This window comes from Coregonus lavaretus (genome assembly GCF_964263955.1).
Source record: "Coregonus lavaretus genome assembly, chromosome: 9".
NCBI lineage: Eukaryota > Metazoa > Chordata > Actinopteri > Salmoniformes > Salmonidae > Coregonus > Coregonus lavaretus.
The window spans coordinates 3032504-3176682 of NC_139996.1; the positions used below are offsets into that span (position 1 = coordinate 3032504).

Below are 144179 nucleotides of genomic sequence, written 5' to 3' on the forward strand. Positions count from 1 at the left end.
AAGTGCTATTTCATCTGACTGTACAAAACACAGAGAACCGTAGGCCACATTATACCCTTAAAACAGGGACCGAGATGTGTGTGTCAGGGGTCGTAGGGTCAGGGGTCATAGGACAGTAGGGTCAGGGGTCATGTCAGGGGTCGTAGGGTCAGGGGTCATAGGACAGTAGGGTCAGGGGTCATGTCAGGGGTCGTAGGATATCTCTTTTTTTTTAAACCCTCTTATCCCCTGGATTATGTGTGGTGGCGCTTCCAGGCAGCCGCTCGACAGTTACAATGTTGGAAATTGTTTTTTTTTATAGGGTTTTTATTGCACTGCATACTTTTCCTTACTCTTTTAACGGATTAAGCACGGCTTTGTTAACGATGGATTGTATAAACGTTGTGGAATACTCATCACATTTACCACGGATTTACAAAAAAAAAACATGCACCTCCACTGGCACCGCATATCCGAGACAAACTTCAGTGCTTCGGGATAATGCGCGCAAGAAGCCCGGGTGAGATGGACTACGGCTGGTAAGGACAGACGGAGGAAAATACTGACAATAGGAGGTAACAGACCTAAAATACATCGAAAACAAAATCGCTCACGTGAATCAGGATGTCCTCTCACAAAATGGGTCTCATCCTGTGTGGAGACTTTAATCACCTGCCCATCAACATGCTGACAAACTCCCATCCAGACATGAAACAAGTGGTCAAAGACAAGACCAGAGGGGACTCCATCCTAGATCTGATCATTACAAATCTGAAGAACCACTACAACACCCCAACTGAACTTGCTCCTCTCGGATCCAGTGATCACAAATGTCTGCTGTTCTCCCCAAACACAACATCAGGAGGGAGAAGCGAGGTGCTGCGGGAAAAAGGATGTCTGAAATAAGAAAACAACAACAGTGGATGACTGAACAAATAAAGGCTGAATCAGGAAAAGACAGAAGATGCTTATCAAGGAAGCAAAGACAAACTACTACAAAACTGAAATCCAGGACCTAAAGACGAAAAACTCTGAGGAATTGGTGGGACTTCATTAACAATGGACTGGGGCGAAAGGAAACATCAGGAGGGAGAATACAGGTCGAGGGAACTGAAGACGACGACGTGGCTGATGTTTTAAATGGCTTCTTTGCTGAGGCATGGACAAGCACCACCCCTCTTGCCATCTTCCCCCTGCCCGTGTCTACAAGGCAGGTTGAGCTGTGCAGCATTGGCCAGTTAAAGCAAGCTCTGACCAGACTCAGCCCACGTAAAGCATGTGGGCCTGATGGCATTCCAGCCTGGCTACTAAAAGAGCAGAAGATCTAGCCCCTGTCCTCACACACATTGTTAACACGTCCGACTGGCAGGGGGGACTGTTCCTGCTGACCTGGAAGACTGCCAATGCGTGTCCCGTACCTAAAGAAATGTCAAACCCAGGTACAACGAGTGACTGGAGGCCCATCTCTCTAACTTCATGCCTTGGAAAAACCCAGGAGAGCTTCATCATTAAAAAAAAAAACTCCTGCCAACAGTTCTATCTGAATGCACGAATCAGTATGACTACCTCCCAAAGTGCAGCGCTGCTACCGCCACAAGGGGGAGTCGTTTCACCATATATGTTTCTCCTTCACATGTCCACCCGAAAAAGTTGTCTTCAGTGACACTCTGGACACTGGGTATGCAGACGATGTAGGGCTGACCTGAGCCGTACCATTAACCAGCATCCAACAGGACACTTCCATGGGCTTGGAGGCAGACCGTACCGTTAACCAGCATCCAACAGGACACTTCCATGGGCTTGGAGGCAGAGCAGCTGGAAGAGTGGGCCACATCTAACAACATGCTCCTGAATGGGGAAAAAGTCTGTGGAAATTGGGATATGTTTTTCTAGAGACCGTCCACAACCTGCACCACTAATCCTAGGAGGACAGGAAGTACCAGTGGTAACCACGACCAAGTATCTTGGTTTTCATCTAGACTCTAATCTCAATGGTGACACACGTGGAGCAGTCAGTGAGGAAGGCCTCAAAACGCCTGCACTTTTTTTGACTGTTCTTGCTAGAAATGGCCTACACACTGAAGATCTGGTCACAGTATAAAACTACACTGGTCAGGCCTTGTCTGGAATACAGTGGACTGCTGTTAGTTGAATGACAGGGTGCAGAGGAGGGCGTTGAGGATCATCTCCAGAGGTGGACCAGTCCAACCACAGCTCCCGTCACTGCAGAGCGGGCGAGAACAGGGCTGCAGTGCACCTGGTGAAGGACATGCACACTCTTGACCATCCACTGAATGACCTGCTCCCTCCAAACAGAGGTAACTGCACCACCAGGCTCCTGAGAAGCAGCCACAAACTGTCCTGTAAAACTGTCCTGTAAAACTGTCCTGTAAACCTGTCCTGTAAACCTGTCCTGTACGAACCGCCTGCGAAACGCCACTCTACCCACTGCTGTCCGACTGTATAATAACTCTAGCTCTTAAATGGTTTTCCCAAAAATTATATTTTTTACAATCACATTTTAACATTTCAATTTCCGTCATGAAAAATGTCCTGTAATGTTTCAAGTGTTCTGTACTCTATTTCTGTCACGTATCAATCGCTGGTTGAAAACTGTTTTCTGCCCCTCCCAAAAGATAACATTTGTGGATAATTGGCCCTCTTTCTGGGACTCACCCACAAACAGGACCAAGCCTGACCTGCTGAGGAGTGACGGACTCCATCCTAGCTGGAGGGGTGCTCTCCTCTTATCTACCAACATAGATAGGGCTCTAACTCCTCTAGCCCCACAGTGAAATAGGGTGCAGGCCAGGCAGCAGGCTGTTAGCCAACCTGCCAGCTTAGTGGAGTCTGCCAATAGCATAGTCAGTGTAGTCAGCTCAGCCATACCCATTGAGACTGTGTCTGTGCCTCGACCTAGGTTGGGCAAAACTAAACATGGCGGTGTTCACCCTAGCAATCTTATTAGGATAAAGACCTCCTCCATTCCTGCCATTATTGAAAGAGATCGTGATACCTCACATCTCAAAATAGGGTTACTTAATGTTAGATCCCTCACTTCAAAGGCAGTCATAGTCAATGAACTAATCACTGATCATAATCTTGATGTGATTGGCCTGACTGAAACATGGCTTAAGCCTGATGAATTTGCTGTGTTAAATGAGGCCTCACCTCCTGGTTACACTAGTGACCATATTCCCCGTGCATCCCGCAAAGGCGGAGGTGTTGCTAACATTTACGATAGCAAATTTCAATTTACAAAAAAAAAAATGGCGTTTTCATCTTTTGAGCTTCTAGTCATGAAATCTATGCAGCCTACTCAATCACTTTTTATAGCTACTGTTTACAGGCCTCCTGGGCCATATACAGCGTTCCTCTCTGAGTTTCCTGAATTCCTATCAGACCTTGTAGTCATAGCAGATCATATTCTAATTTTTGGTGATTTTAATATTCACATGGAGAAGTCCACAGACCCACTCCAAAAGTCTTTCGGAGCCATTATCGACTCAGTGGGTTTTGTCCAACATGTCTCTGGACCTACTCACTGCCACAGTCATACTCTGGACCTAGTTTTGTCCCATGGAATAAATGTTGTAGATCTTAATGTTTTTCCACAAAATCCTGGACTATCGGACCACCATTTTATTACGTTTGCAATCGCAACAAATAATCTGCTCAGACCCCAACCAAGGAGCATCAAAAGTCGTGCTATAAATTCTCAGACAACACAAAAATTCCTTGATGCCCTTCCAGACTCCTTCTGCCTACCCAAGGACGTCAGAGGACAAAAATCAGTTAACCACTTAACTGAGGAACTCAATTTAACCTTGCGCAATACCCTAGATGCAGTTGCACCCCTAAAAACGAAAAACATTTGTCATAAGAAACTAGCTCCCTGGTATACAGAAAATACCCGAGCTTTGAAGCAAGCTTCCAGGAAATTGGAACGGAAATGGCGCCACACCAAACTGGAAGTCTTCCGACTAGCTTGGAAAGACAGTACCGTGCAGTACCGAAGAGCCCTCACTGCTGCTCGATCATCCTACTTTTCCAACTTAATCGAGGAAAATAAGAATAATCCAAAATTTCTTTTTGATACTGTTGCAAAGCTAACTAAAAAGCAGCATTCCCCAAGAGAGGATGGCTTTCACTTCAGCAGTAATAAATTCATGAACTTCTTTGAGGAAAAGATCATGACCATTAGAAAGCAAATTACGGACTCCTCTTTGAATCTGCGTATTCCTCCAGGGCTTAGCTGTCCTGGATCTGCACAGCTCTGCGAGGGCCTGGGATCGGGAGAGACACTTAAGTGTTTTAGTACTATATCTCTTGACACAATGATGAAAATAATCATGGCCTCTAAACCTTCAAGCTGCATACTGGATCCTATTCCTACTAAACTGCTGAAGGAGCTGCTTCCTGTGCTTGGCCCTCCTATGTTGAACATAATAAACAGCTCTCTATCCACCGGATGTGTACCAAACTCACTAAAAGTGGCAGTGATAAAGCCTCTCTTGAAAAAGCCAAACCTTGACCCGGAAAATATAAAAAACTATCGGCCTATATCGAATCTTCCATTCCTCTCAAAAATTTTAGAAAAAGCTGTTGCGCAGCAACTCACTGCCTTTCTGAAGACAAACAATGTATACGAAATGCTTCAGTCTGGTTTTAGACCCCATCATAGCACTGAGACTGCACTTGTGAAGGTGGTAAATGACCTTTTAATGGCGTCAGACCGAGGCTCTGCATCTGTCCTCGTGCTACTAGACCTTAGTGCTGCCTTTGACACCATCGATCACCACATTCTTTTGGAGAGACTGGAAACCCAAATTGGTCTACACAGACAAGTTCTGGCCTGGTTTAGATCTTACCTGTCGGAAAGATATCAGTTTGTCTCTGTGAATGGTCTGTCCTCCGACAAATCAACTGTACATTTCGGTGTTCCTCAAGGTTCCGTTTTAGGACCACTATTGTTTTCACTATATATTTTACCTCTTGGGGATGTTATTCGAAAACATAATGTTAACTTTCACTGCTATGCGGATGACACACAGCTGTACATTTCAATGAAACATGGTGAAGCCCCAAAATTGCCCTCGCTAGAAGCCTGTGTTTCAGACATAAGGAAGTGGATGGCTGAAAACTTTTTACTTTTAAACTCGGACAAAACAGAGATGCTTGTTCTAGGTCCCAAGAAACAAAGAGATCTTCTGTTAAATCTGACAATTCATCTTGATGGTTGTAAAGTCGTCTCAAATAAAACTGTGAAGGACCTCGGCGTTACTCTTGACCCTGATCTCTCTTTTGACGAACATATCAAGACTGTTTCAAGGACAGCTTTTTTCCATCTACGTAACATTGCAAAAATCAGAAATTTTCTGTCCAAAAATGATGCAGAAAAATTAATCCATGCATTTGTTACTTCTAGGTTAGACTACTGCAATGCTCTATTTTCCGGCTACCCGGATAAAGCACTAAATAAACTTCAGTTAGTGCTAAATACGGCTGCTAGAATCCTGACTAGAACCAAGAAATTTGATCATATTACTCCAGTGCTAGCTTCCCTACACTGGCTTCCTGTTAAGGCAAGGGCTGATTTCAAGGTTTTACTGTTAACCTATAAAGCGTTACATGGGCTTGCTCCTACCTATCTTTCCGAGTTGGTCCTGCCGTACATACCAATACGTACGCTACGGTCACAAGACGCAGGCCTCCTAATTGTCCCTAGAATTTCTAAGCAAACAGCGGGAGGCAGGGCTTTCTCCTATAGATCTCCATTTTTATGGAACAGTCTGCCTACCCATGTGAGAGACGCAGACTCGGTCTCAACCTTTAAGTCTTTACTGAAGACTTATCTCTTCAGTAGGTCATATGATTGAGTGTAGTCTGGCCCAGGAGTGTGAAGGTGAACGGAAAGGCTCTGGAGCAACGAACAGCCCTTGCTGTCTCTGCCAGGCCGGTTCCCCTCTCCACTGGGGTTCTCTGCCTCTAACCCTGTTGCAGGGGCTGAGTCACTGGCTTGCTGGTGCTCTTTCATGCCGTCCCTGGGAGGGGTGCGTCACTTGAGTGGGTTGAGTTACTGACGTGATCTTCCTGTCTGGGTTGGCGCCCCCCCCTTGGTTTGTGCTGTGGTGGAGACCTCTGTGGGCTATACTCGGCCTTGTCTCAGGATTGTAAGTTGGTGGTTGAGGATATCCCTCTAGTGGTGCGGGGGCTGTGCTTTGGCAGAGTGGGTGGGGTTATATCCTTCCTGTTTGGGCCTGTCCGGGGGTTTCTTCGGATGGGGCCACAGTGTCTCCGGACCGCTCCTGTCTCAGCCTCCAGTATTTATGCTGCAGTAGTTTATGTGTCGGGGGGCTGGGGTTAGTTGGTTATACCTGGAGTACTTCTCCTGTCTTATCCAGTGTCCTGTGTGAATTTAAGTATGCTCTCTCTAATTCTCTCGTTCTCTCTTTCTCTCTGAGAACCTGAGCCCTAGGACCATACGTCAGGACTACCGGGCATGATGACACCTTGCTGTCCCCAGTCCGCCTGGCCTTGCTGCTATTCCAGTTTCAACTGTTCTGCCTGCGGTTACGAAACCCCTACCTGTCCCAGACCTGCTGTTTTCAACTCTTAATGATCGGCTATGAAAAGCCAACTGAGAGACCTGAGCCCTAGGACCATACGTCGGGACTACCGGCCGTGGTGACTCCTTGCTGTCCCCAGTCCGCCTGGCCTTGCTGCTATTCCAGTTTCAACTGTTCTGCCTGCGGTTATGGAACCCCTACCTGTCCCAGACCTGCTGTTTTCAACTCTTAATGATCGGCTATGAAAAGCCAACTGAGATTTATTCCTGATTATTATTTGACCATGCTTGTCACTTATGAACATTTTTGAACATCTTGGCATGGTTCTGTTATAATCTTCACCCGGCACAGCCAGAAGAGGACTGGCCACCCCTCATAGCCTGGTTCCTCTCTAGGTTTCTTCCTAGGTTTTCGCCTTTCTAGGGAGTTTTTCCTAGCCACCGTGCTTCTACACCTGCATTACTAGCTGTTTGGGGTTTTAGGCTGGGTTTCTGTACAGCACTTCGAGATATTAGCTGATGTAAGAAGGGCTATATAAAATAAAATTGATTGATTAAAATTGATTGATATTATGTGTTATGGATTTTTAAATGAGGGTTTTGCAATTATTAGTCATGTAAATTCTGCATTTCTTCAGTTTTATCTGTGAGCAAGAATAAATAAACTAAAACTCAAACTGAATTGGTCATGTGATGTGTGTGTGTGTGTCGGTCATTGTCTTCATCGTCATCGTAGAAACTCGCCGTCCGTGGTCCGTGATCCGTGATCCGTGGTCCGTGGTACGTGGTCCGTGGTCCGTGATCCGTGGTCCGTGGTCCATGATACGTGGTCCGTGATCCGTGGTCCTTGATCCGTGGTCCGTGATCCGTGATCCGTGGTCCGTGATCCGTGATCCGTGGTCCGTGGTCCGTGGTCCGTGGTCCGTGATCCGTGGGAGAGACATTTCATGTGAGGGTAGTGGGATGTGTCTGCAGTGGAGGGGGAAGAGGAAGCTGATGTGAGGGTGGTGGGATGTGTCTGCAGTGGAGGGGGAAGAGGAAGCTGCTGAACCGCATCGGTCTTCATCAGAACCACAAAACCCAACTCTTCCCCGACCCCGCAGAGGAGGCTGGTGGGGAGGAGCTATAGGAGGAACCCAACTCTTCCCTGACCCCGCAGAGGAGGCTGGTGGGGAGGAGCTATAGGAGGAACCCAACTCTTCCCCGACCCCGCAGAGGAGGCTGGTGGGGAGGAGCTATAGGAGGAACCCAACTCTTCCCTGACCCCGCAGAGGAGGCTGGTGGGGAGGAGCTATAGGAGGAACCCAACTCTTCCCCGACCCCGCAGAGGAGGCTGGTGGGGAGGAGCTATAGGAGGAACCCAACTCTTCCCCGACCCCGCAGGCCTGCACACATACACGCACACCAGAGGAGGCTGGTGGGGAGGAGCCCCTGACCCCGCAGGCCTGCACACATACACGCACACCAGAGGAGGCTGGTGGGGAGGAGCTATAGGAGGATGGGCTCATTCTATTGGCTGGAATGGAATCAATGGAATGGTACCAAACACATGGAAACAACTTGTTTGACTCCTTAGCTCTTGGAGTCCCATGCAGGAAAAGATAGACTAGAATAGATTTCTGGACATCATTTTTTTTTAGCATTTCTTATCCCAATAGGTTACGCAAGCTCTTGTTTGCTGAATGTTAAATGCAGCAGACCAATAGAACTCACCGGTAGTTTGAAAGAAGAGCGAGCGCGTGATGGTGGTAGACTATAGCAGTTATTTATCCAGACCCAGAACCAATCAATCTCCGTGAAGAGAAACCTTCTGCATCTCATTCTAGTCCTATAATACTCAAGGATGTCATTAGAAAGATGAAGATCAGGACAACTAAACGTATTTAATGTAACTGTTGAAAGCGATGAAGGTATGAAGCAACAATAGAGAGAGAAAGACTACTAGGTATATACAGTGGGGGAAAAAGTATTTAGTCAGCCACCAATTGTGCAAGTTCTCCCACTTAAAAAGATGAGAGAGGCCTGTAATTTTCATCATCAAGAAATCCAGAAAATCACATTGTAGGATTTTTAATGAATTTATTTGCAAATTATGGTGGAAAATAAGTATTTGGTCACCTACAAACAAGCAAGATTTCTGGCTCTCACAGACCTGTAACTTCTTCTTTAAGAGGCTCCTCTGTCCTCCACTCGTTACCTGTATTAATGGCACCTGTTTGAACTTGTTATCAGTATAAAAGACACCTGTCCACAACCTCAAACAGTCACACTCCAAACTCCACTATGGCCAAGACCAAAGAGCTGTCAAAGGACACCAGAAACAAAATTGTAGACCTGCACCAGGCTGGGAAGACTGAATCTGCAAAAGGTAAGCAGCTTGGTTTGAAGAAATCAACTGTGGGAGCAATTATTAGGAAATGGAAGACATACAAGACCACTGATAATCTCCCTCGATCTGGGGCTCCACGCAAGATCTCACCCCGTGGGGTCAAAATGATCACAAGAACGGTGAGCAAAATTCCCAGAACCACACGGGGGGACCTAGTGAATGACCTGCAGAGAGCTGGGACCAAAGTAACAAAGCCTACCATCAGTAACCATCAGTAACACACTACGCCGCCAGGGACTCAAATCCTGCAGTGACAGACGTGTCCCCCTGCTTAAGCCAGTACATGTCCAGGCCCGTCTGAAGTTTGCTAGAGTGCATTTGGATGATCCAGAAGAGGATTGGGAGAATGTCATATGGTCAGATGAAACCAAAATAGAACTTTTTGGTAAAAACTAAACTCGTCGTGTTTGGAGGACAAAGAATGCTGAGTTGCATCCAAAGAACACCATACCTACTGTGAAGCATGGGGGTGGAAACATCATGCTTTGGGGCTGTTTTTCTGCAAAGGGACCAGGACGACTGATCCGTGTAAAGGAAAGAATGAATGGGGCCATGTATCGTGAGATTTTGAGTGAAAACCTCCTTCCATCAGCAAGGGCATTGAAGATGAAATGTGGCTGGGTCTTTCAGCATGACAATGATCCCAAACACACCGCCCGGGCAACGAAGGAATGGCTTCGTAAGAAGCATTTCAAGGTCCTGGAGTGGCCTAGCCAGTCTCCAGATCTCAACCCCATAGAAAATCTTTGGAGGGAGTTGAAAGTCTGTGTTGCCCAGCGACAGCCCCAAAACATCACTGCTCTAGAGGAGATCTGCATGGAGGAATGGGCCAAAATACCAGCAACAGTGTGTGAAAACCTTGTGAAGACTTACAGAAAACATTTGACCTGTGTCATTGCCAACAAAGGGTATATAACAAAGTATTGAGAAACTTTTGTTATTGACCAAATACTTATTTTCCACCATAATTTGCAAATAAATTCATTAAAAATCCTACAATGTGATTTTCTGGATTTTTTTTTCTCATTTTGTCTGTCATAGTTGACGTGTACCTATGATGAAAATTACAGGCCTCTCTCATCTTTTTAAGTGGGAGAACTTGCACAATTGGTGGCTGACTAAATACTTTTTTTCCATTGTATTGGATAAAGCTCTACTCAAATCCAGACATTGGCCGATTTATATGCCTTATAATGCTTTGAATGACCCTTCCGGTTTTGGCGGGAAAAGTGATTTATTCTCGGAACATTTGTAAAATACCGGGAAAATATTAAACCCTAATGGGACTTGCTTAATTTCAGCCAGAAGAACATCTCATTCCAAAATCATGGGCATTACAGTTTTTATCCATTGGTTTGGCTCATTTCTTGAAACAGAAATTACATTCTCAAAACTACATGGACAAACCTCCAAACCACTTGGCAATTGTTCACAACAGAATTGAATTTCTCATTCATTTCATCAAATTGCAAATGTCTAAGTACATGTCTCAATGTCTCAGTACATCTTTGCAAATGATTAAGTACAGGTAGCCTACATTTAGCACAATTTCCAAGTGAATAGATCTTGTTGATCTAAACTGATTGTTGATTCTCAGTCTAATGGTTGTTCGCTCCAAAACGTGTCAGCGTCATTTCATTGTATAAGTCATCACATGCACAATAGTCTGTTCAATTGTCAAAATTAGTCAAGAACATAATACCATGAATACCATATATGAATCCCTTGGAACATTTGATAAATTTATTACAGCAATTGACAGTCAGGTGAAACTAGAACTTGACTAACGAAGGAGGAGTTTCACACATCTCAGATGACCAATCAAACAGTATGTTTAGTTACCTGACAGGTGCTGTCCATGACTGTGAATGCTGCCAAACATGTATGTAAAGAGCTTGACCATGCAGGACCAGTACAATTTCTGAACATGGAGGCACCTGGCCAAGTAAATGAACAAGGGCAACTGCCTGCTCGAGGAAGAGGAAGAAGAAGAGGAGGAGGAGGAGTAAGGGTGCGTGGTGGTGGAATAGGGGGAAGAGGCCGAGGAGCACGAAGACACCATGCTGTCCCGGATGAAATTCGGGCCACAATTATAGACCATGTCATCAACCATGGCCTCACAATGGCGGAGGCAGGTCGCCGAGTGCAGCCTAATGTGCCTCGCTCAACAGTCTCCTCCATCATCCAAACCTTTCGCAGGGAAAACAGGTATGTAGTCAGTCAATGATGGAATTATATGTTGTATAGGACAGGACACTGTGCATAGAGCAAGAAATATATTTATTTACATATTTACCTATTCATTTAGTGTGTGTGTGTGATAGGCCTACAGTAATATCTTACCTCAATGGGATGTTATGATACTAAAAATGACAAGAAAAACATTGGAGAAAATAAACTATGGAATAGTTTATTTTCTACAGTATTGATGATACAGTTTACAGTAGTATTCCAGTCACTGATGCATTAGAATTGTGGTAAAGTTACTGTAAGTAAAACAACAATACAATTACATAGGTAACTCATTCTGTAAGGAATACATAAGGTATACATTACGAATGGAGTGTTGTCCTTTGACTTCTATATCTAGGATTGGACGACAACCTTGCACAGGTGGCAGAGGAAAACTTCTCAATGAACAACAAGAACAAGAGATCTGTAACATGGTGATGGCAAATAATGCCATCACATTGAGACAGATCCGCGCTGCAATCCTACAAGACAATGCCATATTCCAAAATGTCAACTCTATAAGCATCTCCACAATAGACCGGATATTGAAGAAGCATCAGATGACAATGAAGCAAATTTACAGGGTACCATTTGAGAGGAACTCTGATAGAGTGAAAGAGCTGCGGTACCAGTATGTACATGTAAGTCAGTTACTGGTTGTCCATCATTATAACATTTTTACAATTAAGCAGTGGTTCCCAAACTTTTTTGGCTTCAGTACCCACTTTACCTGATTTGTGTATCCAGGTAATCCAGGTATGGAAGTATTTGATTTATCTGACTTCAACATTTCGCCTAAAAACTGCAGCTTACTGTATGATGCAATTATCATTATAATCCTTATTTTGAAGAATATAACATACAATAAGAAAAGGGGTCAAAGAGCTGCAATTAGTGCCTCCCATGTAAATCTATCTAATACTGTGGGTTTTACTGTAACATTTCAGTAAGTCTAGTCATTGATGATTTCCCCCCTCCCCTTTCTGTCAAATACCCCCTGTAGTACCTCTGCATAGGGGTACATGTACCCCAGGTTTGGAACCACTGGAGTAGTGGCCAGTAGTATATTGAACTTGTGGAGAACATAGAACATTCCTATGTAATTGTCTGTAACTGTAGTGTATGACTCTTCTGTATGACTGATTTGATGTTTTCTTTTTTTACGCTATTGTAGAGAATAATGGCATTGGAAGGAAACGAGACCCATCACATCCTCGTGTTTGTGGATGAAGCTGGCTTCAACCTGGCCAAGGGCCGAAGACGTGGCCGTAATATTATTGGCCACCGGGCCATGGTGGATGTCCCAGGCCAGCGAGGGGGCAATATAACTATGTGTGCTGCCATATCGGAGAATGGTGTGGCCACTCACATCCCCAGTCTTGGCCCATACAATACACAGAAGCTCCTCATCTTCTTGGACCGCCTTCATGTTGATTTGATCCCTGAAAATGAGAGCGGTCTCGTAGGGCCTCACCTACCACAATATGTCATTGTATGGGACAATGTGAATTTCCACCGTGGCCCGCTCATCAGGGCCTGGTTCACTACTCATCCAAGGATGGTCATGGTGTTCCTACCACCTTACTCTCCTTTCCTCAATCCTATTGAGGAGTATTTCTCCGCTTGGAGGTGGAGAGTGTATGAGCATCGGGCTCAAGATCAGAGGTCCCTGCTCCATGCAATGGACGCTGCGTGTGAGGATATTACAGGAGATCAGTGTAGGGGATGGTTGCGACATGCACGCCGTTTCTTCCCTCGTTGCATCGCAAGGGAGAATATAAGCTGTGATGTGGACGAGAATCTGTGGCCAGACAGACAGCAGCGTGTGGATGGCCAGGAGGGTGAGGACAGCGACCAGTGAAGAACTGTTAGTTGTGAAACTCCAGCTTTATTTACAGCACTGTAGGCTGCATATAATTTTCATAGTTTTTTGTTTGTGTGTTTATATTACAGTATATTATGCTGTATACATTTTCTTTTTACTCTGATGTATGGAAGTTACTTTATGTGTGTGAATGATAATGGTTACAATTTCCTTGGCAGTATGAGTGCAATGTGTGATGTCAAACCTTGGAGGCTACTCTTACCCTAAAATCCTATTTATTTTTTTCAGTTTTATACACAATTGTATTCTGTTAGCTAGACAAAAAACAGTACAGTAACCATTGTCAATGAAGGACTGGGCTAAGACTGAAAGGTGGACATGAGGGATATTTCAATGGTCCTCTGCCATAGTGACAAAACATCTAAACATTTTGACTTGCAGTGCTTACACAATGCCAAAGGGACGAAGCATTTTGGGGGCACTGACTGTTTAAATGAGAAGGAAATTTAGTTTTGACACATGCGTGAACTGTTTTGGGAGAGGTATGAGCTTTTGCAGGTGAACCATGGTGTTGTGCCGAACCATCCACGTTATTTTGGCTAAAGCACCAAGAGTGTTGAGAACGTCCGGTCTGTTTCAAGAAATGAGCCAAAGCAATTGAGAAGGATCTTTGCCATTTTCGTGGCACTGACTCCTTATATGGGAAAGGAATTTAGTTTTGAAGCATGAGTGAACAGTTTTAGGAGAGATATGAGCTTTTGCAAGTGAGCTATAGTGTTGTGCTGAACTGTAAGACTGTTTTGCCAAATGATCTTAGAGTTTTGAGAATGTAATTTCTGTTTCAAGAAATGAGCCAAACCAATGGAGAAAAACTGTAATATAGAGTTGGTCCCCCCCCTTTGCTGCTATAACAGCCTCCACTCTTCTGGGAAGGCTTTCCACTAGATGTTGGAACATTGCTGAGGGGACTTGCTTCCATTCAGCCACAAGAGCATTAGTGAGGTTGGGCCCTGATGTTGGGCGATTAGGCCTGGCTCGCAGTCGGCGTTCCAATTAATCCCAAAGGTGTTCGATGGAGTTGAGGTCAGAGCTCTGTGCAGGCCAGTCAAGTTCTTCCACACCGATCTGGACAAACCATTTCTGTATGGACCTCGCTTTGTGCACGGGGGCATGCTGAAACAGGAAAGGGCTCGTCCTAATATTTATATATTTCTTTATTCCATTATTTTAGATGTGTGTGTATTGTTGTGAATTGTTAGATACTACTGCACTGTTGGAGATAGGAACACAAGCATTCACTCGCAATAACATCTGTTAAATATGTATATGTGACCAATACAATTTGATTTGATTTGAAACTGTTGCCACAAAGTTGGAAACACAGAATCGTCTAGAATGTCATTGTATGCTGTAGCATTAAGATTTCCCTTCACTGGAACTAAGGGGCCTAGCCCGAACCATGAAAACCAGCCCCAGACCATTATTCCTCCTCCACCAAACTTTACAGTTGGCACTATGCATTGGGGCAGGTAGCGTTCTCCTGGCATCCGCCAAACCCAGATTCGTCAGTCGGACTGCCAGATGGTGAAGCGTGATTCATCACTCCAGAGAACATGTTTCCACTGCTCCAGAGTCCAATGGTGGTGAGCTTTACACCACTCCAGCTGACGCTTGGCATTGCACATGGTGATCTTAGGCTTGTGTGTGGCTGCTCGGTGGTCCAGTTCTGTGTGCTTGTGTGGCCAACCACTTCGCGGCTCCTAGACATTTCCACTTCACAATAACAGCACTTACAGTTGACCCGGGCAGCTCTAGCAGGGCAGAAATTTGACGAACTGACTTGTTGGAAAGGTGGCATCCTATGACGGTGCCACGTTGAAAGTCACTAAGCTCTTCAGTAAGGCCATTCTACTGCCAATGTTTGTCTATGGAGATTTTTTATTTTATTTTTATTTCACCTTTATTTAACCAGGTAAACCAGTTGAGAACAAGTTCTCATTTACAACTGCGACCTGGCAGTGATTGCATGGCTGTGTGCTCGATTTGATGCATCTGTCAGCAACGGGTGTGGCTGAAATAGCCGAATCCACTAATGTGAAGGGGTGTCCACATACTTTTGTATATATAGTGTATGATTATTTTCGTTGATCTCATGTTCTCAATGAGGACAGCAAACTAGTGGTCAGGCTGATCTTCGGTTACATTTTGACCGAAACGGACAGACTAAACACAGCCCAATTTGGGATTACTATTTTGGGGGGGCGAAATACGACCTCGACGGACGGACCTGATATCGCCTAGAATTCGAAGTCTGTGGACGTTGCGTGCTGAGTGGGATGCAAGTCAGAGGTACCTAAATTAGCATTTTCCAAATCATGTCCAAATGATCTACAAGTAACTTCGTTACACAGTCCATTTTTTTTTTTACTTTAGGATGATTTGGACATGATTTGGTGCAGAAACATAAAAACCTCATCATAGTGAGGATATTAATAGCGCAGTGTTTGATATTATTAAAATAAGATACCTAGACTCGAGCTTTTAAGAGTTAATTAATGAAAAATGTCAAAATAAAAATTATACAATAGATTTTAACACACTGATCTTCGGGGGCTTGGTTAACCCAATTGGTGGGGGTGGGGAGTTACCCCAGTAATTGGGGAAAATATGCCTTTTTCAAAAACAATATTTCATTAAATAACTAGGAAAGTGTAAATGGTAGCCACTTATTTCCCTTAATAGTTTGTTTGCCTAAGCATGACCATCATCCATCCACATGCTACAATTTTTTTAACCAAACTTTGCTTTTTTTGGGTCAGCAATTGGACATTGTTCTTAGCGGGGCTCGTTACGCTACTCTAGAATGACCACTTGGTGGTGCCAGAGTTCCACTGACCGACCACTGGTTTGTCCCTAATATAGACTGGCGTCTGAGACTGCCGTGTGTGTGTGTGAGGATCCTATCAAAATGCATTTGAATGACGATCTGATTTCGATACATCAATGCCTAGCATGTGCACAGTACAATAACCTATGTATTTCCGTTTTTCTGTAGTTCTGTAGAACCTAGCATGATGTCTTTATGAAGTTGTCGTAGATTAGGCAAAACCTGCTGTGAGGGCTAGTGCTGCTGAGGGTTGAGGTGGCCTACTATCTACATCTTCGCAGACATCATGGTTCCATTCCATTCTTTACAATCACAACCAACAAATCTAAATTGTGGTCTAAGGATCCTGTCCAGGCTGGTCCCGTTTACCAGCCTCGAAATGATCGTCACTAGTTACCACAGCCACAAAGTCATAAACCCCGCCTATTTCTTCAGTTTCAAAATGTGATTTGAAACCTAACCATAACCTTAACCACACTGCTAACCTTATGCCTAACCTTAACCTTAAATGAAGACAAACATTTTTGTTTTTGTTTTCATGAATTTGTACGATATTGCCATTTTGACTTTGTGGCTGTGGTAACTAGTGTAAACCCCCTCGCTATGCCTCCTCCCCCTACTTCGCATAGTTCCAAACCGTACAAAGTCTGGAAGAAGAACTCACAGTCCCTTTTTGATTTTCTTTTCAACAAAATACAATTTTGGAAGATCAATTTCGGAAGATCAATACTTCGTTTTGCATTGGTTGCATTTTGAGTTCCAGATCGTTGTTCTACTCATGTGAGACACTTTTATTTTACCTTTGTTTCTACTCTTCACTTATTTTCTGCATTCCTTTCATCCCCGGTAACGGCGGATGCCCCCCTTCTTCTCACGTCAGAGTGCGACGGTTCCCCCTCAGAATATCAAGGAATTGGTGAGACTTACAGCGGTCTGTAGACAGCAACGGTTTTCACATAGAAAGAGACTGACGCTGACAGAGTTGCCTTTAAGACTGTTGCTCCTCAGCATTTTAACGGTCGCCATGAACTTTTTGCCGTTATCATCTTCAAATCATTCCTTACAGTATACTTCTCGAGATCATGAGATTAATTCAATATGTCACGCTGCTCTTTGTCTTGTGGTGAGGTGATCCACTTTATTTACTGTCATTTGGTTTTTATCCCACTCACACACTTATGATACATCACATCGCATGTCATGTGACAAAACCAGACGTCGCATTGGTTTCACTTGATGTTAGATCTGCAGTGATTTCAGTAAGGGGCGTATTGGACATTTCAGTAAATATAGGACAGTGATATCAGTTCAGCAATATTACACTATACAGTTAAAGTATGATACTTGACTAATGCATGTTCTTTTGTTTTTGCTGTAGTTTTTTCTCTTTGATAAACTATAGGCTCTTCTATTCTCATTTACTCATACCCAAATTGTCCTTTGTGTGGTAAGTATCAAATATATGAAATATATATGAATATATGATATATCAAATATATCAAACAAATATATGAAATATATATTTAAGGTTTATTTTAATAGTAGGCTACACATTTGCAGCTGAAAGCTGAATTACAGCATACATAAGCTCACATGAAACTAAATAAGTAAATAAACAACTGATTAAAATGCAAAATAGAAGGTAGGCCTACTGGTGTTTGAGATGGGGCCGTATATAATATTACAGTTACCCTAAGTGTTCAGCAGTCTCTCAGAGTAGAGCAATGGGCTGTTGGAATATCGGTCAGTCTGGGTAGGAGGAGCGAGGTTAAGACTGTGGATAGATCTTGTGGACATAGGCATTCTGTGTGTGACATAAGCATTCTGTGTGTGTGTGACATAAGCATTCTGTGTGTGACATAAGCATTCTGTGTGTGTGTGACATAAGCATTCTGTGTGTGTGTGACATAAGCATTCTGTGTGTGACATAAGCATTCTGTGTGTGTGTGACATAAGCATTCTGTGTGTGACATAAGCATTCTGTGTGTGTGACATAAGCATTCTGTGTGTGTGTGACATAAGCATTCTGTGTGTGTGTGACATAGGCATTCTGTGTGTGACATAAGCATTCTGTGTGTGTGTGACATAAGCATTCTGTGTGTGTGTGACATAAGCATTCTGTGTGTGTGTGACATAGGCATTCTGTGTGTGACATAAGCATTCTCTGTGTGTGTGACATAAGCATTCTGTGTGTGTGTGTGATATACACTACCAGTCAAAAGTTTAGACATCTACGCATTCAAGGGTTTTTCTTTATTTTTTTAAACTATTTTTTTACATTGTAGAATAATAGTGAAGACATCAAAACTATGAAATAACACATATGGAAACATGTAGTAACCAAAAAAGTGTTAAACAAATCAAAATATATTTTATATATGAGATTCTTCAAATAGCCACCCTTTGCCTTGATGACAGCTTTGCACACTCTTGGCATTCTCTCAACCAGCTTCACCTGGAATGCTTTTCCAACAGTCTTGAAGGCGTTCCCACATATGCTGAGCACTTGTTGGCTGCTTTTCCTTCACTCTGCGGTCCGACTCATCCCAAACCATCTCAATTGGGTTGAGGTCGGGGGACTGTGGAGGCCAGGTCATCTGATGCAGCACTCCATCACTCTCCTTCTTGGTAAAATAGCCCTTACACAGCCTGGAGGTGTGTTTTGGGTCATTGTCCTGTTGAAAAACAAATGATAGTCCCACTAAGCCCAAACCATATGGGATGGCGTATCGCTGCAGAATGCTGTGGTAGCCATGTTGGTTAGTGTGCCTTGAATTCTAAATAAATCACAGACAGTGTTACCAGCAAAGCACCCCCACACCATAACACCTCCTCCTCCATGCTTTATGGCGGGAACTACACATGCGGAGATCATCCGTTCACCCACACCGCGTCTCACAAAGACACTGGTTTGAAACAAAATCTCAAATTTGGACTCCAGACCAAAGGACAAATTTCCACCAGTCTAATGTCCATTGCTCGTGTTTCTTGGCCCAAGCAGGTCTCTTCTTCTTATTGGTGTCCTTTAGTAGTGGTTTCTTTGCAGCAATTCGACCATGAAGGCCTGATTCACACAGTCCCCTCTGAACAGTTGATGTGGAGATGTGTCTGTTACTTGAACTCTGTGAAGCATTTATTTGGGCTACAATTTCTGAGGCTGGTAACTCTAATGAATTTATCCTCTGCAGCAGAGGTAACTCTGGGTCTTCCTTTCCTGTGGCGGTCCTCATGAGAGCCAGTTTCATCATAGCACTTGACGGTTTTTGCGACTGCACTTGAAGAAACATTCAAAGATCTTGAAATGTTCCATATTGACTGACCTTCATGTCTTAAAGTAATGATGGACTGTCATTTCTCTTTGCTTATTTGAGCTGTTCTTGCCATAATATGGACTTGGTCTTTTACCAAATAGGGCTATCTTCTGTATACCCCCCCTACCTTGTCACAACACAACTGATTGGCTCAAATGCATTAAGAAGGAAATAAAATACACAAATTAACTTTTAAGAAGGACACCTGTTAATTGAAATGCATTCCAGGTGACTAAATAATGAAGCTGGTTGAGAGAATGCCAAGAGTGTGCAAAGCTGTCATCAAGGCAAAGGGTGGCTATTTGAAGAATCTCAAATATAAAATATATTTTCATTTGTTTAACACTTTTTTGGTTACTACATGATTCCATATGTGTTATTTCATAGTTTTGATGTTTTCACTATTATTCTACAATATACAATATAGTAAAAATAAAGAAAAAACCTGGAATGAGTTGGTGTGTCCAGACTTTTTATGGATAGTGTAGGCATTTTGTGTGTGTGTGTGTGACATAGGCATTCTGTGTGGGACATAGGCATTCTGTGTGGGACATAGGCATTCTGTGTGGGACATAGGCATTCTGTGTGGGACATAGGCATTCTGTGTGGGACATAGGCATTCTGTGTGGGACATAGGCATTCTGTGTGTGACACAGGCATTCTGTGTGTGTTGTACTGTTCTGTTCTGTTGTAGGTACCATTGATTTAACCTTTTATCATCCTAAGTGGAAGAGGACACGCTCTCCCCACGATGACCAATGAGACTCCAGCTGACCTCTACATCTTCACCACTGACCTCCTGCCCCTTGACCCTCGCTTCCTTCCTCCGCTGGCCAATGGGCTGCTGGGTTGGAGGGTGTACGATGACATCATGCACATGGGCGGAGTCTATAACGGCGAGGGCGGGGACTGTCACCGTGCCAATCTCCCCTGTCCTCTGGCTGTGAGGATGGAGATAGAGGAGGAGGAGAAGGCAGGGCATCTGCAACACTCCTACAGCCTAGATACACACACAGGTACGTTGGTACAGTCTAGATACACACAGGTACGTTGGTACAGTCTAGATACACACACAGGTACATTGGTACAGTCTAGATACACACAGGTACATTGGTACAGTCTAGATACACACACAGGTACGTTGGTACAGTCTAGATACACACACAGGTACATTGGTACAGTCTAGATACACACAGGTACATTGGTACAGTCTAGATACACACAGGTACGTTGGTACAGTCTAGATACACACAGGTACATTGGTACAGTCTAGATACACACACAGGTACGTTGGTACAGTCTAGATACACACACAGGTACATTGGTACAGTCTAGATACACACAGGTACATTGGTACAGTCTAGATACACACACAGGTACGTTGGTACAGTCTAGATACACACAGGTACGTTGGTACAGTCTAGATACACACAGGTACATTGGTACAGTCTAGATACACACACAGGTACGTTGGTACAGTCTAGATACACACACAGGTACATTGGTACAGTCTAGATACACACAGGTACATTGGTACAGTCTAGATACACACACAGGTACGTTGGTACAGTCTAGATACACACAGGTACGTTGGTACAGTCTAGATACACACAGGTACGTTGGTACAGTCTAGATACACACACAGGTACGTTGGTACAGTCTAGATACACACACAGGTACATTGGTACAGTCTAGATACACACAGGTACATTGGTACAGTCTAGATACACACACAGGTACGTTGGTACAGTCTAGATACACACACAGGTACATTGGTACAGTCTAGATACACACAGGTACATTGGTACAGTCTAGATACACACAGGTACATTGGTACAGTCTAGATACACACACAGGTACATTGGTACAGTCTAGATACACACAGGTACATTGGTACAGTCTAGATACACACAGGTACGTTGGTACAGTCTAGATACACACAGGTACATTGGTACAGTCTAGATACACACAGGTACGTTGGTACAGTCTAGATACACACAGGTACGTTGGTACAGTCTAGATACACACAGGTACGTTGGTACAGTCTAGATACACACAGGTACGTTGGTACAGTCTAGATACACACAGGTACGTTGGTACAGTCTAGATACACACAGGTACGTTGGTACAGTCTAGATACACACAGGTACGTTGGTACAGTCTAGATACACACAGGTACGTTGGTACAGTCTAGATACACACAGGTACGTTGGTACAGTCTAGATACACACAGGTACGTTGGTACAGTCTAGATACACACACAGGTACGTTGGTACAGTCTAGATACACACACAGGTACGTTGGTACAGTCTAGATACACACAGGTACGTTGGTACAGTCTAGATACACACAGGTACGTTGGTACAGTGTAGATACACACAGGTACGTTGGTACAGTCTAGATACACGTTGGTACAGTCTAGATACACACAGGTACATTGGTACAGTCTAGATACACACAGGTACGTTGGTACAGTCTAGATACACACAGGTACATTGGTACAGTCTAGATACAAACAGGTACATTGGTACAGTCTAGATACACACAGGTACGTTGGTACAGTCTAGATACATGCAGGTACGTTGGTACAGTCTAGATACACACACAGGTACATTGGTACAGTCTAGATACACACAGGTACATTGGTACAGTCTAGATACACACAGGTACGTTGGTACAGTCTAGATACACACACAGGTACATTGGTACAGTCTAGATACACACAGGTACATTGGTACAGTCTAGATACACACAGGTACGTTGGTACAGTCTAGATACACACACAGGTACATTGGTACAGTCTAGATACACACAGGTACGTTGGTACAGTCTAGATACACACAGGTACGTTGGTACAGTCTAGATACACACAGGTACATTGGTACAGTCTAGATACACACACAGGTACGTTGGTACAGTTTAGATACACACAGGTACATTGGTACAGTCTAGATACAAACAGGTACATTGGTACAGTCTAGATACACACAGGTACGTTGGTACAGTCTAGATACACACAGGTACGTTGGTACAGTCTAGATACAAACAGGTACATTGGTACAGTCTAGATACACACAGGTACATTGGTACAGTCTAGATACACACACAGGTACGTTGGTACAGTTTAGATACACACAGGTACATTGGTACAGTCTAGATACAAACAGGTACATTGGTACAGTCTAGATACACACAGGTACGTTGGTACAGTCTAGATACACACAGGTACGTTGGTACAGTCTAGATACAAACAGGTACATTGGTACAGTCTAGATACACACAGGTACGTTGGTACAGTCTAGATACACACAGGTACATTGGTACAGTCTAGATACACACAGGTACGTTGGTACAGTCTAGATACACACAGGTACGTTGGTACAGTCTAGATACACACAGGTACGTTGGTACAGTCTAGATACACACAGGTACGTTGGTACAGTCTAGATACACACAGGTACGTTGGTACAGTCTAGATACACACAGGTACGTTGGTACAGTCTAGATACACACAGGTACATTGGTACAGTCTAGATACACACAGGTACGTTGGTACAGTCTAGATACACACAGGTACGTTGGTACAGTCTAGATACACACAGGTACATTGGTACAGTCTAGATACAAACAGGTACATTGGTACAGTCTAGATACACACACAGGTACGTTGGTACAGTCTAGATACACACAGGTACGTTGGTACAGTCTAGATACACACAGGTACGTTGGTACAGTCTAGATACACACAGGTACGTTGGTACAGTCTAGATACACACAGGTACGTTGGTACAGTCTAGATACACACAGGTACATTGGTACAGTCTAGATACACACAGGTACGTTGGTACAGTCTAGATACACACAGGTACGTTGGTACAGTCTAGATACACACAGGTACGTTGGTACAGTCTAGATACACACAGGTACGTTGGTACAGTCTAGATACACACAGGTACGTTGGTACAGTCTAGATACACACAGGTACGTTGGTACAGTCTAGATACACACAGGTACGTTGGTACAGTCTAGATACACACAGGTACATTGGTACAGTCTAGATACACACAGGTACGTTGGTACAGTCTAGATACACACAGGTACGTTGGTACAGTCTAGATACACACAGGTACATTGGTACAGTCTAGATACAAACAGGTACATTGGTACAGTCTAGATACACACACAGGTACGTTGGTACAGTCTAGATACACACAGGTACGTTGGTACAGTCTAGATACACACAGGTACGTTGGTACAGTCTAGATACACACAGGTACGTTGGTACAGTCTAGATACACACAGGTACATTGGTACAGTCTAGATACACACAGGTATGTTGGTACAGTCTAGATACACACAGGTACGTTGGTATAGTCTAGATACACACAGGTACGTTGGTACAGTCTAGATACACACAGGTACGTTGGTACAGTCTAGATACACACAGGTACATTGGTACAGTCTAGATACACAGGTACGTTGGTACATGTAGTTCACTGCAGCTCAAGAACACAACCCTACAGATGATGAGGTCCATGTACGCTGCATGTAAAGGTCTGAATACCATGTGTTGACATGTTCATCATCACTAGTTTGAATGAAATTGTTACCAAGCTTTACAGTTGTATCACTGCTGCTGTCTGTCTGTCTGTCTGTCTGTCTGTCTGTCTGTCTGTCTGTCTGTCTGTCTGTCTGTCTGTCTGTCTGTCTGTCTGTCTGTTCCTGTCCTCTCTCTCTCTAGGTATATTCACCCACTCTCTGAGGACAGCTAGTGTTATTGCCTCCCAGTCTCTCTACGCCCATCGACACCATCCCAACCTCTTGGTCATGGAGGTCCTGCTGGTTCGTCAGGGCACCTCCCAGGAGCCAATCACAGTCAAGCTGGACAGTACGTTCACACCTCAAAGTGATGACATAGTGTTCCATTCTGAACCGGACTACAAAGGAGGCAGGTGAGAATAAATGCTGGCTGAACGGGAAATAGGAAGGAAGCACGATGGACAGAAACAAAACAATTCAGTGGCCTTCTTTTGTACCAGCAGTGAGCTGGAGTTGCTTTTCCATTCAATTTATACAGCCTTTCTCCATGCACTTGGTAATATGATAGATGTGTGAGTTGTATTTTTTTTTATAGATCAAAAGGCACCGACTGAAACATGAAAGCACCAGGGCCTTTATTCATAGAGCCCCTAGCCACTCATTATAATCTAACAGGCAAAACTGATCCTAGATCACCATTCCTCCTCTTAGACTTTATTTTCCTGTGTTTAATATACACTGAACAAAATATTTAAAAAATATTTTACTGAGTTCATATAAGGAGTCAAATAAATTCATTAGGCCCTAATCTATGGATTTCACATGACTGGGAATACTTGGTCACAGGTGAAAAAAACAAAGTAGGGGCGTGGATCAGAAAACCTGTCAGTATCACATCTCCTTCGCATAGAGTTGATCAGGCTGTTGATTTTGGCCTGTGGAATGTTGTCCCACTCCTCTTCAATGACTGTGCCAAGTTGCTGGATATTTTGGTGGGAACTGGAACACGCTGTCGTACACGTTGATCCAGAGCTTCCCAAACATGCTCAATGGGTGACATGTCTGGTGAGTATGCAGGCCATGGAAGAACTGGGAGATTTTCAGCTTCCAGGAATTGTTTACAGATCCTTGCGACATTGGGCCGTGCATTATCATACTGAAACATGAGGTGATGGCGGCGGATGAATGGCATGACAATGGGCCTCAGGATCTCGTCACGGTATCTCTGTGCATTCAAATTGCCATCGATAAAATGCAATTGTGTTCGTCGTCCGTAGCTTATGCCTGCCCATACCATAACCCCACCGCCACCATGGGGCACTGTTCACACCGTTGACATCAGCAAACCGCTCGCCCACACGACACCATACTGCCATCTGCCCGGTACAGTTAAAACCGGGATTCATCCGTGAAGAGCACACTTCTCCAGTGTGCCATTGGCCATTGAAGGTGAGCATTTGCCCACTGATGTCGGTTACGACGCCGAGCTGCAGTCAGGTCAAGACCCTGGTGAGGACGACAAGCACCGAGATGAGCTTCCCTGAGACGGTATCTGACAGTTTGTGCAGAAATTCTTCAGTTGTGCAAACCCACAGTTTCATCAGCTGTCCGGGTGGCTGGTCTCAGACGATCCCGCAGGTGAAGAAGCCGGATGTGGAGGACCTGGGCTGGCGTGGTTACACGTCTGTGGTTGTGGTGGACGGTTGGATGTACTGCCAAATAGTATGTGAGAAAATCATCACTCATGCTGCTTCAAATTCCCTCTGTTCATTAAAATCACAAATTAACCAACACCCATCTATTTCTGTGACTACCTGGACCTACCAATTGGTTTTGAAGTATTGAAACCAAACCAAATGGATTTGAATGAAAAGTATTTTTATAAACATGAAAAGGTGAATGTAAGAAGCGCTCATCATTTCAAATAGGCTACATGTCATATTAAACAGCATATAAACACTAAATAGGTCCGGAGTCAGACAAGGAGCCTAAGAAGGAACGAAAATGAATGATTTAGGCTATATTATTTCAAGGCTATAGCCTGCAAAGAAATACATTGTGAAGCATTTGCGAGTGCGACACACTAGGCTGGTAGGGACATAAATCATTCATCATTTAAACAACATTTCATTGTATTAAATCATTATAGTCTATAAATTGCGCATACAGGCTGTGACTTAGAATTAAATACTAATTAAACTAAAAATGGCTTCGGCTCAGTCTACAGTGCCTTTTTGAGTTCATTTTTAGAAACACCAGTCTGTGGATTCAGGCTGTGATGGTGCCTGGAGAGCAGGCCAGCAGCTGAGAATAAAATCCCCTCCGCAAAAATAGCTAAGAAGCTATTTTTGTTTATTTTTGATCATTTTAAATTGAAAACGATCCCAGTAAGGTACCTCATTGTTACCCAGAAATGGTTTCATATTGAGATAAAAACTGCTGCATTGGACCTTTTAATACAAAAGCCCCCAGCATTCAGCTCAGCTCGGCTCACAATCACCCCTTTCCTTCCCTAGTTACATCCAGGGCCAGACCACCATGCCTGAGGTCCCTGGTGGGGTCTGCCCCAGCGTCCACATCATCTGGACCCCCATCACCCCCTCCCTCACCCTGCTGCCCGACCAGGCCCAGTCCCGCTGGGGGTTCGTGGTGGCGGTGGCGGGCAGTCAGGACAGCGCGCAGGCTCACTACGACACAGGTAAAGAAAGGGAGTGTGCTCAACCATCCTCCTGCGTAAAAAAACAGTGAAGGTCAACAGTCACATAATGATGAAAACAGCACTAACCTGATGAAGCTGCAACTGAGGTCTGCGCTGCGGTACATGTTGGACTGAGGCCCGTTATGACGGGTGGCGTGGCATTACTCGCAGACATTTTTTACATTTAGCAGACGCTCTTATCCAGAGCGACTTACAGGAGCAATTAGGGTTAAGCGCCTTGCTCAAGGGCACATCGACAGATTTTTCACCTAGTCGGGCTCGGGGTTTAGAACCAGCGACCTTTCGGTTACTGGCACAACGCTCTTAACCACTAAGCTACCTGCCGCCTCAGACTCTTAGTAATAAGATGACAGGACCAGCTGTGTCTCAAGGTTAACGTTAGCTGAACTCAGTCGTTATGGTAACGATATGGGGATAGGCACCATGAATACATCATTAGATGTTTTAATCGTTTTTCACCATCCAGGACCACTTTGGACAGAAGTGATTTAATGAATACTTCTAAGTCCTCTGGGGACATATTGGTGTTTATGTTTTTTACCAATTCGAAAATGAAAATGAAACTTTGTCATGGCAATGAACGTAAACATGTTAACAGGTCTGGAGCTGATGGCCAATGGGAACCTTCGTCCCTCGCACCTCCGGGCGTGGGAGGAGCTGTGGGCGGGCAGCACGCTGGAGCTGACTGGTCCAGACGACCTGAGTAGGGCTCTGATTGGCTGCATGTTCTACCTGCTCAGTGCCTTCCCTTCGTTGCACGAGGCGCCCGGTCATTTCGGTGGGGTCAGTCCTGGGGGGCTGTCTAACGGGGGGTCAGGGCAAGACTACTGGGGGCACGTGTTCTGGGACCAGGTGAGGACAATGGTTACTGTTCTTCTTATTTTTATGATTTAACTCATGAAGGGAAGTGGTTAGTTGACCCGTCCAATCAGGTGTACTGGAATACAACACATAAGTGGAACTGGCTGTACTCAAGGAGAGGTTTCATTGTGTTAGGGTAACCGCTACCATTGAACCATTAGGCTTTTAGTGTGACTGAACTGGCCCTCCCTCTGTCTCCCTGTGCAGGACACCTGGATGTACCCCAGTATCGGTCTCTTTTATCCTCAGTTAGCCCGGGCCGTGCTAGAGTACCGGGTGAGGACAGTGGATGGCGCTAAGGACAATGCTGAAAAGCAGGGTTACAAGGTACAGGATTCTATGAAACCCTGTGTTCACACTCCGCATTCGCACTCCGCATTCACACTCCGCATTCACACTCCGCATTCACACTCCGCATTCACAGTCAGTCTCATGATGAGTTGGCATCCTATTGTGGGGGTTTATAGTTGGCATCCTATTGTGGGGTTTTCAGTTGGCATCCTATTGTGGGGTTTTAAAGTTGGCATCATATTGTGGGGTTTTCAGTTGGCATCATATTGTGGGGTTTTATAGTTGGCATCCTATTGTGGGGTTTTCAGTTGGCATCATATTGTGGGGGTTTAGAGTTGGCATCCTATTGTGGGGTTTTATAGTTGGCATCCTATTGTGGGGTTTTGCTTGATGTTAGGTACAGGATGGTGACTGGGGTTTTGCTTGATGTTAGGTACAGGATGGTGACTGGGGTTTTGCTTGCTGTATCTTGTTCATCCTGATGTTACATAGGTGTTGTTGAGTGTCATGTGAATGCATACATTTAAGTTCCTTCAGGAAGTATTCACACCTCTTGACTTACTCCACATTTTGTTGTGTTACAGCCTGAATTCACACAATACCCCCCAAGTGAAAAACTCCCCAGTACTTGCCATTGACAAGCATACCCATAACATGATGCAGCCACCACCATGCTTGAAAATATGAAGAGTGGTACTCAGTGATGGATTTTCTCCAAATATAACACTTTGTATTGAGGACATAAAGTTAATTTCTTTGCCACATTTGTAGCAGCATTACTTTAGTGCCTTGTTGCAAACAGGAAGCATGTTTTGGAATATTTTTATTCTGTACAGGTTTCCTTCTTTTCACTCTGTCAATAGGTTAGTATTGTGGAGTAGCGGTTTCCTTCCTCTCCGGTTACTGAGTTAGGAACGGCGCCTGTATCTTTGTAGTAACTGGGTGTATTGATAGCAGGGTTGTGGTCCTCTGTAGCTCAGCTGGTAGAGCACGGCGCTTGTAACGCCAAGGTAGTGGGTTCGATCCCCGGGACCACCCATACACAAAAAAAAAAATGTATGCATGCATGACTGTAAGTCGCTTTGGATAAAAGCGTCTGCTAAATGGCATATTATTATTATTATTATTATTATTGATACGCCATCAAAATGTAATTAATAACTTCACCATGCTCAAAGGGATATTCAAGATCTGCTTTTTTTGTTACCCATCTACCAATAGTTGCCCTTCTTTGCGAGGCATTGGAAAACCTCCCTGGTCTTTGTGGTTGAGTCTGTGTTTGAAATTCACTGCTCGACTGAGGGACCTTACAGATAATTGTATGTGTGGGGTACAGAGATGAGGTAGCCATTACAAAATCATGTTAAACACTATTATTGCACACAGAGTGAGCCCATGCAACTTATTATGTGACTTGTTAAGCACATTTCTACTCCTGAATGTATTTAGGCTTGCCATAATAAAGGGGTTGAGTAATTATTGACTCAGACATTTCAGCTTTTCATTTTTAATTAATTTGCAAACATTTCTAAAAACATAATTCCAGTTGGACATTATGGGATATTGTGTGTAGACCAGTGACACAAAATCTAAATGTAATCAATTTTAAATTCAGGCTGTAACACAACAAAATGTGGGGTATGAATACTTTTTGAAGGCACTATGTGTTTGTGATCCCGCATGATCTCGTACACACACTAACAATATATGCCCTCACTGTACTTATAGGTGTGTAGTGTAGTGTAGTGTATTGTAGTGTAGTGTAGTGTAGTGTAGTGTAGTGTAGTGTAGTGTAGTGTTTGTAGTATATGTGGGTCAGTGTGTTCTGTTCTGATGAAAGAGATATTATGTTGTCCTACCAGGGACTAAAGTTTCCGTGGGAGAGTGCTGTGTCAGGGAGAGAGGTGTGTCCTGAAGATATATACGGACAACAAGAGATCCACATCAACGGAGACGTTACTCTGGCCTTCCAACACTACCTCTACCTCACACAGGTAACACCTAACCCCAACACTACCTCTACCTCACACAGGTAACACCTAACCCCAACAATACCTCACACAGGTAACACCTAACCCCAACACTACCTCTACCTCACACAGGTAACACCTAACCCCAACACTACCTCTACCTCACACAGGTAACACCTAACCCCAACACTACCTCTACCTCACACAGGTAACACCTAACCCCAACACTACCTCTACCTCACACAGGTAACACCTAACCCCAACAATACCTCACACAGGTAACACCTAACCCCAACACTACCTCTACCTCACACAGGTAACACCTAACCCCAACACTACCTCACACAGGTAACACCTAACCCCAACACTACCTCTACCTCACACAGGTAACACCTAACCCCAACACTACCTTACACAGGTAACACCTAACCCCAACACTATCTCTACCTCACACAGGTACCACTTAACTTCAACACTACCTCACACAGGTAACACTTAACCCCAAAACTACCTCACACAGGTAACACCTAACCCCAACACTACCTCTACCTCACACAGGTAACACCTAACCCCAACACTACCTCTACCTCACACAGGTAACACCTAACCCTAAACCCAACACTACCTCACACAGGTAACACCTAACCCTAAACCCAACACTACCTCACACAGGTAACACCTAACCCTAAACCCAACACTACCTCACACAGGTATGGTCACATCTAGGTCAGTCATCCTCACTCACAGCCGGCTCCCTAGCGCCTCCCCTTAGGCCTAACCCTTTGGTTTTTTCTGATCTGAAAGGTAGTCATAGGTATTAGCAATGTAGTGGTGACTGTTTCCACCATATTACCCACACTTTAAAGACCTGCGACCTGTCTGTCTGTTCTAGGACCTGTCTATGTTCACAGAGGGGCGTGGCAGCGAAGTGATTTGGGGCGTGGCTGATTACTGGGTTTCCAGGGTAACCTGGAGTGCTGAAGAACAGAACTACCACATCTTAGGTAAAGGGACATTCAGTAAACATATTGTCATTACACATCTTAGAAATAGTCATGCCAGCCGATGTCAGCTTATTGCTAGCACTAACTTTAATGATAGCTAGTTTGAGGATTTTTTTTACTGTTACTATGACTGTGGTATGTGGTTGTCTCCCCTGTGGTTATCTCACCTAGCCATCTTAAAATGAAGGCACTAACTGTAAATCACTCTGGATAAGAGCGTCTGCTAAATGACTTAAATGTAAATGAATTGCAACTGATTTAATTGTCATGCAGACTAGGTAAGCTATTTGGCTAGTGGTCGTAGCAACCCTGTTGCTTGAGTAAACACGAGTAAACAAGACATTTACCAAAGTATCTCTGTTTTCTGTCAGGTGTCATGCCGCCCGATGAGTATTACTACAACGTCAACAACTCAGTGTACACAAACACTGTGGCCAAATTCAGGTATGTAACACACCCGAGGGGTATCCTACGAAGCTAGCTGCAGAGCATTCAGAAAGTATTCAGACCCCTTGACTTTTTCCCCATTTTGTTACGTTACAGCCTTATTCTAAAGTGGATTAAATCAATAAAATCTTCATCAATCTACACACAATACCCCATAATGACAAAGCGAAAACAGGTTTTTAGAAATGTTTGCTAATTTAGTTTAAAAAAAAAAACAGAAATACCTTATTTACACAAGTATTCAGACCCTTTGCTATGAGACTCAAAATTCAGCTCAGGTGCATCCTGTTTCCATTGATCATCCTTGAGATGTTTCTACAACTTGATTGGACTCCACCTGTGGTAAATTCAATTGATTGTACCTGTCTACAGTGAGGGAAAAAAGTATTTGATCCCCTGCTGATGTTGTACGTTTGCCCACTGACAAAGACATGATCAGTCTATAATTTTAATAGTAGGTTTATTTGAACAGTGAGAGACGGAATAACAACAAAATAATCCAGAAAAACGCATGTCAAACATGTTATAAATTGATTTGCATTTTAATGAGGGAAATAAGTATTTGACCCCTCTGCAAAACATGACTTAGTACTTGGAGGCAAAACCCTTGTTGGCAATCACAGAGGTCAGACGTTTCTTGTAGTTGGCCACCAGGTTTGCACACATTTCAGGAGGGATTTTGTCCCACTCCTCTTTGCAGATCTTCTCCAAGTCATTAAAGTTTCGAGGCTGATGTTTGGCAACTCGAACCTTCAGCTCCCTCCACAGATTTTCTATGGGATTAAGGTCTGGAGACTGGCTAGGCCACTCCAGGACCTTAATGTGCTTCTTCTTGAGCCACTCCTTTGTTGCCTTGGCCGTGTGTTTTGGGTCATTGTCATGCTGGAATCCCCATCCACGACCCATTTTCAATGCCCTGGCTGAGGGAAGGAGGTTCTCACCCAAGATTTGACAGTACATGGCCCCGTCCATCGTCCCTTTGATGCTGTGAAGTTGTCCTGTCCCCTTAGCAGAAAAACACCCCCAAAGCATAATGTTGCCACCTCCATGTTTGACGGTGGGGATGGTGTTCTTGGGGTCATAGGCAGCATTCCTCCTCCTCCAAACACGGTGAGTTGAGTTGATGCCAAAGAGCTCCATTTTGGTCTCATCTGACCACAATACTTTCACCCAGTTCTCCTCTGAATCATTCAGATGTTCATTGGCAAACTTCAGACGGGCATGTATATGTGCTTTCTTGAGCAGGGGGACCTTGCGGGCGCTGCAGGATTTCAGTCCTTCACGGCGTAGTGTGTTACCAATTTTTTTCTTGGTGACTATGGTCCCAGCTGCCTTGAGATCATTGACAAGATCCTCCCGTGTAGTTCTGGGCTGATTCCTCACCGTTCTCATGATTTTTTTTTTTTTTTTTTTTTTTTTTTTTTTTAGTCATTTAGCAGACGCTCTTATCCAGAGCGACTTACAGGAGCAATTAGGGTTAAGTGCCTTGCTCAAGGGCACATCGACAGATTTTTCACCTAGTCGGCTCGGGGATTAGAACCAGCGACCTTTCGGTTACTGGCACTATGCTCTTAACCACTAAGCTACCTGCCGCCCTATGATCATTGCAACTCCACGAGGTGAGATCTTGCATGGAGCCCCAGGCCGAGGGAGATTGACAGTTCTTTTGTGTTTCTTCCATTTGCGAATAATCACACCAACTGTTGTCACCTTCTCACCAAGCTGCTTGGCGATGGTCTTGTAGCCCATTCCAGCCTTGTGTAGGTCTACAATCTTGTCCCTGACATCCTTGGAGAGCTCTTTTGTCTTGGCCAGGGTGGAGAGTTTGGAATCTGATTGATTAATTGCTTCTGTGGACAGGTGTCTTTTATACAGGAAACAAGCTGAGATTAGGAGCACTCACTTTAAGAGTGTGCTCCTAATCTCAGCTCGTTACCTGTATAAAAGACACCTGGGAGCCAGAAATCTTTCTGATTGAGAGGGGGTCAAATACTAATTTCCCTCATTAAAATGCAAATCAATTTATAAAAATTTTGACATGCGTTTTTCTGGATTTTGTTGTTGTTATTCTGTCTCTAACTGTTCAAATAAACCTACCATTAAAATTATAGACTGATTATTTCTTTGTCAGTGGGCAAACGTACAAAATCAGCAGGGGATCAAATACTTTTTTCCCTCACTGTATATAAGGTCCCACAGTTGACAGTGCATGTCCGAGCAAAAACCAAGTCATGAGGTCGAAGGAATTGTCCATAGAGCTCCGAGACAAGATTTTGTTGAGGCACAGATCTGGGGAAGGGTACCAACAAATGTCTATAGCATTGAAGGTCCCCAAGAACACAGTGGCCTCCATCATTCTTAAATGGAAGAAGTTTGGAACCACCAAGACTCTTCCTAGAGCTGGCTGCCCGGCCAAACTGAGCAATCGAGGGAGAAGGGCCTTGGTCAGGGAGGTGACCAAGAACCCGATGGTCACTCTGACAGAGCTCCAGTGTTCCTCTGTGGAGATGCGAGAACCTTCCAGAAGGACAACCATCTCTGCAGCACTCCACCAATCAGGCCTTCATGGTAGAGTGGCAAGACGGAAGCCACTCCTCAGTAAAAGGCACATGACAGCCCGCTTGGAGTTTGCCAAAACACACCTAAAGGACTCAGACCATGAGAAACAAGATTCTCTAGTCTGATGAAACCAAGATTTAACTCTTTGGCCTGAATGCCAAGTATCACGTCTGGAGGAAACCTGGCACCATCCCTACGGTGAAGCATGGTGGTGGCAGCATCATGCTGTGGGGATGTTTTTCAGCAGCAGGGACTGGGAGACTAGTCAGGATCTAGGGAAAGATTAACGGAGCAAAGTACAGAGAGATCCATGATGAAAACCTGCTCCAGAGCGCTCAGGACCTCAGACTGGGGCGAAGGTTCACCTTCCAACAGGACAACAACCCTAAGCACACAGCCAAGAAAACGCAGGAGTTGCTTCGGGACAGGTCTCTGAATGTCCTTGAGTGGCCCGGCCGGAGCCCGGACTTGAACCTGATCGAACATCTCTGTAGAGACCTGAAAATAGCTGTGCAGCGACGCTCCCCATCCAACCTGACAGAGCTTGAGAGGATCTGCAGAGAAGAATGGGAGAAACTCCCCAAATACTGGTGTGCCAAGCTTGTAGCGTCTTACCCAAGAAGACTCGAGGCTGTAATCAGTGCCAAAGATGCTTCAACAAAGTACTGAGTAAAGGGTCTGAATACTTATGTAAATGTAATATTTCCGTTTTTTATACATTTGCAAAAATATAAAAAAAACTGTTTTTGCTTTGTCATTATGGGGTATTGTGTGTAGATTGATGAAGGGAAAAAAAAAACAATTTAATCAATTTTAGAATAAAGCTGTAATGTAACAATATGTGGAAAAAGTCCAGGGATCTAAATACTTTCCGAATGCACTGTAGATCTACTCAGACTTTTCTAACAGTAACCAGCTTCAGTTAGCTTCACATTCCAGCTCAGGCTTCATCCGTACAACGTCGCTGGATATTGCTCGTCAGCCTGCTGCCAACTTTAACAGGCTTGTAACTGCGCATGCATGTCGCACATGGCTAGGTGAACGCCGAACTCTTCACTGAGACAATGCTAAAACATCAATCCATGGGCGTGTCAGTGACACATTTTCATTTGTGCCGAAATGAAAGAAAAGTTATCTGGCAAATTCAGCAGGCTAGGATACCCCTCAGGTATTTCACAATCTCACGTTATTTTCAATAGACCTTATTCATTTGGAAGCCATCATCGTTCCAAATCCAGGCTTTCAGGTAAGAAGCGGAAGCGCTCCTTTTTAAGTCTATGGAAAACATTGTGAATCTAGTAACATCAACTACTTTCTTTCTCATCTCTTCCCCAGTCTTGAGTTTGCTGTGGAGTTGGCTGCCCTCCTGAAGTACCCTGCCCCGCGGGAGTGGCAGCAGGTAGCAGAGAAGATCAAAATCCCCTTCGACCAGAAGCAGAAATACCATCCTGAATATGACGGCTACAAAAAAGGCGAGTCTTGCCCACTGCCCAGTTGACTTAGTTGCTTGCTTTACCATATGCATACCAAATCAAATCAAATCAAATTTTATTGGCCACATGCGCCGAATACAACAGGTTCAGACATTACAGTGAAATGCTTACTTACAGCCCTTAACCAACAGGAGAGCATTGGTATGCATAGCTCTTTTTCTATGTGTGTTAAAGCAAAAAAAGGTCTAATATCAAATCAAACTGATCCAGTCATTTCAGTAATAAGGACATGCAAAACATACAGTATCATTGAGTCTCCGCTTTATTTGACCTTCTCCCAGGACAATTTGTGAAGCAGGCTGACACAGTGATGCTAGGATATCCCCTGGGTCTCCCTATGACCCCTGAGGTCAGGAGAAATGACCTGGAGTTCTACGAGGCTGTTACAGACCCCGGTGGACCAGCTATGACTTGGGTACGTTACATAGTGATACTACCATGCACTGCCAAGAAAGGATCAATGTATCAACTGTACTGATGAAGGGTACCTACCTACAAAAGGACTTTATAACACATCATAACGCACACATAACCCATACATTCGTAAGCAGTACATAAGCATTTATTTTCTACTACTTATGAATAAAGTATGTGTGTATTATGAATGTGTTCTGAAATCCTTACTGGTACTTCCGCTTGAAGAGTGTAATTCAGTTGGATGTAGAAGAGTGTTACTCAGTTGAATGTAGAAGAGTGTTACTCAGTTGGATGTAGAAGAGTGTTACTCAGTTGGATGTAGATGAGTGTTACTCAGTTGGATGTAGAAGAGTGTAATTCAGTTGGATGTAGAAGAGTGTTACTCAGTTGGATGTAGAAGAGTGTTACTCAGTTGGATGTAGAAGAGTGTTACTCAGTTGGATGTAGATGAGTGTTACTCAGTTGGGGATGTAGAAGAGTGTAACTCAGTTGGATGTAGAAGAGTGTAACTCAGTTGGATGTAGAAGAGTGTAACTCAGTTGGATGTAGAAGAGTGTTACTCAGTTGGATGTAGAAGAGTGTTACTCAGTTGGATGTAGAAGAGTGTTACTCAGTTGGATGTAGAAGAGTGTTACTCAGTTGGATGTAGAAGAGTGTTACTCAGTTGGATGTAGATGAGTGTTACTCAGTTGGGGATGTAGAAGAGTGTAACTCAGTTGGATGTAGAAGAGTGTAACTCAGTTGGATGTAGAAGAGTGTAACTCAGTTGGATGTAGAAGAGTGTTACTCAGTTGGATGTAGAAGAGTGTTACTCAGTTGGATGTAGAAGAGTGTTACTCAGTTGGATGTAGATTAATATAACTCAGTTGGATGTAGAAGAGTGTTACTCAGTTGGATGTAGAAGAGTGTTACTCAGTTGGATGTAGAAGAGTGTTACTCAGTTGGATGTAGAAGAGTGTTACTCAGTTGGATGTAGAAGAGTGTTACTCAGTTGGATGTAGAAGAGTGTTACTCAGTTGGATGTAGATTAATATAACTCAGTTGGATGTAGAAGAGTGTTACTCAGTTGGATGTAGAAGAGTGTTACTCAGTTGGATGTAGAAGAGTGTAACTCAGTTTGATGTAGATGAATATAACTCAGTTGGATGTAGAAGAGTGTTACTCAGTTGGATGTAGAAGAGTGTTACTCAGTTGGATGTAGAAGAGTGTTACTCAGTTGGATGTAGAAGAGTGTTACTCAGTTGGATGTAGAAGAGTGTTACTCAGTTGGATGTAGAAGAGTGTAACTCAGTTGGATGTAGAAGAGTGTTACTCAGTTGGATATAGAAGAGTGTTACTCAGTTGGATGTAGAAGAGTGTTACTCAGTTGGATGTAGAAGAGTGTTACTCAGTTGGATGTAGAAGAGTGTTACTCAGTTGGATGTAGAAGAGTGTTACTCAGTTGGATGTAGAAGAGTGTTACTCAGTTGGATGTAGAAGAGTGTAACTCAGTTTGATGTAGATGAATGTAACTCAGTTGGATGTAGAAGAGTGTTACTCAGTTGGATGTAGAAGAGTGTTACTCAGTTGGATGTAGAAGAGTGTTACTCAGTTGGATGTAGAAGAGTGTTACTCAGTTGGATGTTGAAGAGTGTTACTCAGTTGGATGTAGAAGAGTGTTACTCAGTTGGATGTAGAAGAGTGTTACTCAGTTGGATGTAGAAGAGTGTTACTCAGTTGGATGTAGAAGAGTGTTACTCAGTTGGATGTAGAAGAGTGTAACTCAGTTGGATATAGAAGAGTGTTACTCAGTTGGATGTAGAAGAGTGTTACTCAGTTGGGGATGTAGAAGAGTGTAACTCAGTTGGATGTAGAAGAGTGTTACTCAGTTGGGGATGTAGAAGAGTGTAACTCAGTTGGATGTAGAAGAGTGTTACTCAGTTGGATGTAGAAGAGTGTTACTCAGTTGGATGTAGAAAAGTGTTACTCAGTTGGATGTAGATGAATATAACTCAGTTGGATGTAGAAGAGTGTTACTCAGTTGGATGTAGAAGAGTGTTACTCAGTTGGATGTAGAAGAGTGTTACTGAGTTGGATGTAGAAGAGTGTTACTCAGTTGGATGTAGAAGAGTGTTACTGAGTTGGATGTAGAAGAGTGTTACTCAGTTGGATGTAGAAGAGTGTTACTCAGTTGGATGTAGAAGATTGTAACTCAGTTGGATGTAGAAGAGTGTTACTGAGTTGGATGTAGAAGAGTGTTACTGAGTTGGATGTAGAAGAGTGTTACTGAGTTGGATGTAGATGAATATAACTCAGTTGGATGTAGAAGAGTGTTACTCAGTTGGATGTAGAAGAGTGGAACTCAGTTGGATGTAGTAGAGTGTTACTCAGTTGGGGATGTAGAAGAGTGTTACTCAGTTGGATGTAGAAGAGTGTTTTGGATGTAGAAGAGTGTTACTCAGTTGGATGTAGAAGAGTGTTACTCAGTTGGGGATGTAGAAGAGTGTTACTCAGTTGGATGTAGAATAGTGTTACTCAGTTGGATGTTGAAGAGTGTTACTCAGTTGGAGATGTTGAAGTGAAGAGTGTTACTCAGTTGGATGTTGAAGAGTGTTACTCAGTTGGATGTAGAAGAGTTTTACCTAGTTGGGGATGTAGAAGAGTGTTAATCAGTTGGGGATGTAGAAGAGTGTTACTCAGTTGGATGTAGAAGAGTGTTACTCAGTTGGATGTAGAAGATTGTAACTCAGTTGGATGTAGAAGAGTGTTACTGAGTTGGATGTAGAAGAGTGTTACTGAGTTGGATGTAGAAGAGTGTTACTGAGTTGGATGTAGATGAATATAACTCAGTTGGATGTAGAAGAGTGTTACTCAGTTGGATGTAGAAGAGTGGAACTCAGTTGGATGTAGTAGAGTGTTACTCAGTTGGGGATGTAGAAGAGTGCTACTCAGTTGGATGTAGAAGAGTGTTACTCAGTTGGATGTAGAAGAGTGTTTTGGATGTAGAAGAGTGTTACTCAGTTGGATGTAGAAGAGTGTTACTCAGTTGGGGATGTAGAAGAGTGTTACTCAGTTGGATGTAGAATAGTGTTACTCAGTTGGATGTTGAAGAGTGTTACTCAGTTGGAGATGTTGAAGTGAAGAGTGTTACTCAGTTGGATGTTGAAGAGTGTTACTCAGTTGGATGTAGAAGAGTTTTACCTAGTTGGGGATGTAGAAGAGTGTTAATCAGTTGGGGATGTAGAAGAGTGTTACTCAGTTGGATGTAGAATAGTGTTACTCAGTTGGATGTAGAAGAGTGTTACTCAGTTGGATGTAGAAGAGTGTTACTCAGTTGGATACATTACATTATACATTTATACATTTACATTAACATACATTTGTGTCATTTAGCAGACGCTCTTATCCAGAGCGACTTACAGTTAGTGCATACATTATTTTATTTTTTCATACTGGCCCCCCGTGGGAATCGAACCCACAACCCTGGCATTGCAAACACCATGCTCTATAACTGACTTTTTCCAACATAACATAGGTACAGCGAATCCCCTTATTGTATGGGACACCTTTAAATGTGCCTTTAGAGGCCATGCAATTCAGTACTCATCTCGAAAACAAAAGCAATTTAGGTCAAAAGAGTTTATACTAAGAAAGGAAATAGAAAGTCTAACAGAACAGATAGATGGCAATAAAAACTGTAACATAGAGGCTCAGAATAAATTAGAGGAAAAACAAAAAGAAATGGAAAAACTTATTCAAGAAAGATCAAGTGTAATATATTATAAAAATAAAGCAAACTGGATGGAATATGGGGAAAAATGCACAAAATTCTTTTTTAATCTTCAACATAGGAATGCTACCAAAAAGAACTTAATGAAACTGGTTACAATTGACGGAGTCACCCATAATTCACCTAATGATATTTTGAAGGAAGAAACAAAGTATTTTAAGCATATGTTTTCTTTTCAGTCGCCTCCATCTCCTCTAACTGAAGCTAATTGTAGAGATTTTTTTCCTATTGATAATGTCAAATTAACAGCCATACAGAAAGACTCATGTGAAGGTGAAATTACAGAGGAGGAACTTCTGGATGCAATTAAAGACTTTAAGTCCGGGAAAACTCCAGGGTTGGATGGCATACCAATCGAGGTATACCAAACCTTTTTTGATATACTAAGAGGACCGTTATTAGCATGTTTTAACCACTCCTATGTAAATGGTAGATTATCTGACACTCAAGAAGAAGGTCTGATCTCATTATTACTGAAACAGGATACAAGTGGAAAATATAAAGATCCAGTCCATTTACAAAATTGGAGGCCCCTTACACTTCAGTGTTGTGATGCAAAAATCCTAGCAAAATGTATAGCGCATAGAATTAAAAAGGTATTGTCGGATATTATTCATTCTAATCAGACAGGTTTTTTACATGGAAGATACATTGGAGATAATATAAGGCAAGTATTGGAAACAATAGAACACTATGGAAAATATGGGAAACCAGGCCTGCTATTCATAGCAGACTTCGAAAAGGCATTTGATAAAGTTCGACTGGAATTTATATATAAATGCCTGGAGCATTTCAATTTTGGAGAATCTCTTATAAAATGGGTCAAAATCATGTATAGTAACCCTAGGTGTAAAATAGTAAATAATGGCTATTTCTCAGAAAGTTTCAAACTGTCAAGAGGAGTGAAACAAGGTTGTCCACCATCGGCATATCTATTTATTGTGGCCATCGAGATGTTAGCTATTAAAATCAGATCCAATAATAATATCAGAGGATTAGAAATACAGGGCTTAAAAACAAAGGTGTCATTGTACGCAGATGATTCATGTTTTCTTTTAGATCCACAACTAGAATCCCTCCACAGCCTCATAGAGGATCTAGATACATTTTCTAACCTCTCTGGATTAAAACCAAATTATGACAAATGTACTATATTACGTATTGGATCACTAAAAAATACAATTTTTACATTACCATGTAGTTTACCAATAAAATGGTCTGATGGTGATGTGGATATACTCGGAATACATATCCCAAAGGAAATAAATGATCTCACTTCAATAAATTTTAATAGAAAGTTAGCAAAAATAGATAAGATCTTACTACCATGGAAAGGAAAATACCTGTCAATTTGTGGAAAAATCACCCTGATTAACTCTTTAGTATTATCCCAGTTTACCTATTTGCTTATGGTCTTGCCTACGCCTAGCAAACAGTTTTTTAAATTTTATGAGAAAAACATATTCAATTTTATTTGGAACGGCAAGCCAGACAAAATTAAAAGAGCATATTTATATAATGAATATGAATTCGGAGGACATAAATTATTAAATATTAAAGCATTAGACCTATCACTAAAATCTTCAGTCATCCAAAAGTTATACTTAAATCCGAACTGGTTCTCAAGCAAATTAGTAAGATTGTCTCACCCACTGTTCAAGAAAGGCCTTTTTCCCTTTATTCAGATTACAACCTCTCACTTTCAGTTATTTGAAAAGGAAATAATCTCCCAAATGTCACTATTTCTAAAACAAGCCATAGAAAGTTGGTTGCAATTTCAATTTAATCCTCCAGAAACGACAGAACAAATAATGCAACAAATATTGTGGTTAAATTCAAATATACTAATTGACAAAAAACCTTTATTTTTTGACAGAATGTTTAAAAAAGGTATAATCTTCGTAAATGATATCATCGGTAGGACTGGTGGAGTTATGTCGCACATGCAGCTAACAAAAACATATGGAAATGTCTGCTCTACCCAAAATTACAACCAAATAATTGCAGCCTTACCGCAAAAGTGGAAGAGGAAAGTTGAAGGGGGAGAAAGTAAGGAACTTGTCTGTCGGCCTTGCATTAAAGAACATAATTGGTTAAGGAAAACTGTGATAAATAAAAAAGTATATCAGTTTCACTTAAGGACCAAAGGATTGACAGCAGTCCCATATAGATTGCAAAATAGTTGGGAAGAGATCTTTGACGTACCGATCCCATGGCATAGTGTTTATGAACTGACACGCAAAACGACACCGGATTCAAAAATTAGAATCTTTCAATTTAAATTATTATATAAAATTCTTGCTACCAATAGAATGTTATTTATATGGGGGATACAATCTTCCCAGCTCTGCAGATTTTGCTGTGAAGAGATAGAATCATTAGATCATTTGTTTTGGTTCTGTCCATTTGTAGCTTGTTTTTGGACACAGGTCCAGGAATGGCTAAAGGATTGCAATATTTACCTGGAACTAACCTTGCAGATAGCATTACTGGGTGATCTGAAAAGTCATAGTCAATCAATCAATAATATAATAATACTTTTAGCAAAAATGTTTATTTTTAATTCACAATCTGTAGAAGCAATGAGAATAGAAAGGTTCAGAACTTTTGTAAAACATCACAGTATGGTTGAAATATATATGGCAAATAGAAATCCTATATGGATGGTGTTAAGAGATAGATGGGAGGTATTGAATAGAGTTGAAGGATGGGACTAATAACAAATAACAACAAATAATAACAAAGATAGCTAATAATGTAAGCATACTGTGTCCATAATAAGTATATAGGTTGTATGTTGGGAGCTTTTGGGAAAGAGCACAGTTAGAAAGATATGGCATTTAGAAGCAAACCGGATGGACATCATGAAAATGATCGGAGAGGTTGAGAGTAGAAGTTTAGGAGCAAAAAAATAAATAAATAAATATATATATATATATATATATATATATATATATAGATATAGAATTATTGTAAAATTAACTCTGTCCATAAGGTGTAGATAGTAAGTATAGACCGGAAGTAGAGGCCTGGGCGTTGTTGTTCACTAATTTTCTCCAAGTAGGGAAAGGATGGTGGGGTTGAAAAGTAATAAAGGGGAATATATATATATAAAAAATAAAAATAAACATGGGGGATTGGAAGTGATGCAGACAATTACATTGATAGAAGATACAATCTATCTGCAATATTAAGCTGATCCATCCCCCCTAACGAAAAAAATAAATAAATGTAGATGTAGATGAGTGTTACTCAGTTGGGGATGTAGAAGAGTGTTACTCAGTTGGATGTTGAAAAGTGTTATTCAGTTGGGGATGTAGTAGAGTGTTACTCAGTTGGGGATGTAGAAGAGTGTTACTCAGTTGGATGTAGAATAGTGTTACTCAGTTGGATGTTGAAGAGTGTTACTCAGTTGGGGATGTAGAAGAGTGTTACTCAGTTGGGGATGTAGAAGAGTGTTACTCAGTTGGATGTAGAAGAGTGTTACTCAGTTGGATGTAGAAGAGTGTTACTCAGTTGGATGTAGAAGAGTGTTACTCAGTTGGATGTAGAAGAGTGTTACTCAGTTGGATGTAGAATAGTGTTACTCAGTTGGGGATGTAGAAGACTGTTACTCAGTTGGGGATGTAGAAGAGTGTTACTCAGTTGGGGATGTAGAAGAGTGTTACTCAGTTGGATATAGAAGAGTGTTACTCAGTTGGATGTAGAAGAGTGTTACTCAGTTGGATATAGAAGAGTGTTACTCAGTTGGATATAGAAGAGTGTTACTCAGTTGGATGTAGAAGAGTGTTACTCAGTTGGATATAGAAGAGTGTTACTCAGTTGGATGTAGAAGAGTGTTACTCAGTTGGATGTAGAAGAGTGTTACTCAGTTGGATGTAGAAGAGTGTTACTCTGTTGGATGTAGAAGAGTGTTACTCAGTTGGATGTAGAAGAGTGTTACTCAGTTGGATGTAGAAGAGTGTTACTCAGTTGGATGTAGAAGAGTGTTACTCAGTTGGATGTAGAAGAGTTTGACCTAGTTGGGGATGTAGAAGAGCTTTACCGGCCTCCCGAGTGGCGGTCTAAGGCACTGCATCACAGTATTGTGGCGTCACTACAGCCTGTGGTTTTATCCCAGGCTGTGTCACAACCGGCCGTGACCGGGAATCCTATAGGGCGGCGCACAATTGGCCCAGCATCGTCCAGGTTAGGGGAAGGTTTGGCTGGGGGGCTTTACTTGCCTCATCGCACTCTAGCGACTCCTTGTGGCGGGCCGGGCGCCTGCAGGCTGACTTTGATCGTTAGTTGAACGGTGTTTCCTCCGACACATTGGTGCAGCTGGCTTCCAGGTTAAGCGAGCGGGTGTTAAGAAGCGCTGCTTGGTGGGTCACGTTTCGTATGGACGCATGACTCGACCTTCGCCTCTCCCGAGCCCGTTGGGAAGTTACAGCGATAAGACAAGATCGTAATCACGAAATTGGGGTGAAAAAGGGAGTAACAAAAATATAAAATAAAATAAAATACGAGTTTGACCTAGTTGGGGATGTAGAAGCCCATTTTGAAGTGTGTTTGTCTCTGTATTCTGCCAGGGCATGTTTGCAGTGGGCTGGCTGGAGCTGGGGGAGGTAGAGAAGGCGAGGAATCTACTCCAGAAGTGTTTCAAAAACATCCAGGGACCATTCCAGGTCAGAATGGGAAAACGCTCTCTCTCTCTCTCTCTCTCGCACACACGCACGCACAGACACACACACAGTCGTGGTTTTGAGAATGACACAAGTATTGGTCTTCACAAAGTTCGCTGCTTCAGTGTTATGAGATATTTGTCAGATGTTACTATGGTATACTGAAGTATAATTACAAGCATTCCATAAGTGTCAAAGGCTTTTATTGACAATTACATTAAGTTTATGCAAAGAGTCAATATTTGCAGTGTTGACCCTTCTTCTTGACCACAAATTCTCAATGGGATTAAGGTCTGGGGAGTTTCCTGGCCATGGACCCAAAATGTCGATGTTTTGTTCCCCGAGCCACTTAGTTAACACTTTTGCCTTATGGCAAGGTGCTCCATCATGCTGGAAAAGGTATTGGTCGTCAAACTGTTCTTGGATGATTGGGAGAAGTTGCTCTCAGAGGATGTGTTGGTACCATTCTTTATTCATGGCTGTGTTCTTAGGCAAAATTGTGAGGGAGCCCACTCCCTTGGCTGAGAAGCAACCCCACACATGAATGGTCTCAGGATGCTTTACTGTTGGCATGACACAGGACTGATGGTAGCGCTCACCTTGTCTTCTCCGGACAAGGTGTTTTCCGGATGCCCCAAACAATCGGAAGTCCTCAGCAGTCCAATCACTGTACCTTTTGCAGAATATCAGTCTGTCCCTGATGTTTTTCCTGGAGAGAAGTGGCTTCTTTGCTGCCCTTCTTGACACCAGGCCATCCTCCAAAAGTCTTCACCTCACTGTGCGAGCAGATGCACTCACACATGCCGCTGCCATTCCTGAGCAAGCTCTGCACTGGTGGTGCCCCGATCCCGCAGCTGAATCAAGTTTAGGAGACGGTCCTGGCGCTTGCTGGACTTTCTTGGGCGCCCTGACGCCTTCTTCACAACAATTCAACCTCTCTCCTTGAAGTTCTTGATGATCCGATAAATGGTTGATTTAGGTGCAATCTTACTAGCAGCAATATCCTTGCCTGTGAAGCCCTTTTTGTGCAAAGCAATGATAACGGCACGTGTTTCCTTGCAGGTAACCATGGTTAACAGAGGAAGAACAATGATTTCAAGCACCACCCTCCTTTTAAAGCTTCCAGTCTGTTATTCTAACTCAATCAGCATGACAGAGTGATCTCCAGCCTTGTCCTCGTCAACACTCTCACCTGTGTTAACGAGAGAATCACTGACATGATGTCAGCTGGTCCTTTTAGTGGCAGGGATGAAATGCAGTGGAAATTTTGTGGGGGGATTAAGTTCATTTTCATGGCAAAGAGGGACTTTGCAATGAATTGCAATTCATCTGATCACTCTTCATAACATTCTGGAGTATATGCAAATTGCCATCATCAAAACGGAGGCAGCAGACTTTGTGAAAATTAGTATTTGTGTCATTCTCAAAACTTTTGACCACGACTGTACACACACACACATACACACACACACAGTATGTGTCACATTAATGTCTCTCTTTCAGGTATGGAGTGAATCATCTGATGGTTCTGGGGCGGTGAACTTTCTCACTGGTATGGGAGGATTCCTGCAGGCTGTACTGTTTGGTTACACTGGATTCAGGTCAGTTGTATCCACCACCATACACATCACCTGGCTTGAAACCAAACTGTCATATAGTGGCATCAAAAAATGTACATTACCCTTGTATTCTGCTATAAAATTATATGTACCTACTTACTTTCTTAAAGACATTCTCCGGTACTTTTGTATACTTTTTAGACAGTAGTTCTGAAAGTAGCACTCACGAGCCAAAAGTGGTCCCCGACAATTGCGTACTATGTCACATAGGTGCAAATACAGTATGTGCACCACGTCATTTCTCTCTCTCTCTCTCTCCCTCTCTTTCTCTCTCTTCGTCGACTGAGCCGTTGGGCCTGCCCTGCAACCTCATTGGATAACGCTGGGCAGGCCTCTTGCTAGTTGTCACTCAAATGCGAGGGGCTGAAGCTCATTGGATAGAACTCCAATTGCTAGGGGGCTGGCCCACGTGGGGGGAAGTGTAGGGGAACTCGTGCAGCATAGCATCAAGAAAACAGTTGCTTTCAAACTAGGGATTTCGTGGCTAATTGAGGTTAGACAGTAATTCTGCTGATAGATTATGAATGAATGATCTACACATTGACACATCAGCCCAAAGGTTTAAACAATACTTTCTTAGTGTCCAAAGTACCAGAGCATGTCTTTAACCCCACGCCTTTAACCCCACGTCTTTAACCCCACGTCTTTAACCCCACGTCTTTAACCCCACATCTTTAACCCCACATCTTTAACCCCACGTCTTTAACCCCACGACTTTAACCCCACGCCTTTAACCCCAAGCCTTTAACCCATGCCTTTAACCCAATGTCTTTAACACCATGTCTTTAACCCCACGTCTTTAACCCCACGCCTTTAACCCCACGCCTTTAACCCCACGCCTTTAACCCCACGTCTTCCACGCCTTTAACCCCACGCCTTTAACCCCACGCCTTTAACCCCACGTCTTTAACCCCACGTCTTTAACCCCACGTCTTTAACCCCACGTCTTTAACCCCACGCCTTTAACCCCACGTCTTTAACCCCACGCCTTTAACCCCACGCCTTTAACCCCACGTCTTTAACCCCACCCCTTTAACCCCACGCCTTTAACCCCACGCCTTTAACCCCACGCCTTTAACCCCACGCCTTTAACCCCACGTCTTTAACCCCACGTCTTTAACCCCACTCCTTTAACCCCACATCTTTAACCCCACGCCTTTAACCCCACGCCTTTAACCCCATGTCTTTAACCCCACGTCTTTAACCCCACGTCTTTAACCCCACGTCTTTAACCCCACGCCTTTAACCCCACGCCTTTAACCCCACGTCTTTAACCCCACGTCTTTAACCCCACGTCTTTAACCCCACCCCTTTAACCCCTTTAACCCCACGCCTTTAACCCCACGCCTTTAACCCCACGTCTTTAACCCCACGCTTTTAACCCCACGCTTTTAACCCCACGTCTTTAACCCCATGCCTTTAACCCCACGTCTTTAACCCCATGCCTTTAACCCCACATCTTTAACCCCACGCTTTTAACCCCACGCCTTTAACCCCACGTCTTTAACCCCACGCTTTTAACCCCACGCCTTTAACCCCACGTCTTTAACCCCACGTCTTTAACCCCACGCTTTTAACCCCACGCCTTTAACCCCACGTCTTTAACCCCACGTCTTTAACCCCACGTCTTTAACCCCACGTCTTTAACCCCACGCCTTTAACCCCACGTCTTTAACCCCACGCCTTTAACCCCACGCCTTTAACCCCACGTCTTTAACCCCACCCCTTTAACCCCACGCCTTTAACCCCACGCCTTTAACCCCACGCCTTTAACCCCACGCCTTTAACCCCACGTCTTTAACCCCACGTCTTTAACCCCACTCCTTTAACCCCACATCTTTAACCCCACGCCTTTAACCCCACGCCTTTAACCCCATGTCTTTAACCCCACGTCTTTAACCCCACGTCTTTAACCCCACGTCTTTAACCCCACGCCTTTAACCCCACGCCTTTAACCCCACGTCTTTAACCCCACGTCTTTAACCCCACGTCTTTAACCCCACCCCTTTAACCCCTTTAACCCCACGCCTTTAACCCCACGCCTTTAACCCCACGTCTTTAACCCCACGCTTTTAACCCCACGCTTTTAACCCCACGTCTTTAACCCCATGCCTTTAACCCCACGTCTTTAACCCCATGCCTTTAACCCCACATCTTTAACCCCACGCTTTTAACCCCACGCCTTTAACCCCACGTCTTTAACCCCACGCTTTTAACCCCACGCCTTTAACCCCACGTCTTTAACCCCACGTCTTTAACCCCACGCTTTTAACCCCACGCCTTTAACCCCACGTCTTTAACCCCACTCCTTTAACCCCACGTCTTTAACCATTGGGACATAAGGCAACAATGAGCTCCTCAGTGCGAAGATCTGCAGGATGGACACTTACACTCTTTTTCCTTTTTTCCTTCTCAGAGTACAGAAGGATTGTCTGGCCTTCGCCCCTCTCATCCCTGATGACATCACTCAGCTGTGTATCCGGGGTGTCAGTTACCTGGGCAACAAGATGGACTGGCTGGTGAGGGGACAGGAAGTTTACATCATACTGAGAGAGGAAGCAAAGCATGCTGGGAACACCGAACCCTGCGCTCTGCAGGTGGTCCTCAAGAACTCCGGGACCAAGATTCCTCTTATAGCAGGTAAAACTATATTCTATTCTATACCATTTGATTTTACTCTATCCCAACTCACAAATGCTGAAAGTGAGCCTTCAAATACTGAATGGATATTAAAGTAAAGTTATAATTAAATACTGTATGGATATTATAATAAAGTTATCATTATTGTGTTGAAATCAATCATGTTATGCACACAAAATCTGAATCATGCACACAGATTCAGATTTTATCGTTGTTTTAGGGTTAGGAAAAAATCAGTAACACTTTACTTGAAACCTAGCGTCATAACATGTTATGAAACGGTCATAACCATGTCATAATATGTCATAACAGCTGTCATAACCTGTCATAATATGGTCATAACAGCTGTCTTGACACATATATTTAGACCTTTTGTGACATATATATTGCATTATTTTATGGCTGGTTATGACACCTGGTTAATACACATATTTGATATGATAATAAATAAAGGTCATTGTGTTTCTTTGTTTCCTCAGGAAAACCAGTGACTTTCCCACGGGAGTCCGGAACCATCTGTAAAGTGGATGGTGCCCTATCCTGCTGGCCCATGTGAGGACCATCCCTGTCAAACCCTATTGCCTTCTATCAACAGTGCCTTCAGAAAGTATTCACACCCCTTGACTTTTACCACATTTTGTTGTGTTACAAAGTGGGATTAAAATGGATTGAATTGTCTTTTTTTTTTTTTTAAGTAAACGATCTACACAAAATACTCACAAAATAAAACACTTATATATCTTGACTAGATAAGTATTCAACCCCCTGGGTCAACACGTTACAATCACCTTTGGCAGCGATTACAGCAGTGAGTCTTTCTGGGTAAGTCGCTAAAGCTTTGCACGCCTGGATTGTACAATATTGTCCCATTATTCTTCAAAAATTCTTCAAGCGCTGTCAAGTTGGTTGTTGATCATTGCTAGATGGCCATTTTCAAGTCTTGCCATAGATTTACATGGCGATTTAAGTCAAAACTGTAACTAGGCCACTCAGTAACATTCAATGTGGTCTTGGTAAGCAACTCCAGTGTATAATTGCAGACTGAACCAAGTTTTCCTCTAGGATTTTGCCTGTGATTAGCTCTATTCCGTTTCATTTTATCCAAAAAAAACTCACTAGTCCTTGCCGATGACAAGCATACCCATAACATGATGCAGCCACCACTATGCTTGAAAATATGAAGAGTGGTACTCAGTGATGTGTTGAATTTGCCCTAAACATAATTTCTTTGCCACATTTTTTGCAGTATTGCTTTATTGCCTTGTTGCAAACAGGATGCATTTTTGGGAAATTGTTTATTCTGTACAGGTTTCCTTCTTTTCACTCTGTCAATTAAGTTAGTATTGTGGAATAACTACAATGTTGTTGATCCATCCTCCTTTTTCTTCTATCAATGTTTTCTTCTAAAACTGTAACAGTTTTAAAGTCACCATTGGCTTCATGGTGAAATCCCTGAGCGGTTTCCTTCCTCTCTGGCAACTGAGTTAGGAAGGACGCCTGTATTTTTTGTAGTGACTGGGTGTATTGATACACTATCCAAAGTGTAATTAATAACTTCACCATGCTCAAAGGGATAATCAATGTCTGCTTTTCTTTCTTTCTTACCCATCTGCCAATACCCTTCATTGCGAACCATTGGAAAACCTCCCTGGTAACATAATTCCACTTTGACATTATGGGGTATTGTGTGTAGATCAGTGACACAAAATCTCAATTTATTCCATTTAAAATTCAGGCTGTAACACAACATGTGGAAAAGGTTAAGGGTTGTGAATACTTTCCTGAAGGCACTGAATCTATATGTCATGAAGTCAGTCCCAAATGGTACCCTATTCCCTTTATAAAGGAAGTAGCGTCGTCTGAGCCGGAATGGCCCATAAGGCAGGAGCCTGTCTCCTGTTTCTGTAGCTTGAGGCAGCTTGACGTACAGCTCCGCCCCCTGGAAAGGACGCTAGTCTATCGCAGGGCCCATAGCCCATCGGGCTCTGGTCAAATGTAATACACAATATATGGAATAGGGTGTTTATTCCTGGTTTATTCATGCACTGGAAATGATTTTCTATGTATAACAAGGATTTCATCTATTGTGCTTAAACCATGTATTTAGTGTGACTTACTTGATTTGTCATTCACATCTCCCGAGTGGCGCAGTGGTCTAAGGCACTGCATCGCAGTGCTAGCTGTGCCACTAGAGATCCTGGTTCGAGTCCAGGCTCTGTCGCAGCCGGCCGCGACCGGGAGACCCATGGGGCGGCGCACAATTGGTCCAGCGTCGTCCAAGGTAGGGGAGGGTTTGGCCGGCAGGGATGTGGGTTTGTTTCCCACGGGGGGCCAGTATGAAAAAATAAAAAATTAAAATAACATGTATGCATTCACTAACTGTAAGTCGCTCTGGATAAGAGCGTCTGGTAAATGACGTAAATGTAAATGTACTGTATGTGTGTAGAGATGGATCAAATGCCTTTTTATACTAGTATACTTAAGCTGCAATAAAATATACATTTGTTATGACAATATTTACTTTTCGTGAGTGCTCTTTTTCATCAAAACGTCTTGCAGCACTCATTGGAAAATGAAAGAAGAACTTGTGATTGTAATTTGTTTGACCATCCATACCAAATATTTCAACCCACCTAGGCTTTGGGTCTTTATCTTAGCGGACCTCAAACAAAAACCAAAGCTGCATTTCCTCAATTTTTGTTGCATGGGCTTGTAAAAGGAGAGTTTGTTTTCTTCAACTGTGATAAACATAAAGAAAACATTTTCCCGAGTCTTACTCCCTAAACATGCTTAGACTTCATGACACTATATGAATAATATTAGATTTGCTGCTATATGAATAACATCAAAGAGACAAAGATTGTTATATATAGCCTACAGTTTACTAAAGAGCAGGGATCATCAACTAGATTCAGCCGCAGGCCGATTTTGTCTTGAGCAGATGGTCGGGGGCCGGAACATAATTACAAATAATTTTTTAGACTACAAATTGACCGCAAGAATCCAAACAGATATAATGTTTAACTAAAACATAATCATTTCAAACCTTGTTTACATTTGTATACGATCACATCGTGTCTCTCTATTATGCGTGGGAATACTTGGGAACAGATTTCTTAAATTAAAATCACTTGGAGCTGATTTACTGGTGGTTTTATTTACAGTATTTTATGTCCAACAATTACAATTCCACAGAAAAATATTGGGTTTTGGGATAAACGCCGAAAATAAGGTCTGAGGTTAACACAGGCTTATGAGATCTTATACGTTTAGTTCTATGAGATAATATAAGTCCGTTAACATGACCTTTATGAATTATAAAGTCTTTATGTGCTTTAAGGCGGGGTTAGTGCCTACAAAAAGACGCCAATAGAGATAAATAGTAATGGCGTCTTTTTGTAGGCACTAACTCCTCCATGGTTCGTTGGACAACGTCTATTTATTTAACCTTTATTTTATCAGGGATTCATACTGAGACCAAGGTGTCTTTTACAGACGTGCCCTGAATTACAGAAAATACAGAAAATACACACATCAAGATAAAAATACAAAATGCAAGCAGAAAGAAAGAAAAAAACGTAATCCTCAATCAGCTTTCTGAATTGGCCTAGAGGCACCAGAACATCGAATTTAAGAACATTTTGAAGATTGTTCCACAGATAAGAAAAAAAAAAACTAAAAACTGATTTACCTAACTAAGACCAAAGGAATTTCCGGAGTTAGCCATCCTTGAGACAGGGTGCGGTAACTCGTATGTCTGAAGTTTAGTAATGATGTTATGTACAGTGGGACTTTTTGTAAAAGGGCTTTATACATGAAAACATAGCTATGTATCAACCTACATGACATCAAACAAATCAACCTACATGACATCATCGAGGGCCAAGCAAATTTGATTTTTGTCACATACACGTGTTTAGCAGATGTTATTGCGGGTGTAGCGAAATGCTTGTGCTTCTAGCTCCGACAGTGCAGTACTATCTAACAGTTTCACAACATATACCAATACACACAAAACTAGTAAGGAATGGAATTTAAGAATATATACATATATGGACAAGCAATGACAGAGCGGCATGGACTAAGATACAGTAGAATATTATAGAATAGAATGCAGTATATACATATGAGATGAGTAGTGCAAGATATGGAAACATTATTAAAGTGACTGGTGTTCCATTTCTTAAAGTGGCCAGTGATTTCAATAGGCAGCAGCAGCAGCCTCTAATGTGCTAGTGATGGCGTACTAAAGTTGTCGTCCGTATTAAAACACTATGGAGAAAATGAATGGCGTTTTTGTAGGGTTTCTGGATAAACGATGAAGGTACGTGGTCAACACAGGCTTAGGAGGTATACGTTTTGTTCCATGAGATAATCTTAATCAGCTAACGTCACTTTTTGTGAATTTTTAAGAAATGATGTAATAAAAAATAAAATAAAAACATATAAAGCACATAAAGGCTTCATAATTCATAAAGGTCATGTTAACTGACTGCTATTACATCTTAGAACAAAATGTATAAAATATCCTAAACCTGTGTTAACCTTATTTATGACGTTAACGCTTAATAGCGCTATCATGGGACAAAGAAATCCTCTCCTACGATTGGACGGTTTGAATCATGAATAGAATCGGGTGTACCGCCCCCGACACTGCCTCTTAAAATTTGATTGGTTAGTGGGTGGAGCATATTTTGACACGTCATTACAAACCATTCCCCGATTTGCTTAGACGGTTTCGAACGATTTAAACGGTTTTCAGCGGGTGTTGAAGTAAAGTCGGGACTAACGTTACTTTGTTGTGGTTGTGCAGAGAAAGATAATGGCGGATTTGACTATTTAATGCTTTTATGAAGATTTTTGAATTCACCTGCAATATAGAGTGAACTGCTATTGAAGCGAAAAATATTTTTTTTTTCTTCTCGAAACCGGAGGAGTTTTATGGTATGTACGTTTTATTTGCCTATCGTTAGCTAGCTAACGTTAGCTAGCCATCTTTCACGGTGACTTTTAAAATCTCAACAACAACTCGCTAGTTTGCTAAGACAACACTGGCTATCTTGTTTCTTCAACATTATCTGATTTACTTTGCAGGATATATATTTGACTAGCTGCTAACTAAGTTGTCCTGGAGACTAGTTACGTTAAGTAGTTAGCTAATGTAGCTAGTTAAGATCCACGACCATAGTCGAGTCCACTTGAGTTTGCGGAAATGCGCGGGTTAGCTCGAAAATTCAAAAATGGTAGCTAGTTAGCTAACTAGTTAGCCATTTTGTTACTGCAAGCAAAGTGTCAATGAACATTTTGTTAAATGTTATGTTTTTGTTTTGTAGGTAATGTTTGAGTTATTTTCTGGAATGGTTGTCGTGTCACTTCGTTTTTTCCCCCCTGCATGTGTCCCTGTGTCAGATGTCTCGACTTGTACAAAATGTTAACGTTTTGATGAAGTTTTTTGGCCTTCCTAGTTAAAGTTAAAATGTAACTGCTTGCCAATTTAGTTAGAGCGTTCAAGAGTTTTGTGGGAGGTTTCACCATCCTATCAAACGTTTGAAAACTCTTGATTCTTTCCTCTTATTTTCCCCAGGTCGCAACCATGACCTCTGTACTGTCCTCCACGCATGCCCTGATGCAGATGTTCAATGGGAGGATTCAGGAGTTCGCCAACGAAATAGAGAATGTCCACATGGTGTGGCTCGAGGAGATCCAGCAGGAAGCCAACCGCATGTTCTCAAGGTGGGAGGACTGAAGTGTACAGGAAAAATATACCATTGTCATAAACTTGCTTTCCATCCAATTGGCGACAGATTTATCCAAATATTCTGAAATGTGCATTAAAAACAATGTGCAACTTTTCCCACCAGATCCCATCAAATTGACTTGTTGCGGATAAAAGGATATGTGTGGCGAGGTAGTGCACATAAAAATTTACTTTTGCGGTTTAAATTCCCATTTACCGAATAAAAAATATGTTTTTTAATTGGTTTCAGTCTTATTTTCAACTCTACTGATGGTCTTGTCACTAAAAATGTTGTTATATAGCTAACGTGCCCTCTGGTCATGGCACGTGCGCTCTAGCCAACGCCTTGCAGGTATAGCCTTCATGAGATTATTATGGACAAAATATTATTTTGTTTTGTCGATGTTTGCAAAGTTTACCCACAAATTAGCTGTTTCCATCAGGCCTGTCATTGCAAAAAAATTTTTTTATCCAACACACTTTGCTCCCTAAAGGTTGGATGGAAACGTGGTTAGTGACACGTGAAGTTATTTGTTCTCTGAATCACCTGAAAGTTTCATCTGTAATTTTAGCTTCAGATTGCTACACCAGATAATATAATATGCCTTTTAGCAGACGCTTTTATCCAAAGCGACTTACAGTCATGTGCGCATACATTTTTACATATGGGTGGTCCCGGGGATCGAACCCACTACCCTGGCTTTACAAGCGCTGCGCTCTACCAATTGAGCTACAGAGGACCACATTTAACCAAATAATTTTGGTATCCATTACCGGGAGTTACAGGTTAGGCAGTGTTTGTGTAGCACAGATACGTTTTTACCAACCTTAACTTTCCGATAAAAAAAAATCGATCTGGCCAAACCCGTGTCTTCTTAAATGGCTGTCCAGTTGCAGCGGGCGCGTTTTTGAATTTAGAAAATGCTGTTCTTAATAGACTTCTCCACAACCAGTCAAATTTCTTCCACACAACTGACTTTCCCCTTTACCTCCTGAGCAACCAGTAAGCATTCCCCCGTTTCGAGTTTGTCACATCCTCCGCAGCCTTTTTGCTGTCACGTGTTATGGTGTTGGAGTTCGTTATAACCAATTTATTGATGTGATTTATGATATGCTAAAGGTCAGGCCCTTTTGGTCAGGTGCATGCGATGCTTACATGTCACCTAAAGAGAGCGAGGGTTGAGGGCGTAGGGAATGTTTTTCCTAAACAAATAAAGGATTTCGGTAACAGAACTTTTTAGTCAGAAATGGCTGTAGATATGTTGCAGCTTCAGCGACACGGACAGCGCGATGAACACTGTTGATGTTCTGTGGTGGTCGCTCCAGCAGGGAGGAGGGAGACAACAGGTGCTAGTCACAGTCACTGTTCTGTGGTGGTCACTACAGCAGGGAGGAGAGAGACAACAGGTGCTAGTCACAGTCACTGTTCTGTGGTGGTCACTGCAGCAGGGAGGAGGGAGACAACAGGTGCTAGTCACAGTCACTGTTCTGTGGTGGTCACTGCAGCAGGGAGGAGAGAGACAACAGGTGCTAGTCACAGTCACTGTTCTGTGGTGGTCACTGCAGCAGGGAGGAGGGAGACAACAGGTGCTAGTCACAGTCACTGTTCTGTGGTGGTCACTACAGCAGGGAGGAGGGAGACAACAGGTGCTAGTCACAGGCCCGGTACAATCAAATAAATTGCGGTCAGACTCCTAGTCATTTGTGTGTCTTAATTATTTTATCAAACAGTGCGCTTAAAGCATCAGACAAGCTCGGTGCGAACAGTTAATTTGATGACCTAGGGGTGTGTCTATACTGTATATATGGAAAAGTATACGTGAAAAAAAATTGGGCTCGCCAAGCATTTTTTGGTATATATTTGTTATATTTTTCTCCCCTATTTCGTGATATCCAATTGGTTAGTCTTGTCCCGTTGCTGCAACCTTGACACACATGCTCGCTTAACCCGGATGCCAGCCGCCCCAATGTGTCGGAGGAAACCCTGTACGGCTGGCGACCGTGTCAGCGTGCATGCGCCCGGCTGCCACAAGGAGTCGCTAGAGTGCGACAGGGCAAGGACATCCCAGCCGGCCAAACCCTCCCCTAACCCGGACGACGATTGTGCGCCGCCACCTCATGGGTCTCCCGGTCGCGGCTGTCTGCGTCACAGCCCGGGATCGAACACTGGTCTGTAGTGCCTCCTCTAGCACTGCGATGCAGCGCCTTGTCGGGGACAGCCCTACGCCGAACAGTACCTAACTTGTAACTCCCAGTAATCAAATCACATTGTCTAGTGTAACAATCTGTAGCTACTGTAATTTGTAATTCTGTAAAGTAATGACGGCCAGAAGGAAGGATTCATCCTGCAACAGTTGACCTTTCTCTTCAGAGCCGTATATCCTCTGAGGATACCAAACATTAGGAACACCTTCCAAATATTGAGTTTCACCCCCCCCCCCCTTTTGCCCTCAGAACAACCTCAATTCGTCGCGGCATGGGACTCTACAAGGTGTCGAAAGCGTTCCACAGGGATGCTGGCCAATGGTTGACTCCAATGCTTTCCACAGTTGTGTCAAGTTGGCTGGAAACTGTTGAGTGTGGAAAAACCCAGCAGCGTTGCAGTTCTTGACACAAACCGGTGCGCCTGGCACCTACTACCATACCCCGTTCAAAGGCACTTAAATATTTTGTCTTGCCCATTCACCCTCTGAATGGCGCACACACACACAATTCAAGGCTTTAAAAAATAATTCTTAAACCTGTCTCCTCCCCTTCATCTACACTGATTGAAGTGGATTTAACAAGTGACATCAATAAGGGATCATAGCTTTCACCTGGATTCACCTGGTCAGTCTGTCATGGAAAGAGCAGGTGTTCTTAATGTTTTGTATATTCAGGTTTATTTTCTCTCTCCCCAGAGCCATTCATATTCACAATACTTTTCCTTCCTATCTCAGTGACTTCAGTGCGGAGCCAGAACTGATGCCAAAGACTCCATCACAGAAGAAGAGCAACCGTAGGAAGCGTCTGTCCGTGGGTCAAAATGAAAATCGCATCAAGAGACGGTAGGTTATTCTGTTAATTTGCCATGAGACATATTAGTACAACCGCTCCTGTCTTTCATGCACTACCGTGGGTTTGTATCTTCGTGAAAACCAATGAGGAAATGGGAGATACGGGACTTGCAGCGCGTCAAGCGTTTCAAATAGAACCAAGTTCTATTTTAGCGTTTGGCGACACAGACACTTTTTTACGCCCGCAAGCAATGTGGATGAAATGATTCAATAACATGCTTGTGTACATTTATTTTGCACCGCTCGTGCACGCAGCGTGACCGGTCTAGTCAAGGTGTCTGATCTCCTCTAACGTCTACTATAATGCTATCTCCTTTCTAACGTCTACTATAATGCTATCTCCTCTCTGACGTCTACTATAATGCTATCTCCTCTCTGACGTCTACTATAATGCTATCTCCTCTCTGACGTCTACTATAATGCTATCTCCTCTCTGACGTCTACTATAATGCTATCTCCTCTCTGACGTCTACTATAATGCTATCTCCTCTCTGACGTCTACTATAATGCTATCTCCTCTCTGACGTCTACTATAATGCTATCTCCTCTCTGACGTCTACTATAATGCTATCTCCTCTCTGACGTCTACTATAATGCTATCTCCTCTCTGACGTCTACTATAATGCTATCTCCTTTCTGACGTCTACTATAATGCTATCTCCTCTCTAACGTCTACTATAATGCTATCTCCTCTCTAACGTCTACTATAATGCTATCTCCTCTCTAACGTCTACTCTAATGCTATCTCCTCTCTAACGTCTACTATAATGCTATCTCCTCTCTAACGTCTACTATAATGCTATCTTTGTCAACCCTGCAGCTTCTCAAAGGGAAAGCGCAGCAACCTGCGTCGCTCCTCTGTGTCCACCTCCCTGAACCTGATAGCAGAGGATGTTGGAGGATCTCCGGTCACAGTGGAAGAGATAGTCAAGCCCCCTCGTACCCGCAGAGCCAAACAGACTACCCAGCCTGAGGCGGTACCACCCGTATTCAGCACCCGCAAAGGAGCTTCTCAGGCCTCCTCCTTTCAGCTGGAGCAGGAGCCAGAGGAGACGCAGCATGAGGCTTCAGCCGAACAAATCCAGGAGGAGAGGATGCAGCCAGAGGAGGCTGAGAGGAAGAGGGGGGAGTCCAGCTCAGACACCTCCCAGCCCCCCTGTCTCACACCCCCTCCTCCTCCTCTCACCCAGAGTCACATAGCTAAAGCCATAGTCAAGATCTCAGCCTCAGAGCGGCGTTCTGCGGAGCTTCAGATGAACCCCAACCCAGAGCACTCTCCAGGCCGCACCGCCACCAAGATAGCCATCGCTGCCGGCACCACGCCCCCGGGCCCCAGGCGGAGCTCCGTGAGACACTCCCTGACCGTGCGGCGCTCCCTGGCAGGGCTGAGACACAGCATGACCCAGGAGTCTGTCCGCAGAGCCTCCAGGAGATCCTTCCTGAAGAAGAAGGCTCGTATGGGTAGCTCCACCTGCAGCAGTAACGTCAGCGGGCCTGGTGAGTGATGGGATGTGACCTGGCATTTTGCCGTTACTCCTTGAATGGAGTTTACGTGATGTGAGCAGTGGCGGCTGCGGAGGGGAGGACGGCTCATAATAATTCCTGGAATGGAGTCAATGGAATGGAGTCAATGGAGTGGAGTCAATGGAGTGGTATCCACCACATGGAAACCACGTCTTTTGATGTTTGACTCCATTCCATTGACTCCATTCCAGGAATTATTATGAGCCGTCCTCCCCTCAGCAGCCTCCTGTGGATGTGAGCAATATGGTTTGGCGTTTAGCCAAGAATTATTTCATATTAGTCCGATTACTCATTTACTGCTATGCTACATAACTTAGTAAGAGTTGAGCATGCCTTTTTTTTTTTTGGTGCAATTTATTTCTCCATATCACGCCCTGACAATGTTAACGATATATACTGTGCTATTGACTGATAGTGTTGCCTTGTGTCTGTCTGTCTGTCTGCTGTAGAAGACGTGTGCATGGAAACTGATGGACATGAGGTCGAGGTGCAGACGGATGGGTGAGCGATGGCATTATTAGGCCTACCTTTTTAATCAAACGTTGTCTTGTTCTGAATGTATAAACACGTCTGTTGTAATTGGTATGCGAATCATGTAGGCTTGGGCGGTATTCAGTATACCGGGGTATTTCGAAATAGCCATGGGATGGTTTTTCAATACCGTTGAAACTTTCTTTGAAGTTATTTTTTTTAAATAAATGTGAGTATTTGTAGCTACTTTTTAAGTAAATACCTTCAGTCAACGTGTGCAATATGTTAGGAGATTAAAAAAAGATTGCGTTCTTCATTTCACCTGTCTCATTTATTTTTCATTATGAAGCTTACCGGTAGTTGTGCAGCCAGGTTATCTAGTTACAGTTTGGAATTCACAACTAAATGTTTGCCAGCTAGATATCAGATAACCGTTAAGTTAACTGTCTAAAATGTGACAAATGCTCTGCAGTTGTGCGCATGGGTTTGCTAATTAGCTATCTAGCTGTTGTTAGCTTCTTCCAAAATCAAGTTTCGCTTAGTAACAGCGATCCTGGGTCAAGAGCCTTGCTGTCTAATATTTGTTTTGTGTGTGCAGCAAAACTGTTTTGCATTTGAGTTACTTATATAACTTTGAGTTTGTTCTGCAAATACTTTAGGTCAGAGACTATAAAATGTTCGCAATGCGCTCATTAGCAGTTAGTTAGTGTTCTCTACGGGATATTACATGTTCTTGTAAGGATTGCTAACCTTCGGATTAAAATAGCGCCCCTTGAGTTCAGTGCCGGTATTACCGAATATCCCAGTATGGCACAAGGTATGACAATCTGGATACCGCCCAAGCCTACACCAAGGGTGTATTCACTAGGAACCAAACGGAACCAAACCAAGGGGGAACCTACCTGGATTTGTTCAATAGAACACTTGTTTTCGTTGCCAACAACAACAACAAAAAAATCTATTGTGAAACGTTTTGCAACAGTGTGCGACCTAATGAATACACCCTAGGTTATTATGCATCTGAAACGTTGTTGTGTATGGCAGGGTATTGTCAGAGGAGCCTGCTGAGACTGAGACTGACAGCCCAGCTCCTGAGACTTCTCCTGGGGTAGGAAACATCTGCATTGTACCTGGATGATACATTTATCTAAAATATACATTCATATCAGGTTTGGGGTCAATTCCAATTCAGGATGTTCCTCATTTACGTCCTGAATTGAAATGGAATTGACCCCAACCCTGACTAATACTTGATGTCAAGCTTTATTATTCTGTATGTTCCTTATGTAAATATATTGATGGATCATAGTGAAATGATTGTCTAAACTCATCTTTATGTTAATTTGAGCAGGATAACATGGTCCAGAACCACCCAGGGGCTCTCAGTGTTGAGGAGGTTCGTCGATTCACCCGCTCCATGGCTCAGACCACTCCCACCATGCCACCATCAGCCTCGATCATCAGCAAGGCCAAGACTGGCACACCAGACTCCGGATCAGGTACAGACCATCATTACCACACTCTCTCACACACACTCATCAGCCAGGCCAAGACTGGCACACCAGACTCCGGATCAGGTACAGACCATCATTACCACACACACTCATCAGCCAGGCCAAGACTGGCACACATACCGAAGCTGCGTCATACCGAAGCTGAATCATACCGCATACCGAAGCTGCGTCATACCACATACATACATAAAAATCTCTCCCTGTCTTCTGAATCATGCTTGTAACGTCAGTAGGTTACAGCTATGCTTCAGAGAGAGAGGGGCATTAACAGGCTTGTGTTCCCTAGGTGGCAGTGGTAAGAGTCTGGGTCCTCGTCTCAGTGCCAAGCGCAGAGGGGCCGCAGATGATTTCCAGAGCCCCAGGAAGAAGCCCTCCCCCCCCGTTAAGAGCCAGAGTGTAAGAACCAAAGACATCAGACGGTCTCTTCATATCACGCTTGTCTTCAAAACAAGTAGCTGTGGTGAAAATGTATTGTATTGTCTGGCACAGAACAGTTCTTCCAAAACCGTGAATATATTAAGTGTGGGCCTTATCACTGTAAAGTTATTATTTTTTTATTTTTTTCATTGTAGGTTTTACGTTCTGAAGCGCTGTTAAGTGTATTTTCTGAAGCATTGTAAAGTTTGCTTCCCGTGAATAGACCCTAATGTTAGTTGTATACTGCAGGTGAGGCCCAACATGAGGTCATTCCTCCACACGGTCCAGAAGAACCAGATGCTGATGATGACCCCCAGCTCTCTGGGTCGCAACACGGTCATGAAGTCCTTCATCAAACACACCACGCCAGGCAGAGCAGACTTCAAGGTTAGTCTACAGATCACTACTAATTTCCTGAATAATTCCTGCCTTCATGACATTATCCTCCATTCATATCAAGAAAATAGGCCTATCCCCAATCCCACATGTTGTCGTGATCACATCATACCTGTTTTGTGATCATTTTGAGCCAAAAAACATTTAGGAAGTTTTAAAAAAAACAATCACAATGTTAACCAGCCTGGTTAATTGGCTCTCTCTCTCCCTGTCCCCTCTACAGCCAAGCAGTGGTGTAGTGGTATGTATTATAGTAATATGGTGGGGGGGGTGTTTGGTTTCCTCTTACTCCACTAGTTGTGTGTGCTCTAACGGGCCACTTGTCCTCCCTGCCACACCATCTGAATTAACGTTGTTTGGTTCGTACACTCCGTTTGTCCTCCTCCCTGCCCTGCCACGCCATGTGAGTTAACGTTGGGTTTCCAAGGGGCACAAAGGCTGGGGTTTGATCAGACCGTGTTTGATCCGATGTATGTCGTAACATGTTTAAGGTCATCTACACACAAGGGCATTGCCGGCTCTTTGCAAGAACATACGTTCGCCCCTCGCCAAACCAAAATTTAAATGCAAGGACTTGACGTCGTATTTTATTTTTATGCTGCGAATCTGTGTGTAGGTGCCCTTGAGATGCGTTTTTTTTATTTCAGAAATCACCCTTGATGCCTTTAGTCTCATGTTAATCGTACTCCCTCTTCATGGGCTCCCTTTCCATTTCGCCTCAAATGTAACATACTACTAACACCTGATTTTCACTCAGTCTCAAAATGAGTTGCCACTAGAATGTAAAGAGAGAACGTCATGCCATGTAACCAGGGAAAGCGGATACCTTTTTTTGATCTCAGAGAGTGTATTTCTGTTCTAGGAAAGAGAACGTCTGAAACTGGAGGCCCTGAAGAAGAAGCAGGAGCAAGAAGAGGAGAGGAAGAAGAAGATGGAGGAAGAGAAGCGGAGAAAACAGGAGGAGATGAAGAGGAAGAGGGATGAACGGCTGCGGAGGGTGGTCGAGGCCCGGGTGAAGGAAGAACAGAGGGAGGAGGAGAAGAAGAAGAAGATTGAGCAGAAGATGCTCCAGATTGACGAGAAACACGACAAGGTGAGATGTTGACGAGAAACACGGCTTTACTGAAATGAAAGAGGGACGGACAACATCTGATGCAGAGGTGAAGCTACCGTAAAGGGTCGTGTTCATTTGGGCACAAACCTCCTTGAAACGGAGCGAAAAGGGGAGATACTATCTGAACTTGTCCAATAGGAAACCCTTTTTCGTTTTCCCCGTGCAAACTGTTTTGCTACGGCGTGCCCTAATGAACACGATCCTGTTCTACTGTGTGTAAAGTGCTAAACTATTTTCCCCCCCTGTTCCCCAGCTGCGAGTGGAACGCATGGCAGAGGAGAAGGCCAAGAAGAAGGTGGCCAGCAAACGCCAGGAGGAGCTGGAACTGAGGAGGAAGATGGAGGAGGACGCCAGGAGGAGGAAGATTCAACAGTCTGTAAGACAGTCCTTGTTTTGTTGAACTTTCATAATTATTACGATCATTTATTTTTTTTAATAGGCAGATATTTGAGAGGGAGAGAGAATACCACCCATAGGAGCGGTGGAATCCATACCCACTCTTGACCCATGAATGTCCAAACTGCAGCGTTCCCGCTACACCAGCCCCGGGGGCAGACATTTTGTTTTCTAGTAGAACTGGGTGCCTCTTGAAGGTGCTTGTGGTTTTTTTTTTATTTTTTCTTCTAAACGTTTGTGACCCTTGTTGTGTCCCAGGAGGAGGAGGAGAAGCGTCAGCAGGAACTGCAGGCTAAGAGAAGAGCTGACGAGGAGCAGGAGAGGACTCGCAAGATGGCTGAGGCCCGGCGAGCTCTGGAGCTGAAAAAGGAACAGGAGAGAGAGCTGGAGCGGGAGAGACAAGCCTCTGCTGAGAGGTAGTTTCCTGTCAACTATTGATGAATGGAAGTGTTTTATTTTCTTATGGAAGACGACAGCTGTGAAACGACCGCGACAACTGCTGGAAAAAAAAAGAATTAGTTTGACCTTTTAATTCTATCAAACTGGCCCTGCCATCGGTAATGTTGATGTACGAAGCTTTGGACTGTGAATTGGTTGGTTTGACAGTTTGATGTGGAGACAGAAGGCTTGTCTGTTTTCAGGGAGCGGGCAGAACGGGACAAGGCTACCGCTCTTCAGAGAGAAGTGGAGAGAGCTGCCAGGGAGAAGGAGAGGAGGGAGTTGGAGGAGAGGAGGAGGGTAAGACATACCTGTCCTGTCCTGTCCTGTCAAACTGGTGTTTGGATTAACCGTTCATTTAACATGACTGTTCCTGTCTTAAGCATTGTGTAGACTTGGTTTGAAGGTACTTTTCAGATGATTTGGACATCATGTTTTAAAAGGTGTTCATATCGGGGACTGTGTACATGTACATTGACGGGTACACTTTTGGTTAGACGATGCCAACGTTAACGGTAGGTTAAAGTGCTAATGAAACACGTTTTTATTCTGTGTCACTAGGAGGAGCAGCAGAGGCAGGCTGAGGAGGAGAGACAGAGGGAAGCTGAGAGACAGAGGGAAGCTGAGAGACAGAGGGAAGCTGAGAGACAGAGGGAAGCTGAGAGACAGAGGGAAGCTGAGAGACAGAGGGAAGCTGAGAGACAGAGGGAAGCTGAGAGACAGAGGGAAGCTGAGAGACAGAGGGAAGCTGAGAGACAGAGGGAAAGGGAGGCAGCTGCTATTGCTGCTGCTAAGAGCCACCTCACTGTTGATGTTCAGGTGAGAACACTTCCTCTACTTTAAGGCCCAAACCGATTTTGACAGGTGAAATCAATCTGATAGTAGCTCCACCTTGGAGCCCTCGGATAGGATAGGTGGACGTTTCACCATATTGCTTACACCAATCAAATTCTCTCCGATCTCCACAAGTGCGTAGGGCAGAGATCATCAACTAGATTCAGCCCCGGGTGTTTTTTTTTTCTTGTATAGTGCAAATTGACCGCAAGAAGCCCAAATGGATATAATATTAGACTAAAACAGAATAATTTCAAACCTTCTTTACATTTGTATACAATCACATATATTATGCGTGGGAATACTTGGGAACAGATTTCCAAAATGTAAATCACTTGGAGCTGATTTCCTGGTGTTTCTACAGTCTTATTTCCAACAATGAACATTTTGTTGTCCGTCAGTTTGGGGAACCCTGGTGTCGGACCTTCGGGGAAGATGTGGGATTGGCCCTAACATATGACTTAACAGCGAGGAGGGAGGGGGGGCTACTTGTGGTTATATGACGCGTCATTGTTTTGAACGTAAACGTTTGCTTTTTTTCCCCCTTGGGGCTGAAGGACTTGAGGCATATGTGCTGTCAGTAATGATTTTCCTAATCTATGCAAATTCTTGTGTGTCTCATTGGGGTATACTGATCCTGCACCTCTCCTGTTCCCTCTATAGCCCATGTTGATGAAGACGCCTGTAGGGAAGGGAGGAGTCCTCAACGTCACTGTGGATATCGAGGTATGGACTACACTCTCGTTAGAGCCATAGTCCGTAGAGCATGGTGCTTGCAACGCCAGGATTGTGGGTTCGATTCCCAGGGGCCACCCATATTTAAAATGTAGGCGAACATAACTAAGTCGCTTTGGATAAAAGCATCTGCTAAATGGCAGCAGTCTCCCCGGTTGTTGGAGATGAGGACTCACTCTCAACATGACCATATGACTTCTACTGTTGATGAAGCTGGGTGCAGAAATCGCACAACTCGTCAGTTAATTCTAAGAGAAGAAGAAATGATAAATGCATATGCATGTAATCCATGATTTTTGTCTTCCTACCCTTGCAGCAGTCTCCCCAGTCATATGAGATCACTCCTAAGGGGGGCAACAAGCCAGTTGTTCTCAACACCAACCCTGAGGACTATGGGATGGACCAGAACAGTGATGATTCTACTGACGACGAATCCGCACCGAGGAAACCCATCCCCACATGGGCTGAGGGTATGTTTGACTTAGTGACTTAGGCCTCGTAGCATCACGTGATGCATAACACCTCCACACAAGGCCTCGTAGCATCATACCTCCACACAAGGCCTCGTAGCATCACACCTCCACACAAGGCCTCGTAGCATCACATGATGCATAACACCTCCACACAAGGCCTCGTAGCATCATACCTCCACACAAGGCCTCGTAGCATCACACCTCCACACAAGGCCTCGTGGCATCACGTGATGCATAACACCTCCACACAAGGCCTCGTAGCATCATACCTCCACACAAGGCCTCGTAGCATCACACCTCCACACAAGGCCTCGTAGCATCACATGATGCATAACACCTCCACACAAGGCCTCGTGGCATCACATGATGCATAACACCTCCACACAAGGCCTCGTAGCATCACACCTCCACACAAGGCCTCGTAGCATCACATGATGCATAACACCTCCACACAAGGCCTCGTGGCATCACATGATGCATAACACCTCCACACAAGGCCTCGTAGCATCACACCTCCACACAAGGCCTCGTAGCATCACATGATGCATAACACCTCCACACAAGGCCTCGTAGCATCACATGATGCATAACACCTCCACACAAGGCCTCGTAGCATCACACCTCCACACAAGGCCTCGTAGCATCACATGATGCATAACACCTCCACACAAGGCCTCGTAGCATCACATCTCCACACAAGGCCTCGTGGCATCACATGATGCATAACACCTCCACACAAGGCCTCGTAGCATCACACCTCCACACAAGGCCTCGTAGCATCACATGATGCATAACACCTCCACACAAGGCCTCGTAGCATCACATCTCCACACAAGGCCTCGTAGCATCACATGATGCATAACACCTCCACACAAGGCCTCGTAGCATCACATCTCCACACAAGGCCTCGTAGCATCACACCTCCACACAAGGCCTCGTAGCATCACATGATGCATCACATCTCCACACAAGGCCTCGTAGCATCACAACTCCACACAAGGCCTCGTAGCATCACATCTCCACACAAGGCCTCGTAGCATCACATGATGCATAACAACTCCACACAAGGCCTCGTAGCATCACATGATGCATAACAACTCCACACAAGGCCTCGTAGCATCACACCTCCACACAAGGCCTCGTAGCATCACATGATGCATAACACCTCCACACAAGGCCTCGTAGCATCACATCTCCACACAAGGCCTCGTAGCATCACACCTCCACACAAGGCCTCGTAGCATCACATGATGCATAACACCTCCACACAAGGCCTCGTAGCATCACATCTCCACACAAGGCCTCGTAGCATCACACCTCCACACAAGGCCTCCTTTATGCCTTTTTACTGTGCTCTTAAAGGGATAGTTTGAGATTTTGGCAATCAATCCCTTTTTCTTTCTTTTTTCTACATACCCAGAGTTAGATTAACTCATGGATACCATTTTTTTTAATGTCTCTGTGCAGTTTGAAGGAAGTTGAAGATGGTTTATGGAGCCGTTGCTAACTAGCCGTTAGCGCTAACGACTGGAGGCATGATGGCACTTTGTGCCAGCTTTTTCAACTATAAGACCCATGGCTTTACAGTCAGGATGCTAAAGTGAACATGTGCTTCCCTCTCCTCTAGGCAACCAGCTGAAGCAGTCTATGATGAAGCAATATTTCCACCCAGCTGACGTGGACTCTCACTACGGGGAGATTGAACCGCCAAAGCTGGACCGCATCTTCTACAAGAGCAAACCTCGCTACTTCAAACGTACCAGCTCTGCTGTCTGGCACTCGCCACCAAGAATGGGAGCTCTGCCCCTTTAAACACTGGGAACTGGGATTAAAGGGGTTTTTATTTTTATTTTTCTGTTCTGTTCGTTCTTGCATGTATTATATTAAGAACCTCTAGCTGGCGGACACTTGAAGTGAATTTCAGTAAGTTTAAGGAATGTAGCTAACAATCTTTTTTTTAAATCCTTTTAAAAATAAATCTTGTATACATTTACATTTCTTCTGAATAAAATGGATAGAACATTTCCACACCTCTGAAGATGGTCATTTAAAAAAAAAAAAAAAAAAAAAAAAGTTAACATGAAGGGAAATCCATTGAAAGTGTTTGACAGTCAATAATCCCAACTTGATGAGGCAGGCTGCAGCCTTCCAAGCTGTACAACCAATAAACAAAAGGACTGGGGGGGGGGGGCAAAACATGTGTCACTCACTTGTGCAGAAATAGCTGGTTGTCTCAACTAACCACATAAACGTTGTTCTAAATAGTGTAACAATCTCACATTTACAATAATATGCATTTTCTGCACATTGAAATAAGAATCAGGCAAATCTCATATGTTTACATTTTAGTTATTTAGCAGACGCTCTTATCCAGAGCGATTTACAGGAGCAATTAGGTATACAAGTAGCTTTCAGATATGAATACAGATATAATCACTGTACATTTTTGCCTTCCTGGCTCCTTTCTAGAGAGCGTTATACTGAATTGAAAAGCTGTAGATATGCATTTATTGAATAGTGATTTATATGCATTAATGAGCACTACATTCCGTTTTATTTATGAATATGGAGGTGGGACTACTGGATCAAAATGAACACAGTGTGGAGGACTTTTATTTTGAAAGGTACGCTGACTAGTACGTGATGACGTGTTCCGTCAGAAACAACTGTCACCCAGTCAACGACACAGCTTTGGACGGAGTCTACTAGCAAGCTTTCTTACAACTCAGAGGTATCTTACCTGGTTTATACTGTCTAAAATACGTTGTTCGATAATGTTATTACCTGGCTATATTCGTTGCGTTATTTGTTGATGACCCACGTTTGCACCTCTGCTACTAGATAGCGGCGTTACGGTAGCTAACGTTACCTGTTAGCAACAATAACCTTGAACTTGTAAGGGCGCCTTGTCATGATGAGGCAAAAAAACAGTCGCTAACTAACGTTCTTAACATCGTTATTATTAGCTAACGTTGCACGCTCGTAATCTTTAAAACGCCTAGCTTCCACTCGTAGAACAGCTAGCTACATTTTACATTTTAGTCATTTAGCAGACGCTCTTATCCAGAGCGACTTACAGTTAGTGAGTGCATACATTTTTCATACTGGCCCCCCGTGGGAATCGAACCCACAACCCAGGCGTTGCAAGCGTCATGCTCTACCATCTGAGCTACAGGAGGGCGTCGTTAGATGACTGTAAGTCGCTTTGGATAAAAGCGTCTGCTAAATGGCATATTATTATTATGTTTTTTTTGCCCTCCCGCGTCACTTTATAGACTAGATCTTGGCTAAACATAGAATCTCTCTGTGACCGCTGATAATTTAAGAACAAAGTTGACTACAAATACACTTCATGGCCAAAAGTATGTGGACACCTGGTCGTCAAACATCTCATTCCAAAATCATGGCCATTAATATGGAGTTGGTCCCCCCCTTTGCTGCTATAACAGCTTCCACTCTCCTGGGAAGGCTTTCCACTAGATGTTGGAACATTGCTGCAGGGACTTGCTTCCTTTCAGCCACAAGATCACTGGTGTTGGGCGATTAGGCCTGGCGCACAGTATAGAGATATTTTATAAGGCAAATGTTGGGAAGTGCTAAAAGGTAAAATATTGTAAACATGGTTGATACTTTGTAATCCAGATGCATGCTCAAATAAGGAATATAGCCAATGTAGTGTGTAGCCATGCCTTAATGTATGTATGTGTATTATTTTAAAGAAAGGGCCTGCCACCAATATAATGAGATAAGGGAAAGAGGCCTCATATGGAAAAGCGCCCATGGCCTATTGGAGTAAACCACATGTGACATCTGGACGTTGAAAGATAAGGGTAGAGTGGCACTAAAATAAGTTAATCATTTGCCCTAAGGGGAGTAACTGTATATGCTATGTAAGCATGATTGTGTATTTGTATAAAAAGAGATCTTTGAGCCAAGGAGAGCAGGTGTTCCATGGAGCTGCTCGCCTTTGTTACGCAAATAATAACGTCACATTTTTGGATTCACAAGCTCCAGTTTCTTGAGAGATATTTTTGAGTTGACTACTTTTGAGTCAGATATTTCTACGACAGCAGTCGGTGTTCCAATTCATACCAAAGGTGTTCGATGGGGTTGAGGTCAGGGCTCTGTGCAGGCCAGTCAAGTTCTTCCACACCGATCTCAACAAACCATTTCTGTATGGACATCGCTTTGTGCACCGGGGGCATTGTCATGCTGAAACATGAAAGGGCCTTCCCCAAACTGTTGCCACAAAGTTGGAAGCACAGAATCGTCTAGAATGTCATTGTATGCTGTAGCATTAAGATTTCCCTTCACTGGAACTAAGGGGCCTAGCCCGAACCATGAAAACCAGCCCCAGACCACTATTCCTCCTCCAGCAAACTTTACAGTTGGCACTATGCATTGGGGCAGGTAGCGTTCTCCTGGCATCCGCCAAACCCAGATTCGTCCGTTGGACTGCAAGATGGTGAAGCGGGATTCATCACTCCAGAGAATGCGTTTCCACTGCTCCAGAGTCCAATGGCGGCGAGCTTTACACCACTCCAGCCGTTGCTTGGCATTGCGCATGGTGATCTTAGGCCTGTGTGCAGCTACTCGGCCATGGAAACCCATTTCATGAAGCTCCCGACAAACAGTTATTGTGTTGACGTTGCTTCCAGAGGCAGTTTGGAACTCGGTAGTGAGTGTTGCAACCGAGGACAGACAATTTTTAGGCGCTACGCGCTTCAGCACTCAGCGGTCCCGTTCTGTGAGCTTGTGTGGCCGACCACTTCGTGGCTGAGCCGTTGTTGCTCCTAGACGTTTCCGCTTCACAATAACAGCACTTAGAGTTGACCGGGGCAGCTCTAGCAGGGCAGACATTTGACCAACTGACTTGTTGGAAAGGTGGCATCTTTTGACAGTGCCACGTTGAAAGTCACTGAGCTCTTCAGTACGGGCCATTCTACTGCCAATGTTTGTCTATGGAGATTGCATGGCTGTGTGCTTGATTTTATACACCTGTCAGCAACGGGTGTGGCTGAATCCACTCATTTGAAGGGGTGTCCACATACCTTTTGTATGTCTTTGCAATTGATACAAATAAGCGACGTATAAAGATATGATTCAAATGAAAACCGAGATGGCTGCATTAAAATACAATAAACTGCAGGCTAATAGGCCTATTTCAATCATATTAAAATACATTTAATGTTCAATCAATTGAGTTCTGTTTTGCTACAGGCTACTGACTGTCTGTCATTTGTCTCAATTTATTTTAGTGATGTGTAGCCCAACGTGCACAATGATGTGCCAAATCGGTGATTTAGTGCATTTCTATTGGGTTAAGGATTAGAACAAGCCGCCTCAATATTTGTCATCAGTACTGTGAAATAAATCTAATGTTAAGGTAAAGATTTTAATGGAGAAAGCTGATCTGAGAGCAGCGCTCCCTTCCTTTCAACCCTAACAGTATGGACACATGCTCCAACGGTGCACTTAGTGACCGTTCTCTCTGCGTGGTGTTTTGGGAAACGCATGTTGCATCTTCGGCCGTTGTAGGAAAGATGCTTTGTTAAAACACTTGTGAGCCTAAGTTCCATTGCTATGGGGAAATAAGGCCCTGATCTAGCCAGTTAATTGGCAATGGGGATGACTTGCACTTGATTATTAGCAGTTGTGTTGTTCACTCTTCCTCTGTGTGCACTGTGCAGAACATGTTGTCCAAGGCACCAAGCTAAAGACTAAACATCTGTCTGCCTGACTCTGTCTCTCTTTCCAGAACCATGACATCCCAGGTGCGACAGAACTTCCACCAGGACTGTGAGGCTGCAATCAACAGGCAGATCAACCTGGAACTGTATGCCTCTTATGTATACCTGTCTATGGTAAGACCAATAGTTGGCCACCAGCTACACCGTTACCTGTCTATGGTACGACCAATAGTTGGCCACCAGCTGGACCGTTACCTGTCTATGGTAAGACCAATAGTTGGCCACCAGCTACACCGTTACCTGTCTATGGTAAGACCAATAGTTGGCCACCAGCTACACCGTTACCTGTCTATGGTAAGACCAATAGTTGGCCACCAGCTACACCGTTACCTGTCTATGGTACGACCAATAGTTGGCCACCAGCTGGACCGTTACCTGTCTATGGTAAGACCAATAGTTGGCCACCAGCTGGACCGTTACCTGTCTATGGTAAGACCAATAGTTGGCCACCAGCTGGACCGTTACCTGTCTATGGTACGACCAATAGTTGGCCACCAGTTGGACCGTTACCTGTCTATGGTACGACCAATAGTTGGCCACCAGCTGGACCGTTACCTGTCTATGGTACGACCAATAGTTGGCCACCAGTTGGACCGTTACCTGTCTATGGTACGACCAATAGTTGGCCACCAGCTGGACCGTTACCTGTCTATGGTACGACCAATAGTTGGCCACCAGCTGGACCGTTACCTGTCTATGGTACGACCAATAGTTGGCCACCAGCTGGACCGTTACCTGTCTATGGTACGACCAATAGTTGGCCACCAAATGGACCGTTACCTGTCTATGGTACGACCAATAGTTGGCCACCAGCTGGACCGTTACCTGTCTATGGTAAGACCAATAGTTGGCCACCAGCTGGACCGTTACCTGTCTATGGTACGACCAATAGTTGGCCACCAGCTGGACCGTTACCTGTCTATGGTACGACCAATAGTTGGCCGCCAGCTGGACCGTTACCTGTCTATGGTACGACCAATAGTTGGCCACCAGCTGGACCGTTACCTGTCTATGGTAAGACCAATAGTTGGCCACCAGCTGGACCGTTACCTGTCTATGGTACGACCAATAGTTGGCCACCAGCTGGACCGTTACCTGTCTATGGTAAGACCAATAGTTGGCCACCAGCTGGACCGTTACCTGTCTATGGTAAGACCAATAGTTGGCCACCAGCTGGACCGTTACCTGTCTATGGTACGACCAATAGTTGGCCACCAGCTGGACCGTTACCTGTCTATGGTAAGACCAATAGTTGGCCACCAGCTGGACCGTTACCTGTCTATGGTAAGACCAATAGATGGCCACCAGCTGGACCGTTACCTGTCTATGGTACGACCAATAGTTGGCCACCAGCTGGACCGTTACCTGTCTATGGTACGACCAATAGTTGGCCACCAGCTGGACCGTTACCTGTCTATGGTACGACCAATAGTTGGCCACCAGCTGGACCGTTACCTGTCTATGGTACGACCAATAGTTGGCCACCAGCTGGACCGTTACCTGTCTATGGTACGACCAATAGTTGGCCACCAGCTGGACCGTTACCTGTCTATGGTAAGACCAATAGTTGGCCACCAGCTGGACCGTTACCTGTCTATGGTACGACCAATAGTTGGCCACCAGCTGGACCGTTACCTGTCTATGGTACGACCAATAGTTGGCCACCAGCTGGACCGTTACCTGTCTATGGTACGACCAATAGTTGGCCACCAGCTGGACCGTTACCTGTCTATGGTACGACCAATAGTTGGCCACCAGCTGGACCGTTACCTGTCTATGGTACGACCAATAGTTGGCCACCAGCTGGACCGTTACCTGTCTATGGTAAGACCAATAGTTGGCCACCAGCTGGACCGTTACCTGTCTATGGTACGACCAATAGTTGGCCACCAGTTGGACCGTTACCTGTCTATGGTAAGACCAATAGTTGGCCACCAGCTGGACCGTTACCTGTCTATGGTACGACCAATAGTTGGCCACCAGCTGGACCGTTACCTGTCTATGGTACGACCAATAGTTGGCCACCAGCTGGACCGTTACCTGTCTATGGTACGACCAATAGTTGGCCACCAGCTGGACCGTTACCTGTCTATGGTACGACCAATAGTTGGCCACCAGCTGGACCGTTACCTGTCTATGGTAAGACCAATAGTTGGCCACCAGCTGGACCGTTACCTGTCTATGGTAAGACCAATAGTTGGCCACCAGCTGGACCGTTACCTGTCTATGGTACGACCAATAGTTGGCCACCAGCTGGACCGTTACCTGTCTATGGTACGACCAATAGTTGGCCACCAGCTGGACCGTTACCTGTCTATGGTACGACCAATAGTTGGCCACCAGCTGGACCGTTACCTGTCTATGGTACGACCAATAGTTGGCCACCAGCTGGACCGTTACCTGTCTATGGTACGACCAATAGTTGGCCACCAGCTGGACCGTTACCTGTCTATGGTACGACCAATAGTTGGCCACCAGCTGGACCGTTACCTGTCTATGGTAAGACCAATAGTTGGCCACCAGCTGGACCGTTACCTGTCTATGGTACGACCAATAGTTGGCCACCAGCTGGACCGTTACCTGTCTATGGTACGACCAATAGTTGGCCACCAGCTGGACCGTTACCTGTCTATGGTAAGACCAATAGTTGGCCACCAGCTGGACCGTTACCTGTCTATGGTACGACCAATAGTTGGCCGCCAGCTGGACCGTTACCTGTCTATGGTACGACCAATAGTTGGCCGCCAGCTGGACCGTTACCTGTCTATGGTAAGACCAATAGTTGGCCACCAGCTGGACCGTTACCTGTCTATGGTAAGACCAATAGTTGGCCACCAGCTGGACCGTTACCTGTCTATGGTACGACCAATAGTTGGCCACCAGCTGGACCGTTACCTGTCTATGGTACGACCAATAGTTGGCCACCAGCTGGACCGTTACCTGTCTATGGTAAGACCAATAGTTGGCCACCAGCTGGACCGTTACCTGTCTATGGTACGACCAATAGTTGGCCACCAGCTGGACCGTTACCTGTCTATGGTACGACCAATAGTTGGCCACCAGCTGGACCGTTACCTGTCTATGGTACGACCAATAGTTGGCCACCAGCTGGACCGTTACCTGTCTATGGTACGACCAATAGTTGGCCACCAGCTGGACCGTTACCTGTCTATGGTAAGACCAATAGTTGGCCACCAGCTGGACCGTTACCTGTCTATGGTACGACCAATAGTTGGCCACCAGCTGGACCGTTACCTGTCTATGGTAAGACCAATAGTTGGCCACCAGCTGGACCGTTACCTGTCTATGGTACGACCAATAGTTGGCCACCAGCTGGACCGTTACCTGTCTATGGTAAGACCAATAGTTGGCCACCAGCTGGACCGTTACCTGTCTATGGTAAGACCAATAGTTGGCCACCAGCTGGACCGTTACCTGTCTATGGTACGACCAATAGTTGGCCACCAGCTGGACCGTTACCTGTCTATGGTACGACCAATAGTTGGCCACCAGCTGGACCGTTACCTGTCTATGGTACGACCAATAGTTGGCCACCAGCTGGACCGTTACCTGTCTATGGTACGACCAATAGTTGGCCACCAGCTGGACCGTTACCTGTCTATGGTAAGACCAATAGTTGGCCACCAGCTGGACCGTTACCTGTCTATGGTACGACCAATAGTTGGCCACCAGCTGGACCGTTACCTGTCTATGGTAAGACCAATAGTTGGCCACCAGCTGGACCGTTACCTGTCTATGGTACGACCAATAGTTTGCCACCAGCTGGACCGTTACCTGTCTATGGTAAGACCAATAGTTGGCCACCAGCTGGACCGTTACCTGTCTATGGTAAGACCAATAGTTGGCCACCAGCTGGACCGTTACCTGTCTATGGTACGACCAATAGTTGGCCACCAGCTGGACCGTTACCTGTCTATGGTACGACCAATAGTTGGCCACCAGCTGGACCGTTACCTGTCTATGGTACGACCAATAGTTGGCCACCAGCTGGACCGTTACCTGTCTATGGTAAGACCAATAGTTGGCCACCAGTTGGACCGTTACCTGTCTATGGTACGACCAATAGTTGGCCGCCAGCTGGACCGTTACCTGTCTATGGTAAGACCAATAGTTGGCCACCAGCTGGACCGTTACCTGTCTATGGTACGACCAATAGTTGGCCACCAGCTGGACCGTTACCTGTCTATGGTAAGACCAATAGTTGGCCACCAGCTGGACCGTTACCTGTCTATGGTACGACCAATAGTTGGCCACCAGCTGGACCGTTACCTGTCTATGGTAAGACCAATAGTTGGCCACCAGCTGGACCGTTACCTGTCTATGGTAAAACATATAGAGCTGTATGTCTCTCATAATTAATATATTTACAGTACCAGTCAAAAGTTTTAGAACACCTACTCATTCAAGGGTTTTTCTTTATTTTTGCTATTTTCTACATTGTAGAATAATAATAATAATAATAATAATAATAATAATAGTTAAGACATCAACACTATGAAATATCACATATGGAATCATGTAGTAACCAAAAAAGTGTTAAACAAATCAAAATATATTTTATATTTGAGATTCTTCAAATAGCCACCCTTTGCCTTGATGACAGCTTTGCACACTCTTGGCATTCTCTCAACCAGCTTCATGAGGTAGTCACCTGGAATGCGTTTCAATTAACAGGTGTGCCTTCTTAAAAGTTAATTTTTGGAATTTCTTTCCTTCTTAATGCGTTTGAGCCAATCAGTTGTGTTTTGATAAGGTAGGTGTGGTATACAGAAGATAGCCCTATTTGGTAAAGGACCGAGTCCATATTATGGAAAGAACAGCTCAAATAAGCAAAGAGAAACGACAGTCCATCATTACTTTAAGAGATGAAGGTCAGTCAATACGGAAAATGTGAAGAACTTTGAACATTTCTTCAAGTGCAGTCGCAAAGACCATCAAGCGCTATGATGAAACTGGCTCTCATGAGGACTGCCACAGGAATGGAAGACCCAGAGTTACCTCTGCTGCAGAGGATAAGTTCATTAGAGTTACCAGCCTCAGAAATTGCAGCCCAAATAAATGCTTCACAGAGTTCAAGTAACAGACACATCTCAACATCAACTGTTCAGAGGAGACTGTGTGAATCAGGCCTTCATGGTCAAATTGCTGCAAAGAAACCAATACTAAGGGACACCAATAAGAAGAAGAGACCTGCTTGGACTGAGCTACACGGGGCCTGGAGAGTGATTGAGTGCTGCATCAGATGACCTGGTCTCCACAATCTCCCGACCTCAACCAAATTGAGATGGTTTGGGATGAGTCGGACCGCAGAGTGAAGGAAAAGCAGCCAACAAGTGCTCAGCATATGTGGGAACTCCTTCAATACTGTTGGAAAAGCATTCCAGGTGAAGCTGGTTGAGAGAATGCCAAGAGTGTGCAAAGCTGTCATCAAGGCAAAGGGTGGCTATTTGAAGAATCTCAAATAGAAAATATATTTTGATTTTTTTAGCACTTTTTTGGTTACTACATGATTCCATATGTGTTATTTCATAGTTTTGATGTCTTCACTATTATTCTACAATGTAGAAAATAGTAAAAAATAAAGAAAACCCCTTGAATGAGTAGGTGTCCAAACTTTTGACTGGTAGTGTATGTCTGTGTTATGTAAACACAGTGAATATTGCTATGCATAATAATAATAATAATAATAATAATATGCCATTTAGCAGACGCTTTTATCCAAAGCGACTTAGTCATGTGTCCATATATTTTTACGTATGGGGTGGTCCCGGGGAAGGCATTGCTGTGTCTTCCCTGTACCTGAATAGAGCCAAGAGAGGATGGGTTCAATTTGGGATGGGGATCCCAAGTCGAATGAGGAATTGGATCAATTCTCATGTTCGGTCTTTAACTCATCTCTCCCTGTGCTAGAGATTCAAAGGAATTTAGACAGAGCTATTTCTAATAACTATCTAGTTGTAGAGAACATTTCATACAGGCTCAACGTTCTGCAGGATGACCCGTTAGTGACACCTCCACCTTTCTCTTGTACGTGTTTCTAGGGGTACTACTTTGACAGAGACGACAAATCCCTGCCCAACTTTTCCAAGTTCTTCCTGACTCAGTCCAAGGAGGAGAAGGAGCATGCTGAGAAACTGATGAGTAAACAGAACCAGAGAGGAGGACGTATCTTCCTCCAGGACATCAGGGTATAACACACACACACAGAACCAGAGAGGAGGACGTATCTTCCTCCAGGATATCAGAGTATAACACACACACAGAACCAGAGAGGAGGACGTATCTTCCTCCAGGATATCAGGGTATAACACACACACAGAACCAGAGAGGAGGATGTATCTTCCTCCAGGACATCAGGGTATAACACACACACACAGAGAACCAGAGAGGAGGACGTATCTTCCTCCAGGATATCAGGGTATAACACACACACAGAACCAGAGAGGAGGACGTATCTTCCTCCAGGATATCAGGGTATAACACACACACAGAACCAGAGAGGAGGACGTATCTTCCTCCAGGATATCAGGGTATAACACACACACAGAACCAGAGAGGAGGATGTATCTTCCTCCAGGACATCAGGGTATAACACACACACAGAACCAGAGAGGAGGATGTATCTTCCTCCAGGATATCAGGGTATAACACACACACACAGAACCAGAGAGGAGGACGTATCTTCCTCCAGGATATCAGAGTATAACACACACACAGTACCAGAGAGGAGGACGTATCTTCCTCCAGGATATCAGGGTATAACACACACACACAGTACCAGAGAGGAGGACGTATCTTCCTCCAGGACATCAGGGTATAACACACACACACAGAACCAGAGAGGAGGACGTATCTTCCTCCAGGACATCAGGGTATAACACACACACACAGTACCAGAGAAGAGGACGTATCTTCCTCCAGGATATCAGGGTATAACACACACACACAGAACCAGAGAGGAGGACGTATCTTCCTCCAGGACATCAGGGTATAACACACACACACACAGAACCAGAGAGGAGGACATATTTTCCTCCAGGATATCAGGGTATAACACACAGAACCAGAGAGGAGGACGTATCTTCCTCCAGGACATCAGGGTATAACACACACACACAGAACCAGAGAGGAGGACGTATCTTCCTCCAGGACATCAGGGTATAACACACACTCACAGTACCAGAGAGGAGGACGTATCTTCCTCCAGGACATCAGGGTATAACACACACACACAGAACCAGAGAGGAGGACGTATTTTCCTCCAGGATATCAGGGTATAACACACACACACAGAACCAGAGAGGAGGACGTATCTTCCTCCAGGATATCAGGGTATAACACACACACACAGTACCAGAGAGGAGGACGTATCTTCCTCCAGGACATCAGGGTATAACACACACACACAGTACCAGAGAGGAGGACGTATCTTCCTCCAGGATATCAGGGTATAACACACACACACAGAACCAGAGAGGAGGACGTATCTTCCTCCAGGATATCAGGGTATAACACACACACACAGAACCAGAGAGGAGGACGTATCTTCCTCCAGGATATCAGGGTATAACACACACACACAGTATCAGAGAGGAGGACGTATCTTCCTCCAGGACATCAGGGTATAACACACACACACACACAGAACCAGAGAGGAGGACGTATCTTCCTCCAGGATATCAGGGTATAACACACACACACACAGAACCAGAGAGGAGGACGTATCTTCCTCCAGGACATCAGGGTATAACACACACACACACACAGAACCAGAGAGGAGGACGTATCTTCCTCCAGGATATCAGGGTATAACACACACACACAGTACCAGAGAGGAGGACGTATCTTCCTCCAGGACATCAGTGTATAACACACACACACAGAACCAGAGAGGAGGACGTATCTTCCTCCAGGATATCAGGGTATAACACACAGTACCAGAGAGGAGGACGTATCTTCCTCCAGGATATCAGGGTATAACACACACACACAGTACCAGAGAGGAGGACGTATCTTCCTCCAGGACATCAGGGTATAACACACACACACAGAACCAGAGAGGAGGACGTATCTTCCTCCAGGACATCAGGGTATAACACACACACACAGAGAACCAGAGAGGAGGACGTATCTTCCTCCAGGATATCAGGGTATAACACACACACAGAACCAGAGAGGAGGACGTATCTTCCTCCAGGATATCAGGGTATAACACACACACAGAACCAGAGAGGAGGACGTATCTTCCTCCAGGATATCAGGGTATAACACACACACAGAACCAGAGAGGAGGATGTATCTTCCTCCAGGACATCAGGGTATAACACACACACAGAACCAGAGAGGAGGATGTATCTTCCTCCAGGATATCAGGGTATAACACACACACACAGAACCAGAGAGGAGGACGTATCTTCCTCCAGGACATCAGGGTATAACACACACACACAGAACCAGAGAGGAGGACGTATTTTCCTCCAGGATATCAGGGTATAACACACACACACAGAACCAGAGAGGATGACGTATCTTCCTCCAGGATATCAGGGTATAACACACACACACAGTACCAGAGAGGAGGACGTATCTTCCTCCAGGACATCAGGGTATAACACACACACACAGTACCAGAGAGGAGGACGTATCTTCCTCCAGGATATCAGGGTATAACACACACACACAGAACCAGAGAGGAGGACGTATCTTCCTCCAGGACATCAGGGTATAACACACACACACAGAACCAGAGAGGAGGACGTATCTTCCTCCAGGACATCAGGGTATAACACACACACACAGTACCAGAGAAGAGGACGTATCTTCCTCCAGGATATCAGGGTATAACACACACACACAGAACCAGAGAGGAGGACGTATCTTCCTCCAGGACATCAGGGTATAACACACACACACACAGAACCAGAGAGGAGGACATATTTTCCTCCAGGATATCAGGGTATAACACACAGAACCAGAGAGGAGGACGTATCTTCCTCCAGGACATCAGGGTATAACACACACACACAGAACCAGAGAGGAGGACGTATCTTCCTCCAGGACATCAGGGTATAACACACACTCACAGTACCAGAGAGGAGGACGTATCTTCCTCCAGGACATCAGGGTATAACACACACACACAGAACCAGAGAGGAGGACGTATTTTCCTCCAGGATATCAGGGTATAACACACACACACAGAACCAGAGAGGAGGACGTATCTTCCTCCAGGATATCAGGGTATAACACACACACACAGTACCAGAGAGGAGGACGTATCTTCCTCCAGGACATCAGGGTATAACACACACACACAGTACCAGAGAGGAGGACGTATCTTCCTCCAGGATATCAGGGTATAACACACACACACAGAACCAGAGAGGAGGACGTATCTTCCTCCAGGATATCAGGGTATAACACACACACACAGAACCAGAGAGGAGGACGTATCTTCCTCCAGGATATCAGGGTATAACACACACACACAGTATCAGAGAGGAGGACGTATCTTCCTCCAGGACATCAGGGTATAACACACACACACACACAGAACCAGAGAGGAGGACGTATCTTCCTCCAGGATATCAGGGTATAACACACACACACACAGAACCAGAGAGGAGGACGTATCTTCCTCCAGGACATCAGGGTATAACACACACACACACACAGAACCAGAGAGGAGGACGTATCTTCCTCCAGGATATCAGGGTATAACACACACACACAGTACCAGAGAGGAGGACGTATCTTCCTCCAGGACATCAGTGTATAACACACACACACAGAACCAGAGAGGAGGACGTATCTTCCTCCAGGATATCAGGGTATAACACACAGTACCAGAGAGGAGGACGTATCTTCCTCCAGGATATCAGGGTATAACACACACACACAGTACCAGAGAGGAGGACGTATCTTCCTCCAGGACATCAGGGTATAACACACACACACAGAACCAGAGAGGAGGACGTATCTTCCTCCAGGACATCAGGGTATAACACACACACACAGAGAACCAGAGAGGAGGACGTATCTTCCTCCAGGATATCAGGGTATAACACACACACAGAACCAGAGAGGAGGACGTATCTTCCTCCAGGACATCAGGGTATAACACACACACACAGAACCAGAGAGGAGGACGTATTTTCCTCCAGGATATCAGGGTATAACACACACACACAGAACCAGAGAGGATGACGTATCTTCCTCCAGGATATCAGGGTATAACACACACACACAGTACCAGAGAGGAGGACGTATCTTCCTCCAGGACATCAGGGTATAACACACACACACAGTACCAGAGAGGAGGACGTATCTTCCTCCAGGATATCAGGGTATAACACACACACACAGAACCAGAGAGGAGGACGTATTTTCCTCCAGGATATCAGGGTATAACACACACACACAGAACCAGAGAGGAGGACGTATCTTCCTCCAGGACATCAGTGTATAACACACACACACAGAACCAGAGAGGAGGACGTATCTTCCTCCAGGATATCAGGGTATAACACACAGTACCAGAGAGGAGGACGTATCTTCCTCCAGGATATCAGGGTATAACACACACACACAGTACCAGAGAGGAGGACGTATCTTCCTCCAGGACATCAGGGTATAACACACACACACAGAACCAGAGAGGAGGACGTATCTTCCTCCAGGACATCAGGGTATAACACACACATGGGCATGGGCAAGTTGCAGCGGAGGGTGCAGAGCTGGTGGCCGGGGTAGGGGTAGCCAGGTGGAAAGCATGGCCAGCCGTAGCAAAATGCTTATTGAAATTCTCGATTATCGTAGATTTATCAGTGGTGACAGTGTTTCCTAGCCTCAGTGCAGTGGGCAGCTGGGAGGAAGTGCTCTTATTCTCTATGGACTTTACAGTGTCCCAGAACTTTTTGGAGTTAGTGCTACAGGATGCACATTTCTGTTTGAAAAAGCTAGCCTTTGCTTTCCTAACTGATTGTGTATATTGGTTCCTGACTTCCCTGAAAAGTTGCATATCGCGGGGGCTGTTCGATGCTAATGCAGTATGCCACAGGATGTTTTTGTGCTGGTCAAGGGCAGTCAAGTCTGGGGTGAACCAGGGGCTATATCTGTTCTTAGTTCTGAATTTTTTGAATGGGGCATGCTTATTTAAGATTTACATTTACATTTACGTCATTTAGCAGACGCTCTTATCCAGAGCGACTTACAGTTAGCACATACATTATTTTATCGAACCCACAACCCTGGCGTTGCAAACGCCATGCTCTACCAACTGAGCTACATCCCCTGCCGGCCATTCCCTCCCCTACCCTGGACGACGCTGGGCCAATTGTGCGCCGCCCCATGGGTCTCCCGGTCGCGGCCGGCTACGACAGAGCCTGGATTCGAACCAGGATCTCTAGTGGCACAGCTAGCACTGCGATGCAGTGCCTTAGACCACTGCGCCACTCGGGAGAGGAAAGCACTTTTGAAGAACATCCAGGCATCCTCTACTGACGGAATGAGGTCAATATCCATCCAGGATACCCAGGCCAGGTCAATTAGAAAGGCCTGCTCGCTAAAGTGTTTTAGGGAGCGTTTGACAGTGATGAGGGGTGGGCGTTTGACCGCGGACCCATTACGGACGCAGGCAATGAGGCAGCGATCGCTGAGATCCTGGTTGAAGACAGCGGAGGTGTATTTAGAGGATAAATTAGTCAGGATGATATCTATGTTTACGGATTTAGGGTTGTACCTGGTAGGTTCCTTGATAATTTGTGTGAGATTGAGGGCATCTAGTTTAGATTGTAGGACGGCCGGGGTGTTAAGCATATATCAGTTTAGGTCACCAAGCAGTACAAACTCTGAGGATAGATGGGGGGCAAGCAATTCACATATGGTGTCCAGGGCACAGCTGGGGGCTGAGGGGGGTCTGTAGCAAGCGGCAACAGTGAGAGACTTATTTCTGGAAAGGTGGATTTTTAGAAGTAGAAGCTCAAACTGTTTGGGCACAGACCTGGATAGTAGATTGCAACTCTGCCCCCTTTGGCAGTTCTATCAAGACGGAAAATGTTGTAGTTCGGGATGGAAATTTCTGAATTTTTGGTGGCCTTCCTAAGCCAGGATTCAGACACTGCTTGAACATCACGGTTGGCAGAGTGTGCTAACGCAGTGAATTACTCAAACTTGGGGAGGAGACTTCTGATGTTAACATGCAAGAAACCAAGGCTTTTACGGTTACAGAAGTCAACAAATGATAGCGCCTGGGGAGTAGGAGTGATACTGGGAGCTACAGGGCCTGGGTTAACCTCTACATCACCAGAGGAACAGAGGAGGAGTAGAATAAGGATACAGCTAAAGGCTTGAAGAACTGGTCTTCTAGTGCGTTGGGTACAGAGAATAAAAGGGGCAGATTTCCGGGCGTTGTAGAATAGATTCAGAGCATTATGTACAGACAAGGATATGGAAGGATATGAGTACAGTGGAGGTACACCTAAGCATTGGGTAACGATGAAAGAGATAGCGTCACTGGAGGCACCGATTGAGCCGGTATCCGCGTGTGTGGGGGGGTGGGACAAAGGAGCTATCTGAGGCAGGTTGAGCGGGACTGGGGGCTCTACAGTGAAATAGTATAATAAGAACTAACTGGAACAGCAATAGGCTAGGCATATTGACATGGAAGAGAGGCATAATGCAATCACAGGTGTTATTTGAGAGGGCTAAGACAACAACTGGTAATGGCGACGAAAGTTTGGGCTGAGGCTAAACAGATAAACAGGATGGGGTACCGTGTAAAGGAACAGTCCAGCAGGCATTAGCTGTGTAGCTGAGTGATCATAAGGTCCAGTGAACAGCACTAAGTAAATCCGGGAGCAGATCGTAGGCTGCTAAATCACAGGCGAGCAGGAGGCACGACTGTTGATTGCGCGTGCTAGCGGGCCCGGGGCTAGCAGATGGATCTTCGTGGTCGTCGCAACGGGAAGCCTGTTGAAACCACATCAGGCGATTACGTCGGCAGACCAGTCGTGATGGATCGGCGGGGCTCCGTGTTGACACTAGGAGGTCCCGTCCGGTTGACAGAGAGGTGGATAGCCGGGAGATGGGCCTGGCTCGAGGCTAGCTCAAGGCTAACTGGTGCTAGCTTTGGGACAAGTGGTGAGTTAGTGGTGATTTAGCCAACAACAACATCCATTCGGTTGCAGCTAGCTAGTTGCGATGATCCGGTGTTAAGGTCCAGTGATTCAGTGATTCCAGCAGAAAATCCAAAATGCTCTGGGTCGATAACACGCTGTGCAGACTGGCCGATAATTGTCCAAGCTAGAGCTGGCTGGTAGGTAGTGCAGGCCACGGAGAGTGGTGAAGACCGCTAACGGTGGCTAATAGCAAGTAGCTAGTTAGCTGGCTAGCTGGCTAGCTGGCTAGTTTCAGCCGTGGGTTCTTGATAAAAGGTATGAAGAAATAATAGAATCCGTTCCACATTGGGTGAGGCGGGTTGCAGGAAAGTATATTTAGTTAAAGGATGGAAAGTGAGAGAGAAATATATACGAAAAAAGACAACAACAACAAAAAAAACTGGCTATTTACATGAGGACACAACATAATACACGACCGCACTGCTATGCCATCGTGGATTTAGTTCATTCACCCTCTCAATGAACAGAAAACAACAGACTAATGTTTCATACAGTAACTCCAGATCTGGTTAGGGTTGTCTGGTCCAAAGAGCCCAGGACCAGACAACATTGATGGACAGGTACTGAAGTTATGTGCAGAGCAACTTAAGTGGCATTTTCCATCACATTTTCATGTTGTCACTCGAGCTGCAGTGGGTGCCTAACCTCTGGAAGCATGCGACTGTAGTTCCTGTGGCCAAAAGCAAATCCCCCCCCCCCCCCAAGGTGTTAAATGACTTCAGGCCAGTGGCACTGACATCCCTGGTAATGAAATCATTGGAGAAGCTAATCAAGAAAAATGATGTACAGAATGTACTGTCAGGTGGAGAACTCCCTGGACCCCCTGCAGTTTGCTTACATGGTCAAGGGGGGGGGGGGGGGGGGAGACAACACTCTAACCCTACTCAACCTCTACAAGCTCCGGGTCAAGAGGAGGGGGGGGGGTGGAAGACAACACTCTAACCTTACTCAACCTCTAAGCTCCTGGTCAAGAGGAGGGGGGGGGGGGTGGAAGACAACACTCTAACCCTACTCAACCTCTACAAGCTCCTGGAGGACCTAAAAACCCCACGCAAGGCTTCTGATTATTGACTTCTCATCAGCCTTCAGACTGATTCAATGACTGTTCCTTTTGACTGATCTAAGACTGATTCAATGACTGTTCCTTTTGACTGATCTAAGACTGATTCAATGACTGATCTAAGACTGATTCAATGACTGTTCCTTTTGACTGATCTAAGACTGATTCAATGACTGATCTAAGACTGCAACCGATCTCATTATTTATTTATCTTATGTGTATATCTGTTGTATGGTTGTCCCTGTTGTTAATGTTGTTTTTATTGTTGAACCCTGACTGCACAACACATTTCCTAATTGGGACAATAAAGAGATTGATTGATTGATTGGTTCAACATATTGCCACAATTTAATGGGCTCTGTCAGTTTGAGGCATATATATATATTCATAATTGTGATCAACTGTTTCTCTGTGTGTGTGTGTGTCAGAAACCCGACCGAGATGAGTGGGGCAGTGGGCTGGAGGCCCTAGAATGTGCTTTGCAGCTGGAGAAGAGTGTCAACCAGTCCCTGCTGGACCTGCACAAAGTAGCCACAGAACACAACGACCCTCACGTGAGTTACACACAGCTCAGCTCATAGGGACAGTTTCCCGGACACCAATTAAGCTTAGTCACAGACTAAAAAGCACTTTCAATTTTCATTGAAGATTTGTCTTGTGAGCATGCTTTTTTAGCAGGGTTGGGGTCAATTCCATTTCAATTAGTCAATTCAGAAAGTAAACGAAATTCAGATTCCACATTTTCCTCATTGAAGAGAATTGGAATTGAAATGTCAGTGTACTTCCTTAATTGACTGGAATTTAAATGGAACGGACTCCAACCCTGCTGTTTATAGCATTGAGCTTAATCTGGGTCAGGGGAAAAACCCATAGTGTCTGTTTTGGAGATTTGATCCTCTTCCTAATGACCGTAACAAAAAACCTTTCCTCAGATGTGTGACTTCATAGAGACCCACTATCTGGATGAGCAGGTCAAGTCTATCAAGGAGTTGAGTGACTGGGTCACCAACCTGCGTCACATGGGGGCCCCGCAGAACGGCATGGCGGAGTACCTCTTTGACAAACACACCCTGGGGAAGGAGTAGCGGCCAAACATCCCCTTATGCCAGGGGTCGTGTTCATTAGTGCACACCGTAGCAAAAAATACATTGAAACAGAAAACGGACATTTCTTATTGGATAAATTCAGATAGTAGTACCTCACAGTTTTCAGTCCGTTTTGTTTACGAATGAACACAACCCATTTTCCCGCCTGCTGGTCAGTTTAGCATGTTTGGTCTGTCCTTACGACTGGTAATCCCCTAGTGCTTAAAGAGCAAAATGACCAGAAGCCATTGCTCTATTTACATTACTGCTCTAGATTTACTGGCCGCCATTCTATGGTTTCACTACATTATTTTATTTTTTTGTCATTTAGCAGACGCTCTTATCCAGAGCGCCTTACAGTTAGTGAGTGCATACATTTTTCATACTGGTCCCCCGTGTGGGAATCGAACCCACAACCCTGGCGTTGCAAGCGCCATGCTCTACCAACTGAGCTACACGGGGACTGATGTCGTCTGTCTGTGCTATCACGCCAACTCCTTGTCATTCAGTTTGGCTTGACGAAGGCAGCAATGGAGTTTGCAAGAGCACAAACAGATCTGGGAACCAGGCTATATCTTCCCTCTGTTTACCTACATACAGTATGTGTCCGTTACAATTGACATGCGCTGCCAAAATAAAGACTTAACTGGTTCCTAGAAATGCCTCGTAGCTTGGTGGAGTTTAAAAGTGAGACTGGCAGCAGGACCACGTTATAACTCCGTTTTTTTCACTAATGCTTTTCATGTTTAATTTGTGAAGTCAATATCGAGTGATTGTAGGAAAGATGTTAAGTTGAATACCTTTTCCATTATATTATGTCCACACAGTTCATTAATTGGCATTTTAATGGTCTGTGTTTTATCTATGTATGATGATAAATATTTGAAACACTTTGTGTTGACTGTCTGTTTGAATATTAGACGGGTCAGATGTGCATTAAATAAGGCCAAAAATCAGATCCTTTTGAAAGGTTAATATTTATTACAGAACAAACAACCAAAAAGAACACTACTACTCCAACTAACTATACACAGTATCATTCAAGGAAAAACAATATATGTACATATTTTTTAAAAAAATCTGTTTAAAATAAAGTACTTCATATTCATATGACCACTTGGCAATGTGTTGCACCCTCATAGGGTTGCAAAATACTGGTAACTTTTCCCAAATTCCTGAGAATTCTAGATATCCTGGTTAGGGGATTCTGGATTTCTATAAAACCTGGGAATTTGGGGAAAAGTTACTGGAATTTTCTAAACCGTCCTTGTTACAGAGACTTCTAGAACGACACGTTTTGTCCTGTTTCAAAACGTTGATATTGTACTGGGATTTCGTAATGTGTTGTGTCGTGTCAGGCTAATCGATCACAGTTGGAGTAAGCATAGATATAATATAATAATAATAATAATATAATAATAATAATAATATAATATAATAATAATAATAATAATATAGATATGAGGGGATCAGATCAGTAGGTGTGTCCCAAAGGGTACCTTATTCCCTAGATAATTATCCTTTTATAGACCTTATTTGAACAGAGTTGCTGGACAAATAAACACCAGTGCAATGTTTACGGCCTTAGACTGCGTAAGAAACTGATGATATTTATCATATATATGATTGATTGATTACTATATAGTAGAAACTAGGGTTGCATAATTCCGGTAACTTTCCCAAAATTCCCAGGTCACTGGAAAGGTGTCTTCACTGACATTATCAACCTGTCCCCTGACAGAGTCTGTAATACCAACATGTTTCAAGCAGACCACCATAGTCCCTGTGCCCAAGAACACTAAGGTAACCTGCCTAAATGACTACCACCCCGTAGCACTCACGTCTGTAGCCATGAAGTGCTTTGAAAGGCTGGTCATGGCTCCCTCACATCAACACCTTTATTCCAGAAACCCTAGACTCACTCCAATTTGCATATCGCCCCAACAGATCCACAGATGACGCAATCTCTATTGCACTCCACACTGCCCTTTCACACCTGGACAAAAGGAAGACCGACGTGAGAATACTGTTAATTGACTACAGCTCAGCATTCAACACCATAGTGCCCTCAAAGCTCATCACCTAAGCTAAGGACCCTGGGACTGATCACCTTCCTCTGCAAATGGATCCTGGACTTCCTGATGAGCCGCCCCCAGGTGGTGACCCTCACACCCCCCAGTGTGTGCTTAGTCCCCTCCTGTACTCCCTGTTCACCCACGACTGCGTGGCCAAGCACGACTCCAACACCATCATTAAGTTTGCAGACGACACAACGGTGGTAGGCCTGATCACCGACAACGATGAGACAGCCTATAGGGAGGATGTCAGAGACCTGGCAGTGTGGTGGTGCCAGGACAACAACCTCTCCCTCAACATGACCAAGACAAAGGAGCTGATTGTGGACTACACGAAAAGGAGGGCCGAGCACGCCCCCATTCACATCGATGGGGATGTAGTGGAGCGGGTTGAGAGCTTCAAGTTCCTTGGTGTCCACATCACCAACGAACTATCATGGTCCAAACACACCAAGACAGTCGTTAAGAGGGCACGACAAAACCTATTCCCCCTCAGGAGGCTGAAAATATTTGGCATGGGTCATCAGATCCTCAAAAAGTTCTACAGCTGCACCATCGAGAGCATCCTGACTGGTCGCATCACCACTTGGTATGGCAACTGCTCGGCATCCGACCACAAGGCACTACAGAGGGTAGTGCGTACGGCCCAGTACATCACTGGGGCCAAGCTTCCTGCCATCCAGGACCTCTATACCAGGCGGTGTCAGAGGAAGGCCCAAAAAAATGGTCAAAGACTCCAGCCACCCTAGTCATAGACTGTTCTCTCTGCTACCGCACGGCAAGCGGTACCGGAGCGCCAAGTCTAGAACCAAAAGACTCCTTAACAGCTTCTACCCCCAAGCCATAATACTGCTGAACAGTTAATCAAATTGCTACCCGGACTATTTACATTGACCCCTTATTTTATTCTTGTTTATTTATTTATCTTCAACAGGCTCGATGTACACTCACTGGACTCTACCCACACACTCACACACACTACACTGACACTCCAACACACACACACACACACACACAAACACAAACACACACACACACATACACATATACACACACACACTGCTGCTACTCTCTGTTTATTATCTATACATAATGACTTTACCCCTACCTACATGTAAATATTACCTCAATTACCCCGTACCCCTGCACATTGACTCGGTACCGGTACCCCTTGTATATAGCCTCGTTATTGTTATTTTATTCCGTTACTATTTTTCCTTTAGTTTAAACTCTGCATTGTTGGTTAAGGGCTTGTAAAGTAAGCATTTCACGGAAAGGTCTACACCTGTTGTATTCAGTGCATGTGACAAATACAATTTGATTTGTTTTTTTCCAGAAATCCTGGTTGGAAGAATCAGGAGAGAATACGCAGAAATCCTCCAAATGATTTCTGGACATTTTGGGAAAATTACCCGGAATTTAGCAGAAACACACCAGAGATACTGACAGCCGAAGGTACTTAGCACCTCTGACCAGAATTTTAGAAGTCAATCTTTTCTTAAGGGGTTGATGATTGATATAGGGATTCTTCAGTAGTTCAGGTAGGCCTCCAGTACGTAGGCCTCTGAGATTCAGCAAACAAAGGATTCTTTCTTCAGTAGATTTCGTACTGGTTTACTAGCTGGAATAGTATGAAGAAGAAATGTCATATTAGCAACCTCTCCACGGTGTGGGATTCCTATAAACATTTCAGAAGCAGCCTCTAAGCTGGTCTAGTCTTGGATGTCCAGGCTTCGCTCACATTTGGAAGGATGGCCTCGTAAGACTACCACTGGTCAGAAGTGCTGGAACCTTCCAGTCTGAATAAAAGATGTGTGTACTGCGTAGGCCTACACTACTTCTGAACCCTGGGTCTTTCCAATCATCTCCCTCCTTCCTCAGTCCTGCTCCCACCCCCCAGGGGCCTTGTCCAATCATCTCCCTCCTTCCTCAGTCCTGCTCCCACCCCCCAGGGGCCTTGTCCAATCATCTCCCTCCTTCCTCAGTCCTGCTCCCACCCCCCAGGGGCCTTGTCCAATCATCTCCCTCCTTCCTCAGTCCTGCTCCCACCCCCCAGGGGTCTTGTCCAATCATCTCCCTCCTTCCTCAGTCCTGCTCCCGCCCCCCAGAGGCCTTGTTCATCCCACTCTCCACTAACAGAGCTCCCAGCCAGTGAGGGCCCCCCCTCAGCCAATTAAATCCCTGAATCATTGGGTGAGCTTGGATGCTGATTGGCTTCTTGCTGAGAGGACCCGGAAGTGGAAATGGAAATTGAGGTGTTCACGACATTGTTGCTTAGACCACCATTGGTTCCACTGTTGCTCCCTGCTGCTCGAGTGTTGTTGTTGAAATTGGCATGGTTACAAAAGTTGTTGGGGTTGGTACCATTGCAGAAGTTGGTTGTAGTAGTGGTGTTGGGGTTGGGGGTGTTGGGGTTGGTGGTGTTAATACAGGAGGAGGAGCTGTTATTGGGATTGGTAGCTGGGGTGCGAGAGGGAGGGGTAAAGGAGAACACCCTCTCCCCTCCACCTCCCACTCCCCGGGGGCTGATGGGTCTAGGCTGCAGGCCCTCGGCCGACGGTGTGTTATCCAGAGAGAGGCGTGGAGGCGGGGGCCTTCGAGACAGCAGGCCTTGCCCGGGCCGGAGCTTCGACATGGGGTAGAGCTCCGGAGGATTGCCAGGGTCAGGGAAGGAGAAAGCTGGAACACAAGGACCCTCCCCCTCCTCACTCAGCCAGGGGAAGGCAGAGGAGGGTGGAGGGAACATATGACCTGGAGTATCAGGGGGCAGCAGACCTCCAGAGCCAACCATCGGAGGGGCCAGCGAGCTGGAGCTGCGATCCCAGGCGTGAGCTCCTCGGGTGGGCCGCGGACGAGGCATAGCGGGGGGAACACAATGGATTGGGGTCTGGGGGCAGCTGTAGAAGCCGGACCTCTCGTACAGCGGCATGGAGGAGAAGGCGTAGTCCGGGTGGCTGGAGTTGTGGCAGGGACCAGGGCCGAGGCTCGGCATTGGCGGGTCCCCCTCGGAGTGCAGGAAGAGGGGGAAGCGGCTGAATGGAGCCCCGGGGCGCCGGCGCAGGAGGGATACCCGGGAGGAGGTGGAGGAGCGGGGGAAGACTGGGGACTGAACCCCCAGGAGGCGACTCAGACCCCCCAGGAGAGGAGTAGAGTGGTTGGCCTCCTCATGCTCCTTGATCTGTTCCAGGTTGGACTGGAACTCCATCTCCTCTTTGGGAACACTAGAGAGAAGAAGAATACTTTATTGTCCATCTCCTCTTTGGGAACACTAGAGAGAAGATGAATACTTTATTGTCCATCTGCTCTTTACACAAGAGTGATGATTAGGAATGTGTTAGCTAGTTCAGTGATTTAAAAGGAAGAAACTCCAGCACAATTGGATTCTCCCTAAACAATTGACTAGATCTCACACCAACGTATCAAGCTAGTTTGGTCCTGGACGTGTTATAGTGGACAATCAACTAAGTTACGTGGCATCTTTATTAAGCTTGTTATGACAAAGATTTCCTGGACAAAGATTAGGTCTACTCCTGCAAGAATCTCCATTGAAACAAAAACAGCTTTTTAGTTTAGGAACTGGCTTAAATCGGGTTCTGGGAAACAGCCCAATAGGCGTGTGTCTGTCTGAATCTGTTTGTAAAAGGTACCTGATGTCCAGGGCAGAGCCCATGAAGGAAGGTTTGCGATGCTCTGCGCTGGCTGCGGTGTATGGAGGCTGGGGCTCTGATTCGTTCCAGTACTTATCCCGCTCTACCAATGGGATAGTGTCGTACATCTCATCCACAGACAGCAGGGACACCTTGGAGGGATAGAACAGGAGAGGAGGCAGTACAGGGTTGTCTTCATTAGGCATCAAATGGAAGAAAACAGTCAAACAGGGAGGGACTACCAGAACGTTTTCATGCCCTAATGAACACAACCCAAGTCTCAATCATTTAGAAAACGAATGCATTGGAATGAATGGCAGGAGAGTATGAAACTGGAATGATAGAGCAGAATAATTGATTTTAAATGGAGGATGCCAAACCTGTAGATTGCGATCAACCAGATAGTTGGTTTCAAAATCATCGTCGTCTTCCCCAAACGGGTTTATCAGTTGTTCTGCCACCTGTCCGCACAAAGAAGAAATGTCACATCACAATCAAGCAGTAAAATTTTTTAAACTTCCATCATAAAGTAATTCAGTCATATTGTGAAAAGAACTGTGTGCATGTGCGATTGTGTATCAATCAGTGAACTAACCATCCATCCATCCACCCACCCACCTAACTACCCTCCCTCCCTCCCTCCCTCCCCCCTCCCTCCCTCCCTCCCTCCCTCCCCCCCTCCCTCCCTCCCTCCCCCCCTCCCCTCCCTCCCTCCCTCCCCCCCCCCCCTCCCTCCCTCCATCCCTCCCCCCCTCCCTCCCTCCCTCCCCCCTTCCCCATCCCTCCCTCCCTCCCCCCCTCCCTCCATCCCTCCCTCCCCCCCTCCCTCCCCCATCCCTCCCTCCCTCCCCCCTTCCCCCTCCCCTCCCTCCCTCCCCCCCCCTCCCTCCCCACCTTGAGCCAGCCCACGTAGAAGAAGAACTGTAACAGGGTGAAGACAGGCAGGTAGAAGTCGATGTCATGACCAGCGTAGCCCTGGGCGGGGTCTAAGAACTGTCGACCAATCAGACACGCCAGGAAGAAACTGTAGACCGCCACTGTCACCACCTAACAGAGGAAGTACTTACAACCCAGTTTCCTTCAGTTAGTTCATCATAACTGACACATGATTTCATTAAGACAGCATTAATGGATCAAGATTGTTGTTTAATATTTTATCATTAGTTCTACTACTATTGCATCTACTAGTAGTTACTAATACTACTACTAATACTACTACGATTACTACTAATACTACTACTACTGCTACTGCTACTACTACTGCTGCTATTACTACCGCTACTACTACTACTACTACTACTACTACTGCTACTACTACTACTACTGCTACTGCTACTACTGCTATTACTACTACTACTACTACTACTACTGCTATTACTACTACTACTGCTACTGCTACTACTGCTATTACTACTACTGCTATTACTACTACTACTACTACTACTACTACTACTACTACTACTACTACTACTACTACTACTACTGCTGCTGCTACTACTACTACTACTGCTACGATTACTACTACGATTACTACTACTACTGCTACTACTACGATTACTACTACTACTACTACGATTACTACTACTACTGCTACTACTACTGCTACTACTACTACTACTGCTGCTACTACTACTACTACTACTACTACTACTACTACTACTACTACTACTACTACTACTACTACTACTACTACTACTACCATTAAACTACCACTACTAAACGTAGATAACAGAACCTGGGTGTAGACGAGGGGGAGGCTGATCCAATCATAACTGTAGAGCTTCAGACACTGTGTCCGCAACGTATTCAATTCCTGCAGAGAGGAGGAGAGACATGGAACAATGTGAACACACAGAGACACACAGACAGACAGAGACACAGAGACACAGACAGAGACACACAGACAGAGACACACACAGACAGAGACACACACAGACAGAGACACACACAGAGACAGAGACACAGACAGAGACACAGAGACACAGACTGAGACACACACAGAGACAGAGACACACACAGAGACAGAGACACACACACAGAGAGAGACAGAGACACACACAGACAGAGACAGAGACACACACAGACAGAGACAGAGACACACACAGACAGAGACACACAGAGACAGACACACACACACACAGAGACACAAACACACACAGACACAGACAGACACAGACAGAGACACAGACAGAGACACTCGACACACAGAAACACAAACGCAGACACACACATACAGACACACACATACAGACACACACATACAGACACACACATACAGACACACACATACAGACACACACAGACAGACACACACATACAGACACACACAGAGAAACTTACATTGAGAATGGCTGATAGCGCCACGTCATTGTTGATGCGGCCCTCGGTGCGGGCCCTCAGAGCCAGGTTCACAAACCACATACAAGGAACCCAGAACTTGTTATGAGGTGAGGGCAGCTCCTCCAACTGCCTATGTTCCTCTGCTGTCATCAGGCCTGGGGGACAAACACACAGGAAGGGGAGGAGTTAGGAGGAGCTTCAAACCTTCTGTAAAAGCCGGTTTCCGGGACCCAGATTTAGCCTACATCTGGGTGTCATTCTCAATAGAGAATCTCTATTGAAATAGTGTTTTAGTCCAGGACTAAGCTTGATCTGGGTCCGGGATACCGGCATTTACTGTCATAACCGATATTATGACCTAATAATAATAGCAGCCGGCTACAGCATCAAGGAACTGACCTCTTATTCTGTGTTATTTCCTCACTAAGTAACTCACCCAAAGAGTCAATGTCCTGTGGGTAATGTTCTAGATTACAAACAAGCTAGAGTAGCACTAGCTATGTCCCACTTTTGTCCTCTGTTCCAGCCGTGTGGTATCTGTTTGGGGTGGCACTGAGAACACAGGCTGCAGGTGAGATGCGCTACTTTACTGTACAGTCTGTCCAGCTTTGGTTGCTGGGTTGATCTGTGAGTTTTAACTCCAGGGTTGCTGGGTTGATCTGTGAGTTTTAACTCCAGGGTTGCTGGGTTGAGCTGTGAGTTTTAACTCCAGGGTTGCTGGGTTGAGCTGTGAGTTTTAACTCCAGGGTTGCTGGGTTGATCTGTGAGTTTTAACTCCAGGGTTGCTGGGTTGATCTGTGAGTTTTAACTCCAGGGTTGCTGGGTTGATCTGTGAGTTTTAACTCCAGGGTTGCTGGTTTGAGCTGTGAGTTTTAACTCCAGGGTTGCTGGGTTGATCTGTGAGTTTTAACTCCAGGGTTGCTGGGTTGATCTGTGAGTTTTAACTCCAGGGTTGCTGGTTTGAGCTGTGAGTTTTAACTCCAGGGTGCAGAGCATTGTGACATCAGACATCACAGCGTACCTGCCTGTATATGACATCACAGCGTACCTGCCTGTATATGACATCACAGCGTACCTGCCTGTATATGACATCACAGCGTACCTGCCTGTATATGACATCACAGCGTACCTGCCTGTATATGACATCACAGCGTACCTGCCTGTATATGACATCACAGCGTACCTGCCTGTATATGACATCACAGCGTACCTGCCTGTATATGACATCACAGCGTACCTGCCTGTATATGACATCACAGGTGGGGAACCTCTTGGCGTCAACTAGGTTAAGGGTTATGACTAGGTTTGGTGTCGTACCCTAGAGTTCAACGAGGGTAAGGGTTATGGTTAGGGTTAGGTAGTAGGCAAGAGGTCGTAGGTCGTACCTGCCTGCACCAGGTGCTCCATGGTGGGGAACCTCTTGTAGACTGCCGTGCTAACCGATCGGTAGATAAGCACGCCGGACAGGTTGGCGTACCGCATCAGGGTCCGGCGGGTCAGCCTGGCGCTCTCGTCGGTACCGCGGATGTGAGCGCCCACCAGCGCACCCAGCCGGTCCGGCCAGGGTACACTCTCAAACTGACCCCACCACCGAGACACCACCAGGGTCACATAGAAACCTGAGGGAGACACAAACACATGGAGGTGACTAAAAATAAGTTATTTATCAAAAAAGATAGATGAAGATAAGTGTTTCCAATGACATCATCGTTGTGCATCATGTGATTTTAACCAATTATGAGGAGGCGTTGCCTACTAATTAACTACTAATTGTCTACTAATTGGTTGATGATGTAATTGGACACACTTATCTTCCTCTATTTTTTTTACTACAAAACATAGAAATGCAAATTTTTCACTGGAGAAGATAAATATGAAGTTTCCCTTTAACAGTAACACGTTACCTGTCATAGACTGCAGGCATAGCGCATTATGATGTGGTAATAATACATTGTATTATTTATGGGAATTGGCTCTAATTTCATTAATATGATTAAAATACTATATGCCAATCCCTCAGCCATAGCTATAACAGGAAATATCTGCTCTGCTCCGTTCAGAATCACTAGAAGCAGCAGACAAGGTGATCCGATTTCTCCTTTGCTATTTTTATTATCCATGGAATCCCTGGACCAGGCAATTCATCAATCGAAGGAAATAACATAAATTACCCAAAAATGTATTGATCACTTCATCTCATATGTGGACGATATTTTACGATACTGAACAAAAATATAAACGCAACATGCAACAATTTCAAAGACTTTACTGAGTTACAGTTATTATAAGGAAATCAGTCAATTGAAATAAATTCATTAGGCCCTAATCAATGGATTTCACATATTTGGGCAGGGGTGCAGCCATGCGTGGGCCTGGGAGGGCATAGGCCCAACCACTTGGCAGCTGGCCCAGCCCAGAAATACTCCTCAGGACACCGTCCCCCCTCCCCTCAGACGATCCCACAGGTGAAGAAGCCGGATGTGGAGGAGGTCCTGGCTTGGCGGGCCTGTGGTTGTGAGGCCGGTTGGACGTACTGCCAAATTCTCTAAAATGACATTGGAGGTGGCTTATGAAATGTCCCTTTAACACCTGTCAGGTGGATGGATTATCTTGGCAAAGGAGAAATGCTCACTAACAGGAATGTAAACTAATTTGTGCCAAATTTTGAGAGAAATAAGCATTTTGTGCGTATTGAACATTTCTGGGATTTTTTTTTTTCAGCTCATGAAACATGGGACCAACACTTTACATAATAATAATAATAATAATAATAATAATAATATGCCATTTAGCAGACGCTTTTATCCAAAGCGACTTACAGTCACATGTTACGTTGATATTTTTCTTCAGTGTACACTACCGGTCAAAAGTTTTAGAACACCTACTCATTCAAGGGTATTTCTTTATTTTCACTATTTCCTACTTTGTAGAATAATAGTGAAGACATCACCACTATGAAATAACACATATGGAAACATGTAGTAACCAAAAAAGTGTTAAACAAATCAAAATATATTTTACATTTGAGATTCTTCAAATAGCCACCCTTTGCCTTGATGACAGCTTTGCACACTTGACATTCTCTCAACCAGCTTCACCTGGAATGGTTTTCCAACAGTCTTGAAGGAGTTCCCACATATGCTGAGCACTTGTTGGCTGCTTTTGGCTGGTAACTCTAATTAACTTATCCTCTGCAGCAGAGGTAACTCTGGGTCTTCCATTCATGTGGCAGTCCTCATGAGAGCCAGTTTCATCATAGCGCTTGATGGTTTTTGCGACTGCACTTAAAGAAACATTCAAAGTTCTTAAAATAGTCCGTATTGACTGACCTTCATGTCTTAAAGTAATGATGGACTGTCATTTCTCTTTGCTTATTTGAGCAGTTCTTGCCATAATATGTACTTGGTCTTTTACCAAATAGGGCTATCTTCTGTATACCCCCCCCCCCCCCCTCCCCCTCCCCCCTACCTTGTCACATCACAACTGATTGGCTCAAACGCATTAAGAAGTAAAACAATTCCACAAATTAACTTTTAAGAAGGCACACCTGTTAATTTAAATGCATTCCAGGTGACTACCTCATGAAGCAGGTTGAGAGAATGCAAAGAGTGTGTAAAGCTGTCATCAAGGCAAAGGGTGGCTATTTGAAGAATCTCAAATATATTTTGATTTGTTTAACACTTTTTTGGTTACTACATGATTCCATATGTGTTATTTCATAGTTTTGATGTCTTCACTATCATTCTACAATGTAGAAAATAGTAAAAATAAAGAAAAACCCTTGAATGAGTTGGTGTTCTAAAACTTTTGACTGGTAGTGTAGATCTAGACAATTTATCTCAATCGCTCCCAAATGCATTGAAGATCATAAATCTAACCAAATCTGCCCTACTACCTCTCAAGACCACGATGGAGGACTCCATCTCTACTTATGGAATCCCGATCGTTTCCCATTTTAAATATTTGGGAGTAGATATATTTCCTTCCTTAGATAAAACCATTACCAGAAACTTTAACAGAAAGCTAAAATCAATTAAATCTGACCTCAGTAGATGGACTAATATCCCAGTTGCTTTAACCGGCAGAATTTATATTATGTTACTTTAACGATGATAGCTCCTTTCATCTCTCAATTAAATCAGAGACGATTACTGCTGGCAGGCAGCACTGCTGCAACAAAAAAAAGATGTTGGCTCTTAGATGGCAATCATCTCACTCTCTCCCAATTCACCAAGGGATACAGTTACTATTAGAAGTTAAGACATTAGAATTATCGACAGTGAGAATGAATGGTGCTATTCAAGGAACAATTAAGGCCTGGACAAATATACAGTACTTGACTCTAAAGAATAATCTCAGCTAAAGGCCAACACATACAGTTGAAGTCGGAGGTTTACATACACCTCAGCCAAATACATTTAAACTCAGTTTTTCACAATTCCTGACAATTAATCCTAGTAAACATTCCCTGTCTTAGGTCAGTTAGGATCACCACTTTATTTTAAGAATGTGAAATGTCTGAATAATAGTAGAGATAATGATTTATTTCAGCTTTTATTTCTTTCATCACATTCCCAGTGGGTCGGAAGTTTACATACACTCAATTAGTATTTGGTAGCATTGCCTTTAAATTGTTTATCTTGGGTCAAACGTTTCGGGTAGCCTTCAACAAGCTTCCCACAATAAGTTGGGTGAATTTTGGCCCATTCCTCCTGACAGAGCTGGTGTAACTGAGTCAGGTTTGTAGGCCTCCTTAATCGCACACGCTTTTTCAGTTCTGCCCACAAATGTTCTATAGGATTGAGGTCAGGGCTTTGTGATGGCCACTCCAATACCTTGACTTTGTTGTCCTTACGCCATTTTGCCACAACTTTGGAAGACCCATTTGCGACCAAGCTTTAACTTCCTGACTGATGTCTTGAGATGTTGCTTCAATATATCCATACCTGTTTCCTCCAGCATCTTCACAAGGTCCTTTGCTGTTGTTCTGGGATTGATTTGCACTTTTCGCACCAAAATACGTTAATCTCTAGGAGACAGAACGCGTCTCCTTCCTGAGCGGTATGGCGGCCTGCGTGGTCCCATGGAGTTTATACTTGCGTACTATTGTTTGTACAGATGAACGTGGTACCTTCAGGTGTTTCGAAATTGCTCCCAAGGATGAACCAGACTTGTGGAGGTCTACACATTTTTTTCTGAGGTCTTGGCTGATTTCTTTTGATGTCAAGCAAAGAGGCACTGAGTTTGAAGGTAGGCCTTGAAATACATCCACAGGTACACCTCCAATTGACTCAAATGATGTCAATTAGCCTATCAGAAGCTTCTAAAGCCATGACATCATTTTCTGGAATTTTCCAAGCTGTTTAAAGGCACAGTCAACTTAGTGTATGTAAACTTCTGACCCACTGGAATTGTGATACAGTGAATTATAAGTGAAATAATCTGTCTGTAAACAATTGTTGGGAAAAATTACTTGTGTCATGCACAAAGTAGATGTCCTAACCGACTTGCCAAAACTATAGTTTGTTAACAAGGAATTTGTGGAGTGGTTGAAAAAACGAGTTTTAATGACTCCAACCTAAGTGTGTGTAAACTTCCGTCTTCAACTGTAGCTATTTGAATCGTTTTACATTCTTTGCTTTCAAAGAAAGAACAATGAAGAAGAGGTACAGAGACCTCAGAAAGGTGCTGGACCACAACGTTGTTCTTTGACACGCTTCAATTCAGGAAGTAAAAAGACATTCCAATCCAATTGTAAGCAATGAGGACAATTGGAATTGGAATTTCAGAAATGGAGTTGACCCCAACCCTGCTGTGCACAAAGCAGTTAGACATAATATAGTAGAACTGAACAGAACAGAACAGGAGTACAACAGAACAGAGCACAGCAGAGTAGAACAGAACAGAGCACAGCAGAGCAGAATAGAACAGAACAGAACAGGAGTACAACAGAACAGGTCACAGCAGAGCAGAGCAGAGCAGAGCAGAGCAGAATAGAACAGAACAGGAGTACAACAGAACAGGGCAGAGCAGAGCAGAGCAGAATAGAACAGAACAGGAGTACAACAGAACAGGGCACAGCAGAGCAGAATAGAACAGAACATAACATAACAGAGCAGAGCAGAGCAGAGCAGAACACAGCAGAATAGAACAGAACAGACGCCATGTATTCTCACCCAATACGAAGGACACAGGGATGAGTTCTGCGTAACGGTCGCAGTAGATGGCCAGCTTCTCAAACAGCCTCTTCTGACCCTCATTCAACACAAACCTGGAGAGAACAGTTCTGTCACAAAGTTAACTAAGCTCCTGTATGATTCAGTATGATAGGGAGGGAGTGACAACAACTGCAGAAAGATAGGGGTAACTAATATACCCACAATGTTCCCAGGCATTTGATTGTACAAAGTTGCTGTGATCTTTGATTTGAAGGGACCAGCAATAAAAGCAAAGAAATACACTGTAAAGAGGTAAGACAGACCGTCTGTCTTCTAGATCAGATGAGGTTAAATGTGTAAAGGATGAGTTTACCTGTATATGACGAGGTTACCTGTGTATATGACGAGGTTACGTGTATATGACAAGGTTACCTGTGTATGACAAGGTTACCTGTGTAAACGACGAGGTTACATGTATATGACGAGGTTACCTGTGTATGACAAGGTTACATGTATATGACGAGGTTACCTGTATATGACGAGGTTACATGTATATGACGAGGTTACCTGTGTATATGACGAGGTTACCTGTGTAAATAATGAGGTTACCTGTGTAAATAATGAGGCTACCTGTGTAAATGGTGAGGTTACCTGTATATGATGCTGAAGGAATAGTACAGTGTAGTGAAGATGATCAGTTCTCGCCACAGCAGCTTGTAGATGCTTCCCTTCCATCGGAGGAGGAGATGAGAGAAGGTCCCTAGCCCCGCGTCAGCAACCCTCCGCGAGTACGTTACCGTCATCGCTACCCGTCACTGCCTGGAGAGCTGGATGGATGGATGGAGAGCTGGCTGGATGGATGGAGAGCTGGCTGGATGGATGGAGAGCTGGCTGGATGGATGGATGGAGAGCTGGCTGGATGGATGGATGGAGAGCTGGCTGGATGGATGGATGGAGAGCTGGCTGGATGGATGGATGGAGAGCTGGCTGGATGGATGGAGAGCTGGCAGGCTGGCTGGATGGATGGAGAGCTGGCTGGCTGGCTGGATGGATGGAGAGCTGGCTGGCTGGATGGAGAGCTATCTGGCTGGATGGATGGAGAGCTATCTGGCTGGATGGATGGAGAGCTATCTGGCTGGATGGATGGAGAGCTATCTGGCTGGATGGATGGAGAGCTATCTGGCTGGATGGATGGAGAGCTATCTGGCTGGATGGATGGAGAGCTATCTGGCTGGATGGATGGAGAGCTATCTGGCTGGATGGATGGAGAGCTGGCTGGATGGATGGAGAGCTGGCTGGATGGAGAGCTGGCTGGATGGATAGAGAGCTGGCTGGATGGATGGAGAGCTGGCTGGATGGATGGCTGGGTAACTGACTTTGGTGTATCAAAATGATCAACTACTGTCACTTTGTCTGTCTGCTTTACAAGTCAACTTTCCAAAACACTGACAGTGACACATACGGCTGATTTGATCACATATCTACTTGATAACAAACTATCCGGAGAGACAATTCTTATAATTAGATATTAGCTAATGGATCCACTATCTGAAGACATGGTGCTATTGAGAGTAAAGTTCAGCACAAGATGGAGAGAGAGGGGAAGTAAGATTGTGGGTAATTAACAGAGTCATCTAGCAACTTTGACCGGCTCATAAAAATGGCCGGAACAGAGCAAATGGAATGGCATCGAACACCTGGAAACCATGGAAACCATGTGTTTGATGTATTTGATACCATTCCACTGATTCCGCTCCAGTCATTAGAACGAGCCCGTCCTCCCCAATTAAGGTCCCACCAACCTCCTGTGATACAGAGATATCCACAATAAATCAATAGAGCCCTACAATCAAGCTTTCCAACTCAGTCGAGAACATATTCATAATATTCGTATTCCTTCATCTAAATCTTCACTCTATTGAATCTATACTTTAACTATAGAGTGATCAGATTGATTGTCTATTATATTTACAATATACTCACTGTGCATCACATACATTATAGCAACATCAAAAAAACTCAATCGAGGAAATATTCACAGGCCTTCATCTACATTCCATTGTGTCCATCAGATAACTATAGATTGATTGATCAGATTGATTATTTATGATATACTCACTGTGCGTTAAGGGAAAGTGTGTTGCCAGTCTGAATGGTGGAGCGACGGATGTGGGAGAGGGACTTGTAGACCTCCGGTCACTTGATGTGTTAAGCTGTTTCTGCAACAAAGCTGCTTTGTGAGGCCTGGTACCGAGCTAATCTCAACAAATCTGTGTACAACACAACACACATTAAAACAAATAAAAGTTAAATGTAACAACACCATTTTTATTGGCAAAATGTGTGAGTGGATGCCAGTCTACACCATGTCACAGCCAACCGAAAAAATAAAACCCATAGCTCAATTTATTACCAAAATAATATCACATACCACGGGAGGTTGGTGGCATCTTAATTGGGGAGGACGGGCTCGTGGTAATGGCTGGAACGGAATAAGTTGAACGGTATCAAATGCATCAAACACATGGTTTCATGTCATTCCATTCGCGCCGTTCCAGCCATTATTATGAGCCGTTTTCCCCTCGGCAGCCTCCACTGGAATTCTTCAAAAGGATACATCTTAACCACAGAAATACTCAGAGTGGTCAAACCATAGAGATAGATAGAGGACTTATATCTGTGCCATTATAGCGTCTGTGACAGCATGGGCAGGTCCATTGGGGCTACAACCCAATGGGAATCCCCACCCAGCTGACTACTTTCACTACTTTAAAATGGCGGAGGCATGGTGGAAGCCATCAATGGCGCTGCCCACACGCTAAAAGGACTTTTTGACCACTAGAGGACTTTGTCATTATCTATGAGTCAAACCTCTCGGCAGACGCCTAGTGGTAGCAATGCGCATTGCAGGTCACCAGGAGCGAAGGTGTTAGTAATTAACGCCGTTCGCCGTGGATCAAGGGAACAACAACCAGAGGCTGAACTTCGGACTGTGCTGTTTTTTTTCTCCTGCCCTCCGCAACTTTCGGTCGAATGACATATGGTTCACTAAGATTAAGAAGATTTTGAGATTGTGTTCAGTATTTCACCAAAAATAAATCTACCAGCTATCAAGTTTGAACCACACATGGTGAGTTGCTGCACCTTACGCATTCCATAGCCAACAACGTTTAGCTTTTGCAAAAGCGTCTGTACAGCCAATCAATTTGTAAACTTGTCTAAATGAATAATCTAAACCGATAGGCATTCATAACAAAAAAAAAAGGAAGTAGGGTATGATTGTCGAACGCGTTAATTTGTATTTGTATGAGAGAAAAGAACAACCGTTTCATTTTTCTGGGTGCTGGCCTGACCGACTCAACTCCATGGGCGGACTGGAGCTCTGACGTCATTAAATGATTTACACACACGACATTGTTCTGTGTTAATTGCGTGCTGTTCTTTGGGTTTCGAAATCGGTAGTTAAAAAAACACAATAAAAAAAAAACTTTTTTTTATGTGACAACGGAGCTCCAGTCCGCCCACACTAGTAGCCGCTCAAATCGTGGAGATGAGTTCAGTCGGCTAGTGCTGGCCAAGAGAGGGGCACCTGCTGAAGATTATGGGGAGGTCCCCAGCGGGAGGGGAGTGGAGTGGACGGTTCGGTTTATTAAAAGTAGGCCTGGGCCTCATTATAATATGGCAGGTTGAATTCCACCGAAGTATTTTCTAATCTGGGTCCTTCGTGGTCCTCTGTAGCTCAGCTGGTAGAGCACGGCGCTTGTAACGCCAAGGTAGTGGGTTCGATCCCCGGGACCACCCATACACAAGAAATGTATGCACGCATGACTGTAAGTCGCTTTGGATAAAAGCGTCTGCTAAATGGCATATTATTATATTATTATTATTAATCTATTCTGCTCTATCATATTCTATTCTAGTAAAGTAGATGTATTTTCCCCAGGTAAATGCCTACTGAAGTGAGGGGGTCCTCCTACAGCACACAGGGAAAGGAAAACAAGACTGAAGGTGGAAGAACTCATCCCTTATTATTTGATCTCACAAAAGCCAGAACCTTCACAGTAAACTGACGTTACCGGTAAACTGCGGTTGGATTAGTGTTTCTCTGCCTGGGAAAAATGGATGCTTTTGAGGGTCTCCACAGTGTGCAGCTGTCCTCCTCTCCTCCGCCTGTCTCTGCCTCCAACCCGGGGTATGAAGTACTAGGATCAGCCAGATCTGGTGTCCAGGTGTACTCCAACGCCACGTTCTATGGTAAACCCGGTGTTCTGGAGCATGCACAGCGGAGAGGGAGAGCCAAATATCCCTCCCACCGAGAGGAGACCAAAGAGGAGAGGTGTAAGGTTGGAAGGTAAGAGACCTGTTATGGGTTTGATTGGATACTGACAGCTGTAGGTTGGCTCCAAGCCTGTTGCTTTTTGGTGTTGTCCATAACAAATCTTCATTTGTACCACGTTAATGTCATACGCCAGATATACTGTGAACACCAATATTCTGTCTGGTAATGTGTTTTAGTCCTTTCCATAGCATGTTAGTCAGTCCACTAATGCAGGCTCTTTCCACTGATGCACTGTGCCCCTTTTAGTAAAAACAGCAACAATCGAACCAGAAATATCTAGGCCAATAGAAGTATATATCTCCCACCAATAACCTGCACAGTCCATTTGCAGTATCATCATCAGTGGAAAGTAGAGAGAATATAGATTATGATTTGTATCCACTCTATTCTATATCAGACTCTTTTCTATTCTATATCAACTGTATATTCTAATCTATAATACTGTTCCATGACTGCTCAACAACGCTCTGCACTATAGATATGCCTACGTGGTGTTCTATATAAACTCTGTTCTATTGACACTAGATACTGGATGCGTCTGTTGAGTTGAATTGCACATCGCTTGGCTGCAGTGTGAAGTAGGCAACTATTTGATCATGTTTCCTTAACTAGATTTTTGGGGGGTTGGGACGTGAGGATGTGTCATCATGTGACCTATGGCAGATGGATGATGACGACGACGACACAATTCCTCCTTTTCTCTATCGGAATGGAAAATATAATACAGCGCATCGCAAACAGCGTTCACAACGAGACAATTCATCAGTAACGAAATAACATTCGCCTAACTTTATCTCGTTTGATGACTCGATGAAACATTCATTGTAGTCCATAGCGTTGTCCTCAACATTCTTTAATAGTAGGCTAACATTGTTTTGAAACTATTGCAATGGTCTTTCTGAATGATATCGACAGCAAGTCAACATTGGACACTAACAATTAATGGAATTCTTGGGAACATTGAGTTAGATGCCATCGCGGTCACGGCGGCGGTACGTGGTGAATCATCCAGCCGGGTGGTGAGACTGTAAGTGCGGGGAGCTGGGAAGGGAAATCCGGTGAAATGTTGTGCTGTCAGACTGACATTATGGCATTAGCAAAAGTTATGAAAAAGTTGTGTAGGCTAGTTCGGCCTCACATGTTGTGACTAGTCTTAATGACAGATGTGACTATTGGAATGTTATTGTTTTTGACAGGGCCTGATAAATGCAGGGGCTGAAGCCCTGAGGCAGAGATTATTATTATTATTATTTTTTATTTTTTTACTGCAACCACAGGAGGCCGCTCTCAATAAGGATAGACGCCCTGCTGCTGCTCTGCTAATCGTCAGATGGGGGGAGGTAGGGGGGCCCACGTGGGTAACTGGGGGGCCCTGCCTTGGTTGGGTAACTGATTCAAGGACTAGCCTTTTGTGGGCCCTAATCAATATTTGGTTGGGGGGGCCCCCCCAATCTCACCAGATTCCCACCGGGGACCAGTATGAAAAAATTTAACTGCCAGGCCCCTTAAGTCCTGCCCAAAATGCTGGCATGGCTAATTGAATGACTGTCAGGTGACTGACATAACAAGAGACAAACTGCTGGTGCACAACACATTTTAAATGCACCTGGTGTATTCTACTATTCTAACTGTCAACAGAACCTTTTTTGGTCGGGGGGGCTATAAAAAGGGGGAAACAATATCGCATCATTCATTTTCATGCAGACTGTCTAGCCTACTGTATGGACTAGGTTTCAAACTATAGTAGGCCTAACTATAAACACATTTAGTGAGTCTAAAACAACCAATTCCTTCCTGATAGCCCTATTAAATATCATGTATTTTTATGTTTTCTAAAGGTTGGTAGACCTGGAGCCAGTTCCAAGCCCCAGGGGTGAGGGTGGAGGGCCGGCTGACCCCAGGTCCACCAGGCCCCAGGAGGGAGCTGTTACCCAGGTCCGGAGCCAGGTCAGGGGCAGGGAGGGCAGCAGGCTGGAGGGTGCTACCCAGCTGGAGGGTGCCCGGGGCGGGGAGCATGAGGACAACGTGTCCCGCCTCCGGAGCTCTTCCCTGGAGATCAGAGAAAAGGGATCAGAGATCCTACGGGAACAACTGGACGCTGCACAGAAGGTGGGGGACCCTTATTACAGACTCTCACACACACACACTGATCTCTCTGACGCCCATCTCTACTGAATGGCAGTTGCTTGAATCAATAACAATGCGTGACCTGGAAAAGGGTGTCATCCCAATAGGTTTAGTCCTACAGTATGCTGCTGCATACTGACACAGTTCTCCTCCACCTCTCTCCCATCTCCTCCATCTCTTCCCTCTCCTCCCCTCCACCTCTCTCCTCCCCTCCACCTCTCCCCTCCCCTCCACCTCTCCCCTCCCCTCCACCTCTCCCCTCCCCTCCACCTCTCCCCTCTCTTCTCCATCTCTTCCCTGTCCTCCCCTCTCTTCTCCTCCACCTCTCCTCCACCTCTCTCCTCTCCTCCACCTCTCTCCTCTCCTCCACCTCTCTCCTCTCCTCCACCTCTCTCCTCCTCTCCTCCACCTCTCCCCTCTCCTCCACCTCTCCCCTCTCTTCTCCATGTCTTCCCTGTCCTCCCCTCTCTTCTCCTCCACCTCTCCTCCACCTCCACCTCTCTCCTCTCCTCCACCTCTCTCCTCTCCTCCACCTCTCTCCTCTCCTCCACCTCTCTCCTCTCCTCCACCTCTCCCCTCTCCTCCACCTCTCCCCTCCTCCTCCACCTCTCCCCTCCTCTCCTCTCCTCTCCTCCACCTCTCCCCTCCTCTCCTCCACCTCTCCCCTCCTCTCCTCCACCTCTCCTCCACCTCTCCCCTCCTCTCCTCCACCTCTCCCCTCCTCTCCTCCACCTCTCTCCTCTCCTCCACCTCTCCCCTCTCCTCCACCTCTCCCCTCCTCTCCTCCACCTCTCCCCTCTCTTCTCCTCCCCTCTCCTCCACCTCTCCCCTCCTCTCCTCCACCTCTCCCCTCCTCTCCTCCACCTCTCCCCTCTCCTCCACCTCTCCCTTCTCTTCATCTCTTCCCTGTCCTCCCCTCCCCTCTCCTCCACCTCTCCCCTCTCCTCCACCTCTCCCCTCTCCTCCACCTCTCCCCTCCTCTCCTCCACCTCTCCCCTCCTCTCCTCCACCTCTCCCCTCCTCTCCTCCACCTCTCCCCTCTCCTCCACCTCTCCCCTCTCCTCCACCTCTCTCCTCCACCTCTCCCCTCCTCTCCTCCACCTCTCCCCTCCTCTCCTCCACCTCCCCCCTCCTCTCCTCCACCTCTCCCCTCTCCTCCACCTCTCCCCTCTCCTCCACCTCTCCCCTCTCCTCCACCTCTCCCCTCTCCTCCACCTCTCTCCTCTCCTCCACCTCTCTCCTCTCCTCCACCTCTCCCCTCCTCTCCTCCACCTCTCCCCTCCTCTCCTCCACCTCCCCCCTCCTCTCCTCCACCTCTCCCCTCTCCTCCACCTCTCTCCTCTCCTCCACCTCTCTCCTCTCCTCCACCTCTCCCCTCCTCTCCTCCACCTCTCCCCTCCTCTCCTCCACCTCCCCCCTCCTCTCCTCCACCTCCCCCCTCCTCTCCTCCACCTCTCCCCTCTCCCATCCCCTCCCAGGAGCTGAAGCTGAAGGATAAGGAGTGTGAGCGTCTGTCGCAGGTCAGAGATCAGCTGGAGCGGGAGCTGGAGGAGCTCACTGCCAGTCTGTTTGAGGTTAGTCTGGTGTGACCATACTCCCTGGAGCAGGAGCGGAGGAGCTCACTGCCAGTCTGTTTGAGGTTAGTCTGGTGTGACCATACTCCCTGGAGCAGGAGCGGAGGAGCTCACTGCCAGTCTGTTTGAGGTTAGTCTGGTGTGACCATACTCCCTGGAGCAGGAGCGGAGGAGCTCACTGCCAGTCTGTTTGAGGTTAGTCTGGTGTGACCATACTCCCTGGAGCAGGAGCGGAGGAGCTCACTGCCAGTCTGTTTGAGGTTAGTCTGGTGTGACCATACTCCCTGGAGCAGGAGCGGAGGAGCTCACTGCCAGTCTGTTTGAGGTTAGTCTGGTGTGACCATACTCCCTGGAGCGGGGAATCAAGGCTAGCTTGAGGGAGGCTGGAATGAGACCCACAGCCTGCAACACGCTGATCTGTCCTGGGTGTGAGTGCTCCGTGATGGTACCACTACATCTTGACATTGAGAAGTGTGGCCCCTGCATGGTTGTTGTAACACTGTTGTCTTCCTGTTCCCACAGGAAGCTCACAGGATGGTGCATGAGGCCAACGTGAAACAAGCTGCAGCAGAGAAGCAGCTGAAGGAGGCTCAGGGCAAGGTCAGTCTGCGATCCCATCCGGGAATTGAACCCACAACCTTGCCGAACTCTTACCGAAAGAGCCACACAGGTTACCTGTACCTGCTAAATGCAGGAAAACCTATAAGAATCTGTTAGAGTTGTGCCTGGTTCTGGAGGGTTGCCGGTTCTAATCCCAGGGCCGACGGGGAACATTTGGCATGAGTGAGCCAGAAGCCAGAGGGTTGCTGGCATCAATATCCCATTTGCCACCTACTGCCTTTGTGCCCTTGAGCAAGGCACTTTACCCCTATCCTGCTCCAGGGACGCTGCTCTACGGCTGACCCTGTGCTGCTCCCATGCTGTTGTGCGTCGGTTTGGGTACGATGTATAACTACTGTCTATAACCACCCCCCCCCCGTGTTCTTGTCTCTCCCCAGATTGATGTCCTGCAGGCAGAGGTGTCAGCCCTAAAGACCATGGTCCTGACCTCCACCCCCTCTTCCCCAAACCGTCAGGCCCACCCTCAGCTCCTCTCCCCGGGCAGTAGGTCCAGGGGGGCCAGCCCCCGCCATGGAGGGGGACACACACGCAACAAAAGCGCCAGCTGGGCCCTGCCATTGGCCTCTGGTGGGCACTTAGACCCGCCCTCTGTCTCCCTGCAGCCAGTCACAGAGGACAAAGAGGTAGGCCCAGCTGCCTTCAGACAACACACCAGCCGTGTCTGAATACCCATACTTGCGTTCTAAGTAGTTGGCTTTTTAAGTATGCGAAAATAGAACGTTTTATAGGATATGAAATGTAGTTAATGTAGTATGCTTTAAAATGCCAGGATGTCATAGGCTGTGTCTACACTTGACACTTACATGCGACTTCTGCTATCAGAACACAAAGATCACATTGAAAAGACGGGTCTAGACACACAAGTGTCGCATTGTGATCCGATTGTGTTCCGTTCTGGTCGCATTGTGTGCTGATTTCTCCGCAGTCTGGACGCGATCAGGCTACTGAAAGCGCATACAGTGGGCAACGTCATTAGCACTCCGCCCACAAGTCTCCAGAAACCGTGTGTTTTGGGAGCGAGAGGCACCTTTTTCGTTATAGCGTTAGAGGAAATACGTTTCAAGCCTGTAAGTAACATGTTTGCTGGCCTCATAAATGCTAACCAGCTAGCTAATATTTAGGAAAAACTATTTTGGGTTTGGCTAGAGTTATGGTACCGTGTTTGCAATCCCTTTAGCTTTGCTTGCTGGCTAACTACAGAGGTTAGCTGGCTAGTTAGCTAAAGTAGTTAGCTACTGCCATCAAGTTGTTGTGTTGTCATATTTTGCCTATTCTACATTTACATTTTAGTCATTTAGCAGACGCTCTTATCCAGAGCGACTTACAGTTAGTGAATGCATACATGTTTTATATATATATATATATTTTTCATACTGGCCCCCCGTGGGAAACGAACTCACATCCCTGCCGGCCAAACCCTCCCCTACCTTGGACGACGCTGGACCAATGCAGAATGCATACTGGCATTTGAATATAGCGTGGGAAAAGGGAATCTGGACACAATGTGGACACGTTTAAATATAAGTGTAGACGCATGATGTGTTCGGAACTCCATGATCAGAACTCCGTGATCAGAATACAAAAACTGCATTAACTGTCAAGTCTAGACAGGCCCGTACTCTTTTCAGCTCTTCGTCTAGTAGAATTTTCTGCACTAAATTCATCCCAGTGATTTTCTATTGAGGAAAATAATTGCCTTCTCACACCCACTTGTGTTCGACCAGCAGCTGATAATCAGAACAGGAGATGAACGAATGGCGGGGAACAGGAGATGAACGAATGGCGGGGAACAATGCGCGATTGTGCATTAGATGACGCCTTCTGAGTAGTATGTTGATATTTGCTGCTTACTGCATTAGTTTTTACTAAACAGTACTTTCTAAATAGGACACTATATATACAAAAGTATGTGGACACCCCTTCAAATTAGTGGATTCGGCTATTTCAGCCACGCCGTTGTTGACGGGTGTATAAAATCGAGCACACAGCCATGCAATCTCCATAGACAAACATTGGCAGTAGAACGGCCTGTACTGAAGAGCTCAGTGACTTTCAACATGGCACCGTCATAGGATGCCACCTTTCCAACAAGTCAGTTCGTCAAATTTCTGCCCTGCTAGAGCTGCCCCGGTCAACTGTAAGTGCTAACGCCCGTCTGGTGTTCAACCTTCCCAAGTTCTCTCACGTCACCCCCCTCCTCCGCTCACTCCACTGGCTTCCAGTTGAAGCTCGCATCTGCTACAAGACCATGGTGCTTGCCTATGGAGCAGTGAGGGGAACGGCACCTCTGTACCTTCGGGCTCTGATCAGTCCCTACACCCAAACGAGGACATTGCGTTCATCCACCTCTGGCCTGCTGGCTCCCCTTCCTCTGCGGAAGCATAGTTCCCGCTCAGCCCAGTCAAAACTGTTCGCTGCTCTGGCACCCCAATGGTGGAACAAGCTCCCTCACGACGCCAGGACAGCGGAGTCACTCACCACCTTCCGGAGGCATTTGAAACCCCACCTCTTTAAGGAATACCTGGGATAGGATAAAGTAATCCTTCTACCCCCCCCCCCCCAAAATTGTAAAGTGGTTATCCCACTGGCTATAGGGTGAACGCACCAATTGGTGAGTCGCTCTGGATAAGAGCGTCTGCTAAATGACGTAAATGTGCCCTTGAGCAAGGCACTTAACCCTAATTGCTCCTGTAAGTCGCTCTGGATAAGAGCGTCTGCTAAATGACTAAAATGTAAATGTGAAGTGGAAACGCCTAGAAGCAACAACGGCTCAGCCGCGAAGTGGTAGGCCACACAAGCTCACAGAACGGAACCGCCGAGTGCTGAATCGCGTAAAAATCATCTGTCCTCGGTTGAGGCTCGCATCTACTACAAGACCATGGTGCTTGCCTACGGAGCTGTGAGGGGAACGGCACCTCCTTACCTTCAGGCTCTGATCCTACACCCAAATGAGGGCATTACGTTCATCCACCTCTGGCCTGCTAGCTCCCCTACCTCTACGGTCACTCACCACCTTCCGGAGACACTTGAAACCCTACCTCTTTAAGGAATACCTGGAATAGTATAAAGTAATCCTTCTTCCCCCACCCCCGATTTAAAAAAATAAAAAGAAAATAAAAAAAGAAGTTGGTTGTCCCACTGGCTATCATAAGTTGAATGCACCAATTTGTAAGTCGCTCTGGATAAGAGCGTCTGCTAAATGATGTAAATGGTTGCAAAACTCACTACCGAGTTCCAAACTGCCTCTGGAAGCAACATCAGCACAATAACTGTTTGTCGGGAGCTTCATGAAATGGGTTTTCCATGGGCGAGCAGCCACACAAAAGCCTAAGATCACCATGCGCAATGCCAAGCATCGGCTGGAGTGGTGTAAAGCTCGCCGCCATTGGACTCTGTAGCAGTGGAAACGCATTCTCTGGAGTGATGAATCACGCTTCACCATCTGGCAGTCCGACGGACTAATCTGGGTTTGGCGGATGCCAGGAGAACGCTACCTGCCCCAATGCATAGTGCCAACTGTAAAGTTTGGTGGAGGAGGAATAATGGTCTGGGGCTGTTTTTCATGGTTCGGGCTAGGCCCCTTAGTTCCAGTGAAGGGAAATCTTAATGCTACAGCATACAATGACATTCTAGACGATTCTGTGCTTCCAACTTTGTGGCAACAGTTTGGGGAAGACCCTTTCCTGTTTCAGCATGACAATGCCCCTGTGCACAAAGCGAGCTCCTTATAGAAATGGTTTGTCGAGATCGGTGTGGAAGAACTTGACTGGCCTGCACAGAGCCCTGACCTCAACCCCATCGAACACCTTTGGGATGAATTGGAACGCCGACTGCGAGCCAGGCCTAATCGCCCAACATCAGGGCCCAACCTCACTAATGCTCTTGTGGCTGAACGGAAGCCAGTCCCCGCAGCAATGTTCCAACATCTAGTGGAAAGCCTTCCCAGAAGAGTGGAGGCTGTTATAGCAGCAAAGGGGGGACCAACTCCATATTAATGCCCATGATTTTGGAATGAGATGTTCAACGAGCAGGTGTCCACATACTTTTGGTCATGTAGTCTATGTAGTATTATTAGTACACAGTATGTCGTTTTAGTAATTAGTAGGCAAGGCAGATTTCGGACACGGCCATACTGTTGTGTTGTACACACTTATGGACTTTGAGAATGTGTGCGCCATAATCTATCTAATCTTGGGTCTGCTTTTGGTTGCACTCTCCCAATCAATCGACCCACTGTGACCACTCTCCCAATCAATCGACCCACTGTGATCACTCTCCCAATCAATCGACCCACTGTGACCACTCTCCCAATCAATCGACCCACTGTGATCACTCTCCCAATCAATCGACCCACTGTGACCACTCTCCCAATCAATCGACCCACTGTGACCACTAACAGCAATTCAAACCTTGTTTCTGCACTAACTCTTCTACGGCTTCCCACTATAACCCTGTGAATGTGTTTCTTTCCTCCTCTCCCTATCTCCACATCATCCTCCTCCTCCTCCTCTCCCTATCATCATGTGGTTATTTTTTGCCTCTCCTTTACTTCCTGTTTTCTTTCACTTGCTCATCTCCTTTCCCTCTTCTCTCTCCTTTCCCTCTTCTCTCTCTCTCTCTCTCTCTCTCTCTCTCTCTCTCTGTCTCTCTCTCTCTCTGTCTCTCTGTCTCTCTGTCTCTCTGTCTCTCTGTCTCTCTGTCTCTCTGTCTCTCTGTCTCTCTGTCTCTCTGTCTCTCTGTCTCTCTGTCTCTCTCTCTCTCTCTCTCTCTTTTCCCTCTTCTCTCTCTCTCTCTCTCTCTCTTTTCCCTCTTCTCTCTCTCTCCTTCCCTCCATCCTCTTCTCTCTCAGCCTGCTGTTCCTGCGCTCCTCTCTCTGATTTTGTGTCTGGTTCCGGGCCACTCGATCTCTGTGACCTATGAACCCTACTGGGCAGAGCAGGGGGAGGGGCCAAGCTCTCTCAGCCGACAGGTAACCACACCCCTCTGGTTCCTCTCTAGGTTTCTTCCTTCTAGGGAGGTTGTCCTTGCCACTGTGTTTCTGCTTGCTCTGTGAGGTCTAGGATGGGGTAGCCTCGGCTTCGCCAGAGTTCATATTGGAAAAGTAGGTTTGAGTGGAGTGCTGATTGCCATCGTCTGATTGGCTGTGAGTAAATAATAATACCACCCCTTTTCAGAAGCTCAAATTATCCAGAGTTAATTTATGGCGCTAGCATTGCTTGTATACTATATATAATTTTAATTGATATTTCAGAATGAAAAAATATATACATGTTTTTTTAATATAATTTGTTACCCCATGTGGGAACCAGTGAAAATGATTGGCTTTCGGTTTTGAATCTCCTCCTCTGTTTGAACGTACCTATTCCAACTGGAGGGCTTGGCTACTCCACCTTCTGTTAGCCTCTGTTCCCACAGGCTTTCATACCGAAGGTGAGGTGAAAGCCTGGAAGAGGCTAAGGATGGGGAACTGTAAATCCCTTTGTGACAACAGATCTATATAAAAATGGCTTCATTACAAGGCCTATATATGATTAAGCTTAGCCATTGACAGGTTGGGAAGCTTTGGATATGCAGGCATTTCTATAGTCGCTATTTCTACCCTACTTTACTGTATGATCAGTGTCTAAGTTATGGTTCACGGAGTCGCCTGTTCACTGTTGACATTGAGACTGGTGTTTTGCGGGGACTATTTAATGAAGCTGCCAGTTGAGGACCTGTAAGGTGCCTGTTTCTCAAACTAGACACTCTAATGTATTTGTCCTCTTGCTCAGTTGTGCACCGGGGCCTCCCACTCCTCTTTCTATTCTGGTTAGAGACAGTTTGCGCTGTTCTGTGAAGGGAGTAGTACACAGCATTGTACGAGATCTTCAGTTTCTTGGCAATTTCTCGCATGGAATAGCCTTAATTTCTCAGAACAAGAAGACACTGACGAGTTTCAGAAGAAAGTTATTTGTTTCTGGCCATTTTGAGCCTGTAATCGAACCAACAATTGCTGATGCTCCAGATACTCAACTAGTCTCAAGAAGGCCAGTTTTATTGCTTCTTTAATCAGCACAACAGTTTTCAGCTGTGCTAACATAACTGCAAAAAGGTTTTCTAATGATCAATTAGCCTTTTAAAATGATAAACTTGGATTAGCAAACACAACGCGCCATTGGATAATGGGCCTCTGTACGCCTATGTAGATATTCCATAAAAAATCAGCTGTTTCCAGCTACAATAGCCATTTACAACATTAACAATGTCTACACTGTATTTCTGATCAATTTGATGTTATTTTAATGGACAACAAAATTGCTTTTCTTTCGAAAACAAGGACATTTCTAAGTGACCCCCAAACTATTGAACGGTAGTGTACGTGGTTAACTCCTGTTTCCCTTCCCCAAGGGAATGCATCTGTCTACGCCTTTCTTCCCGCAAATACAATCATGTTTATTACATATTAATCCATATACACAGTAAATCAAATACAGGAAAAATAATTAATAAAATACATTTCTCATGACAATTATACAGTATCTCCTGTCCTCAGATGGACAATGTGCTGTATGCAGAGTTCCTGACCTGGAGAGACAGACCGAGTCTGGACAGAACGTCAGCCTTCCTGGGCCGTATCTACAGGGAGGACATCGGCCCCTGTCTCTCCTTCACCAGATCTGAGGCATGTACCTTTTTGTGTTTCTCTGTGCCTTCGGAAAGTATTCAGACCCCTTGACTTTTTGTTTAGGTTACAGCCTTATTCTAAAATTGATGAATTTTTGTTTCTTTTTCCCCCTCATCAATCTACACACAATGCCCCATAATGACAAAGCAAAAACATGTTTTAGACATTTTTTGCTAATTTATCAAAAATTAAAAAAATGGAAATATCACATTTACATGAGTATTCAGAACCTTTACTCAGTACTTTGTTGAAGCACCTTTGGCAGCGATTACAGCCTCAAGTCTTCTTGGGTATGACGCTACAAGCTTGGCACACCTGTATTTGGGGAGTTTCTCCCATTCTTCTCTGCTGATCCTCTCAAGCTCTGTCAGGTTGGATGGGGAGCGTTGCTGCACAGCTATTTTCAGGTCTCGCCAGAGATGTTAGATCGGGTTCAAGTCCGGGCTCTGGCTGGGCCACTCAAGGACATTCAGAGACTTGTCCCGAAGCCACTCCTGCATTGTCTTGGCTGTGTGCTTAGTGTTGTTGTCCTGTTGGAAGGTGAATCTTCGCCCCAGTCTGAGGTCCTGAGCGCTCTGGAGCAGGTTTTCATCAAGGATCTCTCTGTACTTTGCTCCGTTCATCTTTCCCTCGATCCTGACTAGTCTCCCAGTCCCTGCCGCCGAAAAACATCCCCACAGCATGATGCTGCCACCACCATGCTTCACCGAAGGGATGGTGCCAGGTTTCCTCCAGACGTGACGCTTGGCATTCAGGCCAAAGATTTCAATCTTGGTTTCATCAGACCAGAGAATCTTGTGATTCTTTAGGTGCCTTTTGACAAACTCCAAGCGGGCTGTCATGTGCCTTTTACTGAGGACTGGCTTCCGTCTGGCCACTCTACCATAAAGGCCTGATTGGTGGAGTGCTGCAGAGATGGTTGTCCTTCTGGAAGGTTCTCCCATCTCAACAGAGGAACTCTGGAGCTCTGTCAGAGTGACCATCAGGTTCTTGGTCACCTCCCTGACCAAGGCCCTTAGCCCCCGATTGCTCAGTTTGGCCGGTAACCTTCCTCAGATCTGTGCCTCAACACAATCCTGTCTCGGAGCACTATGGCTTGGTTTTTGCTCTGACATGCACTATCAACTATGGGACCTTATATAGACAGGTGTGTGCCTTTCCAAATCAAGTCCAATCAATTGAATTTACCACAGGTGGACTCCAATCAAGTTGTAGAAACATCAAGGATGATCAATCGAAACAGCATGCACCTGAGCTCAATTTTGAGTCTCATAGCAAAGGGTCTGAATGCTTGTGTAAATAAGGTATTTCAGTTATTTTTTTAAATAAATTTGCAAACATTTCTAGAAACCTGTTTTCGCTTTGTCATTTTGGGGTATTGTGTGTAGATTGCTGAGAAAAAAAACAAATATTTAATCAATTTTAGAATAAGGCTGTAACGTAACAAAATGTGGAAAAAGTCAAGGGGTCTGAATACTTTCCGAATGCACAGAATAGCATAACTGCTCATACCAGAATAGAATGTTATTTTTCTGAGAGGGAACTTCGCCTATAACATTCAGATTAGACAATAAATGCACAATGGCACAATTCACAACTGACAAGTATAAATGCATATGAAGTAAGTCAGTCACAAGAATCAATTTATATTTTCTAGATGTATCTGGGCTTTGTGTATATCTTGTTTTTAATCTAATGTTTATTATTACTCCTCTTCTGTCAACAGTTGTCTCAGTCGGTACAGAGTGCCGTGGAAAACAACTCGCTGACCATCGAACCAGTGGCCATGTCAGCTTTACCCATGGTCAAAGCCAACGCCATAGAGTGTGGCGGGCCCAAGTGAGTTATCACTCAACGTTTTTTAAAAATAGCATTATAAGGTTGTTTATTTACAACATTGAGACTGTTTTCCTCAGGAAATGTAGTCCGCTTCATGTTTTGTTTCCTTGCCATGATAACTGTTGTGACAACCGTAATCACAACTGCACCACACCCATCACTCGCTCTTCCTCTCACCTCTTATTTCCAAATTAAAACGAACAGTTTCTCTCCTCTTGGTGACTACACCTGTATTCTATGATGAATATCATTATCCATGACTCCATGGCAAATTATGGGAACCAGATTTGGTCTTTCTTTTGATGGAATATTTTAGTTTACTTTTACAACAAACAAACATACAGTGGGGAAAAAAAGTATTTAGTCAGCCACCAATTGTGCAAGTTCTCCCACTTAAAAAGATGAGAGAGGCCTGTAATTTTCATCATAGGTACACGTCAACTATGACAGACAAATTGAGATTTTTTTTCTCCAGAAAATCACATTGTAGGATTTTTAATGAATTTATTTGAAAATTATGGTGGAAAATAAGTATTTGGTCACCTACAAACAAGCAAGATTTCTGGCTCTCACAGACCTGTAACTTCTTCTTTAAGAGGCTCCTCTGTCCTCCACTCGTTACCTGTATTAATGGCACCTGTTTGAACTTGTTATCAGTATAAAAGACACCTGTCCACAACCTCAAACAGTCACACTCCAAACTCCACTATGGCCAAGACCAAAGAGCTGTCAAAGGACACCAGAAACAAAATTGTAGACCTGCACCAGGCTGGGAAGACTGAATCTGCAATAGGTAAGCAGCTTGGTTTGAAGAAATCAACTGTGGGAGCAATTATTAGGAAATGGAAGACATACAAGACCACTGATAATCTCCCTCGATCTGGGGCTCCACGCAAGATCTCACCCCAGAACCACACGGGGGGACCTAGTGAATGACCTGCAGAGAGCTGGGACCAAAGTAACAAAGCCTACCATCAGTAACACACTACGCCGCCAGGGACTCAAATCCTGGAGTGCCAGACGTGTCCCCCTGCTTAAGCCAGTACATGTCCAGGCCCGTCTGAAGTTTGCTAGAGTGCATTTGGATGATCCAGAAGAGGATTGGGAGAATGTCATATGGTCAGATGAAACCAAAATATAACTTTTTGGTTAAAACTCAACTCGTCATGTTTGGAGGACAAAGAATGCTGAGTTGCATCCAAAGAACACCATACATACTGTGAAGCATGGGGGTGGAAACATCATGCTTTGGGGCTGTTTTTCTGCAAAGGGACCAGGACGACTGATCCGTGTAAAGGAAAGAATGAATGGGGCCATGTATCGTGAGATTTTGAGTGAAAACCTCCTTCCATCAGCAAGGGCATTGAAGATTAAACGTGGCTGGGTCTTTCAGCATGACAATGATCCCAAACACACCGCCCGGGCAACGAAGGAGTGACTTCGTAAGAAGCATTTCAAGGTCCTGGAGTGGCCTAGCCAGTCTCCAGATCTCAACCCCATAGAAAATCTTTGGAGGGAGTTGAAAGTCCGTGTTGCCTAGCGACAGCCCCAAAACATCACTGCTCTAGAGGAGATCTGCATGGAGGAATGGGCCAAAATACCAGCAACAGTGTGTGAAAACCTTGTGAAGACTTACAGAAAACGTTTGACCTGTGTCATTGCCAACAAAGGGTATATAACAAAGTATTGAGAAACTTTTGTTATTGACCAAATACTTATTTTCCACCATAATTTGCAAATAAATTCATTAAAAATCCTACAATGTGATTTTCTTGATTTTTTTCTTCTCATTTTGTCTGTCATAGTTGACGTGTACCTATGATGAAAATTACAGGCCTCTCTCATCTTTTTAAGTGGGAGAACGTGCACAATTGGTGGCTGACTAAATACTTTTTTTCCCCACTGTACATAAAAACAATAATGTAACGTTTACGTGAATGACATCACACTTGCTCAGACCCACATGTTCCCACCGTGTCGACGCCCAGTGATGGTGACTTCAAATTGTGTCGTTTCTGTCTAGAGCCTGATTCTTTCGGTCTGACTTTCTATACAGTAGTTTTTGTTTTTCTCTTCAGATCTGTTTTCGGGTTTTCTGAGTCCTAGTGGGTTGACTCAATGGGCTACACTGCTTCACCTCATGCTTCCTAATCACAATTTGATTGAATTCTTTTCCCAGTGGCCCGAGAGCAGCAGTATTGACGTAAGTGACTTTAGGAGTGACTTTAGGAGTGACTTTAGGAGCCAATCATTTGATTACTTTCCTTTTTCCACAACAATAACTTGTTCTATGGTGTGGCTGTGCATAGTCCTCTGTGGCTACCTACTGTATGTTAACCCTTCCCCTTTCCCCTGGTCAGAATGCCCCCTCTAACACTTTGTCTAACCAGGCAGGCATGTCTTGTTCCAGTGTTCAGACCACGCTTTTGTTCATTCTTTGTTTCTAATGTTAAACAACTAACAATGACATTTTAATATCTTTTACATGTAAGGCCAATTTCCCGGACCCAGATTAAGCTAGGTTTCCTCCTAAGGATTAGTCTTAATTTGGTCTGGAAACCGGCACCATAGAGTTCCATAGATGAATGAGGTCCAGAAACCGGCCCATAGAGTTCCATAGAGCCCATAGAGCCCATAGAGTTCCATAGAGTTCCATAGAGCCCATAGAGTTCCATAGAGCCCATAGAGTTCCATAGAGCCCATAGAGTTCCATAGAGCCCATAGAGTTCCATAGAGTTCCATAGAGCCCATAGGGTTCCATAGAGCCCATAGAGTTCCATAGAGCCCATAGAGTTCCATAGAGTTCCATAGAGCCCATAGAGCCCATAGAGTTCCATAGAGCCCATAGAGTTCCATAGAGCCCATAGAGTTCCATAGAGCCCATAGAGTTCCATAGAGCCCATAGAGTTCCATAGAGTTCCATAGAGGCCCATAGAGGCCCATAGAGGCCCATAGATAAATGAGTGAGTAGTGTTTGTTTCTCTGCCTCTGACAGGAAGTGTGCGTTGAGCGGCGTGTCCCGGTCCTGTAAGCATCGCATCAAACTTGGAGACAGAGAGAGTTACTACTACATCTCTCCCTCCAGCAGGGCACGGGTACCTAGCAACCACGTTTGTTGTTTTCTAATCATTTTAAACAACATTACGCGTTCTGAACATTGATGCATAACGTTCATTTATTGATTCATCCTCAACATCTATAGACTGATGAATATGGCTACCTTTTTGTGTTCATAAATACTTTGATCGTGTAGGCCTACGTGAGAGAACTTTTGTTTTGAAGGTGTGAAAACCTTCCTGATTTCCGCCCCTCCAGATCACAGCTGCCTGTAATTTCTTCACCTATATCCGCTACATCCAGCAGGGCCTGGTCAGACATGACGGTAAGGCTGACGTCCTTCCTCTGACAGATAGACACTGAGGTCAACAATCGACCCATTTGAACAGTAATGGTGACAGTGGCAATACATTACTCTTTGTCAATGTAGACAGCAGATTTGTCTGGTGTTCTGAAACCCTTTCAACTAATGGAACTCTAATGTCTTTGTCTCTGACCCCCCCCCCCCCCCCCCCCCCCCCAGCGGAACAGATGTTCTGGGAAGTGACACGTCTACGGAGGGAGATGACTGTGGCCAAGCTGGGCTTCTACCTCACAGACACAGACCAGGGATAGACGGACGAGGGGAGACGTTGCCATAGACCTGGGTCATGTTCATTAGGGCACACCGTAGCAAAACGTTTCAAAACGTTGTGGAAAGGACCACGTTTTGCAAGCGCTTCCTATTGGACAAGTTCAGATATTACCACGCGTTTAGGGACGCTTTCTTCCGTTTCATGCCTACTGAACACGACCCTGGGCTAGAAGACAGGAGACCCCAATCAACTGTACAGAGACAGAGAGCCTTTTTACGCTGTCCTGACAACCAAACCCAAACCAAACTGGAATGGCTTGGTTTGGCTCAGTAGTGTGAAAAGTCCTCAGGAGGACATGCTGATTTATTGAGTAGGGGAGTGATTTCAAGTGTAATCTGACAAGGGAAGCAGAAATGCTACAGTAAAATGACACTACTAGCTTTGCAAATGAGATTAGCTTCGTACGAACCATCCTGATCTCGCGAGCTACACGGTAGCGAGAACCAATGTAGCGAACCAATGTAAGCTTGTGAGATCAGTATGGTTTGTACGAGGCTAGCAGTTCGTGCTAGTTTATAAAGTACATAGCACTATCACAATATTATAGCGCTATCACAATATTATAGCACTATCACAATATTATAGCGCTATCACAATATTATAGCACTATCACAATATTATAGCACTATCACAATATTATAGCGCTATCACAATATTATAGCGCTATCACAATATTATAGCGCTATCACAATATTATAGCGCTATCACAATATTATAGCGCTATCACAATATTATAGCGCTATCACAATATTATAGCACTATCACAATATTATAGCACTATCACAATATTATAGCGCTATCACAAAGACATGCAATGGATAACATATTTCAATAGGACGGTAGCGTATATGTGAAAATTAATAATCAATATACCATAGAATTTCAGTATTAGTATTATGCATAATTGACAAGTGGTTCCACAGCTGGTCTTAGCCGGCCCAGATGGAAACCTATATATATATATACTGCAACACGTCTTCCACAGAAACACTAATATGGGCTGAATCTTAACAGAAGTACTCACACAGATCTTTTAAGTTGGGGTTCTGACCGTAGAGAACTATGCTGCTCGCTTTTCATTCAAACAGCGGTCCTATAGTACTGGCATACCACTCCTACTTTTTTTATTTTGTCATTGAGCAATTAGGGTTAAGTGCCTTGCCCAAGGGCACGTCGACAGATTTTTCACCTAGTCTGCTCGGAGATTAGAACCAGCGACCTTTCGGTTACTGGCACAACGCTCTTAACCACTAAGCCACCGCTACATGTCTCCTCTCACCTTAGAACCGGACCACCTATTACTTAACCTTGATAGATTATTGCACTACGTTGTAAATGGCTTGCATGGCTTATATAGGAAAGACACCTGGACTTAGAATGGGTTATGGAAGGGCAGGATTCACTCAGCGTGGATACAAAATGGCTGCGTTTTGAGTCTGTTTTAGTACTAACCAGAAGAAGTGTGTGTAGCAGCTACACGGTACCTGAAACCTAGTTAGTCATCTGAAAGATCTTCTCTGGATACTGGGACAGTTTGGCAAGGACTATCCTAGAAATTAAAGGCTACAGTCATTTGTTATTTAACATGATGTGATAAACCAACCGTAGATGATTAAGCAATCATTCGATTCTCCTCCTTCCTGACACTACCAATTTTTATTAACAGCTTTAAAATAACTATGTAGTTGGGCGAGAAAACAGCTGTAAATGATTGCATTATGTTGTTGTGCACAGCCTTTAGTTGTAATTGCACTGCTGTAAAATGTTATTGAAATTGCACTCCTGTTGTGTATAATAATGATGTATAAGCCATACATGACCATGAAATGTGTAGCTTTGCATGGATACGTAGCCATCGTGATGTCCAGGTGTGTGTGTGTGTATGTTGATATTAGCTATACCTTGCATGAAAATCCTTATCAAACTAAATGAAGAATATTGAAGTCTGAAAGTGCAATAACTGCTTTCTTCTTACAGCCATGTTATGTGTTTGAAATCCTTATGTCACTATAACAACCAGTGTGATTGTACCCTTCAAGGGCCACAGTCACACTCCAGCTGTAGATTGATAGTAAATACGCTGAGTGTACAAAAAAAATTTGACAGACTGACCAGGTGAAGGCTATGATCCCTTATCGGATGTCACTTGTTAAATCCACTTCAATCAGTGTAGATGAAGGGGAGGAGACAGTTTATAGAATACATTTTAAGCCTTGAGACAATTGAGACATGGATTGTGTACGTGTGCCATTCAGAGGGTGAATGGGCAAGACAAAATATTTAAGTGCCTTTTGAACGGGGTAGTAGGTGCCAGGCGCACCGGTTTGTCAAGAACTGCAACGCTGCTGGGTTTTTCACGCTAAACAGTTTCCCGTGTGTATCAAGAATGGTCCACCACCCAAAGGACATCCAGTCAACTTGACACAACTGTGGGAAGCATTGGAGTCGACATGAACCGGCATCCCTGTGGAACGCCCCGACGAATTGAGTTGTTTCGGGGCAAAAGGCTGAACCACCCATCTGTGTGTTGTCTGCTCTAGCGCGGTTATGGTCTCTTGATTCTGCAGTGATTAGTCACGGCAAGTTAGATAACCTTTAAAGTCACGTTGCTGATTAGATGTCACAGAAATTACAATTTTATTTGTATGTTAAAATGAGATGTGATGCATTTTCTCCATTGTTTACATTTGTTGGGTGCCTTTGTGGCCCACTTTTGGTGGAGATGCACAAATGAAGGAGTGTGGCTTTAACCCACAGAAGCCCTGCCTACAAACCATGGACCGTGGAAGCTTTCCACTAAGACTGAGAGACCTATTTGACTTCAGGGCTCAGGCAGAGGTCACTGATCACTAGATTTAGGTCGTTACCAGAAAGTGTTTTGGTTAGTTACCCTAAAACAGAGATGAAACGGCAAAGCGTGAAATAAGCCCTTTTTTTTGGTATGGAGATCTACGAGTGTCGAATTACGTGAGGCTTGTTTGATCGAACTTTCGTAATGTTTAGGCTGTTAACAGATGTACCGATGCGAGTTGTAATCCGGCAACTTTGAGGAAAAACAACTTGTGTGTGTTGTTCACACACACGTATCTGCCCTCTCGTTGGCTAGAATGTTCCCACCTGATCTCACTTGCCTTTACTCACTGAGGACATGCATTTCCATTGTTGGAGCGGTCACGATGGAGGACTAAAAGTGCCACAATTAAATAAATAAATACACCATTAAATAATTACTTAAATGTGTCATTAATTAATTAAAATTAGAATTAAATACATAAATGTGTTATTAAATGTGTCATTAATTAATTCAAATACCGATTCATTTTATGTAAAATACATATATAATAATTTCACTATTTACATTTACATTTCATGGTCCTGCGTTGGAGTGCTTCCTGAATTACTTAAAACTGTCAAACTGACCCATCAAAAGTTGGTAGGCGGAACCTAACGCCTGATTGGTTACCCTCTGCATCAAGCCAAGACAAATCAATTCCGGATAATGTCAGCAGGTCCTGCTTCTACATCCTCTGCTAAGTTTAAAATGTCTCTAACCAACTCCCTGGAAAGTTCACGGAGATCCTCCATTGTCTCTATCCAGGTTGGCCTACTCTACTTCAGACCAAAGCAATGGATCAGACTAGATTCGCGTTAGCCCCGCCCACTGACTTTGATGGGTCAGTTTGACAGTTTTAAGTAATTCATGAATCACTGCAATGCAGGATCATGAAATGTAAATGTAAATAGTGAAATAATTATATATGTATTTTACATAAAATGAATCGGTATTTGAATTAATTAATGACACATTTAATAACACATTTATGTATTTAATTCTATTTTTAATTAATTAATGACACATTTAAGTAATTATTTAATGGTGTATTTATTTATTTAATTGTGGCACTTTTAGTCCTCCATAGGTCACTCTGCTATCTTGTCAATGTAATAGATCGTCGTTGCCTCCACTCGAGACCCTCGCACACCCACAGTTTCACACCCAACAGTTGTTGCTTAACAGGTTTAAAGGGAGATCCAACATACTGGGAATGTTCCAGACTCGCTACGCTGTAGAAGCCTGACTGATCTTACAGCGCCTGCATAGGTGTTGGAACTTATCAGCTAACTACATCGTATAAAGCCCTGCACCAAAACTTCAGTATTTTTCCTTCATAGCTTATTCTCCATATTTTTTAAATAGGGAGACAATTTTTCAGCACTTTGTATTTATTTGATCAACGCTTCTTCTCTCATGGACTTTTCTTGTTCCGCTGCAGCAATAAAATTACCCAGTGTCCAATTGCAATACATATACAATCACAATACATATCGTATCAGCACCTAAGTATCGTGAAATTGTATCGTGAGGTCCCCTGGCAATTCCTAATAGAGCTATTTAGATTAGATTAGATTAGATAGATAGATATAGGTACACCTACATGACAAAAAAGTATGTGGACACCTGCTCGTCAAACATCTCATTCCAAAATCATGGGCATTAATATGGAGTTGGTCCCCCCTTTGCTGCTATAACAGCCTCCACTCTTCTGGGAAGGCGTTCCACTAGATGTTGGAACATTGCTGAGGGGACACGAGCATAACTGAGGTTGGGCACTGATGTTGGGCGATTAGGCCTGGCTCGCAGTCAGTGTTCTAATTCATCCCAAAGGTGTTCGATGGGGTTGAGGTCAGGGCTCTGTGCAGGCCAGTCAAGTTCTTCCACACCGATCTTGACAACCCATTTCTGTATGGACCTCGTTTTGTGCACAGGGGCATTGTCATGCTGAAACAGGAAAGGGCCTTCTCCAAACTGTTGTCACAAAGGTGGAAGCACAGAATCGTCTAGAATGTCATTGTATGCTGTAGCATTAAGATTTCCCTTCACTGGAATTAAGGAGCCCGAACCATGAAAACCAGCCCCAGACCATTATTCCTCCTCCACCAAACTTTACAGTTGGCACTATGCATTCGGGCAGATAGCAGGACTGCCAGATGGTGATTCATCACTCCAGAGAACGCGTTTCAACTGCTCCAGAGTCCAATGGCGGCGAGCTTTACACCACTCCAGCTGACGCTTGGCATTGCACATGGTGATCTTAGGCTTGTGTGCGGCTGCTTGGCCATGGAAACCCATTTCATGAAGCTCCCGACTAACAGTTATTGTGCTGACGTTGCTTCCAGAGGCAGTTTGGAGCTCGGTCGTGAGTGTTGCAACCGAAGACAGACAATTTTTACGTGCTACGTGCTTCAGCACTCGGCGGTCCTGTTCTGTGAGCTTGTGTGGCCTACCACTTCGCGGCTGAGCCGTTGTTGCTTCTAGGCGTTTCCATTTCACAATAACAGCACTTACAGTTGACCGGGGCAGCTCTAGCAGGGCAGAAATTTGACGAACTGACTTGTTGGAAAGGAGGCATCCTATGACGGTGCCACGTTGAAAGTCACTGAGCTCTTCAGTACGGGCCGTTCTACTGCCAATGTTTGTCTATGGAGATTGCATGGCTGTATGCTATATTGCAGTCGTGCTGCAGGCAGAATTGTATGTTTGCGTGTCAGATTTCTTTATCTTTAGTATTCACACCCCTTGACTTTGATTTATTTATACATACATACATACATACATACATACATACATACATACATACATACATACATACATACATACATACAGTGCCTTCAGAAAGTATTCATACCCCTCTGTATCTACATTTAAGTTTTATTCATTTGTAAAAATTTCTAAAAACAATATTCCACTTTGACATTATGGGGTATTGTGTGTAGGCCAGTGACACAAAATCTCAATTTAATCCATTTTAAATTCTTGCTGTAACAACAAAATGTGGAAAAAGTCAAAGGGTGTGAATTTTATAGATATAGAAATCTGACACGCAAACGTAACATTCTGCGTGCAGCACGACTGCAAATATGGTCGGCCTGGAACGTGGCCATAGTCCGAGAATTGCCGTTATAGGAACAGGAACATGCGTTCCGGATGCCAATGGATTATCGTTCAGGGTTATATGAACTTCAAACGCTAGGCCATAACGCTCAATGCCCCAAACAAAGGAGTGACGTCCTGTTCCTAATAATAATGAATTGAATGCAGTAAATGAATAAAGTCAGACAACTTCATTCAGAGGTTAACATGTTTTCAGAAGTCAAAACATTCTGTCCGAATTGAAGCGGTAAGCTCCTCTCATCCATGATAATAACGATCAGTATAATGTGGTCTAAAATAGGGTTCCTTTATTCATCTTTAAAACATGTACAATTCAGTATTTTAAGGTTATTTATATTTTCTAACAATCTGGAGTTAAGTTTCATATCCCATACAGTCAAGTGCATACTGTTATTTATCAGGATATACTGTGTGTCACATTTTTAAAACAAAACTTTAAATTCTGAAGTGTAATGAAATAGTATCTGTCCCTCTTGCAGCAACCACTGGTCATCGGTTCTGGCTTCTTCTTTGGTAAATACATGCAAGGATATTCAAGAACAGAAATTTTGTATTTGAAATGTTGTTACATAACATTTGTTAAGCAACATCTACCAGGGTTGGGGTCAATTTCATAATTTAAGAAGTATGCTTTTCAATGAGGGGAATTGGAATTTCAGTTTACTTCCTGAATTGACATGGAAATGACGGAATTGACCCCAACCCTGACAGACGGGTACATTATAATGACGTACCCAGAGAATTATATCTTAGATTATATCATTATTATAAATTATATCTTAATTTAATTGGATCTCTGTGGACGTCATGAACATAAAAGCCACACCCCCAACCACTGCTATCACAGCAGTGTCCAGCAGAAAGGGAGCGGACTGGTCCAGCAGAAAGGGAGAGGACTGGTCCAGCAGAAAGGGAGGGGACTGGTCCAGCAGAAAGGGAGAGGACTGGTCCAGCAGAAAGGGAGAGGACTGGTCCAGCTCTGGAACACAACATAAACACAGGAATAAGTACAGATGTATTGCCACTTGCCAGACCACCATTGTAAATAAGTTCTCTAACTAACTATCTCGCTTGGTTAAGGTCTTCATGTTTGCCATTTACATACAACAAGAGCATTTACTGTACCGGTACACATGTATGACCCTGGAGTGTTGAGGCATGTTTTGGGGGCACGGGGTTGGCTGATCGACACTCATTGACGTCTACAGCGAATCAGTCAAAAACACTAAACTAGTACATGATCAACCTAAGCAATACCCACATTAATCTCCTTGATTTGATCCAGTACTCCTCACTAGACCCTGTAGAGCTGAAGGGATTGATACAGTAAACAATAAGGTTCCACACAGCCTATCAAAAGGCAAGGTGAAGTACCTGCATCATGCTTCTTCCATGCTGTGATGTTGAGGGGTGGCTACCTACCTGAGGGACTCTACCTACAGTTGAAGTCGGAAGTTTACATACACTTAAAGAACAACGTTGTGGTCCAGCACCTTTCTGAGGTCTCTGTACCGAGCCTCCTGTTCTTCATTGTTCTTTCTTTGAAAGCAAAGAATGTAAAAAGATTCAAATAGCTACAGTTGAAGACGGAAGTTTACACACTTAGGTTGGAGTCATTAAAACTCGTTTTTCAACCACTCCACAAATTTCTTGTTAACAAACTATCGTTTTGGCAAGTCGGTTAGGACATCTACTTTGTGCATGACACAAGTAATTTTTCCAACAATTGTTTACAGACAGATTATTTCACTTATAATTCACTGTATCACAATTCCAGTGGGTCAGAAGTTTACATACACTAAGTTGACTGTGCCTTTAAACAGCTTGGAAAATTCCAGAAAATGATGTCATGGCTTTAGAAGCTTCTGATAGGCTAATTGACATAATTTGAGTCAAAGCTCTATGGTAGTCTTCCTTAGCTCAGTTGGTAGAGCATGGCGCTTGCAACGTCAGGGTTGTGGGTTCGATTCCCACGGGGCACCAGTATGAAAATATATGCACTCACTACTGTAAGTCGCTCTGGATAAGAGCGACTGCTAAATGACATAAATGTAAATTGGAGGTGTACCTGTGGATGTATTTCAAGGCCTACCTTCAAACTCAGTGCCTCTTTGCTTGACATCATGGGAAAATCAAAAGAAATCAGCCAAGACCTCAGAAAAAAGAATTGTAGACCTCCACAAGTCTGGTTCATCCTTGGGAGCAATTTCCAAACGCCTGAAGGTACCACGTTCATCTGTACAAACAATAGTACGCAAGTATAAACACCATGGGACCACGTAGCCGTCATACCGCTCAGGAAGGAGACGTGTTCTGTCTCCTAGAGATTAACGTACTTTGGTGCGAAAAGTAAAAATCAATCCCAGAACAACAGCAAAGGACCTAGAGAAGATGCTGGAGGAAACAAGTACAAAATTATCTATATCCACAGTAAAACGAGTCCTATATCGACATAACCTGAAAGGCTGTTCAGCAAGGAAGAAGCCACTGCTCCAAAACCGCCATAAAAAAGTCATACGGTTTGCAACTGCACATGGGGACAAAGATTGTCCTTTTTGGAGAAATGTCCTCTGGTCTGATGAAACAAAAATAGAACTGTTTGCCCATAATGACCATCGTTATGTTTGGAGGAAAAAGGGGGAGTCTTGCAAGCCGAAGAACACCATCCCAACCGTGAAGGATGGGGTGGCAGCATCATGCTGTGGGGGTGCTTTGCTGCAGGAGGGACTGGTGCACTTCACAAAAAAATGGCATCATGAGGAAGGAAAATGATGTGGATATATTGAAGCAACATCTCAAGACATCAGTCAGGAAGTTAAAGCTTGGTTGCAAAGGGGTCTTCCAAATGGACAATGACCCCAAGCATACATCCAAAGTTGTGGCAAAATGGCTTAAGGACAACAAAGTCAAGTTATTGGAGTTGCCATCACAAAGCCCTGACCTCAATCCTATAGAAAATGTGTGGGCAGAACTGAAAAAGCGTGTGCGAGCAAGGAGGCCTACAAACCTGACTCAGTTACACCAGCTCTGTCAGGAGGAATGGGCCAACATTCACCCAACTTCTTGTGGGAAGCTTGTGGAAGGCTACCCGAAACATTTTACCCAAGTTAAACAATTTAAAGGCAATGCTACCAAATACTAATTGAGTGTATGTAAACTTCTGACCCACTGGGAATGTGGTGAAAGAAATAAAAGCTTAAATAAATAATTTTTCTATTGTGGATCTACTATTATTCTGACATTTCATTGTAGTACCATGATCCATTTTTGTAAGGGTATGACTCTCACCATCCTCCTCTCAAATCGAACCACTACCAATAGTAAAAAGGACAAAGGCATATTAGGGGTCCTTTTGAGAAATGTATCATCAGCAAAACCGTTTACTCTTTGAAACTAGATAAGATACAGTAGCTAGAGGGTTTTGCTGCAATTCACTTTCAACCAGTCGATGCCCGTCCCTTTAAAACTGAGCGCCTTCCATCTGACAGCCCATCCCTTTTTTATTTTTTTATTTCACCTTTATTTAACCAGGTAAACCAGTTGAGAACAAGTTCTCATTTACAACTGCGACCTGACCAAGATAAAGCAAAGCAGTGCGATAAAAACAACAACACAGAGTTACATATGGGGTAAAACAAAACAAAGTCAAAAATACAACAGAAATACATATAATATACAGTGTGTGCAAATTTAGCAAGTTATGGAGGTAAGGCAATAAAATAGGCTATAGTGCAAAATAATTACAATTAGTATTAACACTGGAATGATAGGCCTCTTTCATGCCGTCCCTGGGAGGGGTGCGTCACTTGAGTGGGTTGAGTTACTGACGTGATCTTCCTGTCTGGGTTGGCGCCCCCCCCCTTGGTTTGTGCTGTGGTGGAGACCTCTGTGGGCTATACTCGGCCTTGTCTCAGGATTGTAAGTTGGTGGTTGGGGATATCCCTCTAGTGGTGCGGGGGCTGTGCTTTGGCGGAGTGGGTGGGGTTATATCCTTCCTGTTTGGCCCTGTCCGGGGGTTTCTTCGGATGGGGCCACAGTGTCTCCGGACCGCTCCTGTCTCAGCCTCCAGTATTTATGCTGCAGTAGTTTATGTGTCGGGGGGCTGGGGTTAGTTGGTTATACCTGGAGTACTTCTCCTGTCTTATCCAGTGTCCTGTGTGAATTTAAGTATGCTCTCTCTAATTCTCTCGTTCTCTCTTTCTCTCCGAGAACCTGAGCCCTAGGACCATACGTCAGGACTACCGGGCATGATGACACCTTGCTGTCCCCAGTCCGCCTGGCCTTGCTGCTATTCCAGTTTCAACTGTTCTGCCTGCGGCTACGAAACCCCTACCTGTCCCAGACCTGCTGTTTTCAACTCTTAATGATCGGCTATGAAAAGCCAACAGAGACCTGAGCCCTAGGACCATACGTCGGGACTACCGGCCGTGGTGACTCCTTGCTGTCCCCAGTCCGCCTGGCCTTGCTGCTATTCCAGTTTAAACTGTTCTGCCTGCGGTTATGGAACCCCTACCTGTCCCAGACCTGCTGTTTTCAAACTCTTAATGATCGGCTATGAAAAGCCAACTGAGATTTATTCCTGATTATTATTTGACCATGCTTGTCACTTATGAACATTTTTGAACATCTTGGCATGGTTCTGTTATAATCTCCACCCGGCACAGCCAGAAGAGGACTGGCCACCCCTCATAGCCTGGTTCCTCTCTAGGTTTCTTCCTAGGTTTTCGCCTTTCTAGGGAGTTTTTCCTAGCCACCGTGCTTCTACACCTGCATTACTAGCTGTTTGGGGTTTTAGGCTGGGTTTCTGTACAGCACTTCGAGATATTAGCTGATGTAAGAAGGGCTATATAAAATAAAATTGATTGATTGATTGATTGATAGATGTGCAAGAGATGATGTGCAAATAGAGATACTGGGGTACAAATGAGCAAAATAAATAACAATATAGGGATGAGGTAGTTGGGCGGGCTAATTTCAGATGGGCTGTGTACAGGTGCAGTGATCGGTAAGGTGCTCTGACAACTGATGCTTAAAGTTAGTGAGGGAGATAAGAGTCTCCAGCTTCAGAGATTTTTGCAATTTGTTCCAGTCATTGGCAGCAGAGAACTGGAAGGAATTGCGGCCAAAGGAGGTGTTGGCTTTGGGGATGACCAGTGAGATATACCCGCTGGAGCGCAGACTACGGGTGGGTGTTGCTATGGTGACCAATGAGCTAAGATAAGGCGGGGATTTGCCTAGCAGTGATTTATAGATGGCCTGGAGCCAGTGGGTTTGGCGACGAATATGTAGTGAGGACCAGCCAACAAGAGCGTACAGGTCACAGTGGTGGGTATTATATGGGGCTTTGGAGACAAAACGGATGGCACTGTGATAGACTACATCCAATTTGCTGAGTAGAGTGTTGGAGGCTATTTTGTAAATGACATCGCCGAAGTCAAGGATCGGTAGGATAGTCAGTTTTACGAGGGCATGTTTGGCAGCATGAGTGAAGGAGGCTTTGTTGCGAAATAGGAAACCGATTCTAGATTTAACTTTGGATTGGAGATTCTTAATGTGAGTCTGGAAGGAGAGTTTACAGTCTAACCAGACACCTAGATATTTGTAGTTGTCCACATACTCTAGGTCAGACCCGTCGAGAGTAGTGATTCTAGTCGGGTGGGCGGGTGCAAGCAGCGTTCGGTTGAAGAGCATGCATTTAGTTTTACTAGTGTTTAAGAGCAGTTGGAGGCTACTGAAGGAGTGTTGTATGGAATTGAAGCTCGTTTGGAGGTTTGTTAACACAGTGTCCAATGAAGGGCCAGATGTATACAAAATGGTGTCGTCTGCGTAGAGGTGGATCTGAGAGTCACCAGCAGCAAGAGCGACGTCATTGATATACACAGAGAAAAGAGTCGGCCCAAGAATTGAACCCTGTGGCACCCCCATAGAGACTGCCATAGGTCCAGACAACAGGCCCTCCGATTTGACACATTGAACTCTATCTGAGAAGTAGTTGGTGAACCAGGCGAGGCAGTCATTTGAGAAACCAAGGCCTTTAAAACTTTAAAACTGAGCGCATTGCATTGACTTACCTTCCATCTGACAGCTCGCTGGCTGCAAAGAACCTGACAACAAACGTTCACATTCCAACACTAGCTAGGTTTCCATCCAATTGGCGACGGATTTTCATGTGAATATTCTAGAATCAACATAAAGAAAATATGCGCATTTTCTCCCCAGTGGTGTGTTTCCACCAAACAGACTTGTTGCAGTTAAAAATGTGTGGGTGATGACAGAGTGCACACAAAATTTACTTTTTCGCTTAAAGGTATACTTCAGGATTTTGGCAATGAAACCATTTAGCTACTTCACCAGAGTCCGATGAACTTGTGGATACCATTTGTATGTCTCTGTGTGCAGTTTGAAGGAAGTTGCTAACTAGCATTAGCACAATGACTGGAAGTCTATGGTAACTGCTAGCATGCTAGTAGATACCATAGACCTCCAGTCATTGCGCTAACGCTAGTTAGCATTAGCTAACGAAATTACCTCTAACTTCCTTCATACTGGATGCAGAGACATTAAAATGGTATCCATGAATTCATCTGACTCTGAGGAACTAGATAAAGGGCTTCATTGCCAAAATCTGCTCTAGCCAACAGCTCCCAGATAGAGTGCGGGTTGGTCTACATTTTTTACCTTTATTTATCTAGGCAAGTCAGTTAAGAACAAATTTTTATTTACAATGACGGCCTACACCGGCCAAACCCGGACGACGCTGGGCCAATTGTGCGCCGCCCTATGGGACTCCCGATCACGGCCGGTTGTGATACAGCCTGGAATCGAACCAGGGGGTCTGTAGTGACGCCTCAAGCACTGAGATGCAGTGCCTTAGACCGCTGCGCCACTCGGGAGCCCATGATGAGATTATTATGGATAAGAGCAATAATATTTTTGTCAAACATCAATCATCGTGTCACCAGAATAAGACCCTCGATATTTACTGGAAAGGAGCATCAAGATCACAGTACACTTTCTACACCCTGTGAAGTTCATCATAACCAAAGATTTTTTATAACTAGACCAAGATAGACCACAGCCTGTCGTTTTCCAATGGGAACAGATGAGTCACAGTGGGAATAACAAGCAAGGAGGTGGGAGCCAAGCACGAGCTAGCGAGATCCTATTGGTGCCTATAACTGCATATTTCCGATGGGAACGCCTACTCTAAAGAGCGCATGTGCAAAAACTCAATTTGCCATTGCACTCCTTCACAACAATGCGATTTTTAAAAAACTTTTGCATAAGATTAAAGTCAACAAAACGTAGTCCACTCTGTTCATAACAGATTACCATAACATATTACCATAACAGACTACCATATTTGGTAGTGAGCTGAAACGCCAAGCGGATGCTTCACATTTATACATCCAGTGAAATATCTGTCTCATTGTTCTATCTGTGCCATCATTTATTTCACCTGTTGGCCGGTTTCCCGAGTCGTAATGGGAGGATGTATACCTCAGTGGGGAGCACCACACACCATATCATCTCGTGACTCCAAGTTTACTTTGATATTATGGTTATTATATCAATATTTGAGGATAAAGTAGTTTCCACTACCATTTCTCTCATAATTAATTTTACCGACACAAAAAGATCCCACCATGTCAAACGAACAAATTATCTGTAGACATTTATACAATTGTACTGACATTTTCTGTTTCCATCACAGCTGTCATGATTTTATTTTTTTTATAAGGTATGACTTTCACTCGCATAAAAACTGTGGATGGAAATGTGATTAGTCAGTAGGCAGGTCTATTCGGCAATGCGACGTATAATGGAAATGGCAGATATGAGAGATTTTTTTAAAAGAGCGACAACAGTTTTATCCGTTAGACAGGGGTGGATTTTTCTTTTGTCAAACTTTCTTTATTGCGACAAATGATGATAGAAACTGTGTTTTTTTTAAATAAAGATGATTGCCAAATCATTTTGAAGGTAAGCCGGCACGTGATGTCACCGCATTACTATTAAGGTAGTCACTAGTTACCACAGGCACAAAGTCATAAACCTAACGCCTATTTCCATTTTACATGTTAGTCATTTAGCAGACGCTCTTATCCAGAGCGACTTATAGTTAGTGAGTGCATACATTTTTCATACTGGCCCCCCGTGGGAATCGAACCCACAACCCTGGCGTTGCAAGCACCATGCTCTACCAACATATTTCTACAGTTTATCTAATTAAAATGTGATTTTTAACCTTAACCGCACTGCTAATCTTATGCATACATTTTTTGCCAATTTTTACTTTGTCTCTTTATTAAAACCGCTTCTGGATAGGACCTTTCACCTCAATTTCCGCCTAAAATGACATACCCAAATCTAACTGCCTGTAGCAAGGATGTGATTATTCTTGATACTATTTGAAAGGAAACACTTTGAAGTTTGTGGAGATGTGAAATTAATGTAGGAGAATATAACACAATAGATCTGGTAAAAGATAAAACTAAAAAAAACATGCGTTTTCAATTTTTGTTGCATCATCTTTTAAATGCAAAAGAAAGGCCATACTAGGAAGCTGGGGATCAGCTTAGATGTTGTCCACAAGAGGGCAACAGTGTGTGTGCAGCGTTTCAGACTGATACATTCAAGAATGAGAGAGCTACATAATATTTAGTATGACGTCTCCCAGGTGTCCCTCACGAGTTTGCCCAAATGTGCCCAAGTGGCCAAATTGGTCAATTGATACATTTTCAAGTACATAACTATAGAGAACATACAAAAATGCTACGGTAATAAAAAATTAAAAAGGTTTACACACAAAAGATGAAGGGGGCTGTATTTTCCAGTCATGTCCAGCTGAGGTCCTGGCTGCCTTTTAGGTCGAAATGTTGGTGGAAGTGGATCCACATCATCCTCTAGCACAGTGTGCCAACGGTCCTCTCCCTCGGTGGTAGTTGCCTCTGGTGCACTGGCCCTCCTCCGCTTCTGGGCTGGCCTCTTCACATCTCCAGATGGCATGTCATAGCCAACATAACACACACACATAGGCTATGCTAATACATTGTATGCCTCAGGTCTCTCTCTCTCTATATATATATATGTGTATAAACTCAGCAAAAAAAGAAAAGTCTCTTTTTCAGGACCTTGTCTTCAAAGATAATTTGTAAAAATCCAAACAGATCTTCATTGTAAAGGGTTTAAACACTGTTTCCCATGCTTGTTCAATGAACCATAAACAATTAATGAACATGCACCTGTGGAACGGTCGTTAAGACACTAACAGCTTACAGATGGTAGGCAATTAAGGTCACAGTTATGAAAAAACTTAGGACACTAAAGAGGCCTTTCTACTGACTCTGAAAAACACCAAAAGAAAGATGGCCATGGTCCCTGCTCATCTGCGTGAACGTGCCTTAGGCATGCTTCAAGGAGGCATGAGGACTGCAGATGTGGCCAGGGCAATAAATTGCAATGTCCGTACTGTGAGACGCCTAAGACAGCGCTACAGGGAGACAGGACGGACAGCTGATCGTCCTCGCAGTGGCAGACCACGTGTAACAACACCTGCACAGGATCGGTATATCTGAACATCACATCTGTGGGACAGGTACAGGATGGCAACAACAACTGCCCAAGTTACACCAGGAACGCACAATCCCTCCATCAGTGCTCAGACTGTCCGCAATAGGCTGAGAGAGGCTGGACTGAGGGCTTGTAGGCCTGTTGTAAGGCAGGTCCTCACCAGACATCACCGGCAACAACGTCGCCTATGGGCACAAACCCACCGTCGCTGGACCAGAAGGACTGGCAAAAAGTGCTCTTCACTGACGAGTCGTGGTTTTGTCTCACCAGGGGTGATGGTCGGATTCATGTTTATCATCGAAGGAATGAGCGTTACACCGAGGCCTGTACTCTGGAGCGGGATAGATTTAGAGGTGGAGGGTCCGTCATGGTCTGGGGCGGTGTGTCACAGCATCATCGGACTGAGCTTGTGGACAATCACAACGCTGTGCATTACAGGGAAGACATCCTCCTCCCTCATGTGGTACCCTTCCTGCAGGCTCATCCTGACATGACCCTCCAGCATGACAATGCCACCAGCCATACTGCTCGTTCTGTGCGTGATTTCCTGCAAGACAGGAATGTCAGTGTTCTGTCATGGCCAGCGAAGAGCCTGGATCTCAATCCCATTGAGCATGTCTGGGACCTGTTGGATCGGAGGGTGAGGGCTAGGGCCATTCCCCCCCAGCCTGTTGGATCGGAGGGTGAGGGCTAGGGCCATTCCCCCCCAGCCTGTTGGATCGGAGGGTGAGGGCTAGGGCCATTCCCCCCCAGCCTGTTGGATCGGAGGGTGAGGGCTAGGGCCATTCCCCCCCAGCCTGTTGGATCGGAGGGTGAGGGCTAGGGCCATTTCCCCCCAGAAATGTCCTGGAACCTGCAGGTACCTTGGTGGAAGAGTGGGGTAACATCTCACAGCAAGAACTGGCAAATCTGGTGCAGTCCATGAGGAGGAGATGCACTGCAGTACTTAATGCAGCTGGTGGCCACACCAGATACTGACTGTTACTTTTGATTGGGCTAATTGACGTGTTGTGTAGCCAATACGTAATGTAGAATGATGAAACAGTTTGGTTGCCTTCTAGAGTGCCTGAGGATTGCACAGAAACCAAACTTGACTGGGTTAAACAACGTTTTGACTGGTAGAAAAAAGTTAAAAAGTTAAATCCATTTTACCTAATTTCTACCAGCATGTCACCTGTGCAACCACAGGGATACAAACATTACATCACCTTTACTCCACACACAGCTCTACCCAGCCCTCTATTTGGCTAAATCGGACCATAACTCTATCCTCCTGATTCCTGCTTACAAGCAAAAACTCAAACAGGAAGTAGTAGTGACGCGGTCCGATGAAACGGATGCTAAGCTACAGGACTGCTAGCACAGACTGGAATATGTTCCGGGATTCATCCAATGGCATTGAGGAGTTTACCACATCAGTCACCGGCTTCATTAATAAGTGCATCGACGACGTTGTCCCCAAAGTGACTGTACGTACATATCCCAACCAGAAGCCATGGATTACAGGCAACATCCGCACTGAACTAAAGGGTAGAGCTGCCGCTTTCAAGGAGAAAGACACTAATCCGAACGCTTATAAGAAATCCCGCTACGCCCTCGGACGAACCATCAAACAGGCAAAGCGTCAATACAGGACTAAGATTGAATCGTACTACACCGGCTCCGACGCTCGTCGGAAGTGACAGGGCTTGAAAACTATCACAGAATTACAAAGCAAAGCCCAGTGGCACGAGCCTACCAGACAAGGTAAATGCCTTCTATGCTCACTTCGAAGCAAGCAACCATGTGTGAGAGCACCAGCTGTTCCGACTGTGTGATCACGCTCTCCATAGCTGATGTGGGTAAGACCTTTAAACAGGTCAACATTCACAAGGCCTCAGGGCCAGATGGATTACCAGGACGTGTACTCAGAGCATGCGCTGACCAGCTGGCAAGTTTCTTCACTGACATTTCCAACCTCTCCCTGACCCAGTCTGTAATACCTACATGTTTCAAGCAGACCACCATAGTCCCTGTGCCCAAGAACACCAAGGTAACCTGTCTAAATGACTACCGCCCCGTAGCTCTCACATCTGTAGCCATGAAATGCTTTGAAAGGCTGGTCATGGCTCACATCAACTCCATCATCCCAGAAACCCTGGACCCACTCCAACTCGCATACCGCCCTAACAGATCCACAGATGACGCAATCTCTATTGGACCTTTCTCACCTGGACAAAAGGAACACCTGTGAGAATGCTGTTCATTGACTATAGCTCAGCATTCAACACCATAGTACCCTCCAAGCTCATCATTAAGCTTGAGGCCCTGGGTCTGAACCCCGCTCTGTGCAACTGGGTCCTGGACTTCCTGACGGGCCGCCCCCAAGTGGTGAAGGTAGGAAACAACATCTCCACTTCGCTGATCCTCAACACTGGGGCCCCACAAGGGTGCGTGCTCAGCCCCCTCCTGTACTCCCTGTTCACCCATGACTGCGTGGCCAAGCACGCCTCCAACTCAATCATCAAGTTTGCAGACGACACAACAGTAGTAGGCTTGATTACCAATAATGACGAGACCGCCTACAGGGAGGAGGTGAGGGCTCTCAGAGTGTGGTGTCAGGAAAATAACCTTTCACTCAACGTCAACAAAACAAAGGAGATGAACGTGGACTTCAGGAAACAGCAGAGGGTGCACCCCCCTATCTACATCGACAGGACCGCAGTGGAGAAGTTCCTTGGCGTACACATCACTGACAAACTGAAATGGTCCACCCACACAGAAGAAGGCGCAACAGAGCCTCTTCAACCTCAGGAGGCTGAAGAAATTTGGCTTATCACCGAAAACCCTCACAAACTTTTACAGATGCACAATTGAGAGCATCCTGTCGGACTGTATCACCGCCTGGTACGGCAACTGCACCTCCCGCAACCGCAGGGCTCTCCAGAGGGTGGTGCGGTCTGCCGAACGCATTACCGGAGGCAAACTACCTGCCCTCCAAGACACATACAGCACCCGATGTCACAGGAAGGCCAAAAAGATAATCAAGGACATCAACCACCCGAGCCACTGCCTGTTCACCCCACTATCATCCAGAAGGCGAGGTCAGTACAGGTGCATCAAAGCTGGGACCGAGAGAATGAAAAACAGCTTCTATCTCAAGGCCATCAGACTGTTAAATAGCCATCACTAGCACATTAGAGGCTGCTGCCTATTGAAATCACTGGCCACTTTAAGAAATGGAACACTAGTCACTTTAATAATGTTTCCATATCTTGCACTACTCATCTCATATGTATATACTGCATTCTATTCTATAATATTCTACTGTATCTTAGTCCATGCCGCTCTGTCATTGCTTGTCCATATATGTATATATTCTTAATTCCATTCCTTACTAGATTTGTGTGTATTGGGTATATGTTGTGAAATTGTTAGATATTACTTGTTAGATATTACTGCACTGTCGGATCTAGAAGCACAAGCATTTCGCTACACCCGCAATAACATCTGCTAAACACGTGCATGTGACAAATTAACATTTGATTTGAAAAGTGGATCATGAATAAATATGTGGGGGACAGTACAGAAGTACAGGCCTTCTGAAAGATCTGGTGAAGGACAAGTTAGCGGACAAGAAAAAAACGAGAGAAGTGAAAATGGAATGAAAGAGGGATGGTTATGATGGAAGGAAGGATTTCACAGAATTTTGGAAGAACTTGAGAAAACGGAGAGTGACGAGGAGCGTGAGGATGAATTCGATGTGGTGGCAGGTGCAGTGACGAGGAGCGTGAGGATGAATTCGATGTGGTGGCAGGTGCAGTGACGAGGAGCGTGAGGATGAATTCGATGTGGTGGCAGGTGCAGTGACGAGGAGCGTGAGGATGAATTCGATGTGGTGGCAGGTGCAGTGACGAGGAGCGTGAGGATGAATTAGATGTGGTGGCAGGTGCAGTGATGACTGTTGAGAAGATGAGGGATGCAGTGTGGAGAGGAAGAGTAGCACCAAGTGGGATATGTGTTCCAGTAGCTCAGAGATGGAACCTGACGACGTTACTGCAGTGAGGACCGTCAAGGTTGGGCCTCGGTCCAAGGATGATTCTGGCCCGGTGGGAGAGAAAGATTTGTGGAGAGAAAGGATCCTTGCATCTTGGCTGATCCATATGTGGTGTCAGGTTGGGTGGAGAAGAGGTTGGGGGACTGTCGAGTTGGTGAGAGTAACTCGGAGTGGACTAGCGATGATTTATAGTGATCCGGATCATGCCATTAGGGACAGGAAATGCTCTCCGGAGCAGGGCACCGTTGAAAGGAGTGATAATGGGGTGGCATTAAATGTCGAGGAAGATCAGTTGAAAGTGAAGATTCCCGGTGTATGTGATGCTCGTTGTTTGGTGCAACACAGATCCGGTGGAGAGCGTGGGGAAACGGAGGAGACGTCTGTTCTGTTGAGTTTTGATTTAGAGTCTTTGTCAGATAAGGTTAAGGTAGGAAGTCTAGGTTATCCTGTGAGAGCATTTGTTCCTAAAATACTACAGTGTTTTAGGTGTCAAGTTTATGGGCCTGTTGCAGCAATATGTAGGAGGGAGAGTCCTTAAAAAAACTCACTAACTGTAAGTCACTCTGGATAAGAGCGTCTGCTAAATGACTACATTTAACATTTTAGTCATTTAGCAGACGCTCTTATCCAGAGCGACTTACAGTTAGTGGGGGCATACATTTTTATTTATTTTTTTAGGACTCTCCCTCCTACATATTGCTGCAACATGGAATATATTTCATACTGGCCCCCCTGTGGGAAACGAACCCACAACCCTGGCGTTGCAAAGCGCCATGCTCTACCAACTAAGCTACAGGGGGAATAAAATGAAACTATAAATGTGCAGGAGGGCGAAGGATACGAAGGAATGTGTCGTTTGGGTGGAGAAAGTTGTGTGTGTTTAGAGGTGGGGGATGGAGATCGGAGGTGTCTGGTTAGAGAAAGGCAGGTCGAGGTTGCCAGGGTCAGAGTAGTACAGAAAGTGTCGTATGTGGAAGCGGTGAAGAGCTGTAGTGAGTGTTCTGTTCTCCCAGACAGTTGGTCAGGAGTATGATTTGATAGGGTAAACAGTAAAAATGGGGTGGTGATTTTTGTATTTTTTTTGTATTTTTTTTTTAAGAGTGCTAATAGTTGGCAGGGTAATTTTCCCCACCAATTTTATAGTACCGCATCACAAATAATTGTTAATGTAGGTAGGCCGTGAATGGCCTTACACTCCTGTACAGTAGGTGGCGGTGTAGGCACCTTAAATCGGATGTGATCCGCCAACACAATCCCAAAGAAGAAGACTAGTCAGCTTTGTGTCTGACCATCATCGATCAGTGGAGGCTGCTGAGGGGAGGATGGCTCACAATAATGGCTGGAACAGAGTAAATGGAAATCATGTGTTTGATGCATTTGATACCATTCCACTGATTCTGCTCCAGCCATTACCACGAGCCCATCCTCCCCAATCAAGGTACCACCAACCTCCTGTGGTATTGATTATTAAACGTTATTGTTGTTACATGTTAGTCATTTAGCAGACGCTCTTATCCAGAGCGATTTACAGTTAGTGAGTGCATACATTTTTCATACTGGCCCCCCGTGGGAAACGAACCCACAACCCTGGCGTTGCAAGCGCCATGCTCTACCAACTGAGCTACAGGGGACCACCCTAGATAGATAGCAAATTAGCTAGCTAGGGAAAGTTAGCGAGCTTACCAGGCATTACAGTCCCATTGTTTGTGATACACAGTTGCTATCAGTTCATGGCGTTAGCTGTGAGGTTGTTTACTTTCTTTCTAGCTAGCTAGAGTCAAACTCGGACCGGACGTCAAACTGGCCAGCAACAACTCTGCCTACTGTTGTGTTGTGGTGGGACACTTCCAGAAAAGTCTGAACTAACTAGTACTATTTAGTTCAGAGTCTTTCCAGGAAGTGTGTCCCTACTACAGTGCAGTACCCCAAAAAATGTTATCTTTGACATGAATCATTGAAAAATAGTGAATAAATATAACCATGGCCATCGCAGATGTTTGTCAGCTAAAATAAAGTCAAACCCTCATGACGCATTCAGTCGGCAAGTGTGTAGAATAAGACACGGGTGATTAATTCACTGTGTGACAGCAAACACGTAGACCTTTATAATAGATCAAGGTTCTAGGTTCATGTAATTATAATAGAAGCTACTGCAGCTTGTTTCGGGGCACCATTTTCAGTGCCACAGGCCTACTTTTCACAGGCCAGTGTCGTGGAGTTGTTCGGTCCATTAGCAACCCCTCTATTGATTGAAACATGAGAAGGGTGCTAAAGACATCCTCTGCAGCACACACCAAAAACAGGCAGCTCACTAACACGAGATGAGGAGAGTCATTAGCTGCCCCCAGATGCTAGGAAATGGCTCCCAAACGATGATCTTGGGTCAGTTTTGTGAAGCGCTCCCATAGTGCTACATGTTGCACAGATACGAGGTCTAAAGGTCGGGGTGATGTCACAAAGGTCGGGGTGATGTCACAAAGGTCGGGGTGATGTCACAAAGGTCGGGGTGATGTCACAAAGGTCGGGGTGATGTCACAAAGGTCAGGGTGATGTCACAAAGGTCGGGGTGATGTCACAAAGGTCGGGGTGATGTCACAAAGGTCGGGGTGATGTCACAAAGGTCGGGGTGATGTCACAAAGGTCGGGGTGATGTCACAAAGGTCGGGGTGATGTCACAAAGGTTGGGGTGATGTCACAAAGGTCGGGGTGATGTCACAAAGGTCGGGGTGATGTCACAAAGGACCATAGAGAGAAAACATTGTTCCATCTCTATGACAGAGGCTGTCAGGTGTCGGCCCAAACTCGGCACAGTCAGTGTAAACTCAAACCGCCATGAAAGATACGCTAAACAGCTTTAACAGAGAGCTTTCTTTTTCTTGCCCAGAGATCATATTCATAAAGCCTCCCAGAGTGGATTCAGTTTAGCCTTTTATATCATAATAAAATCAGGTTAACAAGGACTGGGGGGGGGGGGGGGTCTGATCAAAAATCAGCCCTTCTAGTCAGTGACGGTTTGTGAATACGGGCCCTGATGAGTGTATAGGCTGGTTGAACAAGAATCTGAACACAATGAAGCACTGCATTTCCTCTGGTGTATCCAGGCTGCGCCAGAGACTCTTCATTCTGACAGTTGGGAATTTCGGAATTATTTGGACGACT

At 44.7% G+C, this 144179-nt stretch overlaps 6 protein-coding genes across 11 annotated transcripts in view; 4 read left to right on the forward strand and 2 right to left on the reverse strand.

The window, feature by feature from the left end:
* Nucleotides 1-16498: 16498 nt before the first annotated feature.
* Nucleotides 16499-50699, forward strand: pgghg (protein-glucosylgalactosylhydroxylysine glucosidase). 5 transcript variants are annotated; one of them, XM_084168711.1, is made up of 16 exons: nt 16803-17003; nt 17259-17327; nt 19918-20207; nt 23933-24143; nt 26247-26428; nt 27048-27301; nt 27518-27637; nt 29464-29595; nt 30464-30575; nt 30947-31019; nt 34917-35053; nt 35356-35489; nt 43832-43927; nt 45428-45525; nt 47960-48183; nt 48663-50699. In XM_084168711.1, exons 1-16 carry the CDS (start codon nt 16963-16965, stop codon nt 48737-48739), a joined length of 2250 nt encoding a protein of 749 aa, XP_084024837.1. In that variant the 5' UTR covers nt 16803-16962; the 3' UTR covers nt 48740-50699. The 5 variants fall into 5 exon arrangements, with proteins under 5 accessions (XP_084024838.1, XP_084024839.1, XP_084024841.1 ...); XM_084168712.1 differs by lacking the exons at nt 16803-17003; nt 17259-17327 and adding an exon at nt 16499-16796; XM_084168713.1 differs by lacking the exons at nt 16803-17003; nt 17259-17327 and adding an exon at nt 16503-16660.
* A 2228-nt stretch (nt 50700-52927) lies between these two features.
* LOC311134940 (inner centromere protein-like) lies at nt 52928-67317 on the forward strand. 2 transcript variants are annotated; one of them, XM_084168707.1, is made up of 18 exons: nt 52937-53127; nt 53768-53916; nt 56860-56967; nt 57797-58473; nt 58950-59001; nt 60016-60079; nt 60323-60470; nt 60772-60881; nt 61152-61289; nt 61522-61539; nt 62161-62391; nt 62666-62788; nt 63067-63224; nt 63450-63546; nt 63808-64065; nt 64744-64806; nt 65132-65285; nt 66916-67317. In XM_084168707.1, the coding sequence occupies exons 1-18, from the start codon at nt 53125-53127 to the stop codon at nt 67098-67100; spliced, it is 2736 nt and encodes a 911-aa protein (XP_084024833.1). In that variant the 5' UTR covers nt 52937-53124; the 3' UTR covers nt 67101-67317. The 2 variants fall into 2 exon arrangements, with proteins under 2 accessions (XP_084024834.1, XP_084024833.1); XM_084168708.1 differs by lacking the exon at nt 61522-61539 and having other exon boundaries at nt 52928-53127.
* Nucleotides 67318-67907: 590 nt separating this feature from the next.
* Nucleotides 67908-87034, forward strand: LOC311134949 (ferritin, heavy subunit-like). Its single transcript, XM_084168722.1, has 5 exons — nt 67908-68019; nt 71047-71152; nt 77101-77247; nt 85726-85851; nt 86230-87034. The coding sequence occupies exons 2-5, from the start codon at nt 71051-71053 to the stop codon at nt 86380-86382; spliced, it is 528 nt and encodes a 175-aa protein (XP_084024848.1). The 5' UTR covers nt 67908-68019; nt 71047-71050; the 3' UTR covers nt 86383-87034.
* A 3596-nt stretch (nt 87035-90630) lies between these two features.
* LOC311134944 (bestrophin-2a-like) lies at nt 90631-101405 on the reverse strand (the record flags this gene model as incomplete). The annotated part of the gene is made up of 9 exons (XM_084168717.1): nt 90631-91678; nt 92105-92256; nt 92485-92565; nt 92999-93151; nt 93840-93917; nt 94445-94599; nt 95830-96063; nt 100621-100715; nt 101254-101405. The coding sequence occupies 9 exons, from the start codon at nt 101403-101405 to the stop codon at nt 90631-90633; spliced, it is 2148 nt and encodes a 715-aa protein (XP_084024843.1).
* Nucleotides 101406-103446: 2041 nt separating this feature from the next.
* LOC311134945 (guanine nucleotide exchange factor for Rab-3A-like) lies at nt 103447-123401 on the forward strand. Its single transcript, XM_084168718.1, has 13 exons — nt 103447-103732; nt 104546-104953; nt 106780-107050; nt 108547-108642; nt 109165-109242; nt 109641-109886; nt 114113-114232; nt 115796-115924; nt 117654-117766; nt 119946-119969; nt 120762-120861; nt 121082-121148; nt 121347-123401. The coding sequence occupies exons 2-13, from the start codon at nt 104721-104723 to the stop codon at nt 121436-121438; spliced, it is 1569 nt and encodes a 522-aa protein (XP_084024844.1). The 5' UTR covers nt 103447-103732; nt 104546-104720; the 3' UTR covers nt 121439-123401.
* Nucleotides 123402-144051: 20650 nt separating this feature from the next.
* Nucleotides 144052-144179, reverse strand: part of LOC311134950 (general transcription factor IIH subunit 1-like) — a gene marked incomplete at its 5' end in the record, with an annotated part of 32958 nt that continues 32830 nt past the window's right edge. Inside the window, one exon of the mRNA XM_084168723.1 lies at nt 144052-144179. This exon is cut by the window's right edge and continues 1905 nt beyond it.

What these genes read in the sequence shown, in the direction of transcription:
- pgghg (XM_084168711.1), top strand. Translation starts at nt 16,963, where the DNA reads ATGAGATTAATTCAATATGTCACGCTGCTCTTTGTCTTGTG. An exon ending in CCGGACTACAAAGGAGGCAG is followed by an intron (nt 24,144 to 26,246) that starts GTGAGAATAAAT and finishes TTCCTTCCCTAG; the next exon opens with TTACATCCAGGGCCAGACCA. An exon ending in GGCACGTGTTCTGGGACCAG is followed by an intron (nt 27,302 to 27,517) that starts GTGAGGACAATG and finishes CTCCCTGTGCAG; the next exon opens with GACACCTGGATGTACCCCAG.
- LOC311134940 (XM_084168707.1), top strand. An exon ending in ACCTCACTGTTGATGTTCAG is followed by an intron (nt 64,066 to 64,743) that starts GTGAGAACACTT and finishes TTCCCTCTATAG; the next exon opens with CCCATGTTGATGAAGACGCC. An exon ending in CATCCCCACATGGGCTGAGG is followed by an intron (nt 65,286 to 66,915) that starts GTATGTTTGACT and finishes CCTCTCCTCTAG; the next exon opens with GCAACCAGCTGAAGCAGTCT.
- LOC311134949 (XM_084168722.1), top strand. Translation starts at nt 71,051, where the DNA reads ATGACATCCCAGGTGCGACAGAACTTCCACCAGGACTGTGAGGCTGCA. An exon ending in CTTATGTATACCTGTCTATG is followed by an intron (nt 71,153 to 77,100) that starts GTAAGACCAATA and finishes ACGTGTTTCTAG; the next exon opens with GGGTACTACTTTGACAGAGA. An exon ending in CAGAACACAACGACCCTCAC is followed by an intron (nt 85,852 to 86,229) that starts GTGAGTTACACA and finishes ACCTTTCCTCAG; the next exon opens with ATGTGTGACTTCATAGAGAC.
- LOC311134945 (XM_084168718.1), top strand. Translation starts at nt 104,721, where the DNA reads ATGGATGCTTTTGAGGGTCTCCACAGTGTGCAGCTGTCCTCCTCTCCT. An exon ending in AACTGGACGCTGCACAGAAG is followed by an intron (nt 107,051 to 108,546) that starts GTGGGGGACCCT and finishes ATCCCCTCCCAG; the next exon opens with GAGCTGAAGCTGAAGGATAA. An exon ending in TCTCCTTCACCAGATCTGAG is followed by an intron (nt 115,925 to 117,653) that starts GCATGTACCTTT and finishes TTCTGTCAACAG; the next exon opens with TTGTCTCAGTCGGTACAGAG.